At 45.0% G+C, this 136,248-nt stretch overlaps 3 protein-coding genes across 3 annotated transcripts; 2 read left to right on the top strand and 1 right to left on the bottom strand.

The window, feature by feature from the left end:
* Positions 1–27,956: 27,956 nt before the first annotated feature.
* On the top strand, positions 27,957–72,682 carry LOC149465133 (vomeronasal type-2 receptor 26-like). Its single transcript, XM_089673610.1, has 5 exons — positions 27,957–28,096; positions 29,407–29,698; positions 58,656–58,886; positions 67,965–68,088; positions 71,775–72,682. The coding sequence occupies exons 1-5, from the start codon at positions 27,957–27,959 to the stop codon at positions 72,680–72,682; spliced, it is 1,695 nt and encodes a 564-aa protein (XP_089529736.1).
* On the top strand, positions 56,302–57,217 carry LOC149465134 (extracellular calcium-sensing receptor-like). Its single transcript, XM_089673634.1, has 2 exons — positions 56,302–56,307; positions 56,357–57,217. The coding sequence occupies exons 1-2, from the start codon at positions 56,302–56,304 to the stop codon at positions 57,215–57,217; spliced, it is 867 nt and encodes a 288-aa protein (XP_089529760.1).
* Positions 72,683–82,741: 10,059 nt separating the features above from the next.
* On the bottom strand, positions 82,742–84,121 carry LOC149465132 (vomeronasal type-2 receptor 26-like). The gene has a single exon (XM_089673606.1). It carries the CDS (start codon positions 84,119–84,121, stop codon positions 83,243–83,245), a length of 879 nt encoding a protein of 292 aa, XP_089529732.1. The 3' UTR covers positions 82,742–83,242.
* Positions 84,122–136,248: the final 52,127 nt, after the last annotated feature.

Raw genomic sequence — 136,248 nt, 5'->3', positions numbered from 1 at the left:
ACTGCACTACATTGCATATTTTAAATATATTATATATAAAAATTCTGCGCTCAGGTGCAAAAAATAAATAATAGCAGCCAGGACAAAGAGTGATGATACAAACTCTAAAAAATCAAAGAGAAGCCCTCATACACACGGGACGTTTTCACAATTTCTAAAATATTAGTGCAGCGCTAAAAAATGCAGGTCATACATTCCATAAACGCATGGGACTTAAACGCATATGTGAGTAAAGGGCTGAAAGTGCAATATTAATACAACTAGTTCAAGATGACATAAAATGTAATAAAAATAAGTTCATCAGAGCATTAGTGAATGTAAAACGTCTCTTGTGCAAAGATATCAGCTGAGGAAATGCCTGTGATTGGCACGTGAAGTTATCCGTGAAGAGTAACCGTGCAAAAGCTTGTAAAAGGAAATCCCCCCTCGGGACGGACGTACACTCACCAGACCATCAATTATAATGCGCATTGATTATAAGACATCGCACATCTGGGGGTGCAGCGGTATGCTGACAGCTACGGGGTCATCCGTCCATCCGTCAGGGTGGGTGCCTGGTGGTCCTGGGGGGGGAATTAGCTCAGCCACAGGAGCCACAAAGGTGCTTATAGTGTAGTATTTTATTTATGGTAATAATAGCAAGTAACATAAAAACGTATCCACGTGGAGTAATAAAATAAATAAATAAATTAATAAAGTACCAAAATGTCCACCACTCATCAGTAGCGGCGGCTAGAGGTCAGCAATATTGCTCCACCCACCGCGTTTCGTGTAATAACGCGTCCTCAGGGGTACACCCACCCAGCAGCTTAAGGATAAAAATGAAGTGCGTGTAAAGCTAAATACTTCATAGTTACATAGTTAGTCTGGCTGAAAAAAGACAAAAGTCCATCCAGTTCAACCATGAAAAAAAAAAATTATAATCCAATACCCACAGGTGATCCAGAGGAAGGCAAAAAAAACCCCAGCAAAGCACGATCCAATTTGCTCCTGCAGGAAAAAAAAAATCCTTCCTGATCCCCCGAGAGGCAATCGGATATTCCCTGGATCACCTTTCCCTATAAATGTTCTATCCAGTTATATTCTGTGTATCCAAGAAAGAATCCAGGACTTTCCTACAGCAATCCACTGAGCTGGCCACAACCAACTCTGGAGGGAGTCTATTCCACATTCTCACAGCCTCATTCATACAATACCTACACGGGTTCCCTTCCTCTCCTCCAAAGCACTTCAGGATACTCAGGGCTCCCCACCGGCAGACACCATCTTCCTCCCTCCCCTGTCCATCAGCAGAACCAGCTACACACATGGGTCCTCCAGCTCCTACCTGAATTCTGGGCCGCCATCTTTACTTCTCCTAACCAGGAACACAAGTGTGCAGGAGCCATATTGAGTGAGGGCAGAGCAGTGGTTGGGTAGAACATGACATCATACTGACTTCTATTGTTGCATGTTTGTACACAGCAATGCATTGACATACAGTGAGATTCTTTGCCATGGAGAGAGCAGCAGTAGCCGCACTTTGCCTCATCTCTCAGTAGAGTGTGAAGAACCCTTTCCATGTTTGGAGATGACATTTCTTTCCCTGAAGACATAAAGAGCGCCCCCTTGTCCTCTGTGATGACCTCAGGGGGAATAACTACACCGAGTTCACTATACAAACCCCTGATGTATTATTTTTGGATATTGCCCTAATGGATCTTAGCCTTCTTTTGGAGGACCCAAAGAGAGAACCAGAATCTTCGTTAGGAAGAAGAGTAGATTTTATAATAAAGGTTGGCAGTGCCTCCACCCAGGACAGGGCTTCTGTGGACAGACGGGATTCCCTTCCTGGGAAATTAACCAGTAAACGAATCAAAGTCATCAGAGCAGAGGAACTACTGCAACCAGCATACAACATCACTCATAAGAATACACCGTAAGTATATATACATACCAGCATGGACATAATACAAGCTTTATACAGGAATAGGTTAATAGTAGATACCTCCAATATACAGGAAGGTATTATCAGCAAAGGTCTCATCAAGACTCTAACCCGCATATGTATAGTTATTAGTAAAATGACCTCCGGATGAATGTTACAGCAAAGTCCAGTTGCAGGGGCCCATGAGGATGATGTGGAACTAATCTTTGTCAGAGATCTGAAGACAAGGTCAGCGGTGATGGGGAGATCCTCCATCCCTGGCCCAGACTGGGATGAAAAGCAGGCCTGGGCATTTTAGACTGAGCAGACCATTTTTCACATGATAATATCTGGGCAGTAAAGGGTTAATGATGAGGCCAATTAGAAAGGGGTCAATGTCGGGGGCAGAAAGGGATTAATATCTATACATGGGGGGAGGGGAAGTTGGGGTGAATACTGATGTTATTATTATTTCAGGTACTTATAGTGCACCTTCAATTTACGCAGCTCTTTACATATATATTGTACATTCACATCAGTCCCTAAGTCTCAAGGGGCGTACAATCTAAGGTCCCTAACCCAAGGGGCATACAATCTAAGGTCCCTAACCCAAGGGGCGTACAATCTAAGGTCCCCAACTCACATTCATACAGCCAATTCAGCTACCAGCATGTGTTTGGAGTGTGGGAGGAAACCGGAGTACCGCACAAAACCCACACAGGCACAGGGAGAACATGCAAACTCCATGGTTGTGCCATGGTTGGGATTTGAACCAACGACCCGAGTACTGCCAGGTGGAAGTGGTAACCATTTAGCCACTGTGCTGCCCCAGGGTTTTTATTTTTAATCAGTGGGCCCCTGTGCAAGATCATAAGTGGGGCCCCATTGCTTGAAAAAAAAAAGGCAAAGCAAAAAAAAAATCCAAGAATCCAAGAAAGAATCCAGGACTTTCCTACAGCAATCCACTGAGCTGGCCACAACCAACTCTTGAGGGAGTCTATTCTACATTTTCACAGCTCTCACTGTGAAGAAACCTTTCCGTGTTTGGAGATTACATTTCTTTTTCTCCAGATGTAAAGATGATGACCAAAGGGTGATATGATTTTGTGTACACTTTGTGCCCACTAAAATCCCCCCCCCCCCCAGGAAACTCAGTGCCCTCTATAATTCCACCCCCCAGGTTATCCTGTGCTTGCCATATCTCCTCCCTCCAGGTTACCTTTTCATCTCTGCTCAAAGAAACTCACAAGAACAAAATTCAAGACAAGCCCAAAGATATACAGTATCTTTCTACTTAGTGATGGTAATGTCAGAGAGGGAAGACCGCACAACGATCCCACCGCTGCCGGTCCTCGCTCTCAGACAACTCACGTCACTTCCGGTTCCAAAGATTGTCACTTCCGGTTCCAAAGATCAGCACTTCCGGTTCCAAAGATCGTCACTTCCAGTTCCAAAGATCGTCACTTCCAGTTCCAAAGATCGTCACTTCCGGTTCCAAAGATCATCACTTCCGGTTTTCACTCAGCCAAGATTGTTAAGTGACGATCTTTGGAACCAGAAGTGACGATCTTTGGAACCGGAAGTGACGCAAGTTGTCTGAGAGCGAAGAACCAGCAGCGGTGAGAGCGTTGTGCGGTCTTCCCTCTCTGACATTACCTTCACTAACTAGAAAGATATATCTTTGGGCTTGTCTTGAATTTTGTTCTTGTGAGTTTCTTTGATTTGGTTTGATAAGGTTTTATTTATTCACTTATTAATTTACCATTTTCAGTGCGGTTTATATTCAGTGAAGTGGATTATACAGTGGGGATGGAAAGTTTGGGCACCCCAGCTAAAAATTTGTATTAATGTGCATAAAGAAGCCAAGGAAAGATGGAAAAATCTCCAAAAGGCATCAAATTACAGATTAGACATTCTTATAATATGTCAACAAAAGTTAGATTTTATTTCCATCATTTACACTTTCAACAGAAAACAAAAAAATGGCGTCTAAAAAAGTTTGGGCCCCCTGCAGAGTTAATATCTTGTACTGCCCCCTTTGGCAAGTATCACAGCTTGTAAACGCTTTTTGTAGCCAGCCAAGAGTCTTTCAATTCTTGTTTGAGGTATCTTTGCCCATTCTTCCTTACAAAAGTCTTCCAGTTCTTTGAGATTTCTGGGCTGTCTGTCACGCACTGCTCTTTTAAGGTCTATCCATAGATTTTCAATTATGTTGAGGTCAGGAGATTGTGAAGGCCATGGCAAAACCTTCAGTTTACGCCTTTTGATGTAATCCCCCGTGGATTTCGAGGTGTGTTTAGGATCATTATCCATTTGTAGAAGCCATCCTCTCTTTAACTTCAGCTTTTTCACAGATGGCATCACGTTACCATCCAAAATTTGCTGAAATTTTATTGAATCCATTTTTCCTTCTACTCGTGAGATGTTCCCTGTGCCACTGGCTGCAACACAACCCCAAAGCATGATTGATCCAACCCCATGCTTCACAGTTGGACAGAGGTTCTTTTCATTAAATTCTGTGCCCCTTCTTCTCCAAACGTACCTTTGCTCATTCCGGCCAAAAAGTTCAATTTTAACCTCATCGGTCCACAGAACTTGTTTCCATAATGCATCAGGCTTGTCTATATGTTCATTTGCAAAGTTCAAACGATGATTTTTGTGGTGAGGACGTAGAAGAGGTTTTCTTCTGATGACTCTTCCATGAAGACCATATTTGTACAAGTATCTCTTTATAGTGGAATAGTGACCACAACTCCAGTGTCTGCCAGATCTTTCTGGAGGGATCGTGCAGTCAAACGTGGTTTTTGAATTGTTTTTCTCACAATCCTGCGAGCTGTTCTGTCTGATATTTTTCTTGGTCTTCCAGATCTTGCTTTAACTTCCAATGTTCCTGATGACTGCCATTTCTTAATTACATTCCGAACAGAGGATATTGACATCTGAAAACGCTTTGCTATCTTATAGCCTTCTCCAGTTTTGTGAGCGTCAACTATTTTCAGTTTCTGTTTTCCAGACAACTGCTTAGAAGAACCCATGGTGCTGATTGTTGGGGCAAGGTCAGATGAGTCTGGGCATTTAAAACCTTTGAGATTGACATCACCTGGTCTTCCCAGACGATGATTGAGAACAATCCATGACACCGGCAGGTCTCAGCTTGGCAAAGGGGGCAGTGCATGCTATAAATTCTGCAGGGTGCCCAAACTTTTGCAGATGCCATTTTTTTGTTTTCTGTTATTTTGAAAGTGTAAATGATGGAAATAAAATCTAACTTTTGTTGACATATTATAAGAATGTCTAATCTGTAATTTGATGCCTTTTGGAGATTTTTCCATCTTTCCTTGGCTTCTTTATGCACATTAATACAAATTTTTAGCTGGGGTGCCCAAACTTTCCATCCCCACTGTATATACGTACTTCTTATATGTATATATCTTCCACAAGGGGATATACTGTGTGTCATATCATTTATTTATTACATATTATTATCTTGTGTGTTAGCGCAGCACCTGCGGAGGATGTCTCCTGTCTGTGTGATTGTGACCCGGCAGGCCGGCCATCCATCCCATGTACAATGTGCCAGTGAGTGCTGACCTCATCACGGTCCCACAGCCTGCTCGGCCCACTGATCGGTGTCATTGTTGGTGATGGTGTGTTGTGTCGGATCTGTCACTGTGTGGGATCGCTCAGTTCAGCAGCGTTTTACCCCCCCCCTCCCATTGCCTGGGGAATTCCAGCCTGGGATCTATCAGAGAGTGGATCCATCATCCTCCACTCACTGCTACTGTTACCAGGCCACTGCCAGCCATGGATACAGTCCATCCGGGACACTGATTGTGTATTTAAACAAGGATACTGACTATCTCTTTGCCTCAGAGAAATACTAAAGTGAATTTTTGTAAAACTGTAAAAAATAATACAGATGTAGTAACAGAATGAAGCCCCCATGTGAACACCACATTATTCGTTTCTCTTAGGCAGACATCATGAATTGGTGTCCTCATTCAATGTGTGATAGATATCAGTGTGACCTTTCATTTATCTTTCATTGTATGTTCAAGAAGCCAGGATCCCTGTGCAATGACAGAAGTCCTCCCGAATCCAGGAAAGCTGAGAGGACCCATCTGTGCTACTATAACTGCGTTCCATGCTCTGAGGGGGAAGTCTCCAATGTGACAGGTAGGAAAAAGCAAGGGGGTGTTATAAACATTGAAGTGTGATACTTGTTGAACATTAACTGTTTTTTGTAAAGGAAATCTGTGATAACTGACATTTGTGAACTGCCACTGACTGATGTGAGGTTCCTGGGATGTCTTTCCCAGCCTCTGCTCAGTCACTGGCCTGGAATAAGAATGTCTGCTAAAAAATGTTCCTTAATCCTAATCCTTAAAGCTGATCTTTACCCTCCTAATGAAGGCCCCTCCGCCCCAACCCTCTCCCCATCCTGTACTATTTTTTTTGCTTACTTTTTTTAAAAAAAAGTGTCGTCCCCCCCCCTCCACCATGCACATCACTCACCTAGGCGAATGTGCCTCCTGAGGTATGCATGTCACATATCCCAGGAGGTATAGCCAGGGCCGGTGCGAGACTATTTTGTGCCCTAGGCAAGACCAACTACTTTCACACCCCCAAAAAAAAACCTTCACCTGTAGTTCTACTTTGATATAATGAAGGGATAGACTATAACAAGTATGTGAATGGACCGATCTGTCCTCACATTCACTTGCATTATAATGGAGGTATTGTAAGGTGTCACACCCATCATACCACCAGTCAGGAAGAAAACACAGGGCAGATAAGCCATTGAATGCAACCATTGGTGAACTACAAGTCCCAGCATGCCCACTAGGTCCAGGGCTGGCAAGGCATGCTGGAAGCAGAGTGACATCATAGGCTCCTCACCGTGGTAGACATTCCCAGCTTCACTTTCACAATACCTACACGGGTTCCCTTCCTCTCTTCAGGATACTCAGGGCTCCCCACCGGCAGACGCCATCTTCCTCCCTGCCCTGTCCATCAGCAGAACCAGCTACACACATGGGCCCTCCAGCTCCTACCTGAATTCTGAGCCGCCATCTTTACTTCTCCTAACCAGGAACACAAGTGTGCAGGAGCCATATTGAGTGAGGGCAGAGGAGTGATTGGGTAGAACATGACATCGTACTGACTCCTATTGTTGCATGTTTGTAGACAGCAATGCATAGACATACAGTGAGATTCTTTGCCATGGGGAATCATCGTTGGTGTCAGTGGAAGGAATAGTGCCCCATCATTGGTGACAGTGGGAGGAATAGTGTCCCATCATTGGTGACAGTGGGAGGAATCGTGTCCCATCATTGGTATCAGTGGGAGGAATAGTGCCCCATCATTGGTGTCAGTGGGAGTAATAGTGCCCCATCATTGATATCAGTGGAAGGAATAGTGCCCCATCATTGGTGTCAGTGGGAGTAATAGTGTCCCATCATTGGTATCAGTGGGAGGAATTGTGCCCCATCATTGGTGTCAGTGGGAGGAATAGAGCTCCATCATTGGTGTCAGGGGGAGGAATAGTGCCCCATCATTGGTGTCAGTGGGAGGAATAGTGCCCCATCATTGGTGTCAGTGGGAGGAATAGTGCCCCATCATTGGTATCAGTGGGAGTAATAGTACCCCATCATTGGTGTCAGTGGGAGGAATAGTGCCCCATCATTGGTATCAGTGGGAGGAATAGTGTCCCATCATTGGTATCAGTGGGAGGAATAGTGCCCCATCATTGGTGTCAGTGGGAGGAATAGTGTCCCATCATTGGTGTCAGTGGGAGGAATAGTGCCCCATCATTGGTGTCAGTGGGAGGAATAGTGCCCCATCATTAGTGTCAGTGGGAACAATAGTGCTCCATCATTGGTGTCAGTGGGAGGAATAGTGTCCCATCATTGGTGTCAGTGGGAGGAATAGTGTCCCATCATTGGTGTCAGTGGGAGGAATAGTGCCCCATCATTGATGTCAGTGGGAGGAATAGTGTCCCATCATTGGTATCAGTGGGAGGAATAGTGTCCCATCATTGGTGTCAGTGGGAGGAATAGTGTCCCATCATTGGTTTCAGTGGGAGGAATAGTGTCCCATCATTGGTGTCAGTGGGAGGAATAGTGCCCCATCATTGGTGTCAGTGGGAGGAATAGTGCCCCATCATTGGTGTCAGTGGGAGGAATAGTGCCCCATCATTGATGTCAGTAGGAGGAATAGTGCCCCATCATTGGTGTCAGTGGGAGGAATAGTGACCCATCATTAATGTGAGTAAGAGGAATAGTGACCCATCATTGGTGTCAGTAGGAGGAATAGTGACCCATCATTGGTGTGATTGGTAGGAATAGTGTTCCATCATTGGTATCAGTGGGAGGAATAGTGCCCCATCATTGGTATCAGTGGGAGGAATAGTGCCCCATCATTGGTGTCAGTGGGAGGAATAGTGTCCATCATTGGTGTCAGTGGGAGGAATAGTGCCCCATCATTGATGTCACTGGGAGGAATAGTGCCCCATCATTGGTGTCAGTGGGAGGAATAGTGCCCCATCCTTGGTATCAGTGGGAGGAATAGTGCCCCATAATTGGTGTCAGTGGGAGGAATAGTGCCCCATCATTGGTGTCAGTGGGAGGAATAGTGTCCCATCATTGGTGTCAGTGGGAGGAATAGTGCCCCATCCTTGGTGTCAGTGGGAGGAATAGTGCCCCATAATTGGTGTCAGTGGGAGGAATAGTGCCCCATCATTGGTGTCAGTGGGAGGAATAGTGTCCCATCATTGGTGTCAGTGGGAGGAATAGTGCCCCATCCTTGGTGTCAGTGGGAGGAATAGTGCCCCATAATTGGTGTCAGTGGGAGGAATAGTGCCCCATCATTAGTGTCAGTGGGAGGAATAGTGCCCCATCCTTGGTATCAGTGGGAGGAATAGTGCCCCATCATTGGTGTCAGTGGGAGGAATAGTGCCCCATCCTTGGTGTCAGTGGGAGGAATAGTGCCCCATCATTGGTGTCAGTGTGGGAGGAATAGTGCCCAATAGTGCCTTAGTGTTGTCAGTGGGCAGAGCTCTAATAGGAAGAGGTGGAGCCTAAAGCTGAATGGGTGGAGTTTACAGATGAAGGGGTGGATCTTAAACAGGAAGGGGTGGGGAAAATTAAGATCCGGGGGGGTGCCCGATTTTAGTCTTGCCTAGATTAGCAGAAAACCAAAATACACCCCAGCTGACACCACCGTACTCTTCTGACAGGAGTAAGTTATCACAGACAGTAGACTCACACGGATCGCAGTCACCTGATATGAAGTTTCTATTAAACCTCCATGTAAGCTCGGTCACACAGCAGAGGGGTTTTTTTCCTTCGTGTTTTTTTTCTTCCTCTGGATCAACTGTGGGTGGAGGATTATAACTTATTTTTTTAATGGTTGAACTGGATGGACTTTTGTCTTTTTTCAGCCAGACTAACTATGTACTGTAACAAGGGAAACTATCAAAGACTGAACTAACTCACTTTGGGCCCCCAGAATCTGATGGTAAGGTTTAAATCTGAGATTTAAAAAAAGCTGCACTGATGAGGTGGCACTGCTAAGCAGCAATGATGGCCACTGATAGGGGGTATTGATGGGCGACACTGGCGGGTGGCGTTGACTGATGGCACTGACTGGCAGCACTTACTGATGGCACTGACTGGCTGTACTACTGGGGGGGCACTGATGGGTGGCACTGCAAGGCACTGATGATCACTGATGGGTGGCACTGCAGGGCACTGATGATCACTGATGGGTGGCACTGGTGGGTGGCACTGCAAGGCACTGATGATCACTGATGGGTGGCACTACAGGGCACTGATGATCACTGATGGGTGGCACTGGTGGGTGGCACTGATGATCACTGATGGGTGGCACTGGTGGGTGGCACTGCAAGGCACTGATGATCACTGATGGGTGGCACTGGTGGGTGGCACTGCAGGGCACTGAAGATCACTGATGGGTGGCACTGGTGGGTGGCACTGATGATCACTGATGGGTGGCACTGGTGGGTGGCACTGCAGGGCACTAGTGCCTTGATGATCAGTGCCGATCTTCTCTGTGACAGCTGCCAGCTATTGGCAGTACTTTCCTCATGCTGTAACAGTGTGAGGAAAGTGCAGCCAATAACCAGCAACTGTATTTACTCCGTGATCTGCGGTGTTGTGGAACACGGCTCATCACATCATAAGAGGCCACTGTGATTGGCCTTGTACCTCATCACGTGATGAGCTGTGTCCGTAGGACACAGCGGTCACGGAGATCGCCTGGGGGCGCACAGGAGAGCGCATTCTGGGAGGACGTCATATGACTCCCTTCCAGCACTGGGTATCCGCACTGTAGCCGTCATTCAGCTATACGGTTACCAAGTAGTTCAGAAGGTAGGCCATTGGTTAAGGGAACACTGATGTGGATTGGCCTGCAGAAGGCATGCACTGCGTTCAGCTCTGATGATTGAACTATGCTACAAATGTGTTCACTAGTAGTGGCCGGGGGAGCTAGGCCACAACACGTGGTATCTATATGCAATGTCCGCATCTGTGTGCAGGAAAGTGGCAGATTTAAGAAGAATGTCTCACTCAATCGGTGGGTTACAGCAGGTCCTGGCTGTGCCTCTCTCTCAGCAGATGGGGCCCCCCACAGGTTCTCCAGTCTCACTTGCAGCATTCCTTCCGGTCACCGTGCTCCGGGTCACCTTCTGGCAGACTGTCTCACTGAACAGGGTGGAAAGGCTGACAGTCAGTGACCCCTCCTTGCCTCTCTCCTCTCTAGCTCTGCAGGCCTGGTCCAGTCCTCTGGCAGTCAGCACAACTCTCTCTCTACTTCTGCTCTCCAGCACTCTCCCCTCTCACATCCTGTCCAGTCTCCCGGGCTTCTGTATATCAATACCCCCGCCCACACGCTAGATCTTCTGGGAAATGTAGTCCTCTGATACATTTCTCCCCAGCAAAGTCCTGTGGTTCAGCATACAAGGTCCATGTTCTCCAGAGTGTGAGTGCTAATGAATTGCAGGACATCGCCATCTAGTGTTTCTCTTAACATCCTGCAACTTGCATTATAGCAGGGTGTTACACATGCTTAAAACAGAAAAAGATCTGGCGCTCAGCGCACAGGTACTCCCCCATACAGTAGAAAGAATAGGGGAGGGGAAAAAAGGAAGAGGGGGGAAATTAGGAGAATAAGGATAAGGTAGGTGGTATAGTTCAACATGAACTAGCAGAAAACCATGATAAGTGGTATAGACACACAAATGGTAAAATCAAAAAAGTCCATAAAGAGTCTCTATATAATGACGTTTGGTGGTTAATGGCTGCCGTCCTATAGAGCCAGGCCAACTCTGTATGCAGAAATAAAGAAAGTAAAAAGGTGGCGCCAAAAATAGAACAATGATAAAATAGAGCTCATCTGTATAAGACCGCTCTCCTCCATCCTGTAGAGTACCGCCGGGCAAGCCAAAGTGACAGCTGAAGCCATGGGTGTAGTGGAGGGAATCTCCCCTGGGTATGTGGCTGAGCTGGAGCCGAACAACGGCGTCTGTGTCCAGGAAATGGCCACATGACCAGCGTGGAACGCACCAACAGAAGTGACATCACTAGGAGTGAGGAGGGTCGATAGGAAGATCTCGGGAACACAGAACAGGCTACGCGCTCAGATCCTCTAGCTCCTTGCCCGGCGGTACCCTACAGGATGGAGGAGAGCGTTCTTATACACATGAGCTTTATTTTATCATTGTTCTTTTTTTTGCGCCTCCTTTTTCCTCTCTTTGTTGCACATGCTCAGTACACCAGGAGGAGATTAAAGTGCTTCAAAAGACAGACGGTTTTTTACCTTAATGCATTCTGTACACTCAACCACATAAGACAGTACAGTGGGAAGGGCCCTAGCTGAGACATGCAGTCAAGAAGGATTGAGTCTCTGATGACTTGAGAAATTATTATTATTATTATACAGTATTTATAAAGCGCCAATAGTTCGCTCAGCGCTGTACATTACAAAGGGGGACAGAACATGTGACAGAACAATACCAATACAATGCAAAACATGAGGGGATCGAAGGCCCTGCTCTTTCAAGCTGACAATCTAGGAGGGAGGGGATGGTGGCACAGGAGGAGATAGCTGTGGGGGATGGAGTGGTAGGAAGAGTGGAGGAGGTCGGCAAGTTAGCAGGGGGTGGGGTAGGCTTCCCTGAAGAGATGGGTTTTCAGGGTGCGCCTAAAGGAGAGGAGAGTAGGTGATAATCTGATGGATTGGGGCAGGGAGTTCCAGAGGATGGGTGACACCCTGGAGAAGTCCTGGAGGCGGGCATGTGAGGAGGAGACCAGGGAACTAGAGAGAAGGAGGTCTTGTGAGGAGCGGAGTGTGCGTGTTGGGTGGTACTTGGATATTAGGTCAGTGATGTAGTTCGGGGCAGTATGGTGGACAGCTTTGTACGTCAGTGTTAGGATTTTGAATTTGATACGTTGCGCAATCGGAAGCCAGTGGAGGGATTGGCAGAGGGGGGTGGAGGACACTGAGTGGAGGCCAGTGGAGGGATTGGCAGAGGGGGGTGGCGGAAACGGAGCGGTTGGAAAGGTGAGTGAGTCTGGCAGCCGTGTTCAGGATCGACTGAAGCGGGGATAGCCAGCGGTGAGGCAGGCCAGTGAGGAGGGAGTTGCAGTAGTCGAGTCGTGATATGATGAGGGAGCGGATGAGCTGTTTAGTGGTTTCTGGGGTTAGGAACGTGCGGATTTTGGCGATGTTGCGGAGGCGGAGTCTGCATGTTGCAGAGGCGGAGTCTGCACGAGTTTGTTAAAGATTGGACTTGGGGCTGGAAGGATAGGTTGGAGTCCAGAATGACACCAAGTACTCTGGCCTGCAGGGCGGGCCTGATCGTGGCATTGTTGGATGTGATGGAGAAGTCAATGGGGGGTGGGGTCCGGGCTGGGGGGAAGACAAGAAACTCAGTTTTGGAGAGGTTCAGTTTAAGGAAGTGGAGCGACATCCAATCTGATATGTCGCTCAGTAGGTGTGTGATTCGGGCAGAGACCGAGGGGGTGAGGTGGGGGGTTGAGAGATAGATTTGTGTGTCATCGGCATAGAGGTGGTAGTTGAAGCCGTGAGACTGTATGAGTTGGCCGGGGGGGTGTAGATGAAGAAGAGAAGGGGCCCAAGGACAGAGCCTTGAGGGACCCCAACAGAGAGGGGGAGTGAGGGGGAGTTGGTAGCATTATAGGTAACGCTGAAGGAGCGTTGTGACAGGTAGGATGAGAGCCAGGAGAGAGCAGAATCTCTGAGGCCGAGGGAGTGTAGTTTTTTGAGGAGGAGGGGGTGGTCAACTGTGTCGAAGGCCGCAAGGTCGTTGGAGAGTTTGAGTAAGGCGGTTTTGGTGGAGTGTAGGGGACGGGGAAGTAGTGTAGGAGAAATAAACAGGACTGGCCATCAGCAGAGTAAGCTAGCACTGAAGCATTGTAAGACAGTTGAGAAATGACAGCTAAGTGTCCAAGAATTCCATGACATACCTTCAAACTGACAGAAGGGTAGTGTGCACTACACATGAGAATAGTGACTGCAAATTGTGTTAATCTTCTATGAATTAAAAAAATTACCAAAATTTAGGAAAATCTCTACAGGCAATAGGACTTCCAATGACTCCCCCCCCCAAAAAAAGTATAACGTGAGAGATTTTTCTTTTGAATTTAAAATGTTCTAGCCTTCTACTCATTTTAGAGAAAAATGGTGACTTTATTGTTTTTCATTGCAGATAGCAAAAACTGTTTGAAATATGATGAAGAGTGGCTTGATGAGAAGAAAGAGATACGTGTTTCCAGAACATATGAATTTTTGTTCTGTGAAAATAATGTGATGGTTTTAATCTTTTCATTGGAGCCTTCATTATTTTCAATTACTGCATTATTTATTTTTAAAACCTTTATTTATCATTGGGGCACCGCTGTTGTGAAAGCCAACAGAATTGTGAGCTTCATCCTCCTGACCTCCATCTTGCTGAGCTTCTTCTGTGTCTTCTTGTTCCTCGGACATCCTGTGGATATAACCTGCATGCTGAGACAGACTTTGCCTGGCACCTTCTGCTATATCACCAAACCTGGCAGCTACTGGAAAAAATGGGTCAAAGTCAAAATGTCTAATTATTTTGTCCTGACCTGTTCATCTGTCCAAGTTCTGATCTGTGATATTTGGTTGTCGGTTTCTGATCCCTACCAAGAGTACGACATGGACTCCTATCCTGGGAAGATCATCATCCGGTGTAATGAGGGGTCAGTTATCGGGTTCTACTCTGTGTTGGGTTATATGGGGTTTCTGGCAGCTGTGAGCTTTGTTCATAGTGAGGACATTACTGGACAGTTTTAATGAAGCCAATTACATCATTTCCAGCATCTGGATTGCCATGATCCCGACATATCTGAGCACCAGAAGGAAATACATGGTGGCTGTGGAGGTATTTGCCATATTGGTATCCAGTGCTGGAATATGAGGATGTATATTTTTCACTAAATGTTATATATTGACATGTGTTTGCAGAAAAGTATTACTCCATTAGGGGGTCAGAATTAGCAGGAGAGTTTTTACAACAGAAAAATCATTTTTTTTAAAATTGTGCATAGTACAAGATTACAAACTCTCTTTAACCTCTTCCCTACCACGGTATAGCTGAAATATGGCTACAGCGCAGTTGTCTAGTTCTGGGATGACGTGGACGTCATTTAAGAACACACCCCCAGCGGCAGGCACCCAGCTAATCACATGATATGGTTAATGGCCAATCACAGCGGCCTTTTACCACTTGATCAGCTGTGTCCAATGACACAGCGAATCATGGAGTAAATACAATTGCTGGTTATCGGCTGCACTTCCCCCACACTGTCACAGCATACGGAAAGTATTGCTGATAACCGGCAATTGTCAGAGAAGTGATCAGCACTGATCATCAGTTCCCTGATGATCAGTGCCCAGCAGTGCTTCCCTCCTGTGCCACCCACCTGTGCCCATCATTGCTAACCACATGTGCCCATCATTGCTAACCACCTGTGCCCATCAGTGCCAACCACCTATGCCCTGCAGTGCCCCCTACCTGTGCCCAGCAGTACCACGCACCTGTGCCCAGCAGTGCCTAGCAGTGCCACTCAGCTGTGCTCAGCAGTGCCACCCAGCAGTGCCACCAATTAGTGCTGCCCAGCAGTGCCACCCATCAGTGCCCAGCAGTGCTGCCCATCAGTGCTGCCCATCAGTTCAGCATCATCAGTGCCGCCTATCAATGTCGCCTATCAGTGCCTCCTATCTGTGCCTCTTATCAATGCTGCCTATCAGTGCCCATCAGTGCTGCCTATCAGTGCCCATCAGTGCTGCCTATCAGTGCCCATCAGCGCTGCCTATCAGTGCCCATCAGTGCTGCCTATCAGTGCCCATCAGCGCTGCCTATCAGTGCAGTCTCATCAACGCACATCAGTGAAGGAAAAAAATTACCTGTTTGCAAAATTTTATAATAGAGACAAAGAAAAACTTTTTTTTTCAATTGTTTTGCTCTATTTTTTGTTTACAGCGCAAAAAATAAAACACCCAGCAGGGAGTACATACCACCAAAATAAAGCTCTATTTGTGTGAAAAAAATGATCAAAATGTCATATGGGTGCAGTGTTACATGACCGTGCAAGTGTCATTCAAATTGCGACAGTGCTGAAAGCTAAAAATTGGCCTGGGCAGGAAGGGGGTAGAAGTGCCCGGTAGGCAAAGGGTTAAACAACACAGATCATAGTTGCTAATCACTGCTAATATTCATAGTATAGCCAGGTGCCTCTATTTGGTGCAAACCAACTCTTTCCCCAACTGCCTGCATCAGAGAGACACATGAGCGCTCTGCTTTCCTCCCCCGCAAAAGTCCCTGCACAAGGACTAGAGCCGCTCTGCTCTACAGCGGTGGGCTTGTGTGTGGCTGCCGCCATCTTCCTCCCACGCCTGCTCTTTCACCTTTCCATCAGAAGCCGGTGCTCAGCAAATCAGCAGCTGAAAGAAGAATACAGCGATGTTGCAAAGCAATTTGAGACAGGTAGTCACACGGGGAGAGACTGTTATGCTGCTGGATGGTTACAGAAACTACAAATCCTAGGAGGCTGGAGGACTCAAGGGGGAAATGAGGGGATTGTCTTTACTGTCTGCCTGGGAAAAGTCAGGCACTTGAGAAAGGAACGAATGTCCAGGGAGAGTGCTAAGCCCCAGGGCACTCAACTGCCCGAGCGACCTACTTGTCATCATCTGCATCCACAGGCTTACAATGCAGGCCAACCAGTCATCATCTGCATCCACAGGCTTACAAAGCAGGCCACCCAGTCATCATCTGCATCCACAGGCTTACAAAGCAGGCCAACCAGTCGTCATCTGCATCCACAGGCTTACAAAGCAGGCCAACCAGTCGTCATCTGCATCCACAGGCTTACAAAGCAGGCCAACCAGTCGTCATCTGCATCCACAGGCTTACAAAGCAGGCCAACCAGTCATCATCTGCATCCACAGGCTTACAAAGCAGGCCAACCAGTCGTCATCTGCATCCACAGGCTTACAAAGCAGGCCAACCAGTCATCATCTGCATCCACAGGCTTACAAATCAGGCCACCCAGTCATCATCTGCATCCACAGGCTTACAAATCAGGCCAACCAGTCATCATCTGCATCCACAGGCTTACAAAGCAGGCCAAACAGTCATCATCTGCATCCACAGGCTTACAAAGCAGGCCAACCAGTCATCATCTGCATCCACAGCTTACAAAGCAGGCCACCCAGTCATCATCTGCATCCACAGCCAGAGTGGGTTTGCCGATCATCATCTGCAGCAGTACAGAGCAGGTTCACCAGAGCTCAAGCCATTGATCCATGAAGAGCCCCACTGCTGTTGGAACCCACTTCTGGAGCACAGGGTTGGTGAGAGGGTCACCAACCCACCAAACACACTGCACTACAAAACCCAGCCAAACCTCAGTTACACAGTTTACTGTCAGGCTCCTTAGACATTACCATACTTACGCAGCATATCACTGAACAGTGCCACGTCACCTGTTCTGGATTACCCTAGTAGCTCAGACTCATCTAACCCTTCCCTGCATTAGTTGCTTGTCTTTTTTATTGCTGTTAAGTCTCATTCAAGTTATTCTTGCCAGATCTGTTCCTCAAATTCTCACCTTCTTGAACTGGGAGCACCTGGCAGTCACTCAGCGTCGCCATTAGTGCACTACCAAAAGGGCCCCAACCATGCTAGCAGAAATAACTTTTTTTTCATTGTTCTAGTTTTTTTTCTCCCTGTTTTATAGTATTTTTATAGACTTTAGCAGTTCTTCACCTCTCTGAACACTGAAGTCCTTCAGGTAAACGTGAACCTATCAGCCACTCCAGGGCCTAAGGCTGCCTAGCCTCTGGAAGTTCATAATATCCATTCCGGGCTGCCCTTATGATACTATAGGTGCCTGTATTAGAGTGTAAGCTGATTGGTAAAGCCTGGGCCAAGTTACTCACAATTTTCATGTAATTAAGTGTATTGCTACCACTAATATTCATTTCATCTTTAATTCTTTCCTGCCTTAACACGTTTTATTTTATGACAATATATTTGGTTGCTTTACTAATTGGTATGGTGTTTGCATTTTTTGAAAAAAAGCATTATAGCTGGGTACTAGTGTCACTCAGTGATTTATTTGTGAAACTTGTATACTCAGTCTGGGGTGTCAGAGGATCTGAAGTCTTTGGGAAGGTCGAGTCCAGCAGTCCATCATAACTCCTTCGGGGGTAGTACTACACGTGGGGGCTTGTCCAGGATTCCTCCCTTCTACAAGCAAATCACCAAGACAACACGCCAAAGACCAGCAAGATGGACCTCACTGCTGCACCCCAGTGATGTAAAGTGGAAAATGGCTACCAGCAAGTGTGGTGATCGACATCCCCATGAAAGCCTGACCTGAAAAGCAGGTCTGCCAAGCTGTGAAGGCATTGCTTTGATGATCAGAAGGTGTGTGTTCTGGATTTGATACTAAATCAAGGGAGCTCCAACGCTTATGTCTTACTGGAATGGCTTTCATAATAAGACCCATTGGCCATACATTGTGCTTGGCTTGAGGGTCTTTCAACAAAATAGGATCTCCTACTTGAACATTTTATTTCTCCTCTTTCCACTTGTTTTCTTGTTTGGAGGGTTGACTAATCAGAGTAGAAGGGCGTATGCATATTACAAACATGACCGAGAATGAGAAACACCATCTTGTACTTCTTGTAATTCCAGCCAACCATCACATAGACACTCTGTTAGTCAAATGCTACTATGAGGGGGTAGCACATCACGGCTGTCATTTTACCGAAGGTGCACTACGCTCGTCAGGCTTATGGATCAATGGAGCTAAAAAAATCATTTCTAGTGTTGTCCATAAGTGTATCATCTGCAGGGAGTTGAGAGGAAACGTGCAGGAACAGAAAATGTCAGATCTCCCACCAGACAGACTTGCCATAGCTCCTCCATTCTCAGATGTAGGACTTGATGTATTTGGGCCTTGGAACATAACATCTCATCATACTAGGGCACACTCTACAGACAGTAACAGATGGGCTGTGATTTTCACTCTTTTAAATACTAGAGTGCTTCATTTGGAAGTGATTGAATCAATGTAATCTTCAAACTGTATTAAATCCTTTAGAAGATTCCTGTCTCTCCATGGACCAGCCAAGCAATTCTGATCCGACAAAGGAACAAACTTCGTAGGAGCCTGCAAAGGATTCCAAATACACTCAGAAGATCCTGAGATCCAGAATTACCTTCTAGGTCAGAGATGCACTTGGACCTTCAATGCTCTCCACTCATCACATATGGGAGGAGTGTGGGTGAAAATGATTGGCATAGCTAAATACAGTGAGGAACAGAAGTCGCTGTCTATGACCTTGAGATATACTACAGCTGCTATCGCCACAGTAGAAGCATCAGAAAAGACACATACTTCTCTTCGCACTGTAGATGTTAGTAACACTGGCACATAAGGTCCGGGAATACTGAAATCTTCAAGATGAATGAAGTCCTCTGCCCATGTTCTCCACTGAGTTTTCCTTTCTGGTGAGTGTGAGAAGTCCCAATTACAATGATCTATTGAGAGCTCTTTAACTAAGGCATTGCCTTGCATAGTGTTCAGGGCTGCACACCCAAAAAGACTATTTACTGTGGCTAGGACACTTCTCTGTGTGTATGGCTTCACCTCTCTGGACACTTGAAAGGTAAAACTGTCGGTCTGGATATTCCAACTTACTCCTCCTCCTTGAAGGGGCAAAGGATCGTCACCTAGAACAAAATATTTTAACTCTTTAGCTCTGTTATCTGCAGGAAATGCTTCTACTACTGAGCTTCTATTGGATGCCACCTTGTGTAACTTAAAGTAGAGCTCCACCCAAAAGGGAAGTTCCTCTTTAATCCTTTGTCCCCCACTCCCCATTAAGGTTTGGCACCTTTGGGGAGTGGGGGGGGGGGAGCGGGTACCCAAATCGCCTAGGCGATCGGAAGCAGAAGTTGTCCACCCCCCTCCCTCCCCATAGTCTTCTGGGACACGTGACAGGTCCCAGAAGACTACGGGGCCATTCATAAAGTGCAGCGCTTTTTACGCATGCGCAGTGGGCACCCGGCTCTGAAGCCACAAGCTGTCACTGGGTGCCCACACTGAAGATGCCGGCACCAGGGAGAGAAGACGGCTGGTGAAACCAGCTATGGTGAGGACACCGCTGGATCGAGGGACAGGTAAGTGACTGTATTTTACAAATAGAGCTACAGTTTTTGTAGCTGCTGATTTTAATTTTTTTTTCAGGTGGAACTCCGCTTTAAGATTAGATCCTGCAAGCATCTCCCTAGCTTTCTGCAGGAGACTGAATGCTTCGGCTTCAGTAGGCCCAGATATAAGTCCATCTTCTGCATAGAAAGTTCTTAGGATGAACTGTACATCGTCTCCATACTCACTCCTTGCCTAGCTATTTGTCTTAGAATATAAATGGCAATGGAAGGAGAAGGACTATTTCTGAAGACATGCATTTTCATCCTGAACTCTATAATTTCTATGTTGAAGTCATTATCCTGAAACCAAAGCAGCATCAAGTAGTTGCGGTGATCTTCTCTAACCATGAAACAGTAAAACATTTGCTGCACACCGGTAGCAACTGCAACCTGCTCTTTGCGGAAACGTATGAGGACACCAAGCAGTGTATTATTCAAATCAGAGCCGCTAAGAAGTACGTCATTCAATGAGATGCCGTCATACTGAGCACTAGAATCAAAAACTACTCTGCCTTGGTTTTTGAGGGTGATAGATTGGTGGGTACCAAATCTCTTCACCAGGTTTAAGTGGTGGAGTAGGTTCTGCTTGGTCATGGTCAAAGATCTTTTGCATAAAGTTAGCAAAATGTTCTTTCATTTCAGGTTTTCTTGCAAAGGAGCACTGTAGAACGAAGTATCTCTTCTGTTCTTGCTCCCTGTTGTTTGGTAGTCTAGGGCATGGTGAGCAAAAGTGTTGGGGTGCTACCCAGTGGATTGTGACATCCACAAACATCTTGGTTTCAACTACATCAAGGAACATATGCTCTTCAATGGACATAGCAGGTCTTTCATCATTTGGAGTTCTAGTGAACACATTGTCACCTAAACTGCCCACACTATGAGCTGTGGTCCTTGGATGGCATAATGAGGCTATAATGAGGGTAGGGAATGAAAGGTGCCAAACCAGCCTGTGGTATGAGATGTAATGGTGGCATTCCCAGCCGCAATCGAGGGGTGACAGCTGTCTGATTGCCTGGATGATGTTGGGAAAGCGGGTGGACATGACGCATTTCAAGGGACCACACCCTCTTTTTCAATTGAATTGGTGAAAATGTGAGCTTTAAATAGCCAACAAGGTGGGAAGGTGGAGGAGAATCAGAGGGGAGGAATAAGACCAAGCCACTGCTTATTCGACTCGCCGTCTGACAGGTGCACGTACAACTGCAAACAATAAAAACAAGAAAAATTCAGTAAAAAATAATGAATGATGCAAAGAAAAAATATTGAAAGGTGAAATCTGTCCAGATCATTTGAAACAACCATGGATCAGATAATACACAAATTATAAACCAAAAATATGTAACTAAAAAATATTACAAAAATAATTATAAATATAAAACCACCAAGAACTAAAAAAGGATTGATAGTAAAATTTAAAAAAAGGCTTTTATTAGAATAGATGAAAAGTGGCAATCAAAGAGAGAATATTTAAGTGTGAAATACGGTACCCAATAAATCTACTAAGCTATCCCAATATTCACAAAGAAACTTTCACCCTTGAAAGTGTAAATAATTAAATAACAATATGAATGAGTCCCCACCTTATAAAATCCCCACCCTATATTTAGTGACAATCAAATCGTTAAAAAATAAATCTCCAAAATATACAAATATACAAGCAAATAGTGTTAAATTAAAATGAAGTCTTTTCCACAAATATAGTAAACTTGATACCCAGTGTCATTTAAAGTCCAAAATTTAAATAAATAAAACAATGTCCAAACTCCAACTTGATATTTATTTAACCACTTGCCTACCAGGAACTTCTACTCCCTTCCTGCCCAGGCCAATTTTCAGCTTTCAGCGCTGCCGCACTTTGATTGACAATTGCGCGGTCATGCAACATTGTACCCATATGAAATTTTGATCATTTTTTTCTCACAAATAGAGCTTTCTTTTGGTGGTATTTAATTGCCACTGGGCACTTTACTTTTTGCGCTATAAATAAAAAAAGTGCAAAAAATTTGAAAAAAAAAGTTTTTGTTTCTATTATAAAATTTTTCAAACAGGTAATTTTTCTCCTTCACTGATGTGCGTTGATGAGGCAGCACTGATGGGCACTGACAGGCGGCACTGATGGGCAGCACTAATGAGGTGTCACGGATAGGCGGCACTAATATGCAGCACTGATAGGCGGCACTGATAGGTGACACTGATGATGGGTACTGATAGACGGCACTGACTGGCATCACTGCTGGGCACTGACTGGCGGCACTGACTGGCACAACCACTGGGCACTGACTGGTGGCACTGACTGGCACAACCGCTGGGCACTGACTGGTGGCACTGACTGGCACAACCGCTGGGCTGCACTGGTGGGTGGCACTGGTGGGCAGCACTGGTGGGTGGGCACAGGTGGGTGGCACTGGTGGGCACAGGTGGGTGGCACTGCTGGGCACAGGTAGGTGGCACTTCTGGGCACAGGTGTGTGACACTGCAGAGTGGCACAGGTGGGTGCACTGCTGGGCACAGGTGGGTACACTGCTGGGCACAGGTGGGTGATCTGCTGGGCACAGGTGGGCGGAGCTAGTGGGCGCACTGCTGGGCACAGGTGGGCGGAACTTGCGGGTGGCACTGCTGGGCACCGATCATCAGTGCCCTGATGATCGGTGCCGATCCCCGCTCTGACAACTGCCGGTTCTCGGCAGTACTTTCCTCACGATCTGACAGCGTGAGGAAAGTGCAGCCGAGAACCGGCACTTGCATTTCCCTCTGATCAGCGTGTCATTGGACACCGCTGATCAGGTGGTAAAAGGCCGCTGTGATTGGCCTTTTACCACATCACGTGATCAGCTGTGTCCGTATGACACAGCGATCACGGAGATCGCCGGGTGCGCGCCCCCTGGGGCGCGCAGGAGAGCGCGTTCTGGGAGGACGTCATATGACGTCCACTCAGAACTGGCCGGCCGCAGTGCAGCCGTCATTCGGCTATCTGCGGTCGGCAACTAGTTAAAGATGTTGAGCCTTTCCTCTGGCTCCCAAAGGTTGGAAAATGCCTCAAAGAAAAACAAACTCACAATAGTGCATTATCTTAATGACAATATTCCATATCACTCTATATTTAGTGCAAAAAGTGTGCAAAACCAAAAATAAAATAAACCAACACTGTGCAAAATCAGTGATATTAATCCTATCCTTTATGACTAAGTCTCCGATGTGACGAAACGCGTCAAAGGAAGTGACGTTGGATGCAGAACAGGAACCGGAAGTGGTATGGCGGCCATCTTAGGTCTTGGAAACCGCAGAGTAATCCACCTGGAAGCTGCCTGGTAATCCCTTGAACAGGGAACACTTCTACCACGCTCGTTTTTTATGTGTTTGATGTAAGCAGATTGATTAAAAGGTATTGTTCCATTTACCATACGTGTCACACTATTATATCATTGCTTTTCACCTATATACGCTTTGGAGGAATCTGTATGAGATCTGGGCAAGGCTCATGTGGGACCATGAGGGGAAGGTAATCAAAGTGGAAAGTTTCAGGAGTAGAGGAGAGGAGAAGAAGCGTTTCTGGTGATACCTTCTATTGATATACAAGGCGTTTTTTCCTATGATTTCTGGTAAAGGTATACTTGCTGATTTCAGTAGAGGTGACACATCACTGGAGTTGTGTTTGGCACGGAGTGAAGCACATCACTGATTTTGCACAGTGTTGGTTTATTTTGTTTTTGGTTTTGCACACTTTTTGCACTAAATATAGAGTGATATGGAATATTGTCATTGAGATAATGCACTATTGTGAGTTTGTTTTTCTTTGAGGCATTTTCCAACCTTTGGGAGCCAGAGGAAAGGCTCAACATCTTTAAAGAAATATCAAGTTGGAGTTTGGACATTGTTTTATTTATTTAAATTTTGGACTTTAAATGACACTGGGTATCAATTTTACTATATTTGTGGAAAAGACTTCATTTACTTCATTTTAATTTAACACTATTTGCTTGTATATTTTGGAGATTTATTTTTTAAAGATTTGATTGTCACTAAATATAGGGTGGGGATTTTATAAACAGAGAATATTGCAAAGATATATGAAAAACAAATTGAAGATAAAAATGATTAACAAAGGATATAAGAAGAAAAATGTAACAGGACAAGATAAATAATTAAACAAAAATGTGTGTGAATAGATGCATGCGGGCAGCTACACACAGAATCATATATGTAAATTGTGGGGGAAACCATGACTGTATAACCTATAAATGAAACCCAACTCACAATAACATGTCATAGAAAAAGACTAGAAAATCCAACAATAATAAAACAAAACAGAAAGCCGACATGCATAATTGTAAAAAACTAGGTAAACCTGAAATATTAATGAGGGTAACCGGGTGAGGGAAACAGGCATACTACAAAATAGTCTACACTCATGCTCCTCATGCAGACCCTCTGGTGATAAAGTGTTGAGATAGTAAATTCTGAAGTTTTCTCTGCAGCAAAGGGTATGAAACCTCTCTGCCGCAGAGTAACAGGGGGTACTGTCCCCTTCAATCTCCAGTGTTCACCAAAACATTCCCAGCCCATGTAAAGGAGACTGCAGAGACAAGAGAGACAGTAGATGACAAAATCTGTGGAACAGGAGAAAAAGCAACCGATTGGATATGTTTTGCCCTTACTGTCAGTGAAACTTTTTTTTTGTGATGATCGACAAATTTACACATTTTGCATTTAAGTTTCTTACACCCAAACCTCCCCCACAATATTGTCAAGAATTGTGAGAAGATGGGATATGGGCTTCTAGGTAGATGGTAATTTGCTCGGGGCAATCCTGCTTTTCACTTTGGGGGCTTTTCTGTAGACAGATTTGGGTCTGCTGGGAAGTTTAGGGTCCTCCAACAGGATCTCCCAATGTCAGGCAATGATCTTCTCCATCTGTCTAAACCAGGGGTGGGCAAACTTTTTGACTTGAGGGCCGCAATGGGTTCATATATTGGACCCGGGGGCCGGACCAAGAGTAGATGAATGATGTGTATGTGTCATCCATAGTAAGTATAGTAATATTCCCCCATAGTAATTCATCCCCCATATAGTAATTCATCCCCCATATAGTAATTCATCCCCCATAGTAATTCATCCCCCATATAGTAATTCATCCCCCATAGTAATTCATCCCCCATAGTAATTCATCCCCCATATAGTAATTCATCCCCCATAGTAATTCATCCCCCATATAGTAATTCATCCCCCATAGTAATTCATCCCCCATAGTAATTCATCCCCCATATAGTAATTCATCCCCCATAGTAATTCATCCCCCATAGTAATTCATCCCCCATATAGTAATTCATCCCCCCTATAGTAATTCATTCCCCATATAGTAATTCATCCCCCATAGTAATTCATCCCCCATAGTAATTCATCCCCCATATAGTAATTCATCCCCCCTATAGTAATTCATCCCTTTATAGTAATTCATCCCCCATATTAATTCATCCCCCATATTAAGTCCCCAAGTCCCCCCTGTGTCAATTCACTTACCTTTGCTCCGCGCGTTCCTCTCGCCGTGTTCCCGCGCCGTTCCGGTGTAGCATGAAAATCTGTCTCCTATGAGGATCTGTCCCCCTCGACGTATCTACGCATGTGCCAGTTTCAGGCATTAGCAGCCGATCGGCGATCTCCGGCACATGCGCAGATACGTTGAGGGGGACAGATCCTCATAGGAGACAGATTTTCATGCTACACCGGTCTTCAGGGCGGACTGTGAGAGGAGCCTAGCGGGAGCCTAGCTCCGCGGGCCGGATTAAAAGGTCTGCCAGGCCGTAGTTTGCCCATTGCTGGTCTAAACCAAGAATGGAATTGAGTTATAAATTTAATGTCAGACCCAGAGGTGATCTCTTTTTTTTACAACACTGGCGTGAGAAGTGGAACATGCCTTGAAAGATTTTTACACAAGAGCAGGATCAAAACCCTTGTCAAGAAATCTCTCTTTCAGAACCTGACCCTGGGAAAATTAATCTTGGTCCCATGTACAGTTCCACTGAAATCAGCTGAACTATCCCTTGGGATTACTGTATTCCAACCTCGGGTGGTGGCAGCTCTGGTAATACAGGTAAGAGTTACCTAAGGTGGAATTGAAGTGAGTCTTATTGCAGTACTGCACAAAGGGTTCAATTGTGGAGGGTAGGCTGTCCCATATGATGATAATGTCGTCAATATACCATCCGTAAAGGACAATATAGGTGGCAAAGGGATTGTTCCTCCAGATACGGGACTCTTTCCAGCAACCAAGGGTAAGATTGGTGTAGCAGGGTGCAAAGGATGTGCCCAGTGCCATGCCCCATATTTGGAGGAAGAAGTCACCTTGGAAAAATAAATAATTGTGCTCCAAACAAAAACAAGTACCCTCCATGATGACCCAAGCCTGCGCAGGATGCAAATTGGACTCCTTGGGGAGAAAAAACTAAGGACTATAAGGCCAACTCTATAAGGAATGGAAGTGTACAATGATTGGACATCAAGGGACAATCAGAGGTAGGTGGAATAGTAGTTCCTCAAAATGTCTACGATTTGCTACAAATCTTTAACATATGAAGGCAATGATTTTGCAACAGGCTGAAGGAAACAATTGATGTATTGAAAGAGCTTGCTGGTAATGCTCTCCATGCAAGTTACAATGGGTCAGCCTGGTGGGCATAGGGGATTCTTATGCACCTTCAGTAGGTGATATAAATGGGGGGGCTTAAAAAATTCTCTATACATAAACATCTATTCACCTTTGTTTATGACTTTTTCAGACAGAGTTGAATCTAAGAGGGATTTTAGCTCCATCTGGTAACCAGGTAGGGGTTCACGGGGAAGCCTAAGGTAGGTGGAGTCATCTGAAAGTAACCAAGTAGCTTTGGCAAGATAATCTTGGTCTTGAAGGACTTTACGGCCTTCTTTGTCCTATGATAACATCATGATTATCAGTAAGGGATCCAAGGGCTTTTTTTTGGAGCCCAGTGAGATTGTGGATGTTGGAACTATAAGAATGTACAGCAGACCATAATTGCAAAATATCCGAGAAGGTGTCATGATAAAATGTGTCGATGAATGACCCTTTAACATGAACAGGATTGAAGGTAGACAGAGAATGCAGGTCATTATGTACTTTGGGGGGTCTCCAAAAAATCTAAGGAAGTGGGGTAATCAGCTTGACTCAAAAAAGGTGAATCAGAGCCAGGGGCGGACTGACCATTTGGAAACTCGGGCACTGCCCGAGGGCCCGTGGTCAGTAGGGGGCCCCATGAAATGCCCCTGGTACCTTTTTCATAGGCTTTTTTGAGTTTGGGCAAGGACACAGGGGACCCATGATCCCCTATTGCCCGGGGGCCCCATGAGTTGTCAGTCCGCCCCTGATCAGAGCACAAACTCTCTAGTACAGTATATGTAAAATAGACTCATCCTCCTTACTCAGAGGAACAGGAGAAGGTTCAGCCCTGGAAGCACAAGTCTTTGGGCTCATGTACACTGCAGCTGAAAAACTCACATTTAGGAGCTGTTCTGCATTTTTTTCAGCAGCCCCTGAACTCTCCCTAATGTTCTCCTATGTGTCCATGTACACATCTTCATTTACAGTCATTTACAGGCATTTGAGTTTAAAGTCGCTTTTTTGAACGCAGAAAACTTGCGTTCAACAGTCGATTTTATCAGCGTTTCAAATGCAAAATGCTTGTAAATGCGGCTAAACGTGGCAAATCGCGTTTATAAGCGTTTGCAAATTTTTTTAAACTCTTCCAGTTCCTGATGCTGTCCAGAGCCTTTTTTCATCATGAAAAATGCATTCAAAGCATTTTCAAGGTACTCAGATAGACAAAACACTGAACACAGGATGTTCCTACCAAGCTTGTCACACATTGTAATGACCAATTCTCCATGAAAGTTCATGTGTGTGGAAAGGCCGGCGGGCCAATACTTCTGGCAGTATGGTGTATGTGCAATTGCTTGACTTTAGGAGCTTTATTAAATGCCATATTCTATTCATATTCTATATTCCAGATCTCAAATACTTTGCATTCTTGTTGTTTTTTTTCTTCTGCTTTCAGAGGAGCCATGATATCAGTGTCAGGATCCAGTGCTGCTGTCAGTGATAATGAGGTGGGAGAAGAGGAAGAATTCATTGGAGTCTATCAGAGACTTAGCCAAGTTGTTTTCAGATGTCCGTATAGAATATTGTGGTTGTTGGCTTTGTGTGTGACCCCCTGCACATCTGACACCCACAACTCTGCTCACCCCTGTGCTATGGCTATGAGGAATTATACATTTGAGTACAAGTATTCTCAGGATGGAGACATCATTATTGGAGGGATATTCGCTGTTCATGCTGCAGTGTCTCAGTTGAATCGGGACAGAAGGCTTATTAACAATTACATGTGTTCAGCGTAAGTGAAATATGAAGTGCAAAGCTTTCAATATGATCTACAGGGATGTATCTTTAGGAGATATGTGTGATAATGTGCAGGACTCATTGGGGGGGGTTACTAAAGCTGGATCAGTCAGAATCTGGTGCAACTGTGCATTGTAGCCAATCAGCTTCTAACTTCAGCTTGTTCAGTTAAGCTTTGACAATAAGATGGTTTTCCCCAATTGTATATACTTAGGGCTCATTATAGCTAACATGTGTACCCTGGGGCTACGCGGGACCCTCTTTGTGGATGTAAGTGGGACCATGGGGATCTTATTCACATGCTATGGCGGTGCCCAAAACATCATCGATATTGGGAGGAGGTGGTCAATTTAGTGTGTCAAAGTAACTTAATTCTAGACCCTAAGCAATGCCTCTTGGGTGTTTTTTATGTTGTTACTCAAAATACATTTATATTAGAAGCCCTCTCCAAGAAATCAGAAACTCCTCCTACTATGGAGGATTGGAAGCAGAATATGGGAACCATTTTTCGATTTAATTTGATGGCGCAATCACTGACAGGGTCTTCCTCTTGCATATCTCTATAACCTGTCACAAATGTCACTAGTCCTCGGCATTCATAGGCGCTGACACTGCTGCCAGCACAGTTAGCAGAGCTCCTCCTCCTCACACAGCAGATAGCTAATGAGTGGGGCAAAAACACACATTTAGAGTGGAGTCTAACCTGTGAGTAGTGCAGCTGCTGTAGCCAGGTTTGCACTGACACTCAAGAGCAGGTTGTATCTGGGAGGACCTAGGGAGCCCTATGTGGAAATGCAGAAAGGAAGAGCTCAGAGCATGGAGAACAGTATCAATAGCAGCCTAGGGGGGGGGGCATGATTGAAAACTGGGGGGGTACAGGCCACCCCAGCACCCCCTAGATCCTTTCCTGGTGCCCTACATATAGCCCAAGGCCTGCTTGCCATGTTGTCCCTAAACCAACTCCAACCCCAACAATGAGCATTGGGAGTGTTGATTTTGTAATGGGCCTGTAATGGCGGTGATCTCTAGCATTCTCATGTGTCATATCCCCAGAAGGGATACGGTTGGCATTGAGTCTTCTGATATCTTGTATCGACAAGCCCTCTTCTATGTCGAAGAAATGTAGGAATGATTGAATTTTACTTTGTGACTCACATAGCAATGTAGAGGGCCACGTAGAGGGCCACCAATCTCACCTAGGCCTACCCTGATGCAGTCAAAACGTGTTCTACAGTTTGCTATAGAAAATTTCTGCTTCAATCCCTGTAGACTCACACAGAACTAATGCGGACCCGTTTCCTGCAGGGTTTACCACAGAGAATACAGACATCTGCTGACTTTTATATTTGCTATCAATGAGATGAACCGCACTCCAAATATTCTGCCCAATGTGACTCTGGGATATCATGTGTACGATTCTTGTGGATGTGTGATTAAAACTATAAAAGATGTTCTACAGATATTGTCTGGACATACAAAGGAAGTTCCAAATTATTCCTGCATGGAGCAGGGAACCTTGGCTGGGTTCGTTGGAGATCTCGGTTCTGACACCACTCTCCAAATGGCACAGCTGCTGAATCCATATGGTCACACCCAGGTAAGGAAAGCAGAATTTTCTATTTTATACAAGGCCAGGACAGCTAGCCATCTTATGCAGGGGGGTATTACCACAAGGCAAACAAGGCATTTGCCTAGGGCGGCATATCTCAAGGAGGGCAGCACTGCCCCTTAGAAGAAGGGACACACGTGGCATGGGGACCTGGTGGGTTCCGAGATAGGCTGAGGGTTTCATGACGGTGTATGCACAGCCCGACTGTGAAGGTGAGTGTCTTTCTCTCTCTTGCCATGGGGGATGGGGGCTGGTATATGGGGAGCAGTGGTAGTGGAAGGCTCTCTTGGGTGGGAGGCAGGGGTGTTGTTGGTCAAAGGCTCTCTCTGAGGGGGGAGCCGATGTTTGTGTTGTCTAGGGCAGCACAAAACCTCTATACACCACTGATCTTATGGGGTGCTGGAGCAAAAGGGATTGAAAAGCCAAACCTTTGTAAAGTAATAAATTGTCCTACAAATGCTGTGTTGTCTTGTAATGTACACAACTAGAGATGAGCGAATCGAAGCATCCGAAGTGGAATTCGAGTCGAATATCGGAAAAATTTCGATTCGTGCCGAATCCGAAAAACAGCCTAATTCGGACGCGCGAATCGAAATTTTTCCGAAAATGGCGGCTGACATGTGCGGCGACGGAGCGGGGATGTCGGGGAAGGCGCGCAGACAAGGCGCGCTGCCCCATAATGCATTCCTCAACGACATGTGATCGCATCAGCCAATCAGCAGCCAGCCAGCCAGCACTGTGTAATGGTCGAGGTATATATAGCGGCCATTTTGGAAATCTTCATTTGCCTGCAGTCATTGAACAGAGGCAGACCGCTCTGTACTAGGGACAGGGACAGAGTTAGGGCCACAGAAACGAGAATTGGGGACAGAGAGAAGTTACTTAGGGACAGAGAACCATTACTCAGGGACACAGACTTGTTAATGAGGGCCACAGAATCGTTATTTAGGGACAAAGAAACGCTAGTTAGGGCCACAGAATTCATACTCAGGGACAGACAGAATTGTTACTCAGTGCCAGAGAATTGTTACTTAGGGCCACAGAAACGTTATTAGGGCCACAGAATTTTTACTCAGGGACAGACAGAATTGTTACTGAGTGCCAGAGAATTGTTACTCAGGGACAGACAGAATTGTTACTGAGTGCCAGAGAATTCTTAGGGCCACAGAATTCATTCTCAGGGACAGACAGAATTGTTACTCAGGGACAGACAGAATTGTTACTGAGTGCCAGAGAATTGTTACTCAGGGACAGACAGAATTGTTACTGAGTGCCAGAGAATTGTTACTCAGGGACAGACAGAATTGTTACTGAGTGCCAGAGAATTGTTACTCAGGGACAGACAGAATTGTTACTGAGTGCCAGAGAATTGTTACTCAGGGACAGACAGAATTGTTACTGAGTGCCAGAGAATTGTTACTCGCACAGACACAAAATTGTTACTTGCACAGACACAGAATTGTTACTCGCACAGACACAGAATTGTTACTCAGGGCCACAGAATTCATACTCAGGGATAGACAGAATTGTTACTGAGTGCCAGAGAATTGTTACTCAGGGACAGACAGAATTGTTACTGAGTGCCAGAGAATTGTTACTCAGGGACAGACAGAATTGTTACTGAGTGCCAGAGAATTGTTACTCGCACAGACACAAAATTGTTACTTGCACAGACACAGAATTGTTACTCGCACAGACACAGAATTGTTACTCAGGGCCACAGAATTCATACTCAGGGACAGACAGAATTGTTACTGAGTGCCAGAGAATTGTTACTCAGGGACAGACAGAATTGTTACTGAGTGCCAGAGAATTGTTACTCAGGGACAGACAGAATTGTTACTGAGTGCCAGAGAATTGTTACTCGCACAGACACAAAATTGTTACTTGCACAGACACAGAATTGTTACTCGCACAGACACAGAATTGTTACTCAGGGCCACAGAATTCATACTCAGGGACAGACAGAATTGTTACTGAGTGCCAGAGAATTGTTACTCAGGGACAGACAGAATTGTTACTGAGTGCCAGAGAATTGTTACTCAGGGACAGACAGAATTGTTACTGAGTGCCAGAGAATTGTTACTCAGGGACAGACAGAATTGTTACTGAGTGCCAGAGAATTGTTACTCAGGGACAGACAGAATTGTTACTGAGTGCCAGAGAATTGTTACTCGCACAGACACAAAATTGTTACTTGCACAGACACAGAATTGTTACTCGCACAGACACAGAATTGTTACTCAGGGCCACAGAATTCATACTCAGGGACAGACAGAATTGTTACTGAGTGCCAGAGAATTGTTACTCAGGGACAGACAGAATTGTTACTGAGTGCCAGAGAATTGTTACTCAGGGACAGACAGAATTGTTACTGAGTGCCAGAGATTTGTTACTCGCACAGACACAAAATTGTTACTTGCACAGACACAGAATTGTTACTCGCACAGACACAGAATTGTTACTCAGGGCCACAGAATTCATACTCAGGGACAGACAGAATTGTTACTGAGTGCCAGAGAATTGTTACTCAGGGACAGACAGAATTGTTACTGAGTGCCAGAGAATTGTTACTCAGGGACAGACAGAATTGTTACTGAGTGCCAGAGAATTGTTACTCAGGGACAGACAGAATTGTTACTGAGTGCCAGAGAATTGTTACTCAGGGACAGACAGAATTGTTACTGAGTGCCAGAGAATTGTTACTCGCACAGACACAAAATTGTTACTTGCACAGACACAGAATTGTTACTCGCACAGACACAGAATTGTTACTCAGGGCCACAGAATTCATACTCAGGGACAGACAGAATTGTTACTGAGTGCCAGAGAATTGTTACTCAGGGACAGACAGAATTGTTACTGAGTGCCAGAGAATTGTTACTCAGGGACAGACAGAATTGTTACTGAGTGCCAGAGAATTGTTACTCGCACAGACACAAAATTGTTACTTGCACAGACACAGAATTGTTACTCGCACAGACACAGAATTGTTACTCAGGGCCACAGAATTCATACTCAGGGATAGACAGAATTGTTACTGAGTGCCAGAGAATTGTTACTCAGGGACAGACAGAATTGTTACTGAGTGCCAGAGAATTGTTACTCAGGGACAGACAGAATTGTTACTGAGTGCCAGAGAATTGTTACTCGCACAGACACAAAATTGTTACTTGCACAGACACAGAATTGTTACTCGCACAGACACAGAATTGTTACTCAGGGCCACAGAATTCATACTCAGGGACAGACAGAATTGTTACTGAGTGCCAGAGAATTGTTACTCAGGGACAGACAGAATTGTTACTGAGTGCCAGAGAATTGTTACTCGCACAGACACAAAATTGTTACTTGCACAGACACAGAATTGTTACTCGCACAGACACAGAATTGTTACTCAGGGCCACAGAATTCATACTCAGGGACAGACAGAATTGTTACTGAGTGCCAGAGAATTGTTACTCAGGGACAGACAGAATTGTTACTGAGTGCCAGAGAATTGTTACTCAGGGACAGACAGAATTGTTACTGAGTGCCAGAGATTTGTTACTCGCACAGACACAAAATTGTTACTTGCACAGACACAGAATTGTTACTCGCACAGACACAGAATTGTTACTCAGGGCCACAGAATTCATACTCAGGGACAGACAGAATTGTTACTGAGTGCCAGAGAATTGTTACTCAGGGACAGATAGAATTGTTACTGAGTGCCAGAGAATTGTTACTCAGGGACAGACAGAATTGTTACTGAGTGCCAGAGATTTGTTACTCGCACAGACACAAAATTGTTACTTGCACAGACACAGAATTGTTACTCGCACAGACACAGAATTGTTACTCAGGGCCACAGAATTCATACTCAGGGACAGACAGAATTGTTACTGAGTGCCAGAGAATTGTTACTCAGGGACAGACAGAATTGTTACTGAGTGCCAGAGAATTGTTACTCGCACAGACACAAAATTGTTACTTGCACAGACACAGAATTGTTACTCGCACAGACACAGAATTGTTACTCAGGGCCACAGAATTCATACTCAGGGACAGACAGAATTGTTACTGAGTGCCAGAGAATTGTTACTCAGGGACAGACAGAATTGTTACTGAGTGCCAGAGAATTGTTACTCAGGGACAGACAGAATTGTTACTGAGTGCCAGAGATTTGTTACTCGCACAGACACAAAATTGTTACTTGCACAGACACAGAATTGTTACTCGCACAGACACAGAATTGTTACTCAGGGCCACAGAATTCATACTCAGGGACAGACAGAATTGTTACTGAGTGCCAGAGAATTGTTACTCAGGGACAGACAGAATTGTTACTGAGTGCCAGAGAATTGTTACTCAGGGACAGACAGAATTGTTACTGAGTGCCAGAGATTTGTTACTCGCACAGACACAAAATTGTTACTTGCACAGACACAGAATTGTTACTCGCACAGACACAGAATTGTTACTCAGGGCCACAGAATTCATACTCAGGGACAGACAGAATTGTTACTGAGTGCCAGAGAATTGTTACTCAGGGACAGACAGAATTGTTACTGAGTGCCAGAGAATTGTTACTCGCACAGACACAAAATTGTTACTTGCACAGACACAGAATTGTTACTCGCACAGACACAGAATTGTTACTCAGGGCCACAGAATTCATACTCAGGGACAGACAGAATTGTTACTGAGTGCCAGAGAATTGTTACTCAGGGACAGACAGAATTGTTACTGAGTGCCAGAGAATTGTTACTCAGGGACAGACAGAATTGTTACTGAGTGCCAGAGATTTGTTACTCGCACAGACACAAAATTGTTACTTGCACAGACACAGAATTGTTACTCGCACAGACACAGAATTGTTACTCAGGGCCACAGAATTCATACTCAGGGACAGACAGAATTGTTACTGAGTGCCAGAGAATTGTTACTCAGGGACACCTAATCGTTGAATTAAATAGTATGTCAGACAACATGCAGAGGAGTGGCAGAGGAGGCAATGTTTTAGGAGCGAGCAGACGTGGCAGCAGAGGAAGGGGTCGAGGCAGCAGTATTCGCAGCCAGAGGCCAGTGCTCCCGGTGTCATCCAGCGGTCGTGTCTCCACCGACAACCCTGCCGTCATTGATTGGTTGGCTCGGTCGTCTTCCTCTTCCCAGGTCACCTCTGACACCTACAGCCAACGGTCGGTGGGTACGTCAGACACAACCGTTAGTTGGCATGGCCCGGGACCAAGCCCACTGAAATCACGTGTCCTCTACCTGCCCCTGTCCTTTGCTGTTCCCTCACCAAGCGAAGTATCGCATGCTGTGGGCTCAGCCCCACTGTACAGTGAGGAAGAGCTAACAGAGGGCGGTCAGGAACGGGGGGAGACATCGGCCTTTTCAGCAGCCAAGCGAACAAGTACTGGCGAGGAGAGTGGCTCGGTAGCCGGTCTAGAGACAGGTCTGTCTCCTGACCCAGACGCAGCCGAGGGGGCTAGTAGTGAGGCGGAGACCCTACTTGATGATGAGGAGGTTGATCGCACTTGGCAGCCTCGTCGTCATCAGGCAATTTCTTCCGCATCATCAGGAGAAGAGGGTGGCAGCTTGGCAGCGAGCAAAACAGTCGGTGGGTTGCCCAGGAGACAGCAGCAGGGTCGCATCAGTGTCAGTGGAGCCAAACGTCCACGGAGTAGAGCACCAGCTCCACTGCAGCCTACCACCACGGCCAGTAGTGGTGCCGTTGCGCACGGAGGAAGTAGCAGTCAGCCAGTGAAGAGTAGCGGGGGCAAAGTTTCCTACTCGGTGGTGTGGCAATTTTTCCTCAAGCCGCCCGAGGAAGTAAACGTAGCCGTATGTCGACTATGTGGCCAGAAATGCAAGCGTGGCCAGGGGGCCCATGTTGGGACTACAGCGTTGCGTCAGCATATGCAGCGTCACCATTCGGTGGCCTGGGAAAACCGTGATAAACATACGGCGGTTCTGCCTGCCCCAGCCCCCGCTCCATCACCCGCTCCGTTACTTGCTCCGTCACCCGACGTCGTCAATCGCCCTCTATCAGCCAGTCAAGGCTCCAACACCTCTGCTGAGGGGAGTTGTCGCTCATTGGCATCTTCCGCTCGTTCAGATGCTCCTTCTCCTGCTACTCCTCTTCTCGGATTCCGTCAACAGTCTTTCTTGGAATCCGTATCCAAGAGACAACAGTTTGCGAGCACGCACCCGACGGTGCAAAAGCTGAACGTCCTCCTGTCCAAGTTGCTGGTGCTGCAGTCCCTCCCTTTCCAACTGGTGGACTCAGCACCTTTCCGAGAAATGATGGCTTGTGCCGCGCCGCGGTGGAGAGTGCCAAGCCGTCATTTCTTTGCCCAAAAGGCAGTGCCAGCCCTGCATTCACATGTAGAAGAGATGGTGGGCCAGTCTTTGAGCATGTCGGTCTCTGCCAAAGTGCACGGCAGCGCCGACGTGTGGAGCTGTAACTACGGTCAGGGACAGTACATGTCATTTACGGCCCACTGGGTGAACGTGGTGCCGGCACAGCCGCACCAGCAACTTGGACAGGTCACGACGCTTTTGCCTCCACGTTTGCACGTCCTTGGTCCAGCAAGCATGTCCGCCTCTACCACCTCTTTTTCCGCCGTGTCCTCAGCCGCCACCCCCGTGCCAAGTCCCATTACCCGACCGGCATATCACATGTGCAGGGCGCAACGGTGTCACGCTGTGCTGCACCTGGTATGCCTTGGCGAACGTAGTCACACAGGGGAGGAACTGCTGAGTGTAATGAACAGAGAAATCGACAGATGGCTGTCTCCGCGCAAACTAAAAATCGGAACCATGTTGACTGACAACGGAAAGAACATGGTGTCTGCTCTGCGTCAAGGAAGGTTGTGCCATGCGCCATGCATGGCTCACGTGTTCAATCTGGTTGTCAAGCGGTTCCTAAAATCCACCATCCCACTGCAAGACATCCTTAAAATGTCACGTAAACTGTGCATGCATTTCAGCCATTCCTACACCGCAAAGAACACCCTCATTGAGCTGCAGCGTCAGAACGGAATTCCACAGCATCGCCTGATCTGCGACGTTGCAACAAGGTGGAATTCAACCCTACACATGTTAGACCGCCTTTACGAGCAGCGAAAGGCCATCACCGATTTCCTGATGTTACAAGCGGATAAAGGTACTCCCCTGTGTAACTTAGATGTCAGCCATTGGCAGCTCATGCGTGACACCTGCCGCTTGCTCAGGCCCTTTGAGGAGGCCACGCTATTCGTGAGTCGGCAGGACTATGGGATGAACGACGTCATTCCTCTGTTGCACGTCCTGGAACAAATGCTGTTAACAATGGCTGGTCAGGGTGCGGTAGACGTGGCGCACAGATCTCAACGCCACATGACCCCTGTGGGGGCAGGACAGGAAGAAGAGGAGGAGGTAGAGGAGGACATTTGTGCTCAGGAATTATTGAGTGAAATGGGTGGTTTTTCCACTCAGCGGACAGGAGTGGAGGAGCAGGAGCATCTGGTAGAGGAGGAGGAGGAGGAGACAGAGGACCCAGACGCACCGTGGCAGTATGCTGTGGAGATGGAGGCAGGGAGTCCCTCGCATTCCTTGGCACAAATGGCCCATAGCATGCTCGGTTGCTTGCGTAGCGACAGCCGAATAATAACCATCAGACAGAGGGATGACTTTTGGCTGTCCACCTTGTTGGACCCTCGCTACCGGTCCAAAATGGTGGCCTTTTTCACACCTGCTGAGAGGGAGGCCAAAATTACGTACTATAAAAACCACCTATGTAGTCAGTTGGTCTCTGCCTTTGTGCGCCAACGTCCATCCTCAGACACTGTGGGCCCTGTGCGCTCGCGTTCCGCTGGCATGGCAGCAGGGGAGGGGTGGGGTGGTAGGAGCAGTGGCAGCTCCACCAGCAGCGGCTGCCTCAGTCTGCAGTCGATGATGAGTAGCTTTCTTCACCAGCGCAGTGAGGAAACTACTAACCAGCCGCAGCAGCAGCAGCAGCATCAGGTGGACCTGGAGCAGGAGCTCAAACAACAGGCTTGGGCCTACTTGGACAGCACCCTGCCAACCGAGGTAGACAATCCCCTTGACTACTGGGCAACGAAACTTGACCTTTGGCCCCAACTAGCTGAATTTGCCCTTGAAAGGCTGTCATGCCCGGCCAGTAGCGTGGCATCGGAGCGCGTGTTTAGTGCGGCAGGAGGTATTGTAACTCCGCGGAGGACACGACTGTCCACCCAAAGTGTGGAGAGACTCACGTTTGTGAAAATGAATCAGGCGTGGATTAGTCTGGATTTCAAACCACCAGTTCCTGACACAACTGACTAAATCCGCCATGAATCATGCCTCAAACATGTGCCACTTTCAGGTCTCCTCACACTGCTGGTGTGTTTAATTTTTTGACATAGGGTGCTGGCAGATTACGGGCCTCCTATAGCTGCTGCCAGGCCCCTAATCTGCCATAGGCCCCTATATACCGCCTCCTCATGCTGCTGCCAAGTCCAGAGTCTGTCATGGGTCCCTGTATGGCCTCCCATTGCTGCTGTCTCCATCGCCACACTCTGCTGCCATGTGCCACTTTCAGGTCTCTTCACACTGCTGGTGTGTTAAATTTTTTGACATAGGGTGCAGGCAGATTACGGGCCTCACATAGCTGCTGCCAGGCCCCTAATCTGCCATGGGCCCCTATATACCGCCTCCTCATGCTGCTGCCAAGTCTAGAGTCTGTCATGGGTCCCTGTACGGCCTCCCATTGCTGCTGTCTCCATCGCCACACTCTGCTGCCATGTGCCACTTTCAGGTCTCCTCACACTGCTGGTGTGTAGAATTTTTTGACATAGGGTGCTGGCAGATTATGGGCCTCCTATAGCTGCTGCCAGGCCCCTAATCTGCCATAGGCCCCTATATACCGCCTCCTCATGCTGCTGCCAGGTCCAGAGTCTCTCATGGGTCCCTGTACGGCCTCCCATTGCTGCTGTCTCCATCGCCACACTCTGCCATGTGCCACTTTCAGGTCTCCTCACACACTGCTGGTGTGTTACATTTTTTGACATAGGGTGCAGGCAGATTACGGGCCTCACATAGCTGCTGCCAGGCCCCTAATCTGCCATGGGCCCCTATATACCGCCTCCTCATGCTGCTGCCAAGTCCAGAGTCTCTCATGGGTCCCTGTACGGCCTCCCATTGCTGCTGTCTCCATCGCCACACTCTGCTGCCATGTGCCACTTTCAGGTCTCTTCACACTGCTGGTGTGTTAAATTTTTTGACATAGGGTGCAGGCAGATTACGGGCCTCACATAGCTGCTGCCAGGCCCCTAATCTGCCATGGGCCCCTATATACCGCCTCCTCATGCTGCTGCCAAGTCCAGAGTCTGTCATGGGTCCCTGTATGGCCTCCCATTGCTGCTGTCTCCATCGCCACACTCTGCTGCCATGTGCCACTTTCAGGTCTCTTCACACTGCTGGTGTGTTAAATTTTTTGACATAGGGTGCAGGCAGATTACGGGCCTCACATAGCTGCTGCCAGGCCCCTAATCTGCCATGGGCCCCTATATACCGCCTCCTCATGCTGCTGCCAAGTCTAGAGTCTGTCATGGGTCCCTGTACGGCCTCCCATTGCTGCTGTCTCCATCGCCACACTCTGCTGCCATGTGCCACTTTCAGGTCTCCTCACACTGCTGGTGTGTAGAATTTTTTGACATAGGGTGCTGGCAGATTATGGGCCTCCTATAGCTGCTGCCAGGCCCCTAATCTGCCATAGGCCCCTATATACCGCCTCCTCATGCTGCTGCCAGGTCCAGAGTCTCTCATGGGTCCCTGTACGGCCTCCCATTGCTGCTGTCTCCATCGCCACACTCTGCCATGTGCCACTTTCAGGTCTCCTCACACACTGCTGGTGTGTTACATTTTTTGACATAGGGTGCAGGCAGATTACGGGCCTCACATAGCTGCTGCCAGGCCCCTAATCTGCCATGGGCCCCTATATACCGCCTCCTCATGCTGCTGCCAAGTCCAGAGTCTCTCATGGGTCCCTGTACGGCCTCCCATTGCTGCTGTCTCCATCGCCACACTCTGCTGCCATGTGCCACTTTCAGGTCTCTTCACACTGCTGGTGTGTTAAATTTTTTGACATAGGGTGCAGGCAGATTACGGGCCTCACATAGCTGCTGCCAGGCCCCTAATCTGCCATGGGCCCCTATATACCGCCTCCTCATGCTGCTGCCAAGTCCAGAGTCTGTCATGGGTCCCTGTATGGCCTCCCATTGCTGCTGTCTCCATCGCCACACTCTGCTGCCATGTGCCACTTTCAGGTCTCTTCACACTGCTGGTGTGTTAAATTTTTTGACATAGGGTGCAGGCAGATTACGGGCCTCACATAGCTGCTGCCAGGCCCCTAATCTGCCATGGGCCCCTATATACCGCCTCCTCATGCTGCTGCCAAGTCCAGAGTCTGTCATGGGTCCCTGTATGGCCTCCCATTGCTGCTGTCTCCATCGCCACACTCTGCTGCCATGTGCCACTTTCAGGTCTCTTCACACTGCTGGTGTGTTAAATTTTTTGACATAGGGTGCAGGCAGATTACGGGCCTCACATAGCTGCTGCCAGGCCCCTAATCTGCCATGGGCCCCTATATACCGCCTCCTCATGCTGCTGCCAAGTCTAGAGTCTGTCATGGGTCCCTGTACGGCCTCCCATTGCTGCTGTCTCCATCGCCACACTCTGCTGCCATGTGCCACTTTCAGGTCTCCTCACACTGCTGGTGTGTAGAATTTTTTGACATAGGGTGCTGGCAGATTATGGGCCTCCTATAGCTGCTGCCAGGCCCCTAATCTGCCATAGGCCCCTATATACCGCCTCCTCATGCTGCTGCCAGGTCCAGAGTCTCTCATGGGTCCCTGTACGGCCTCCCATTGCTGCTGTCTCCATCGCCACACTCTGCCATGTGCCACTTTCAGGTCTCCTCACACACTGCTGGTGTGTTACATTTTTTGACATAGGGTGCAGGCAGATTACGGGCCTCACATAGCTGCTGCCAGGCCCCTAATCTGCCATGGGCCCCTATATACCGCCTCCTCATGCTGCTGCCAAGTCCAGAGTCTCTCATGGGTCCCTGTACGGCCTCCCATTGCTGCTGTCTCCATCGCCACACTCTGCTGCCATGTGCCACTTTCAGGTCTCTTCACACTGCTGGTGTGTTAAATTTTTTGACATAGGGTGCAGGCAGATTACGGGCCTCACATAGCTGCTGCCAGGCCCCTAATCTGCCATGGGCCCCTATATACCGCCTCCTCATGCTGCTGCCAAGTCCAGAGTCTCTCATGGGTCCCTGTACGGCCTCCCATTGCTGCTGTCTCCATCGCCACACTCTGCTGCCATGTGCCACTTTCAGGTCTCTTCACACTGCTGGTGTGTTAAATTTTTTGACATAGGGTGCAGGCAGATTACGGGCCTCACATAGCTGCTGCCAGGCCCCTAATCTGCCATGGGCCCCTATATACCGCCTCCTCATGCTGCTGCCAAGTCCAGAGTCTGTCATGGGTCCCTGTATGGCCTCCCATTGCTGCTGTCTCCATCGCCACACTCTGCTGCCATGTGCCACTTTCAGGTCTCTTCACACTGCTGGTGTGTTAAATTTTTTGACATAGGGTGCAGGCAGATTACGGGCCTCACATAGCTGCTGCCAGGCCCCTAATCTGCCATGGGCCCCTATATACCGCCTCCTCATGCTGCTGCCAAGTCTAGAGTCTGTCATGGGTCCCTGTACGGCCTCCCATTGCTGCTGTCTCCATCGCCACACTCTGCTGCCATGTGCCACTTTCAGGTCTCCTCACACTGCTGGTGTGTAGAATTTTTTGACATAGGGTGCTGGCAGATTATGGGCCTCCTATAGCTGCTGCCAGGCCCCTAATCTGCCATAGGCCCCTATATACCGCCTCCTCATGCTGCTGCCAGGTCCAGAGTCTCTCATGGGTCCCTGTACGGCCTCCCATTGCTGCTGTCTCCATCGCCACACTCTGCCATGTGCCACTTTCAGGTCTCCTCACACACTGCTGGTGTGTTACATTTTTTGACATAGGGTGCAGGCAGATTACGGGCCTCACATAGCTGCTGCCAGGCCCCTAATCTGCCATGGGCCCCTATATACCGCCTCCTCATGCTGCTGCCAAGTCCAGAGTCTCTCATGGGTCCCTGTACGGCCTCCCATTGCTGCTGTCTCCATCGCCACACTCTGCTGCCATGTGCCACTTTCAGGTCTCTTCACACTGCTGGTGTGTTAAATTTTTTGACATAGGGTGCAGGCAGATTACGGGCCTCACATAGCTGCTGCCAGGCCCCTAATCTGCCATGGGCCCCTATATACCGCCTCCTCATGCTGCTGCCAAGTCCAGAGTCTGTCATGGGTCCCTGTATGGCCTCCCATTGCTGCTGTCTCCATCGCCACACTCTGCTGCCATGTGCCACTTTCAGGTCTCTTCACACTGCTGGTGTGTTAAATTTTTTGACATAGGGTGCAGGCAGATTACGGGCCTCACATAGCTGCTGCCAGGCCCCTAATCTGCCATGGGCCCCTATATACCGCCTCCTCATGCTGCTGCCAAGTCCAGAGTCTCTCATGGGTCCCTGTACGGCCTCCCATTGCTGCTGTCTCCATCGCCACACTCTGCTGCCATGTGCCACTTTCAGGTCTCTTCACACTGCTGGTGTGTTAAATTTTTTGACATAGGGTGCAGGCAGATTACGGGCCTCACATAGCTGCTGCCAGACATGTAATCTGCCATGGGCCCCCGTACCGACTCCTCATGCTGTGACGTTGCAACAAGGTGGAATTCAACCCTACATATGTTAGACCGCCTTTACGAACAGCTAAAGGCCATCACAGATTTCCTGATGTTAAAAGCGGATAAAGGTACTCCCTGTGTAACTTAGATGTCAGCCATTGGCAGCTCATGTGTGACACCTGCGCTTGCTCAGGCCCTTTGAGGAGGCCACGCTATTCGTGAGTCGGCAGGACTATGGGATGAATGAGGTCAAATCGGCCATGGGCCCCCGTACCGCCTGTTCACGCTGATGCTGGTCCCACAGTGTGACCTGGGTCCCTGTACGGCCTTCCATTGCTTCCACTCTGCCATGTGCCACTTTGAAATCTCCTCACACTCCTGCGGTTGTCCATTTTGTCATAGGTTGCTGGCAGATTACAGGCCTTCCATAGGTGCCACCAAGCCCCATATCGGCCATGGGCCCCCGTACCGCCTGGTCACGCTGCTGCTGGGCCCATAGTGTGACCTGGGTCCCTGTACCGCCTCCCATTGCTCCCACTCTGCCATGTGCCACTTTCAGGTCTCCTCACACACTGCTGGTGTGTTACATTTTTTGACATAGGGTGCAGGCAGATTACGGGCCTCACATAGCTGCTGCCAGGCCCCTAATCTGCCATGGGCCCCTATATACCGCCTCCTCATGCTGCTGCCAAGTCCAGAGTCTGTCATGGGTCCCTGTATGGCCTCCCATTGCTGCTGTCTCCATCGCCACACTCTGCTGCCATGTGCCACTTTCAGGTCTCTTCACACTGCTGGTGTGTTAAATTTTTTGACATAGGGTGCAGGCAGATTACGGGCCTCACATAGCTGCTGCCAGGCCCCTAATCTGCCATGGGCCCCTATATACCGCCTCCTCATGCTGCTGCCAAGTCCAGAGTCTCTCATGGGTCCCTGTACGGCCTCCCATTGCTGCTGTCTCCATCGCCACACTCTGCTGCCATGTGCCACTTTCAGGTCTCTTCACACTGCTGGTGTGTTAAATTTTTTGACATAGGGTGCAGGCAGATTACGGGCCTCACATAGCTGCTGCCAGACATGTAATCTGCCATGGGCCCCCGTACCGACTCCTCATGCTGTGACGTTGCAACAAGGTGGAATTCAACCCTACATATGTTAGACCGCCTTTACGAACAGCTAAAGGCCATCACAGATTTCCTGATGTTAAAAGCGGATAAAGGTACTCCCTGTGTAACTTAGATGTCAGCCATTGGCAGCTCATGTGTGACACCTGCGCTTGCTCAGGCCCTTTGAGGAGGCCACGCTATTCGTGAGTCGGCAGGACTATGGGATGAATGAGGTCAAATCGGCCATGGGCCCCCGTACCGCCTGTTCACGCTGATGCTGGTCCCACAGTGTGACCTGGGTCCCTGTACGGCCTTCCATTGCTTCCACTCTGCCATGTGCCACTTTGAAATCTCCTCACACTCCTGCGGTTGTCCATTTTGTCATAGGTTGCTGGCAGATTACAGGCCTTCCATAGGTGCCACCAAGCCCCATATCGGCCATGGGCCCCCGTACCGCCTGGTCACGCTGCTGCTGGGCCCATAGTGTGACCTGGGTCCCTGTACCGCCTCCCATTGCTCCCACTCTGCCATGTGCCACTTTCAGGTCTCCTCACACACTGCTGGTGTGTTACATTTTTTGACATAGGGTGCAGGCAGATTACGGGCCTCACATAGCTGCTGCCAGGCCCCTAATCTGCCATGGGCCCCTATATACCGCCTCCTCATGCTGCTGCCAAGTCCAGAGTCTGTCATGGGTCCCTGTATGGCCTCCCATTGCTGCTGTCTCCATCGCCACACTCTGCTGCCATGTGCCACTTTCAGGTCTCTTCACACTGCTGGTGTGTTAAATTTTTTGACATAGGGTGCTGGCAGATTACGGGCCTCACATAGCTGCTGCCAGACATGTAATCTGCCATGGGCCCCCGTACCGACTCCTCATGCTGTGACGTTGCAACAAGGTGGAATTCAACCCTACATATGTTAGACCGCCTTTACGAACAGCTAAAGGCCATCACAGATTTCCTGATGTTAAAAGCGGATAAAGGTACTCCCTGTGTAACTTAGATGTCAGCCATTGGCAGCTCATGTGTGACACCTGCGCTTGCTCAGGCCCTTTGAGGAGGCCACGCTATTCGTGAGTCGGCAGGACTATGGGATGAATGAGGTCAAATCGGCCATGGGCCCCCGTACCGCCTGTTCACGCTGATGCTGGTCCCACAGTGTGACCTGGGTCCCTGTACGGCCTTCCATTGCTTCCACTCTGCCATGTGCCACTTTGAAATCTCCTCACACTCCTGCGGTTGTCCATTTTGTCATAGGTTGCTGGCAGATTACAGGCCTTCCATAGGTGCCACCAAGCCCCATATCGGCCATGGGCCCCCGTACCGCCTGGTCACGCTGCTGCTGGGCCCATAGTGTGACCTGGGTCCCTGTACCGCCTCCCATTGCTCCCACTCTGCCATGTGCCACTTTCAGGTCTCCTCACGCTCCTGCTGGTTTCCATTTTGTCATAGGTTGCTGTATGGCCTCCCATTGCTGCTGCCTCCACCGCCACACTGTGGCTCCAAACACTGGTTTTGGCCCCGTGACTGGCCAAAGGAGTGAAGTGTGCAGTGATTCTAAGATCGACGGCACTCATCTGCATGTCATACTGACAGACAGTATTATTTCTCTTCCCCAGCAGACTCCAAGGGCATTTAAATTAAAGGTACAGTGTTCTGCACTAATATTAAGTCTCTCTGAAGCCTAGAAACACCCTTTTTTAAGTTAAATTCACAGCGAATTTATTCGACTCGAATCGAATATTGTCCACGAATTCGCCGAATCAGTCGAATCGAATTTTTCATTTCTTCGCTCATCTCTATACACAACCAATCCTCCTTGCACCCGGCATGTGATATCTACGTGACTGAAATCCTACAGTTAGATGAATCCAGCTCACCAACGTTCACACTTCATTTTCTCTGAGACATCAATGTTATTGTTAGCATAGCGATTATTCCAATGATACCATCTCCTCTTCCTTTTTCTGTTGGGGTACCCCAAGTCTTTGTATTTGGGCTCCTCCTCTTCTTTCTCTGTACCTCCTCCCTGGGCCAGTTGATAGCCTCCCATGGCTTCCAATAGCACCTCTATGCTGATGACACCAAGATCTATCTCTCTATTCATCAACTCACAACCTCAATCTCCTCCCACATCACAAATGTACTGACTGACATATCCATATGGATGTCACACCACTTCCTCAAACTCAGTCTTTCTACAACTGAGCTTGTAATATTTCCTCCCCCCCGATCACCCCCCAATGACTTTACTACTGAGACCATTGGTCCCTCTCCACATGCCAGGGTGCTTGGTGTAATCCTAGACTACGACCTCTCCTTCAGCCCCGCATCCAATCACTGACTAAATCTTCCCACCTTAACCTCCGCAATATTTCCAGAATTCGCCCCTTTCTGACTAATGACACCACAAAGCAGCTTATTCCCTCCCTGGTTATATCCCGCCTTGACTACTGCAACTCCCTCCTCACTGGCCTACCCCTACACAGGCTATCCCCCCTTCAGTCTATTATGAATGATGCTGCTAGACCTATACACCTTACCAACCAATCAGCGACTGCTGCTAGACCTATACACCTTACCAACCAATCAGCGACTGCTGCCCCTCTCTGCCAATCCCTTCACTGGCCTCCACTAACCCAACGTATAAAAATACTAACCATAACATACAAGGCCATCCACAACATCGCCCCGGCTACATCGCCAACCTCATCTGCATATATTGCACAAGCCACCCTCTCTGCTCCTCCCAGTACCTCCTGCTCTTCAGTTACCTCCTCTCACACTCACCTTCAGGACTTCTCCAGAGCCTCTCCCGTCCTCTGGAACTCCCTGCCCTAGTATATCTGGTTAGCTCCTACCCTGTCTGCCTTTAGATGATCCTTGAAAACTCACTTATTAAGGGAAGCCTACCCCACCCCCACCTAAAAACTGTACAGGAGTCACCACCATCAGTTCATCCCCCGCAGCTATCACCTTTTTGTACCACCTTCCCCTATCTTTAGATTGTAAGCTCCATGAGTAAGGCCCTCCTATTCCTTCTGTATTGAACTGTATGGTAATTGTACTGCCCCCCTTATATTGTAAAGCGCTGCGCAAACTGTTGTTGCCATATATATCCTGAAATATAAATAATAATAATAATAATAATAATATATAAGACTACTACTATCTACTACTAATACTACTACAACTACTGCTACTAATATAATATTATAATACTACTACTAATAATAATAATATAATAAAATAATACTACTAATAATAATAATAATATATAATAGTACTACTACTACTGCTACTCATAATAATAATAATAATAATAATAATAATAATAATAATAAAATACTACTACTATCTAATACTAATACTAACACTACTACTACGGTGGTGCTACTACTACTACTACTAATAATAATAATGATAATAACAATATCACGGTGCTACTATTACTTATAATAATAATATAATACTACTACCACCTAATACTAATACTACGGTGCTACTACTAATAATAATAATAAAAATAATAATATATACTACTACTACTAATACTACTACTAATACTACTACTACTAATATCTAATACTAACACTACTACTACGGTGCTGCTACTACTACTACTACTAATAATAATATCTAATACTACTACTACTACTAATAATAATAATATCTACTACTACTACTACTATCCAATACTACTACTACTAATAATAATAATTATAATATCTACTACTACTACTACTACTACTACTAATATCTAATACTACTACTATCCAATACTACTACTACTAATAATAATAATATCTAATACTACTACTACTATCCAATACTACTACTACTAATAATAATAATATCTAATACTACTACTACTATCCAATACTACTACTAATAATAATAATAATAATATCTAATACTACTACTACTACTACTAATATCTAATACTACTACTACTACTACTACTACTATTAATAATAATATCTAATACTACTACTACTATCCAATACTACTACTAATAATAATATCTAATACTACTACTACTACTACTAATAATAATAATAATAATAATATCTAATACTACTACTACTATCCAATACTACTACTACTACTAATAATAATATCTAATACTACTACTACTACTAATAATAATAATATAATAATATACTACTACTACTACTACTACTAATATAATAATATAATACTACTACTACTACTACTACTACTAATAATAATAATAATATAATAATATACTACTACTACTACTACTACTACTACTACTACTACTAATATAATAATATAATACTACTACTACTACTACTACTACTACTACTACTACTACTAATATAATAATATAATACTACTACTACTACTAACATCTACTACTACTACTACTACTACTACTACTACTACTACTACTACTAATATCTACTACTACTACTACTATCTAATTCTACTACTACTACTAATATCTACTACTACTACTACTATCTAATTCTACTACTACTACTACTACTAATATCTACTACTACTACTACTACTACTACTATCTAATTCTACTACTACTACTAATAATAATAATACTATGATTTTCCTGTGGTTATGTATTTTATGTCTTCATGTTAGGATCATGGCATGCATCTTTTCTATACAAAGAATTTATATTCTCATTACAGCAGCATTTTTCTTTATGTTATAACAAGCTATGTATCTTCTTAAATTCACAAAAAAAAGTCAGGAAAAAACCCCAGAAGCACAAGTTAGGTAATATACAGCATGGGTGTCCAACCTTTTGACTCTCTTGGGCCACATTGGAAGAAAAGGAATTGTCTTGGGTCACACATAAAACCACTAACAATAAGAAGAGCTGATGAGCAGGAAAAGTCGGGCAGGAAACGTCGGGCAGGAAAAGTCGGGCAGGAAAAGTCGGGCAGGAAACGTCGGGCAGGAAAAGTCGGGCAGGAAAAGTCGGGCAGGAAACGTCGGGCAGGAAAAGTCGGGCAGGAAACGTCGGGCAGGAAAAGTCGGGCAGGAAAAGTCGGGTAGGAAACGTCGGGCAGGAAAAGTCGGGCAGGAAAAGTCGGGCAGGAAACGTCGGGCAGGAAAAGTCGGGCAGGAAACGTCGGGCAGGAAAAGTCGGGCAGGAAACGTCGGGCAGGAAAAGTCGGGCAGGAAAAGTCGGGCAGATCACTATAAAAATAAAAAAGGGCAACATAAAACAAGTGCAATTTTTGACGCTGTTACAAATACTCAGATAGCTGGACTGTTGTAGATAAAGGATCCGTTGGCATTACACCGTGGCCAGCAAGGAAGTAAACCTAACATACAATAATCCCTTTAGGGGGACCCGGGGGAGAGGGCGGGGGAGGGTATACAGGGGCCGGTGCTACAGTCACATGGCACACTCTGAATGTGGGTGTCAAATGTTCCATGTTACCAAAGGTGAACTGACCCTTTCACTGAGAAACGCAATGGAACCTCATGGGATTAGTATTTTGTTCATATGCAGATGAAAGGGAGACCTTTATTCAGCCGTTTATGTCAACTTCAACAACTTTATTGATGTTTTTTCTGCTCTTTTCTATTGAACCCTTTATTGCCATCAATTAGCCCCTTATCAGCCATAGCTGGTATAGCTGGGGACGTGGGTTACGGGTTGAGAAGTGAATCGTCAAAATTGGGTGGGAGGAAATGTTCTACCCAGGGGTTCCAAATCTTCTTAAATTTGGGGATGGAATCTGAGATAGTGGCTTCTATTTTTGTGTGAATCATCTCCTGAGTGACCCCGTTCATGACTGCAGTTGTGCTCAGCGAGGGGGATTTCCAAGATTTAGCGATTACCTGCTTGGCTGCAGTAGTGACTTGAAGGATGATTTGAAATGTGCTTTTGTGACGTCCGGTGGTCGCAGGTTGAGCAGCGCCACCAATGGTTTCGGCTGAAGGGCCATGGTGCTAAGTGTGGAAATTATTTTAAAAACATCCACCCAAAAAGCTCGGACAGTTGGGCAATCCCACCACGTATGAAAAAATGTGCCCAGGTCTGTGCAGCCTCTGAAGCAAGCTGAGGGGTAGTCAGGAGTATATTTGGCAATTCTAGCCAGGACTAGGTACCAGCGGGTCAGAACTTTGTAATTGCTCTCCAGGGCCACAATGTTTTGCGACAACTCTTTGGTATTGGACCAAATGAGGTCCCAACCCGAAGAGTCAATTCGCCGGCCCAGGTCCGCTTCCCATTTATATGTGTGTGAGGGTAACGAAGATGCTGTTGAGGTCGTGAAGAGGGAATATAAATAAGATATGAGGCCCCGCCTATGGGGGTCCCTGTAACATGCTCGCTCAAGAGGGGACAAAGTGGATATTGGGCTGGCAGCCATTATGTACGGTGCAAAGAAATGTTTCAGCCAGGGGCGGACTGACCACTCGGAAACTCGGGGACTGCCTGAGGGCCCGGGGTCAGTAGGGGGCTCCATGAGATGTCACAAAAATAGAACCAAAAACAGGCCACCTAAAATGACACGAATAACTGGTGTCATTGTCATATCTCCGACTCACTTGTATAAGTGTGGATCAAAAAACCCAGAAAATGCATACTAAACAATATGGTAGAGTGACAAGAGCACCCCTACCTGAAAAAAGAAGGTTACTAAATGATCCACGCGGAGTAATATGAATTCAAAGAAATTCAAACAATACTTTATTTGATCACGTAGATCATAAGGAGGTTAAACATGAGCACGGTGAACATGTCAAACAAATAAAATCATGTTAAAAAACACTAGGCGTCTTACTAGAGTAGGGGTGCTCTGGTCACACTACCATATTGTTTAGGCTCCATGAGATGCCCCTGGTACCTTTTTCATAGGCTTTTTTGAATTTGGGCAAGGACACAGGGGCCCCATGATCCCCTATTGCTCAGGGGCCTCATGAGTTGTCAGTCCGTCCCTGGTTTCAACTGCAGGAGGAATAGTGCCCCATCATTGGTGTCAGTGGGAGGAATAGTGCCTCATCATTGGTATCAGTGGGAGGAATAGTGCCTCATCATTGGTGTCAGTGGGAGGAATAGCGCCCCATCATTGGTATCAGTGGGAGGAATAGTGCCTCATCATTGGTGTCAGTGGGAGGAATAGTGCCCCATCATTGGTATCAGTGGGAGGAATAGTGCCCCATCATTGGTATCAGTGGAGGAATAGCGCCCCATCATTGGTATCAGTGGCAGGAATAGTGCCTCGTCATTGGTGTCAGTGGGAGGAATAGTATCCCATCATTAGTGTCAGTGGGAGGAATAGTGCCCCATCATTGGTGTCAGTGGGAGGAATAGTGCCCCATCATTGGTGTCAGTGGGAGGAATAGTGCCCCATCATTGGTATCAGTGGGAGGAATAGTGCCCCATCATTGGTGTCAGTGGGAGGAATAGTGCCCCATCATTGGTATCAGTGGCAGGAATAGTGCCTCGTCATTGGTGTCAGTGGGAGGAATAGTATCCCATCATTAGTGTCAGTGGGAGGAATAGTGCCCCATCATTGGTGTCAGTGGGAGGAATAGCACCCCATCATTGGTGTCAGTGGGAGGAATAGCACCCCATCATTGGTGTCAGTGGGAGGAATAGCGCCCCTTCATTGGTGTCAGTGGGAGGAATAGCGCCCCATCATTGGTATCAGTGGCAGGAATAGTGCCTCGTCATTGGTGTCAGTGGGAGGAATAGTATCCCATCATTAGTGTCAGTGGGAGGAATAGTGCCCCATCATTGGTGTCAGTGGGAGGAATAGTGCCCCATCATTGGTGTCAGTGGGAGGAATAGTGCCCCATCATTGGTATCAGTGGGAGGAATAGTGCCCCATCATTGGTGTCAGTGGCAGGAATAGTGCCTCGTCATTGGTGTCAGTGGGAGGAATAGTATCCCATCATTAGTGTCAGTGGGAGGAATAGTGCCCCATCATTGGTGTCAGTGGGAGGAATAGCACCCCATCATTGGTGTCAGTGGGAGGAATAGCACCCCATCATTGGTGTCAGTGGGAGGAATAGCGCCCCTTCATTGGTGTCAGTGGGAGGAATAGCGCCCCATCATTGGTGTCAGTGGGAGGAATAGCGCCCCATCGTTGGTGTCAGTGGGGGGGGGGGGGATAGTGCCACATCGTTGGTGTCAGTAGGGGAGGAGGAATAGTGCCTCATCATTGATGTCAGTGTGGAGGAGGAATAGTGCCTCATCGTTGGTGTCAGTGGGGGAGGAATAGTGCCTCATCGTTAGTGTGAGTGGGGGAGGAATAGCGCCTCATCATTGGTGTCAGTGGGAGGAATAGCGCCCCATCATTGGTGTCAGTGGGAGGAATAGCGCCCCATCATTGGTGTCAGTGGGAGGAATAGCGCCCCATCATTGGTATCGGTGGGGGGGAATAGTGCCCCATCTTTGGTGTCAGAGGGAGGAATAGTGCCCCATCATTGGTGTCAGTGGGAGGAATAGTGTCCCATCATTGGTGTCAGTGGGGGGAGGAGGAATAGTGCCCTATCATTGGTGTCAGTGGGAGGAATAGCACCCCATCATTGGTGTCAGTGGGAGGAATAGCGCCTCATCATTGGTGTCAGTGGGAGGAATAGTGTCCCATCATTGGTGTCAGTGGGAGGAATAGCACCCCATCATTGGTGTCAGTGGGAGGAATAGCGCCCCATCATTGGTGTCAGTGGGAGGAATAGCGCCCCATCATTGGTGTCAGTGGCAGGAATTGCACACCATCATTGGTATCAGTGGCAGGAATTGCACACCATCATTGGTATCAGTGGCGGGAAAAGTGCCCCATCGTTGGTGTCAGTGGGAAGAATAGTGTCCCATCATTGGTGTCAGTGGGGGGGGGGAATAGTGCCCCATCGTTGGTGTCAGTAGGGGAGGAACAGTGCCTCATCCATGGTGTCAGTAGGGGAGGAACAGTGCCTCATCATTGATGTCAGTGTGGAGGAGGAATAGTGCCTCATCGTTGGTGTCAGTGGGAGGAATAGTGCCTCATCGTTGGTGTCAGTGGGGGAGGAATAGTGCCCTATCGTTGGTGTCAGTGGGGAGGAGGAATAGTGTCCCATTGTTGGTGTCAGTGGGGAGGAGGAATAGTGCCCCATTGTTGGTGTCAGTGGGGAGGAGGAATAGTGCCCCATCGTTGGTGTCAGTGGGAGGAATAGTGCCCCATCGTTGGTGTCAGTGGGAGGAATAGTGCCCCATCGTTGGTGTCAGTGTGGAAGAGGAATAGTGCCCCATCGTTGGTGTCAGTGGGGGAGGAATAGTGCCTCATCCATGGTGTCAGTGGGGGAGGAATAGCGCCAAGAGTGTTACAGCATGGTGCTGCTGCACACTTACTGGCCGCTCCCTCACTCAATTTTCGCGGGGCCGCTCGGCTCCGTCTCCTCGCCGGTGATTGGTCGCCTGTGTGCCTTTCCAGTGCTGGCGCCCAATCACTGGTAAAGAGGCGGAGCCGAGCAGCCGCGCAACCATCGAGCGGCTGAACTGAATGAAGGAGCAGCCACGCTTCCTGGACCGGATCGTCGTGGGACCGGAGCCAGGTAAGGTACAGCAGTCCCCTGCCCGCCCCTGTACTTAGTGTCCCTTCCGTTGGAGGAGGAGGGGGGCGGCACCGCGCCGCCCCTCGAAAAAGTGCCGCCCTGACACCGGCTCGCCGTATACCGGCGTATAAGACGACTCCCGACTTTTCAGAAGATTTTCATGGGTTAAAAAGTCGTCTTATACGCTGGAAAATACGGTATTTTATGACAAAATCTATTTTTGACCCCCAGAAAAAATATTTTAACCTACCGCTTATAGATTAGTTGTAGATGATAGCGCAGAGAACAAGGATTTCTATTTGTTGCTCACCAAACCTTTTGCTAAATAAAATATTTTCAAAGGGTTTCTTCTGTTTGTTTTGTTGTTAACCACTTCCCTCCCGGCCAATAGCCGAATGGCGGCTGGGAAAACGCTCTAGATTTCCGGGGTGGACGCCATTTGCGCAGTCTTCGCGCTTGCAGAGCCGCGCAGCGGCACGATCTGTCACTGGCCGTGTACCTCGGACACGGACGATGACAGATCTTAGTACCGGCCCCCATTGCCGGTACCATGTGACCTGCTGTGACCAATCACAGCAGGTCACATGACAGTTGTAAACAATGGATGGCTTCATTTATGCCATCCATTGTATACTAGTGTCTATCTGTGAATGGTCACAGCAGGTCACATGCACATGTCATGTGATTAGCTGTGGCCAAATCACAGCTAAGCACAAAAAAAAACAAAAAAAAAACCTGAATTATTCGATGTCATTCAGGTAAATGATTGCTTATAGCAAAGTAATTCTTTGCTATAAGCAATCATTTGTACAGCTTGTATAACATGGAAATTTGCTGTCCCCTTAAAATAACTCAACACACCGCCATTAATGTCTAAACCGCTGGCAACAAAAGTAAGTCCACCCCTAAGTGAGAAGGTCCAAATTGGGCCCAAAGTGTCAATATTTTGTGTGGCCGCCATTATTTTCCAGCACTGCCTTCACCCTCTTGGGCATGGAGATCACCAGAGCTTCACAGGTTGCCACTGGAGTCCTCTTCCACTCCTCCATGACGTCATCACGCAGCTGGTGTATGTTAGAGACCTTGTGCTCCTCCACCTTCCATTTGAGGATGCCCCACAGATGCTCAATAGGGTTTAGGTCTGGAGACATGCTTGGCCAGTCCATCACCTTTACCTTCAGCTTCATTAGCAAGGAGGTGGTGTTCTTAGCGGTGTGTTGGGGTCGTTATGTTGGAATACTGCCCTGCTGCCCAGTCTCTGAGGGGAGGGGATCATGCTCTGCTTCAGTATGTCACAGTACATGTTGGCATTCATGGTTCCCTCAATGAACTGTAGCCCCCCAGTGCCGGCAGCACTCATGCAGCCCCAGACCATGACACTCCCACCACCATGCGGCCCCAGACCATGACACCCCCACCACCATGCGGCCCCAGACCATGACACTCCCACCACCATGCAGCCCCAGACCATGACACTCCCACCACCATGCGGCCCCAGACCATGACACCCCCACCACCATGCGGCCCCGGACCATGACACCCCCACCACCATGCGGCCCCAGACCATGACACCCCCACCACCATGCGGCCCCAGACCATGACACTCCCACCACCATGCAGCCCCAGACCATGACACTCCCACCACCATGCGGCCCCAGACCATGACACCCCCACCACCATGCGGCCCCAGACCATGACACTCCCACCACCATGCAGCCCCAGACCATGACACTCCCACCACCATGCAGCCCCAGACCATGACACTCCCACCACCATGCAGCCCCAGACCATGACACTCCCACCACCATGCAGCCCCAGACCATGACACTCCCACCACCATGGGACCCCAGACCATGACACTCCCACCACCATGGGACCCCAGACCATGACACTCCCACCACCATGGGGCCCTAGACCATGACACTCCCACCACCATGGGGCCCCAGACTATGACACTCCCACCACCATGGGGCCCCAGACCATGACACTCCCACCACCATGCTTGACTGTAGGCAAGACACGCTTGTCTTTGTACTCCTCCCCTGGTTGCCACCACACGCTTTACACAGTATATGTATATATAAAAATATATTTAGAAATATATTGAATACGGCCAAAATTGTAGTATTTCAAATATATGTCAATATATTTGGGAAGAATATTTTTAAATTATATTTTTCTTCCATGTGGGAGACACAGGGCTCTGTACTGTCATTCGTTAAGCTGATCAGCAGGTCCCGGCCATAAATCATTGTGTATGTGTAATATAGTAAAAAAAATTAATTATATATATATATATACACACACACATACATACATACATATACACATACACACACACACACACATATATATACACATATATACACACATATATACACACACACACACACACTATATATATAAATTTATTTTTTTAAATATATATTTACTGTATGTTGAAATGCATTTTTTATATATTTCTAAATATATGAAAATATTTTTAGAAATACATTTTCAAATATACTGTATGTCTTTAAAAATACATTTAATCTACATCTTTGGGATGCATTTACAAATATATGTTAAAATTACTTTTTTTTATATTTTTATAAAAATGTTAAGACTATATTTAAAAAAATATATATTTTGAACAATATTTTTCATATATTTTGTAATATATAAAAGCGCATTTCAACATACAGTAAATATATATTCAATATATAAAAAAATAATATATATATATATATATATTTTTTTTTTTAAATATATAGAATACGGACGAAATTGTAGTATTTCAAACGTATGTCAATATATTTGGGAAGAATGTTTTTAAAAAGTATTTAAAATATATTTTTCTTCAATGTGAGTAGAGCCACAACCTGTTGACCTTCAATAACCCAACCTTAGGCTGGCCATACACTATACAATTTTCTGTCCAATTTCCTTTAGATTTACTTTCAACTATGTAGTGCAAGAGCCGGCCTAATTGGTTACAATTGAAAGTGTTGTTTAGGTTTGACCTCATTATATGGTTTTTGGTAAATCTAAACCAAAAATCTCGAGAATTGTATAATGCATGGCCATCGTTAATCACAGACTCACACATGAGTCATCCACAATGATTTTGCCTGTAGCACTATCCTATTAGCGCACTAGAGGGCGCTACGCCTAATTAAAAGAACTAAAACATTTGGAAGCATAGAATGTCTGTAGGATGAGGTTGCTCGTTACTAAACAGACAATTTTCTTTCTTTGTAGATTAGTTATGGAGCGAGAGACACTTTACTGAGTGATAGAAGAACATATCCAACCTTTTTCCGGACAGTTCCGGATGATGAGCTGAAATATTTGGCCATAGCGAAGTTACTGGAAAGGTTGAGGTGGAACTGGGTTGGGATCCTCACATCTGATGATGAATACGGAGAGAGGGAGATCCAACAACTCGGAAAACATTTATCGAATCGTGGAATTTGTATCGAATTCAAGATTCTGATGACTAAAGAGAATTGTGTTAAAATTCCTTTAGAGCTGCGGACCTCAACCACAGAAGTCCTTATTATTTGTGGCTCAGTCACTATGCCTTATTACAAGTTTTTATTGAGGAACGCCCATTATTACACAAAGAAAACATTCATTGTACCAGATTCTTGGTCAACGAACGCACCATTTTTTAATTTCTTTAACTGCAGCTTGGTGTTTACGTACTTCCATTTCAACATCAAAGGATTGCAGGAATATTTTGATAGTTGTAAGCCATCCAGCCGCCCAGATGACCCATTGATGGAAGATATTCTCATATCTGAATATAGCTGCTTTTCAAAAAACCTCATGAAAAATTCTCTGATTCCACGCACAATGACTAGGAGGCCTCTTAGGAAATGCGATCTGGAGAGACTTTCATTGGATTTAAAGTTTTCCGATAAGACACCTTTTAGAGTTTTTTCTGCAGTCTATATTTTGGCTCAAGCCTTGCATGACATGTATTCCTCTTTAAAAATAAACAACAAAAAAGCTAAAATAGATTTACACACAATAAAGTACAAGGTGAGTGCGAGAGAATACAAAAAAAGTAGGAGACCGTTGTCCAAAAAAGTAGAAGACCATTGTCCAAAAAAGTAGGAGACCGTTGTCCAAAAAAGTAGGAGACCATTGTCCAAAAAAGTAGGAGACCGTTGTCCAAAAAAGTAGGAGACCGTTGTCCAAAAAAGTAGAAGACCATTGTCCAAAAAAGTAGGAGACCGTTGTCCAAAAAAGTAGCAGACCGTTGTCCAAAAAAGTAGAAGACCATTGTCCAAAAAAGTAGGAGACCGTTGTCCAAAAAAGTAGGAGACCATTGTCCAAAAAAGTAGGAGACCGTTGTCCAAAAAAGTAGGAGACCGTTGTCCAAAAAAGTAGGAGACCGTTGTCCAAAAAAGTAGAAGACCATTGTCCAAAAAAGTAGAAGACCGTTGTCCAAAAAAGTAGAAGACCATTGTCCAAAAAAGTAGAAGACCATTGTCCAAAAAAGTAGAAGACCATTGTCCATTTTTCCGAAGACCACTAGTAATAAGAAAACTGAAGTATGACAAAAAGAAGGTAGCACAACGCCCGTAGGAATACTATCCAGGTTCCTCCACAAACTTTTCCCCACAGCCAGGCACTCAGCACATTCACTTGTTTTCTTCAATGGCCAGTCTAGGGATGTTGTTTTTATGTTTTTTTTATTTTTTTGGAGAACTTGGATAGGGTTGAGGGGAATTAGGTGGAATTCTCCAAAGACAAGAACTATGTACACTCGAGGGCTTAGATATTCTTCAGGCCAAGCTGTAATAGTTAGGGACTTTAGATTGTACACTGCTGGAGGGTTAGGAACTGATGTGAATGTTTAATTATTACACGGTGAAAACATTTACTGCACCAGATTCTTGGTCATTGAGCGCACCATTTTTTAATTTCTTTAACTGCAGCTTGAGGTTTATAAATGTGAACCCACATGGAAGAAAAATATATTTGAAATATATTTTTAAAATATTCTTCCCAAATATATTGACATATATTTGAAATACTACAATGTTGATTGTAATCAATATATTTCAAAATATATCTCAATAAATATATATATATATATACACACACATACACACACATACACATATATACACACACCTGTATGTTGAAATGCGTTTTTATTACAAAATATATGAAAATGTTTTTAAAAATAATTTTTCAAATATACTGCATGTCTTTAAAAATCCATTTAATCGACATTTTTAAAATGCCTTTACAAATATATGTAAAAATGACTTTTTTATATGTTAAAAAAATATAAATAAAAAAAAAAAAAAGAATATATTTAAAAATTATATATATATATATATATATATATATATATATATATATATATTTTTTTTTAATATTTTTCATATAATTTGTAATATATAAAAATGCATTTCAACATGCAGTATATGGCATCCTCTACATGACGTACGACTAGACAATCAATCTGAAAGCAAACAAAAATTATGAAATGTCCTACTGACGGTCCATGTTACCTATAATCGTTTCTGTCGTCTCTAAGCTCTCCCGGTATATAAAGGAAGTGCGGTACCGGGATCCGGGTGACAACGTCGTGGGATTTAATGATAAAGGAGAACTGCCCAGCCCAATGGAAATCGTCAATCTGGTAATACTAGAAGGAGGAGGTAACAATGTCATCCATTGGAGGCCCGTGGGCCACTTTGATGAGTCCCTTTCAGAGGATCAGCAACTTACACTGGAACCCGAGCAAATATCATGGAAGGGTGGCAAGGTGAGTGACACCAGAGAAGCGGATTCAAAACGTATACAAAAAAAGGACTCATTTTCTTGTTCATATATTTAATGAAGGTGGTATGGGTGCAAGAGAACTGCGTACAATAAATGGAACGATCGTATTGTGAGATATTGTGTCTGACATAGAAAGAGCCCTGACCATGGGATCTATAGTAATGCCAGGCGGGGTGTCCATTAAAGTGTTACTACTCCCCAGACCCCGCATTCACTATATCCGCTCTCCCCGGACCCCGCATTCACTATATCCGCTCTCCCCGGACCCCGCATCCACTATATCCGCTCTCCCCGGACCCCGCATTCACTATATCCGCTCTCCCCGGACCCCGCATTCACTGTATCCGCTCTCCCCCGACCCCGCATTCACTATATCCGCTCTCCCCGGACCCCGCATTCACTGTATCCTCTCTCCCCGGACCCCGCATTCACTATATCCGCTCTCCCCGGACCCCGCATTCACTATATCCGCTCTCCCCGGACCCCGCATCCACTATATCCGCTCTCCCCGGACCCCGCATTCACTATATCCGCTCTCCCCGGACCCCGCATTCACTGTATCCGCTCTCCCCCGACCCCGCATTCACTATATCTGCTCTCCCCGGACCCCGCATTCACTGTATCCTCTCTCCCCGGACCCCGCATTCACTATATCCGCTCTCCCTGGACCCCGCATTCACTATATCCGCTCTCCCCGGACCCCGCATTCACTATATCCGCTCTCCCCGGACCCCGCATTCACTATATCCGCTCTCCCCGGACCCCGCATTCACTATATCCGCTCTCCCCGGACCCCGCATTCACTATATCTGGTCTCCCCGGACCCCGCATTCACTATATCCGCTCTCCCCGGACCCCGCATTCACTATATCCGCTCTCCCTGGTCCCCGCATTCACTATATCCGCTCTCCCCGGACCCCGCATTCACTATATCCGCTCTCCCCGGACCCCGCATTCACAATATCCACTCTCCCCGGACCCCGCATTCACTATATCCGTTCACCTCGGACCCCGCATTCACTATATCCGCTCTCCCCGGACCCCGCATTCACTATATCCGCTCTCCCCCGACCCCGCATTCACTATATCCGCTCTCCCCGGACCCCGCATTCACTATATCCGCTCTCCCCGGACCCCGCATTCACTTTATCCGGTCTCCCCGGACCCCGCATTCACTATATCCGCTCTCCCCGGACCCCGCATTCACTATATCCGCTCTCCCCGGACCCCGCATTCACTCTATCCGCTCTCCCCGGACCCGGTGTTCACTATATCTGGTCTCCCACAGTATACACAGAACATGGAAATGCATTCATTTTAGTAAATATAAACTGATAAATATCCTTTCTTATCAGCGGTATATATCAGTCTTGTGACTTCTATCACCGTACAGCAGAGCACTGGTCAAAGCTTGTAGGAGGAGTTTTCTCTAGGAGGATGTAGAACTCCTGACTTCTTTCTGGACAGTGCTGATTGGCCCTGTGCTGATCACATGCACTCTCCCAAGAAAAAAAAAAACCTTCTCTAGAAATACACAAAAAACTGAGCATTTGTAGAGTGACTCCTCACAATAGCTCTTATCAGGAGATAAGAGGGGACACTGGAAGAAGGGGAGGATCAGAGAAGACAGAATAAAACAGCCTTTTTACACAATGCAGAGTATTAACCCCTTAGGTCCCACAGTGAGTATAACAAGCGTGCTCTCCTGCCTCTGCAGACTGATTGCACTGTTGGGGGTTTAGTAACAAGAAGACAAGGTTATAAACCAAGTGATAATGACCCAACAGGTGAAAGTGGAAAGGTCTTTCTAGAATCATGTGGGATCTGAAGGCACTCTAGGGGATGATGAGAGTAACCCTCAAGAGAACCCTATAGGAAGGAAAGCTGGAGGAAAAGGTTTTAAGAGATCCCAGGCCTTCCGGATGGTGTCTCATATATACTATGCCAGGATGCTGTGGAGTATAGAAGGAGGAGGAGGGTGGCGGCGGTGGAGGCATCCCCTCCAAACGTGGCTAAGCAGTTGCACCCAGGGAGAGAGAGAAGAGAAAAAAAAAGAGAGAGGGGGGAGAGAGAGAGGGGAGAGAGAGAGAGGAGAGAGGGGAGAGAGAGAGGAGAGAGAGAGAGAAGAGAGAGAAGAGAGAGAGAGAGAAGAGAGAGAAGAGAAGAGAAAAAAAAAGAGAGAGGGGGGAGAGAGAGAGGGGAGAGAGAGAGAGGAGAGAGGGGAGAGAGAGAGGAGAGAGAGAGAGAGAGAGAGAGAGAGAGAGAGAGAGAGAGAGAGAGAGAAGAGAGAGAAGAGAAGAGAAGAGAAAAAAAGAGAGAGAGGAGAGAGGGGAGAGAGAGAGGAGAGAGAGAGAAGAGAGAGAGAGAGAAGAGAACAGAAAAAAAGAGAGAGAGAAGAGAAGAGAAAAAAGGAGAGAGAGAGAAGAGAAGAGAAAAAAAAAGAGAGAGAAGAGAAGAGAAAAAAAGAGAGAGAAGAGAAGAGAAAAAAAGAGAGAGGGAAGAGAAGAGAAAAAAAAGAGAAGAGAAAAGAGAAAAGAGAAGAGAAAAGAGAAAAGAGAAGAGAAAAGAGAAGAGAGAAGAGAAAAGAGAAGAATTATCCGTAGCTGGTGGGGGAGAGAAAGGAGGAGAGGAGGATCCCCCTAGGCGGGCTGGGGAGGGAAGAGAGGGATTTCCTCAGGGGTAGCTAGGTTTTTAGTAAACTGCAGCTGAGCAAGTGAGTTGTGTGCCCATATTTCTGATGAAGGGAGTAGCAGTGAACGGTCAAAGCCAGATGGTAAATATTTATGTACCCCAGGGGCGCCAACATTTTTCATATTTGGCCCCTTCGTCCAGCAGCAAGACCTCTGTCTTAGTGTGGATCATGGATGGCGTTATTCTATGCTTAGCTGCATGGGCACAGAGGGTGGGAGATTTCCATGCTTTCACGATCGGTGATTTGGAGGAGAAGCTTGAATTGATGGTGGGTCATAGTCACAGCTTTGTTATTCGGAACGGCCATGGTGGGCTCTGGGGGTATTGAAGAGCCGTAAAAGGATTCCAAATATTTCTAACCAGAAGACTTGAACTGTAAGACATAAAAAGACTAGTTTTGAGCTTTAAGCCCATCTTGGGGTACAACCTAACCCCTTCCTCATCACACAGGCAGTGACATGGACATTCAAAGAAGGACCCCACCAAGAAGAAGAAGAGAAAAAGACTTGGAACTGAAACGTCTGCCAATATAATCCTTGGCCAGATTCTTCTGAGGCTTACTGAAATCATCTGGTTTTTTAAAACAAATAGAAATTGAGTTTTGAGTATTAATTTTCTATTCCACAGTTTTGTAGCTCCAAAAAACAAACTTTTTTTGGTGGGAAAATGTTCTACAGTAAAAAAGGAACATTCAAAACATAGACATACATTGGCCCAAGGACCAAGCCTATCTATATGGAAAACATAACTATAATCCCTACAAACCTCCCTCCCCCCTCCCCCTGTGCAACCATCTGCCATGATCAGAGAGGAACATGGTCAGTCCACTGTGGAGCAAAAAGAAACATAATCATAAGACTAGGGCCTTATACGTCACATGGTACTGTCACATGCCTGGTGTGAGAGGCCAATGGAGAGAGGGCTTCCCTTGCGGCTAAGTTCCAGACTCCCCTGAGAGTGGGACAGCAGGAGTCAGGACCAAAGTGGCACAGGTCGCCTGTAGGGGTGCTGGTTGGTGGTCCACCCTGGAGCACAGCTGATGCACTGAGATAGGTCTGCAGACAGGAGGTGCCTGTGCAAGGTATGAAAGCCTTTCCAGGGAACAGAGGATTACTGGATAGCCGATTCAAAGCCAAGGTCAGGTACCGGGTGGAGATCAGAGCAGACGTAGTCAGATGGGATAGCTGAGGTCATACACAGAGGAGCAAGAGAGGATATCCGTTAGCCAAGCCGAGCTCATACACAGGAGGAGCGAGAGAGAAGATCTGTTAGCCAAGCCGAGGTCATACACAGAGGAGTGAGAGAGAAGATCTGTTAGCCAAGCCGAGGTCATACACAGAGGAGCAAGAGAGAAGATCTGTTAGCCAAGCCGAGGTCATACACAGAGGAGCAAGAGAGAAGATCTGTTAGCCAAGCCGAGGTCATACACAGAGGAGCAAGAGAGAAGATCTGTTAGCCAAGCCGAGGTCATACACAGAGGAGTGAGAGAGAAGATCTGTTAGCCAAGCCGAGGTCATACACAGAGGAGCAAGAGAGAAGATCTGTTAGCCAAGCCAAGGTCATACACAGAGGAGTGAGAGAGAAGATCTGTTAGCCAAGCCGAGGTCAGGTCAGGGTTTAAGCAGTGAAGACAAGTCCAGGAGCAAGCTGAGTCGGTATCAGGAAATCACAGATCACAATAGCACAGGAACAGGAACCAGGTACTGGGGAGCCAGAGATCAACCAGCACCTGAGAGTAGGGCAGGGCTTCCTAATAAAGGCAGTTTGGCGCCAAATTTGAGCCGATGTGAACTTCTGCGGCCATGCAAGGTACTGGCAGGGGTGCCAGGTCCCCTAACACCTCTGCAGAGGATGGAGCCCTGACAGTTACCCTTCATCAGCAACTTATACTGCAGAAGTAAAACCCCAAATAATCCTTCCATATACAGACAAACAAGCAATCCAGCAACATCCAGACCCAAATCAGTACTTATGTGTCAGTGGGAAAGTCTCATCCGGCAGGAGATGAGTCCAACATTGCCAAACGTTTTTGAATTTCTTGGGGCATCCCCTCTGCAAATACGTAACATGATAGAATGGCAAAGATTTATTAATTACCGTGTTTTATGCTCCATAAGATGCACTTTTTTCCCCCCTAAAAAGGGGGTAAAATGTCAGTGCGTCTTATGGAGCGAATATGGAGCGGCTGGTCCAGTATTTCCACCGCTGCTGTGTCAGAATACCGGGCCGGCTGCTCAGCTGTTCTCTGCAGCAGGACCTGTTCCTCGGTCCAGCACTGTGCTGTCTTTCCACGTCGGCATCTTTCATGTGGGCTCTTGGCTTTGACAGCCGGGTGCCCAGTGTGCATGACATGACAGGTCCCAGAAGATGCCGGACCAATCACAAAGAGCAGCGCTTCTCGCGCATGCGCAGTGAGCACCTGGCTGTCTGCCAGGTGCTCACACTAAGGGGAGAACAACTCCGTGGAAGTGGGAGCGGGTACCTGTCAAATTCAGGTACTACCTCTCTCCCCAAAGGTCGGCAGTCTCTGGTTATCCCCTATACTGTCCGCAGTCTCTGATCATCCCCTGTACTGTCCACAGTCTCTGATCATCTCCTGTACTGTCCACAGTCTCTGATCATCTCCTATACTGTCCGCAGTCTCTGATCATCTCCTGTACTGTCCGCAGTCTCTGGTCATCCCCTGTACTGTCCACAGTCTCTGATCATCCCCTGTACTGTCCGCAGTCTCTGGTCATCCCCTGTACTGTCCACAGTCTCTGATCATCTCCTGTACTGTCCACAGTCTCTGATCATCTCCTGTACTGTCCGCAGTCTCTGATCATCTCCTGTACTGTCCGCAGTCTCTGGTCATCCCCTGTACTGTCCACAGTCTCTGATCATCTCCTGTACTGTCCACAGTCTCTGATCATCTCCTATACTGTCCGCAGTCTCTGATCATCTCCTGTACTGTCCGCAGTCTCTGGTCATCCCCTGTACTGTCCACAGTCTCTGATCATCCCCTGTACTGTCCGCAGTCTCTGGTCATCCCCTGTACTGTCCACAGTCTCTGATCATCTCCTGTACTGTCCACAGTCTCTGATCATCTCCTGTACTGTCCGCAGTCTCTGGTCATCCCCTGTACTGTCCGCAGTCTCTGGTCATCCCCTGTACTGTCCGCAGTCTCTGGTCATCCCCTGTACTGTCTGCAGTCTCTGGTCATCCTCTGTACTGTCCGCAGTCTCTGGTCATCTCCTGTACTATGTCCGCAGTCTCTGGTCATCTCCTGTACTGTGTCCGCAGTCTCTGGTTATCTCCTGTACTATGTCTGCAGTCTCTGGTCATCCCCTGTACTGTGTCCGCAGTCTCTGGTCATCTCCTGTGCTATGTCCACAGTCTCTGATCATCTCCTGTACTGTCCGCAGTCTCTGGTCATCCCCTGTACTGTCCGCAGTCTCTGGTCATCCCCTATACTGTCCGCAGTCTCTGGTCATCCTCTATACTGTCCGCAGTCTCTGGTCATCTCCTGTACTATGTCCGCAGTCTCCGGTCATCTCCTGTACTGTGTCCGCAGTCTCTGGTCATCTCCTGTACCGTGTCCGCAGTCTCTGGTCATCTCCTGCACTGTGTCCGCAGTCTCTGGTCATCTCCTGTACCGTGTCCGCAGTCTCTGGTCATCTCCTGTACCGTGTCCGCAGTCTCTGGTCATCCCCTGTACTGTGTCCGCAGTTTCTGGTCATCCCCTGTACTATTTCCGCAGTCTCTGGTCATCCCCTGTACTATGTCCGCAGTCTCTGGTCATCCCCTGTACTATGTCCGCAGTCTCTGGTCATCTCCTGTACTGTGTCCGCAGTCTCTGGTCATCCCCTGTACTGTGTCCGCAGTCTCTGGTCATCTCCTGTACCGTGTCTGCAGTCTCTGGTCATCCCCTGTACTGTGTCCGCAGTCTCTGGTCATCCCATGTACCGTGTCTGCAGTCTCTGGTCATCTCCTGTACCGTGTCTGCAGTCTCTGGTCATCCCCTGTACTGTGTCCGCAGTCTCTGGTCATCTCCTGTACTGTGTCCGCAGTCTCTGGTCATCTCCTGTACTATGTCCGCAGTCTCTGGTCATCTCCTGTACTGTGTCCGCAGTCTCTGGTCATCTCCTGTACTGTGTCCGCAGTCTCTGGTCATCTCCTGTACTATGTCTGCAGTCTCTGGTCATCTCCTGTACTGTGTCCGCAGTCTCTGGTCATCTCCTGTACTGTGTCCGCAGTCTCTGGTCATCCTCTGTACTGTGTCCACAGTCTCTGGTCATCTCCTGTACTATGTCTGCAGTCTCTGGTCATCCCCTGTACTATGTCTGCAGTCTCTGGTCATCCTCTGTACTGTGTCCACAGTCTCTGGTCATCTCCTGTACTATGTCTGCAGTCTCTGGTCATCTCCTGTACTGTGTCCGCAGTCTCTGGTCATCTCCTGTACTGTGTCCACAGTCTCTGGTCATCTCCTGTACTGTGTCCGCAGTCTCTGGTCATCTCCTGTACTGTGTCTGCAGTCTCTGGTCATCTCCTGTACTGTGTCCGCAGTCTCTGGTCATCTCCTGTACTGTGTCTGCAGTCTCTGGTCATCTCCTGTACTGTGTCCGCAGTCCCTGGTCATCTCCTGTACTGTGTCCACAGTCTCTGGTCATCTCCTGTACTGTCCGCAGTCTCTGGTCATCTCCTGTACTGTGTCCGCAGTCTCTGGTCATCTCCTGTACCGTGTCCGCAGTCTCTGGTCATCTCCTGTACTGTGTCCGCAGTCTCTGGTCATCTCCTGTACTGTGTCTGCAGTCTCTGGTCATCTCCTGTACTGTGTCCGCAGTCCCTGGTCATCTCCTGTACTATGTCTGCAGTCTCTGGTCATCTCCTGTACTGTGTCCGCAGTCTCTGGTCATCTCCTGTACTGTGTCCGCAGTCTCTGGTCATCTCCTGTACTGTGTCCGCAGTCTCTGGTCATCCCCTGTACTGTGTCCGCAGTCTCTGGTCATCTCCTGTACTGTGTCTGCAGTCTCTGGTCATCTCCTGTACTGTCCGCAGTCTCTGGTCATCTCCTGTACTGTGTCCGCAGTCTCTGGTCATCTCCTGTACTGTGTCCGCAGTCTCTGGTCATCTCCTGTACTGTGTCCGCAGTCTCTGGTCATCTCCTGTACTATGTCTGCAGTCTCTGGTCATCTCCTGTACTATGTCCGCAGTCTCTGGTCATCTCCTGTACTATGTCCGCAGTCTCTGGTCATCTCCTGTACTGTGTCCGCAGTCTCTGGTCATCTCCTGTACTGTGTCCGCAGTCTCTGGTCATCTCCTGTACTGTGTCCGCAGTCTCTGGTCATCTCCTGTACTGTGTCTGCAGTCTCTGGTCATCCCCTGTACTATGTCCACAGTCTCTGGTCATCTCCTGTACTATGTCCGCAGTCTCTGGTCATCTCCTGTACTATGTCCGCAGTCTCTGGTCATCTCCTGTACTGTGTCCGCAGTCTCTGGTCATCTCCTGTACTGTGTCTGCAGTCTCTGGTCATCCCCTGTACTATGTCTGCAGTCTCTGGTCATCTCCTGTACTGTGTCCGCAGTCTCTGGTCATCTCCTGTACTGTGTCTGCAGTCTTTGGTCATCTCCTGTACTGTGTCTGCAGTCTCTGGTCATCTCCTGTACTGTGTCCGCAGTCTCTGGTCATCTCCTGTACTGTGTCTGCAGTCTCTGGTCATCTCCTGTACTATGTCCGCAGTCTCTGGTCATCTCCTGTACTGTGTCCGCAGTCTCTGGTCATCTCCTGTACTGTGTCTGCAGTCTCTGGTCATCCCCTGTACTATGTCCGCAGTCTCTGGTCATCTCCTGTACTGTGTCCGCAGTCTCTGACCATCTCCTGTACTGTGTCCGCAGTCTCTGGTCATCTCCTGTACTATGTCCGCAGTCTCTGGTCATCTCCTGTACTATGTCCGCAGTCTCTGGTCATCTCCTGTACTGTGTCCGCAGTCTCTGGTCATCTCCTGTACTATGTCCGCAGTCTCTGGTCATCTCCTGTACTGTGTCCGCAGTCTCTGGTCATCCCCTGTACTATGTCCGCAGTCTCTGGTCATCTCCTGTACTGTGTCCGCAGTCTCTGACCATCTCCTGTACTGTGTCCGCAGTCTCTGGTCATCTCCTGTACTATGTCTGCAGTCTCTGGTCATCCCCTGTACTGTGTCTGCAGTCCATTGGTTCAGAATATTTCTTTTCTTGTGTTCCTCCTCTATAATCTAGGTGCGTTTTATGGAGTGAAAAATACGGTAAATTCACAAAGCAAATGCTTAACATAACATTTCGGACACCAGAAGATCGGACTATTATATCGGCAGGATTGCTCCTGAACAGTTCATATCATCTTATATTATCTTAGGTCCCGAAAGGTCGGTGCTGCGAGGAATGTCTTCCGGGGTTCAGGAGATCTGTAAGAGAAGGATATCACCCGTGTTGTTATAATTGCGCTCCGTGCCCACAAAGAGAAATATCACATCAGTCTGGTAAGCTTCATGTTTCTTTACATAAAAAGTCTGAAACTGAAGTAGAAATGAAAACTTGTGAAGTCATTTGTCAGGGAAGTGTCTGCACTTTTCTTCTTCCATCCACACCCCCAGAGTGTTGGAGGTTGTCTCAAGCAGACAGGAAGAGGCGTATTCCTCCTACTTTCTTCTTGAGATCTTCTGCAACATTTTTGTACTTCTCAAACAGATACTGTCTATAAAACACTTTCAATGGTGTACAGAACAGACCAAAAGGAATCAAAGAAGAGAAATTCATTTGTAGCCCAAAACAAAGAGAAGAGTATGGGTCGAATGCCCCTCCAAACTGTGTCAGTCGGATCAGCATGTGGAAATTCTGGTGCAAGACAGGCTGTCAGGCTCCAGTAGACTTCAACAAAATGGTGGCCATCCTACGATTAAACCTCAAAAGGGGCAAAACGTGTCTGAGGAGTTCCCAACAGGTGGAGAACAGGAGCTGAGGCCATCTTTTATCCATATCATTGCAACAGGGAGTTGGGGTCTGTGTGCAGATGGCCACCATTTTGTTGAAGAGAATTTCATTGTTACATACAATATATTGCCAAACGTATTGGGACAGCCCTCCATATCATGTGATTCAGGTGTTCCAATCCCCTCCATATCATGTGATTTAGGTGTTCCAGTCCCCTCCATATCATGTGATTTGAGTGTTTTAAATCCCCTCCATATCATGTGATTCAGGTGTTCCAATCCCCTCCATATCATGTGATTTAGGTGTTCCAGTCCCCTCCATATCATGTGATTCAAGTGTTCCAATCTCCTCCCAATCATGTGATTCAGGTGTTCCAATCCCCTCCCAATCATGTGATTCAGGTGTTCCAATCCCCTCCATATCATGTGATTCAGGTGCTCCAATCCCCTCCCAATCATGTGATTCAGGTGTTCCAATCCCCTCCCAATCATGTGATTCAGGTGTTCCAATCCCCTCCATATCATGTGATTCAGGTGTTCCAATCCCCTCCATGGACACAGATGTATACCATCAAGCCCCTAGGCATGCGGACGGCTTCTACAAACATTGGTGAAAGAATGTGTCGCTCTCAGGAGCTCAGTGACTCCAAGCGTGGTCCCGTGATAGGTGGCCACCTGGGCAATAAGTCCATCCGTGACATTTCCTGGCTACTAAATATTCCACGCTCAGCTGTTAGTGGGATTATAACAAAGTGGAAGCAACTGGGAACAACAGCCACTCAGCCACCAAGTGGTAGGCCACGTCACATGACAGGGCGGGGTCAGCGCATGCTGAAGCGCACAGTGCGCAGAAGTCACCAACTGTCTGCAGAGTCAATAGCTAAAGACCTCCAAACTTGGTGAGGCCTTCAGTGAGCCCAACAACAGTGCGTAGAGAGCTTCATGGAATGGGTTTCCATGGCCGAGCAGCTGCATCCAAGCCTTCCATCACCAAGAGCAATGCAAAGCATCAGATGTAGTGGTGTAAAGCATGCCGCCACTGGACTCTAGAGCAGTGGAGACGTGTTCTCTGGAGTGGCTAATCACGCTTCACTGTCTGGGAATCCGATGGCTGTGTCTGGGTTTGGCAGTTGCCAGAACAGTACTTGCCTGACTGCATTGTGCCAAGTGTAAAGTTTGGTGGAGGGGGGATTATGATGTGGGGTTGTTCTTCAGGGATTGGGCTTAGCCCCCTAGTTCCAGTGAAGGGAAATCTTTAGGCATCAGTATACTAAGACATTTTGGACAAGTTCATGCTCCCAACTTTGTGGGAAGAGTTTGGGGATGGCCCCTTCCTGTTCCAACATGACTGCCCACCAGTGCACAAAGCAAGGTCCATAAAGACATGGAGGAGCCAGTTTGGGGTGGAGGAACTTGACTGTCCTGCACAGAGTCCTGACCTCAACCCCATAGAACACCTTTGGGATGAATTAGAGCGGAGACTGCGAGCCAGGCCTCCTCCCCCGACATCAGTGCCTGACCTGACAAATGTGCTTCTGGACACCCTCCTAAACCTTGTGGACGGCCTTCCCAGAAGAGTTGAAGCTGTTATAGCTGCAAAGGGCGGGGCCAACTCAATATTGAACCCTACGGACTAAGACTGGGAGGCCATTAAAGTTCATGTGCGTGTAAAGGCCGGCGGCCCAATACTTTTGGCAATCTAGTGTACAGTACACGCAGTTACAGGTAGAGGATGGGGTCATGGCATTACCTGAGGGCATCATACGCTTTGTTCATGACTAAAGCTTTCTGGAGATATTCACAGGATATTCACTTTACTTTTCCCTTAGCTTTATGAACGAGGTGCAGCTCTGCTGACTTCCATCATCCAATCATCTGCACACACAAACATGTTTTTATATTTACTTTGCATGTGATTGGATATTCTTAAGTGTTTTTTTTTTAACCGTATTCACTAAGCTAAGGAAAAATTCCATCCCAAAGTGAACAGCCCATTTGCCTTTAGGAAATCAACTCCCAGTAAGTTTTCTTGACTTTTAATTCATGTTCAGTATTACATCTGAACTACAATAACAATGCTAATGTAGTTCTAAAGGATGAAGGCAAAAAACCTTCAGGATACAGCTGAATGCGGGGTCTGGGGAGAGCGGATATAGTGAATGCGGGGTCTGGGGAGAGTGGATATAGTGAATGCGGGGTCCGGGGAGAGCGGATATAGTGAATGCGGGGTCCGGGGAGAGCGGATACAGCTGAATGCAGGGTCCGGGGAGAGCGGATATAGTGAATGCGGGGTCCGGGGAGAGCGGATACAGCTGAATGCAGGGTCCGGGGACAGCGGATATAGTGAATGCGAGGTCCGGGGAGAGCGGATACAGTGAATGCGGGGTCCGGGGAGAGAGGATATAGTGAATGCGAGGTCCAGGGAGAGCGGATATAGTGAATGCGGGGTCCGGGGAGAGCGGACATAGTGAATGTGGGGTTTGGGGAGAGCAGATATAGTGAATACGGGGTCCGGGGAGAGCAGATATAGTGAATGTGGGGTTTGGGGAGAGCAGATACAGTGAATGCGGGGTCCGGGGAAAGCGGATATAGTGAATGTGGGTCCGGGGAGAGCGGATATAGTGAATGTGGGGTCTGGGGAGAGCGGATATAGTGAATGTGGGGTTTGTGGAGAGCAGATACAGTGAATGCGGGGTCCGGGGAGAGCGGATATAGTGAATGTGGGGTCCGGGGAGAGCAGATACAGTGAATGCGGGGTTTGGGGAGAGCACATACAGTGAATGTGGGGTCCGGGGTCCGGGGTTTAGTTTATTTATTTATTTCAGGTACTTACTGTATATAGGGCTGTCAATTTACGCAGCGCTTTTACATATATATTGTACATTCACATCACTCCCTAACCCTCAAGGGGTGTACAATCTAAGGTCCCTAATTTACATTCATACATATTACAGCCAATTTGGACAGGAAACAATTAACCTACCAGCATGTCTTTGGGGTGTGGGAGGAAACCAGAGTACCCGGAGGAAACCCACGCAGGTATAGGGAGAACATGCAAACTCCAGGCAGGTGGTGCCGTGGTTGGGATTTGAACCAACAACCCGAGTACTGCCAGGCGGAAGTGCTAACCATTTAGCCATTGTGCTGCCTGGTTACACTTCAACAACTGGTAACACGTTAGGTAGCTGCATTCTCGGTACATCACATTTACTGGTATTTTCTCTCTTACTCTACAGACAGTGAAAACTGCATGAAATGTCCGGAATATCAATGGCCTAACAAAGCTAAAAATGTTTGTATTGACAAGTTCAATGAGTATTTATCATACGAGGAGGATATTCTAGTTTTATTGTTTTCTACAACTTCAGTCCTGTTTGCTACAACATCTCTCTTTACATTTGGACTGTTTTTATGGTTTCGGAGCTCTCCCATTGTCAGAGCCAATAACCGGAACCTCAGCTTCATTCTGCTCTTCTCCCTCATGCTGAGCTTCCTTTCTGTGTTCCTGTTCCTTGGCCGTCCTGTGGACATCACTTGTATGCTGCAACAAGTCTCCTTTGGAATCCCTTTCACCATCTCAGTATCTTCTATGCTAGCAAAAACCATCATGGTCTTCGTTGCGTTTAAAGCCTCCAGACCAGGAAGCTCTTGTAGTAAATGGGTGGGAGTCAATCTTCCCAATACAGTCATGGTATTCTGCTCATCCATTCAGGTTACAAATTGCATTTTTTGGTTGTCCATCTCCTCACCATTTCAGGAGTATGACATGGACTCCTATCCTGAGAAGATCGTCATACAGTGTAATGAGGGGTCAGTTATCGGCTTCTACTCTATGTTGGGTTATATGGGGTTTCTGGCAGCTGTGAGTTTTGTTCTGGCCTTCATGGTGAGGACATTACCGGACAGTTTTAATGAGGCCAAATACATCACCTTCAGCATGCTGGTGTTCTGCAGTGTCTGGATTGCCATGATCCCGACCTATCTGAGCACCAGAGGGAAATACATGGTGGCTGTGGAGGTATTCGCCATACTGACCTCCAGTGCTGGAATATTATTGTGTATGTTTGGTCCAAAACTGTACATTTTGCTTTTAAAACCAGAACTGAACACAAGGAGCGCAATGTTGGGTAAAAGAATGCTGTAAATATACCGCACACTGCGCCATGTATAATGTTGTAGACCAGAATGAACACATTCAGTCATGTAGCTGCGATAGTCATCGTCATTATGATATTAATGTAAAGCATAAATAGGACTAAAAGGCAACTACAGATATGAAATGCAACTGCTAAAGAATTTTGATGTTAAATATTTATTGCTGCCTTATTTAAGTCATTTTCAAGAAGAAAACCTGTTAAGATTGAGAAACGAAAATAAATAATTACAATAATTTCATTCTTTCATTAATTAATTTTAATTATAGCTTGTGTGTGACTTCAATATTATTTTCAATCTTTTCAAACTTGTTAAAAACCTTTCTACCCCACTGCCCCCCCCCCCTCCCCCCCATCCTCCCCCTCTCCTTTACCTCCCCCCCCCTTTTTTTTCTTCTCTCTCCCTCCTTTCCCCTCCCTTGCCCCCCTTCCCTTTACCTTCCTTACCCCCCTCTGACTCTTTCTTCACCATCCCCTTTCCCTTCCTTTTCTTCCTTTCTATGTCTTACCTTCCTCTTCTCTTCCTGCCCTTGTCACTCTTTCCCCTGCCCATAGGTGACATGCTCCCATACCCATACACAACCTGCAAAAGTGCTTCATTTGATTCACGAAGACATCTCCTCATACACTGGCAACCACCAATCGTAGCCCCCGCTTTACCTCATGGACAGCTTGGAGTTCTCTATGCCATCTTTCCAATATAAGATGCCTAGAGCCTCTACTCATACCTTCTGCCCCTCTACCCTGCTTTTATATGACGAAAGGCCTGTGGGGGAACAAACAAATTATCCCGCCCGTCTTGTGGATTTCTGAAGCCTTATTATGGTTATGGTTATTATGGGCCTTTATTTTTGCCGTCATCCTATGTTGTCTTCTCTAATTGAATGCCATTGATAATATGTGTGAAATGAGATCGTTGTCTCTGTCTGCTTATCTTAGCATCTCTCACTGCATGGTATTTGCTAATTGTTGTACTTTGTGATTTTCATTGACACATTGTATCTCTTTGTACTTTTTGTTTGACTTGTGTTTTCTTAATAAAGAAAAAAATAACTTTTCAAGCTCTTCATACTCTTGAAAAGGTCCAAATTGTGTGGCCAGCCGTCAAAATCATCTAGTGTAGGTGTTTGTAGTACAGGGTTCTGTTAACACTACACCAGTGCTCTCAAAACTGTGGCCCAGGGGCCCAACCATTAGCTTTAGCTTAGCAGTTTGTGCCGCCTCCAAAGACCAACAACCGCCCCCGAAACCAGAACAAAAAACGGGAATCGACAAAACACCCAAACAAACCCCAAGGGAGGGTGGGAGGGAAGCTCACTCACCGCTGTCTCCTCCTGCACTGAACTGGATGACCCTTCCATCCACACCCAAAGATGTGGAAGGCCCCACCCTGCACACCTGTCACCAATCCGGTAACTTGCCCATATTCTAACTCCCGCCTTTTTTCTTTAACCCTTTCCCTTTCTTTCCTCCCCCCCCCCAGTCATGTCTGCCCTGCACCATTCTTCTTTTTCTTCCTTTTCGCTAAGGGCATCTCTTGAAAACTAGTAATTGAAATATGAATAGGTGTTACAAGTAATGCTATGGTGTTAAAGCTTCTATGCGATGTAAGTGGTTGGGTTTACATCAATATGTTTGAATTCTTTGAACTGCAGTGCTGGGGGACATTTTTACATGTGCACAGATTTTTACAACCAAAAATCATTTTATGGACCAATATCTATCTGCAACAAATGACTGATAGCTAACTCTTCAATGGCCAACACCTTATCTTTTGTTTTTGTATTAATTGAGGTCTTTTCCCTTCTATGACATGTACAGCAGGACAGCCTACTACCTCAAGGGCATACTGGCCACCTCCAGCCAATGGTACATCCTTCACACCCGCTAATCCAAAGATGTGATGATATGATGACACTTTAGTTGTAGCCTTGCCTTCCCTGCCTTGGTTTGCTTGATCAGGGCAAGAACAGCCGTACAAGGAAAAAATAAAGATAATGTAAAAAAAAAGAAAAGGTTATTAAAAAAAAAAAAAAACTTTAGAAAATGAAAAAATATTAAAAAACAAAACAGTGGTGGCGGGTGTGAAATGACTGGGTCTGGACCAGCGTTTTGCTCTCACTACTATCGAAGGTGAAGTTTCTGCCTTTTGCGGGGTCTCTGGTGAAGATCTGGTCTCTGTACTATAGACTCTGTTCCTCAGTCCTTTTAAGGGCTCCCACCCTCTCCAATGTGCAGACAGCACAGAGGGTCCACTATTCACTTCATCCATGGTAATCTGGTTCTTTCTGGCCTTTAGAAATGTTTTTTGTAACCCATTAGAGAGTCCCCTCTCTCTACTCTCCCCTAGGTGGCATTCCTTGTAGCCATCACTTCTGCTAGGCAAGGATCCATTTTTTTTATTGCATTGCTTCCCTTTCTTCTGGCTTTTGATTCAGGAGGGGGGTATTTGTGTGTTTGCATTTCATTCCTGGTATATTGTTTATTATTTTGTGTTGATAGGGCCTCATTTAAAAGAAAAGTACAGCCAAGGGTAGTTTGTCCTTTCCTATGGATCACAGGAGTGCAGTTTGTTCTGCACTCCTGTTACTTTTGTAGCTCCCTCTAGTTAGATAGGATTTTTTTGTGTGTGCTAGTCAGAGGCTTGCTAGATGCCTAGGATGAGTCAGCCTGGGAGTAAGGAAGGGAGGTTACCTCAGGTCAGGCTGGCAGGCTCTACTGGTCAGGGCTTTTGAAGTCCTCCCACCCTTTAGAAACTGATGGAAGTTTCTAGAAGAGGGAACCTGTCAATCCTCAGGAAGGAGACCTGGCATGGCGACTAGGACAGCCCTTAAATGTGAAAGAGCCAGAACAACAGGGGAGTCGGGTGGAAGATGGAGTGAAGGAAGGTGCTGGAGTATGGAACCTAGAAGGGGGCCCAGCACTGGGGGGCCTGCCTACATGCTGAAGCTTGGCAGAAGATTTTCCACTTTCACTGTCCCACCATCTGCTAGGAAAGACAGCCTGTTTTTTTTTTTTTATTCAAATATTTATTAAATTTTCACATTTATAATTACATATAAAAAGAGAAAGGGAAAAAAAAAAAAAGAAAAAAAAACAGGGGAACATGAAAGAAGAGCATAATGCATTTCATCTACATTCTCATATAATATTTTTACTCTTATTTTCTTTCTGTTACCTCCTTTTTCTTCCTTTCCCTTCCCTCTACCCTTATGCCCTACCCCATCCCTCCTCCCTCCCACTCTGCATTTTTCTCTTACTTCCATCTATATAAAATTAAGAATCTTCTCCTGGCATTTCTTCATATATATTCCTATGGTGTACAAAATCTTCCCATTTTTCCCATCTCCTGTTATATATCTCCATCTTATCTTCCTGGGTATAGTATAGTTTCTCCATCCTACTAATCTGATTTACTCTTTCTACCCAATCCTTCTCTTTCGGAACTTCCAAGCTATGCCAGAATTTGGGTATCAACCCCTTCGCTGCGTTCACAAAGTACCATATACCCGAGTTTTTATATTTATTCACTGGTAAATCTGTTTTATGTAGTAAACACACTTGTGGGTCTAATCCTATCTTTATTCCTGAGATTTTCTCAATTAAGTTGACTGTTATCTTCCAAAAATTTTGTATCCTTGGGCACTCCCACCAGATGTGAAACCATGTACCAATCTTTCCACAACCACGCCAACACTCTTGTGTTTTCTCTATATCTATTTTGTGCTCTAGAATTGGTGTAATGTGCCATCTTACTAAACTTTTATAGTTTACCTCCACCTCTCTCATACTAGTGTTCTCGTGCGTGAGTCTATATATCTTCCTCTGTTTATCCTCATCTATCTCCACTCCTAAATCCCTTTCCCATTTTTCTATATAGCTTGGTTTTAATTCCGTAGCTAACTCGGTAAGAATTTTATAAATTTTTGCCGTGCCCCGTTTTCCGTCTCCCCGTGATTCCAGTAACCTCTCAAACATGTTCCACTCCTTTCTCCCTCTTATGGGTTTCGGAAGACTCTCAACAAAGTGATTTAATTGGTGATATTTCCACTCATCAATCTTAATAAAAAGTTCCCTTCCACTCTTTTTTAAGTCTTTCAATGTTTTCAACTTCTTTCCGTCCATAATATCCCTTAGTTGAATGTCTTCCTTTTTAATCCATTTTCCCATACTCCCTTCAATACCTGGTGGGAAGTATTCTATATTCCTTAGTGACATTAATTGTGAATTAAAATCCCAGTGCATATACTTGTGTAAATTATCCCAAACCCTTAAAACGTTCAATGTAAACACGCTCGTGGTTTCTTTTAAACCTCTATATTGTGTTGGTGCCCATATGTTTCTACTCAGGTCAACTCCGCTCAAGTCATTCTCTATCTTTACCCATCTTTTCCCCCTTTTATTGTGTGTCCAATCATAAATTCTTGCTAAAACTACAGCATTATAGTATCTCCCAAAGTCTGGCACTCCCAGTCCCCCTCTCTCTTTTCGTCTACTTATCAAATCATACGATATTCTAGGTTTTTTATTTTTCCATATAAATTTTGTTATCATCCTTTTAATTTCTTTAAAAAATGCTTCTGGGAGTTTTATTGGGATCATTTGATATTTATACAAAACTTTGGGTACAATTATCATTTTTATCAGATTTATTCGTCCTAACCAGGAGGGGATTCCTCCTCCCAATTTCTTCAGTTCCTCCTTAATCTCGTTTAAAAGGGAAATATAATTTAATTTATACAATTTTGAATATGAAGCAGAAAGTTTGACTCCTAAATATTTTATCTCTCTATCTCTCCATGTAAAAGGGAATTCTTTTTTTATCTTTTCTTTCTCACCATTCGGGAGATTTATATTCAAGATCTCAGTTTTTGTCAGGTTGATTTTTAGGTTTGATATTTCTCCATATTCCTTTAAGCTTTTCATTAAATTCGGGAGTGTTATCCTAGGATTACCCACATAGAACAACAGATCGTCTGCAAAAGCTGCCACCTTATGTTCCGTTTCCCCTATTTGTATTCCCTTTATATCTGCATTCCTCCTAATTGTTTCTAGTAAGGGTTCCAATGTTAACACATACAACAAAGGGGACAGTGGACATCCCTGTCTAGTGCCATTTGACATCCTTATAGGTGCCGATTTTTCACCATTGACCAAAATAACCGCGGATGGCATTTTATACAATTTTCCTATCCATTCCCTCATTCTACTACCTACCCCCATGATCTCTAGGGTGTCCATCATAAAGCTCCAGTTTACTCTATCAAAAGCTTTTTCAGCGTCGATCGAGAGAATCACTGCCGGGGTTTTCCCTTTCTTAGCTTTCTGGATCAACAACAGAGTTCTAATTCCGTTATCTCTACCCTCCCTCCCTGACACAAAGCCAACCTGATCTCCCTGGATCCATTCTGGCATTAAGTCTTTGATCCTATTTGCTAAGACCTTCGCATATAACTTTGTATCTACATTTAGGAGTGCAATTGGCCTATAACTTGAACATTGAGTAGGATCCTTCCCTTCCTTGTGTATAAGTGTTACATAAGCTTGTAGGGATTCCTGTCTAATCTCCATTTCTCCCCCCAGGGCATTCATATATTCCTTCAACTTTGGTATCAATAGTTCACTATATTTTTTATAGTACCTCACGGTGTATCCGTCCGGGCCAGGACTTTTCCCCACCTTAGTGTCTTTTAGTGCTATTTTTATTTCCTCCTGTGTGATTTCTAATTCCAGGGATTTCAATAGATCTTTATCTATCCTTGGTAGTTCTGCATTTTTTAGATATGCCTTTCTTTTTTCTCTGTTCTCATTTTCACTATTATTTACTAAGTTTTGAGACTTAATATTATACAACTTATTGTAATACTCCTCCAACACCTTCCCAATCTCTTTAGTAGAGTGAGCCATTTCTCCCTTGGGGTTTCTTATTTTTTCTATGTAATTTCTAGTTTTCTTTTTTCTCAGGGCCTTCATTATATATTTTCCTGGACGATCTCCCCATCTGTACCTCTCCACTGCAACTTTATTAAGTACTCTCCTCATCTCTTCTTCCATTAATATCTCCAATTCTTTCTTCTTTCCTGTTATCTTCTGTCTTATCTCACATGTTATTCTGTTTTTATGGATCTGTTCCAGGTCATTTATATCTTTTAAGAGCCCTGTCATTTTCTTACTCCTTTCTCTTTTCTTTTTTGCTCCTAACGCAATCAATATACCCCTAATATATACCTTATGGGACTCCCAGACAGTGGCCATTGAAACATCTCCTGTTTCATTCTCCTGAAAATATCTTTCCATTTCCCGTCTGATCTGCTGATCGATCTCTTGATCTAATAGAAGGGCCTCGTTTAATCTCCATCCCACCCCCCTTGTCAGTTGTCTCCCCCATCTCACCTTCATTATAACTGGGGCATGGTCTGAGAGAGTCATTGTCTCTATTTCTACTTTGGCCACCCTCTCGATAAGTTGATGTTCTACCATTATATAGTCCAGTCTTGAATAAATCTCGTGTGCATTAGAGAAGAAAGTATAGTCTTTTTCCTTTCCATGCATTATCCTCCATATATCCACTAGTTGCCCTTCATATATCTCCTTCTTCAAAGTCTTCATAGACCTACCTCCCTCTCGTTGCACACGAGATGTTGTATCCATCTGTGGATCTAGACATAAATTCAAGTCTCCCGCCATTATCAGTCTTCCCTTTTTAAAGTCCCTCAATTTTCTTAATATCCCTTTCAGGTATACCTCCGGTCTCTTATTTGGGCAATAAATATTCGCCACTGTACACTCTATTTCCTGTAATCTGCCCCTCAGAAACAAGAATCTCCCCTCAGGATCTGTCTCTCTCTCTTCCACCTCCCACCTTACGTTTTTAGCGAACCCAATTGCCACCCCTTTGGCTCTCTTAATTGGGGAGTCTGCATAAAACCATGTTGGATAGTTTCTAGTATTTAATTTGATATTTGACTTAATCTCAAAATGCGTCTCCTGTAAAAAAACTACCGAGGCTTCTCTGTGTTGTAACTCCTTAAATAGCTTAAATCTCTTCCCAGGACTATTCAACCCTTTTACATTATATGTTATAAATTTTATATCTTCCATAATTCTTGAGCACATCTCGTCCCTATGCAGAGTATTTTTAAAACCTTCCCCCTATACCATCTTTTACCTCCTCCCCCCCCCCCTACCCTCCCTCTTCACCTCCCCCCTCCCCTGCCCCTCCCTCCTCCCTCCCCCCTCGAACCCCCCCCTCCCATCAGGCCTATTTTTTACCATCTAATCCTTTGTGAGCTTACTGTCACATTTGGATCTTGGCCCTGAGGTTGAACTCTAACCTTGTACGGTTCACCGTCCCTCCATTTCCCTCAATGTTCCCCTTTCTATCCCTTCTTTATTCTTTCTTCTAATTTGCTGCCATTGCTCTTTTCCCTCGACGTTTTCCCCTCCCTCAACCTCCCAACCTGGAACCTCTACTTTTTGAATGTTAAGTTTGTCAAAAAAGTCTCTCAAATCCTCAGGAAATCTCAGGTATGCAGTAACTCCATTCTTCCATCCGATTAGACACATTGAGCCGCTCCATCTATACTGTATGTTTTGTTTTTTCATCTGTTCTATTAAGGGTCTCAGTGATCTCTTTCTCCATAATGTCTCAGGTGTCAAGTCTGCAAAGATTTGTATATTTTTCCCTTCATACTCAATATTATATCTTCCTTTTGTCTTCTTCCATATTTCTTCTCTCTCTCCAATTTTATTAAATTGAACCACTACATCTCTCGGTCTCTCTTCCGCCCGATCTCGTTGGGCCTTTCCTGATCTATATATATTGTCCAATATGCATGTCTCTGTTCTAGGTCTACCCATAATGGAGTTTAAGATTTTTTGTATCGTCTCTCTTAATTCTTTATCTTGTATAAGCTCCGGAATTCCTTTTATCCTGAGATTTTTTTTCCTGTGTATGTTACCTTGTATCTCCAGTTTATATCCCAGTTTTTTTTGTTCTTGCCTAATCTCTAGTATCTGATTATTCAGTTCAGAAAGAGTTTGAGCATGTTTATTGATTTTTTCTTCTGTATCTTCTACTCTAGTCAAGAGATGTCCCAGATCTTTCCGAATAATTCCCATTTCCTGTTTAATTGATTTTTCCAAATTTTTAAACATTTCCGCCATTTCCTTTTTATTTGGGATTTGTAGTTCTCCTTCATTTTCCTTTGACTCTATTTCTCCTGATATTTGTTGATTATTATCCATTTCTACTGGAGATCTGGCGCTTTTATCCATACTGTTCTCCATTATACTTTTTTCACCTGCCCCCTGAGTTCTTTCTGGGGTCACATTACCTTGAGATGTAAATTTTCTAATTGTTCCTGATTGGGCGTGTTTAGGGGCATTCCCTTTACTATTTTTGCTCTTCATATTTTTAACTGTATCCGAGTTCTCTTTTTAAACTTTAAGATATATACTGATAATAAGTCCTTTAGGTAAATTCTACTTTCTTCAAGCTATTTGGTGGTTCCCCCTTTTTCTCTATATATATTTCTTCTGCCACACCAAGAAGCTATCCATAAACAGATTTAATATATAATCCAGATAGTCTCACTCACCCTCCTTCCCGCTGCTTCGTTCCAGTGAGGCTGTCAGCATTCTGGTGTGGCTCTGCTCCTTTTCCCTTCAGCTCAGGAGGGGAGGGGGGGGAGAGGGGTTAGAAGAGGAGGGGGGGGAGAGGTGAAGGGGGGGTTTTCCGAGGCTCTTTTCTTCTCTCTCTCTCCGTTTCTCTCGTGGGTACCGACGGTCATGTAAATCTCTCTGCCCGAGCGGCTTCAGTTTCAAGGGAAGCCAGCCGTTTCTCTCTCCCTCCTCTTCTGTTGGGTCGGAAAGCCGGGGTCTCCCTCTGCTTCAGGAAGCCGGCCGGCTTCTCCGTCTCCCAGTACTGCCCTTCGGCGGGTCACGTGACCACCTCCCGTCACCCGCACTCCCAGCAGTCAGAGGTGAGAGATTCCCAGCCGTCTCACCGTCCAGAACTCCCGCAGCTCCGTCTCCTCCACTTCACTCTCAGGACCCCCCCTCTGCCGTAAGATCTCAGGCGGGGAGTTTAGCAGCTTCCATGGGGAACGTCAAGGGAAGGAGGGCGGTTATCCTGCGGAGAGCGCTCACATCGCTCTCTCTCACACCGCCACGATTAGGCTCCTCCTCTGATCGACTACCCGGAAAGACAGCCTGTTAGCATGGAAGAAGCCAGCCCAGCATAACCCCTGAAAGCAGCTGCCACCAACTAAGATAAGATATAGGAAAGGACGGTGCGGGTACTTCTACACCCCTTGTGCCAGAGAAGGGAGAGGGCAGTCAGGTGCAATACCCAACTAGTTCTCACTGGAGCTACTTTACTGTGGATCTTGGAATCCCTTCTCCAGGGATACCCTCAGGACAGCTGGGTGGATGAGGAGATTTTCATCTGGGGTCTGAGGAGGTTCACCAAAGGGGACCCAGTGCTCCTTACTAAGACTGTTGCTGTTTTTGTCCATTTTTGCTAAGACGTTATCCTCTGAAGTTGTACGGGTCCTTGGGCATCCCATATACGCCTAGACCCTATCCAAGTTGTTAACCCATAATAAAAACAACAAAACCAAGCTCAAGGACTGTTGTACTGACTTTAGAAGAAAGGGTGGAAAATGTGTGTTGCCTGGCTGTACAGAGCTTAGGGGGATCCAAAATATCCACAGGCCCTCAAGAAGGTAGACCACACCCATTTTCAGCTGACAGTCCGCTGCCTTCACTCAGCTGGTCCATTTGGTCGGGATCCACCTAGGAGCCTGGACCAGCAACTGGCTTAGCCTCTCAGCAAGGTCTGGAGTAGGAGTGTTGTCCCTCCAGCATTGTATGGGGAAGCCAAATACTCCTTTGTGGCAGCAGTTAAAAAAAAAAAGTATACATGGAGAAATATTATTTTAATATTAAGTCCTATAGAGAAAATATTCTTTAAAATGAAGTCAGCTTAAAATGTGAACTTACTGAGCTCCCATCATCCTTACCTAATATTAAAAATGATTTTAGAATGCCCAAAGTAAATTGTATTTATTGATATAGCAGGATACATTTACATACAATATAATTAAAAGTGACCCTGACACTATATAAATCACAATCAGCTTACAGAAGAACGTTTAATATCTATCTTCATGGAAGGTGGTGAGTGAAATCTTCCCTCTCTTGAAGAGTGATTGGCTCTGGTATCTGACACTTTAGGAAGTTTTGGATTCTCCCCCCCTCTGGTCTCTGTGGTTCCTCCTCACTAAGTGATTACATTGTTCTATACTGATGTAATGTTCGATGGGAGGAACCACTACACCCAGCAGGGGACAAGGTTTCCAACAAACCCAAAGTGTCTGATACCAACGGTGTCCAGAGCAAAAATTAAATGCACCATCCACCAGAGAAATAAGTATGAAATGTTTTTCTATACAGTGTTCATTCTCAATACACTAGCAAAATACTACAATGAACACTAATAGAGATAATGCCATAACTACAGGCAGCCCAGTGTTGCTCCATACATATCAGCGGATAACTGTCTTTGTATTCAGGTCAGGTCTGAACAGAATTATGTAACATTTTGGGAAGAATATACAGCCAAGCAGTCCAGAACTTGATGCCATTATGGCAAAGACCTCCACAGCCACCATGTATTTCCCTCTGGTGCTCAGATAGGCCGGGATCATGGCAATCCAGACACTGCAGAACACCAGCATGCTGAAGGTGATGTACTTGGCCTCATTAAAACTGTCCGGTAATGTCCTGGCCATAAAAGCGATAATGAAGCTCACAGCTGCCAGAAACCCCATATATCCCAGGACAGAGTAGAAGCCGATAACTGAACCCTCATTACACTGAATGATGATCTTCCCCTGATAAGAGTGAATGTCTCGATCCTGGAAGGGGGGAGAAATAGACAACCAAGTGACACAGATTATGACTTGGACCAGTGAGAAGACACAAATGATACAATTGGCCAGTTTGGTTCCCATCCATTTCCTCCAGGGACTCCCAGGTTTGGTGGCCTTAAAGGCAATACACACCATGATACTTTTGGCAAGTAGAGAAGAGACGGCAACTGAGAAGATGACACCAAAAGAGGTGACACGCAGCATGCAGGTCACATCTACTGGATGGCCGAGGAACAAGAAGACACAGAGGAAGCTCAGCATGATGGAGACCAGGAGAAGATAGCTCAGGTTCCGGTTATTGGCTTTAACAATGGGGGTGTCCTGGTAATGTATAAATATCCCCAATATTAAACCAGTCAGAAGACAACAGAGGATGGAGACGGCCGAAAATACTGCAACAATGGTGTCACCAGTGTAGGAGAGAAATTCCACCACTCTTGGAACACACCGATCCTTCTTCTCATTTGGCCATTCATCATCAGGACATTTCATGCAGTTTTCACTGTCTGCAGGAAGAACAATACAAACACAATGAGCATCGGGGTCAGAGCTTCTGAGGAAATGAACTGTCTTGTGTTGTCTCACAGCTAGCAATGGAATTTCCATCAGAGAATTGTGGGAGAAAGATAGATAGATAGATAGATAGATAGATAGATAGATAATAGATAGATAGATAGATAGATAGATAATAGATAGATAGATAGATAATAGATAGATGGATAGATAGATAGATAGATAGATAGATAGATAGATAGATAGATAATAGATAGATAGATAGATAGATAGATAGATAGATAGATAGATAATAGATAGATAGATAGATAGATAGATAGATAGATAGATAGATGGAAAGATAATAGATAGATAGATAATAGATAGATAGATAGATAGATAGATAGATAGATGGAAAGATAATAGATAGATAGATAATAGATAGATAGATAGATAATGGATAGATAGATAGATAGATAGATAGATAGATAGATAGATAGATAGATAGATAATGGATAGATAGATAGATAGATAGATAGATAGATAGATAGATAGATAGATGATAGATAGATAATAGATAGATAGATAGATAGATAGATGATAGATAGATAGATAGATAGATAGATAGATAGATAGATAGATAGATGATAGATAGATAGATAGATAGATAGATAGATAATAGATAGATAATAGATAGATAGATAGATAATAGATAGATAGATAGATAGATAGATAGATAGATAGATAGATAGATAGACAGATAATAGATAGATAGATAGATAGATAGATAATAGATAATAGATAGATATATAGATAGATAATAGATAGATAGATAGATAGATAGTAGATAGTAGATAGATAGATAGACAGATAGATAATAGATAGATAGATAGATAGATAGATAGATAGATAGATAGATAGATAGATAGATAATAGATAGATAGATAATAGATAGATAGATAGATAGATAGATAGATAGATAGATAGAGAGATAATAGATAGATAGATAGATAGATAGATAGATAGATAGATAGATAGATAATAGATAGATAGATAGATAGATAGATAATAGATAGATAGATAGATAGATAGATAGATAGATAGATAGATAATAGATAGATAATAGATAGATAGATAGATAGATTAATAGATAGATAGATAGATAGATAGATAGATAGATAGATAGATAATAGATAGATAGATAGATAGATAGATAGATAGATAGATAATAGATAGATAGATAGATAGATAGATAGATAGATAGATAGATAGATAATAGATAGATAGATAGATAGATAGATAGATAATAGATAGATAGATAATAGATAGATAGATAGATAGATAATAGATAGATAGATAGATAGATAGATAGATAGATAGATAGATAGATAATAGATAGATAGATAATAGATAGATAGATAGATAGATAATAGATAGATAGATAGATAGATAGATAGATAGATAGATAGATAGATAATAGATAGATAGATAGATAGATAGATAGATAGATAGATAATAGATAGATAATAGATAGATAGATAGATAGATAGATAGATAGATAGATAGATAGATAGATAATAGATAGATAGATAGATAGATAGATAGATAGATGATAGATAATAGATAGATAGATGATAGATAATAGATAGATAGATAATAGATAATAGATAGATAGATAGATAATAGATAGATAGATAGATAGATAGATAGATAGATAATAGATAGATAATAGATAGATAGATAGATAGATAGATAGATAGATAATAGATAGATAGATAATAGATAGATAGATAGATAGATAATAGATAGATGGATAGATAGATAGATAGATAGATAGATAGATAGATAGATAGATAGATAGATAATAGATAGATAGATAGATAGATAATAGATATATAGATAGATAGATAATAGATAGATAGATAATAGATAGATAGATAATAGATAGATAGATAGATAGATAGATAGATAGATAGATAGATAGATAGATAGATAGATAATAGATAGATAGATAGATAGATAGATAATAGATAGATAGATAATAGATAGATAGATAATAGATAATAGATAGATAGATAGATAGATAGATAGATAGATAGATAGATAGATAGATAGATAATAGATAGATAGATAGATAGATAATAGATAGATAGATAGATAGATAGATAGATAGATAGATAGATAATAGATAGATAGATAGATAGATAGATAATAGATAGATAGATAGATAGATAGATAGATAGATAGATAATAGATAGATAGATAGATAGATAGATAATAGATAGATAGATAATAGATAGATAGATAGATAGATAGATAGATAGATAGATAGATAGATAGATAGATAGATAATAGATAGATAGATAATAGATAGATAGATAGATAGATAGATAGATAGATAGATAGATAATAGATAGATAGATAGATAGATAATAGATAGATAGATAGATAGATAGATAGATAGATAATAGATAGATAATAGATAGATAGATAAATAGATAGATAGATAGATAGATAATAGATAGATAATAGATAGATAGATAGATAGATAGATAGATAGATAGATAGATAATAGATAGATATATAGATAGATAGATAATAGATAGATAGATAGATAGATAGATAGATAGATAGATAGATAGATAGATAGATAATAGATAGATAGATAGATAGATAATAGATAGATAGATAGATAGATAGATAGATAGATAGATAGATAATAGATAGATAGATAGATAGATAGATAATAGATAGATAGATAATAGATAGATAGATAGATAGATAGATAGATAGATAGATAGATAATAGATAGATAGATAATAGATAGATAGATAGATAGATAGATAGATAGATAGATAATAGATAGATAGATAGATAGATAGATAATAGATAGATAGATAGATAGATAGATAGATAATAGATAGATAATAGATAGATAGATAAATAGATAGATAGATAGATAGATAATAGATAGATAATAGATAGATAGATAGATAGATAGATAGATAGATAGATAGATAGATAGATAGATAGATAATAGATAGATAATAGATATCACACAGTTGAACTCCTATGTGTAGAGGCTGCACATTATGCACATTACCATGTGCTTAAAAAAAAGCACGAAAAGAAAAAAAAAGACATGAAAAATAAATAGGCAAAAAGTGTTGGTTATGTGTTAGAGAAGACACTGGTAGTGATGGCAGAATTCAGACTTTACTTGTGTGGCTTAAGTTGCAAACATACAGAGCACATTTCAGCAGGTTGTAATAGCAGACATCTTACTTCCTGAAGAGATGAGAGAGAAGAGAGGAAGAGGGAGAACCAACAGGTTTTACAGATATGCACAACTAGTGACCTTAGTGTACAGTGCTATCTACTGGTCAAGTGATATTAACACATAAATACTATATACAGTACATTATAGTACTCACAAAAAGTGATAATGGAGAATTTCAATGTAATTGTCTGAAAACCCTAAAAATGAACATCTCTTTTTTCATACCGTTTGGCCTCTTAAATATACCATTGTAAACATTTTGCTTTAAAAATGAAGGCAAATAAAAAAAAAATAGCTGTTGATTATGTCAGAAATTCAGAGCTGTCCTGTTATTATTATACAGGATTTTTATAGCGCCAACAGATTGCACAGATCTTACATTATAAAGGGAGACAATACAGTTACAATGCAAATAATTAAGAGGGCCCGGCTCATAAGAGCTCACAATCTAATAGGGTGGGGCAAGTGGTACAAAGGGTTATAACTGTGGGGGTAGAGCTGATGGAAGTGATAAATGTGTGATTGGAGTGGTATAGTTACATAGTTACATAGTTAGTTTGGCTGAAAAAAGACAAAAGTCCATCCAATTCAACCATAGAAAAAAAAAATGAAAAAGTTATAATCCTACACCCACAGTTGATCCAGAGGAAGGCAAAAAAAACCCAGCAAAGTACGATCCAATTTGCTCCTGCAGGGGAAAAAATTCCTTCCTGATCCCCCGAGAGGCAATCGGATATTCCCTGGATCCACGTTCCCTATAAATGTTATATCCAGTTATATTCTGTGTATCCAAGAAAGAATCCAGGACTTTCCTACAGCAATCCACTGAGCTGGCCACAACCAACTCTGGAGGGAGTCTATTCCACATTCTCACAGCTCTTACTGTGAAGAAACCTTTCCGTGTTTGGAGATTACATTTGTTTTCCTCCAGACATAAAGAGCGCCCCCTTGTCCTCTGTGATGACCTCAGGGGGAATAACTACACCGAGTTCACTATATGAACCACTGATGTATTTATACATGGAGATCATATCCCCCCTTATGTATTATACATGGAGATCATATCCCCCCTTATGTATTATACATGGAGATCATATCCCCCCTTATGTATTATACATGGAGATCATATCCCCCTTATGTATTATACATGGAGATCATATCCCCCCTTATGTATTATACATGGTGATCATATCCCCCCCCCCCTTATGTATTATACATGGAGATCATATCCCCCCTTATGTATTATACATGGAGATCATATCCCCCCTTATGTATTATACATGGAGATCATATCCCCCCTTATGTATTATACATGGAGATCATATCCCCCTTATGTATTATACATGGAGATCATATCCCCCCTTATGTATTATACATGGAGATCATATCCCCCCTTATGTATTATACATGGAGATCATATCCCCCTTATGTATTATACATGGAGATCATATCCCCCCTTATGTATTATACATGGAGATCATATCCCCCTTATGTATTATACATGGAGATCATATCCCCCTTATGTATTATACATGGAGATCATATCCCCCCTTATGTATTATACATGGAGATCATATCCCCCCTTATGTATTATACATGGAGATCATATCCCCCCTTATGTATTATACATGGTGATCATATCCCCCCTTATGTATTATACATGGAGATCATATCCCCCTTATGTATTATACATGGAGATCATATCCCCCTTATGTATTATACATGGAGATCATATCCCCCCTTATGTATTATACATGGAGATCATATCCCCCCTTATGTATTATACATGGAGATCATATCCCCCCTTATGTATTATACATGGAGATCATATCCCCGTTATGTATTATACATGGAGATCATATCCCCCCTTATGTATTATACATGGAGATCATATCCCCGTTATGTATTATACATGGAGATCATATCCCCCCTTATGTATTATACATGGAGATCATATCCCCCCCTTATGTATTATACATGGAGATCATATCCCTCTTATGTATTATACATGGAGATCATATCCCCCTTATGTAGTATACATGGAGATCATATCCCCCCCCCCTTATGTATTATACATGGAGATCATATCCCCCTTATGTATTATACATGGAGATCATATCCCCCTTATGTATTATACATGGAGATCATACCCCCTTATGTATTATACATGGAGATCATATCCCCCCTTATGTATTATACATGGAGATCATATCCCCCCTTATGTATTATACATGGAGATCATATCCCCCTTATGTATTATACATGGAGATCATATTCCCCCTTATGTATTATACATGGAGATCATATCCCCCTTATGTATTATACATGGAGATCATATCCCCCTTATGTATTATACATGGAGATCATACCCCCTTATGTATTATACATGGAGATCATACCCCCTTATGTATTATACATGGAGATCATATCCCCCCTTATGTATTATACATGGAGATCATATCCCCCTTATGTATTATACATGGAGATCATACCCCCTTATGTATTATACATGGAGATCATATCCCCCCTTATGTATTATACATGGAGATCATATCCCCCCTTATGTATTATACATGGTGATCATATCCCCCCCCCCCTTATGTATTATACATGGAGATCATATCCCCCCTTATGTATTATACATGGAGATCATATCCCCCCTTATGTATTATACATGGAGATCATATCCCCCCTTATGTATTATACATGGAGATCATATCCCCCCTTATGTATTATACATGGAGATCATATCCCCCCTTATGTATTATACATGGAGATCATATCCCCCCTTATGTATTATACATGGAGATCATATCCCCCCTTATGTATTATACATGGAGATCATATCCCCCTTATGTATTATACATGGTGATCATATCCCCCCTTATGTATTATACATGGAGATCATATCCCCCTTATGTATTATACATGGAGATCATATCCCCCTTATGTATTATACATGGAGATCATATCCCCCCTTATGTATTATACATGGAGATCATATCCCCCCTTATGTATTATACATGGAGATCATATCCCCCCTTATGTATTATACATGGAGATCATATCCCCGTTATGTATTATACATGGAGATCATATCCCCCCTTATGTATTATACATGGAGATCATATCCCCCCCTTATGTATTATACATGGAGATCATATCCCTCTTATGTATTATACATGGAGATCATATCCCCCTTATGTAGTATACATGGAGATCATATCCCCCCCCCCTTATGTATTATACATGGAGATCATATCCCCCTTATGTATTATACATGGAGATCATATCCCCCTTATGTATTATACATGGAGATCATACCCCCTTATGTATTATACATGGAGATCATATCCCCCCTTATGTATTATACATGGAGATCATATCCCCCCTTATGTATTATACATGGTGATCATATCCCCCCCCCTTATGTATTATACATGGAGATCATATCCCCCCTTATGTATTATACATGGAGATCATATCCCCCCCTTATGTATTATACATGGTGATCACATCCCCCCTTATGTATTATACATGGAGATCATATCCCCCCTTATGTATTATACATGGAGATCATATCCCCCCCTTATGTATTATACATGGAAATCATATCCCCCCCTTATGTATTATACATGGAGATCATATCCCCCCTTATGTATTATACATGGTGATCATATCCCCCCTTATGTATTATACATGGAGATCATATCCCCCCCATATGTATTATACATGGAGATCATATCCCCCCCACCCTTTATGTATTATACATGGAAATCATATCCCCCCCTTATGTATTATACATGGAGATCATATCCCCCCTTATGTATTATACATGGAGATCATATTCCCCCCCCTTATGTATTATACATGGAGATCATATCCCCCTTATGTATTATACATGGAGATCATACCCCCTTATGTATTATACATGGAGATCATATCCCCCTTATGTATTATACATGGAGATCATATCCCCCTTATGTATTATACATGGAGATCATATCCCCCCTTATGTATTATACATGGAGATCATATCCCCCCCTTATGTATTATACATGGAGATCATATCCCCCCTTATGTATTATACATGGAGATCATATCCCCCCTTATGTATTATACATGGTGATCATATCCCCCATTATGTATTATACATGGTGATCATATCCCCCCTTATGTATTATACGTGGAGATCATATCCCCCCTTATGTATTATACATGGAGATCATATCCCCCCTTATGTATTATACATGGAGATCATATCCCCCTTATGTATTATACATGGAGATCATATCCCCCCCTTATGTATTATACATGGAGATCATATCCCCCCTTATGTATTATACATGGAGATCATATCCCCCCTTATGTATTATACATGGAGATCATATCCCCCCTTATGTATTATACATGGTGATCATATCCCCCCTTATGTATTATACATGGTGATCATATCCCCCTTAATCTCCTCTTTTAAGTAGAGGATACATTCAGTTCCTGTAATCTTTCCTCGTAGCTGAGCTCCTCCATGTCTCGTATCAGTGTGGTTTCCCTTCGCTTTATTTTTTCCTCCAGTTCCCCAATGTTCTTTTTGTGAATTGGTGCCCAAAACTGAATTGCATATTCTAGTTGAGGTTTTAATAATGATAATAATACTAGAGAGGATTATTCTCGCTTTAGAACCCGCAGCTTGCATGCCATTATTAAGCTTGTGATCTACCAGAACCCCTAAATCCTTCTCCATCATTGACCCCCCAGATCCTTCTCCACCATTGACCCCCCAGTTGTACCCCCCCCCCCAGTATGTATGATGCATGCATATTCTTAGCCCCCAAGTGTAGAACATTACATTTATCACCATTGAACCTCATTGGCCCCATAGTCCCCCAATTACACAGAGCATTGAGATCGGCTTGTAAGTTGGAGACATCCTGTAAGGACGTTATTCCCGGCACAGCTTGGTGTCATCTGCAAACACTGAAATGGGATTTATAATCCCAAATCCTACATTGTTTATAAATATATTAAAAAGTAAGGGTCCCAACACTGAACCTTGGGGTAGTCCACTAATAACAGTGAACCCTGGGGTACCCCACTAATAACACTGAACCTTGGGGTACACAACTGACACCCCTAGACCATTCAGATTATGAATCATTAACCACTACTCTGTGAATACGATCTTTTAGCCAGTTTTCTATCCGTTTACATTCTGATTTTTCCAGCCCGAAGACTTTACCTTACACATTAGCCGTGTGTGGGGAACTGTGTTCAAGTATACCACATCCCCTGCCACCCCTCTGTCCAAGTATACCACATCCCCTGCCACCCCTCTGTCCGAGTATACCACGTCTACCGCCACCCCTCTGTCTAAGTATACCACGTCCACCGCCACCCCTCTGTCCAAGTATACCACGTCCACCGCCAACCCTCTGTCCAAGTATAATACGTCCACCCCCACCCCTCTGTCTGAGTATACCACGTTCACTCCCATCCCTCTGTCCGAGTATACCACATCCACCGCCACCCCTCTGTCCAAGTATACCACGTCCACCGCCACCCCTCTGTCCAAGTATACCACGTCCACAGCCACCCCTCTGTCTTAGTATACCACGTCCACCGCCACCCCTCTGTCCAAGTATACCACGTCCACAGCCATCCCTCTGTCCAAGTATACCACGTCCACCGCCACCCCTCTGTCCAAGTATACCACGTCCACAGCCATCCCTCTGTCTTAGTATACCACGTCCACCGCCACCCCTCTGTCCAAGTATACCACGTCCACAGCCATCCCTCTGTCCAAGTATACCACGTCCACAGCCACTCCTCTTTACAAGGTTTTGCTCACCTCCTCATAAAAAGAAATCAGATTTGTGTGACAACTTCTGTCTTTCATGAATCCATGCTGTCTGTTGGTTACAATATTTGTTTCCAGCAAGAACTAATCTATGTGGTCTTTTATTAAACTCTCCAGTATCTTCCCAACTATAGAAGTTACACTAACAGGTCTATAATTACTTGGGAAAGATTTTGACCCCTTTTTAAATATTGGCTCCACATTGGCCTTACGCCAATCCAGTGGTACTATGCCAGCCATTAAAGAGTCTCTAAAAATGAGAAACAATGGCTGTGAAATGACAGAGATCAATTCTTTAAGGCCCCGTGGGTGTATGCCATCCGGTCCAGGGGCTTTATTCACCTTTATTCTGTCTAAATATTTTTGGATCATTTAAATTGTGAGCCAATGTGGATTATCTGGAGCTGTGTCAGTACCATCCCCCATTATGGACAGGAGCCCCCCCATGTTCCTTTGTATACACAGAGCTGAAGAAGGGATTTCATACATTGTCCTTTTCTTTGTCCCCAGTCACCCCCTCTAGATGATTCTGTAAAGGGCCTACATGCTCGGACCGGACCTTTCTACTATTCATATATTTGAAAATTTTTTGGAGGTTTGTTCTGCAATTTTTTGCCTCCCTGAACAGATGTGTTTTCAGGGATCACCTAAAGGGGATAGCCAGACATATTGTGGTCAAGAATTCCAGAGGATGGGGGAGGAGGAGGCAAGGGATCTTGAGAGCAGGAGATCATGAAAGGAGCGGAGAGGATGGTTTGGGAGATATCTGTATACAAGACTGGTGATGTAGCTGGGGGTAGAGTTGTGAATAGCTTTGTATGTTGTTGTTGTTAGCATTTTGAATTTCATTCATTGGGCAATTGGAAGACAGTGGAGGGATTGGCAGAGAGGGGTGGCAAACAGTGAGCAGTTGGTAAGGTAGTTGATCCTGGCAGCAGCATTCATGATAGACTGGAGAGGGAATAGCCTACGGAGAGATCGGTATATGAGAAGGGAGTTTCAAAAATCAAGGCAGATATAATAACGGTGTGAATGAGTAGCTTGGTGATTTCATTAGTCATTTCATAAGTTAGAGGATCAAGTGCATCCACTGAAGATGAGAGTGAACTGTTGTAGACAGAGGTGGCCAGGTCAGGACAGGAAATGGGAGAGATTTTGTCATAGAGGTGGTCAGTAGCAGAATAGAAAAGAGAAGGGTGAAGGTTTCTACAAGTAATCATTTGCTGCTTGGGGGGGATAGGTGGTTGAAAACAAGTATACTGTGAAACTGATGAGGTTGTGATCAGAGAAAGGACAGGGGGTGTTGGTGAAGTTGCCAGGAGTGCAGAGATGGGGTTATACAAGGCCAAGCGTATTACCATCAGAGTGAATGTCCATTGTGTTCTCATGAACACACTGTACACCCAGAAACATTAACAGCCCATATCTCAGTGATCACCAAAGAAAGGAAAGATCCCACTCGATGCGCCAACTAAAGGCCTATTTCTCTGCTCAAGCTTGATCCGAACTATTCACTAAAATCTTAGCTACCCATCTGATTCCTTATCTTAATAACATTATCCATTATGACCGGGTGGGCTTTATACCAGACAGAGAGGCATGTGATGGTATGATCCAAAGACTTAATGTTATACATTCTGTCCTGCCAGGGACTACTCCAACTCTCCTTCGTTCTACTGATGTGAAAAGGCCTTTGACAGGGTGAATTTGTCCTTCATCAGGGTCACACTGGAAGACATAGGCCTTAGTCCGACTATGAGAACATGGACTGAGTCACAGCACAGGTGCTAATGGATTGCTCTTGTCTCCTTTCCCTGTTACAAATGGTACAAGACACGGTTGTGCCTTTTCACCCCTCATTTTCCTTTGTGTGAACCATATAAGCAGAACATTCATAATATCTTGACTGGGCATAAATGCCATAAGGTCTCTACTTATGCAGATGATCTGCTCTTTTTTAGCAGTTAACTGGATGTCACCATTCCCAACTTGATGGCTGAATTTAGACGTTATGGTGAATTATCTAATTTTCAAATAAATTATCAGAAGTCTGAGGCACTCAGCTTGAACCTGTCGGAGGTCATGCTACAGAGACTCAAATCCTTTGCTTTTAGGTGGCCATTTTCCAGAGGATGGGAGAGGGTCTAGAGAAGTTCTGGAGGTGAGTGTGGGAGGAGGTAACTGGAGAGCAGGAGGTCTTGGGAGGAGAGGACGATACTTGCAGATGAGGTTGGTGATGTAGCTGGGGGCAATGTTGTGGATGGCCTTGCATGTTGTAGTTTGTATTTTGAATGTATATGTTGGGTTAGTTGAAGCCAGTGAAGAGATAGGCAGAGGGGCAGTAGTCATGGAATGGTTAGTACGGTGCATTAGTCTGGCAGCAGCATTCATAGCAGACTGAAGGGGGAATAGCCAGTGTAAGGGTAGGCCAGTGAGAAGGGAGTTGTAGTCAAGTTGGTAAATAATCAAGGAGTGAAGGAGTGTGTGGTGTCTTTAGTCAGGAAGGGGCGAATTCTGGAAATGTTCCGGTGTTTGAGGCAGCAAAATTTAGCCAGATATTGGATGTGGGGGATGAAGGAGAGGTCAGAGTCTAGGATTACACCTTGCACCATTAAGATTACTCCTGGCATGTGTGGAGGGACCATTGGTTGTGCCGTTGATCTCAATGGTAAAGTCATGGGGAGGGGATACAGAAGGAGGAACTATTACAAGCTCAGTTTTAGAAAGATTGAGTTTGAGGTAGTGGTGTGACATCCATACTGATATGTCACTTAGTAAATTTGTGATCTGTAAGGGGATTGAGGGGGTGAATTGAGAAGTTGAGAGATAGATCTGGGTGTCATCAGCATAGAGGTGGCATTGAAAGCCACTGGAGGTTATCAACTTGCCTATGGAAGAGATATAGAGAGAGAAGAGGAGGAGCCCAAGGATGGAGCCTTGAGGCACCCCAATAAAATGAGGAAGAGGAGCAGAGTAGATGGTATTGTATGTGACACTAAAAGTGCACTGAGATAGGTACCAGAATACCCAGGAAAGAGCAGAGTCATGGAGGCCAAGGGAGTGGAGTTTGTTGAGGACGAGTGGGTGGTCAACTGTGTCAAAGGCAGCAGAAAGGTCTAAGAGTATAAGTATGGAGTACTGGCCGTTGGTTTTAGCAGTTAAAAGGTCATTGGTGAGTTTTAATAGAGCATTTTCAGTGGAACATTGCGGGAGGAAGCAGAACTGTAGGGGATTGAGAAGGTTGTTGTCAAGGAGGTAGCAACTCATACCACTGTGGATAAGCAATTCAAGAAGCTTGGAGGCAAATGGCAGCAGGGAAATGGGTCTTAGGTTATTCAAACAGGTTGGGTCCAGTGAGGATTTTTTAAGTATGGGGGTGGTCAGTACATGTTTGAGCATGGAGGGAAACATGCTTGAAGAGAGGGAAAGGTTGAAGATGTGGGTTTGAGAGTTTAGGATGGAGCAGGAAGGTGGTCATAGTAATTGAGAGAGGACAGGTCCAGGGGAAAGGTGGTGAGGTGGACAGAGGAAAGGAGTTTGGCAACTTCCTCAGTGGTAACAGGGTTGAAGGAGGAGTATGGTGTTGGACTTGGTGAGTTGGTTGGGAGAGAAAGCTGGATGCTGGCTATCTCATGACGAAATGTGTTGATTTTGTTATTGGAATGATTGGCAATATCCTGAGCAGTAAGCAAGTTGGTGGCTGGAGGCAGTGTGGGGTGAAGTAAGGAATTAAAGGTAGAAAAGAGTTGACAGGATTTGGATGAGAGGGTTTTGATGAGATTTGTGTAGTAGGTTTGTTTAGCAGTATGGAGGTAGGAGCTGTATTTGAGAAGGAGGGATATGTAGAGGGTGAAGTCTTTCAGGGATTTAGTTTTACTCCATACTTGCTCAAGAGCATGACTGCATCTCTTGAGACTTCTGGTGTCATCTGTTTGCCAGGGTTGTGACAGGTGAGGCCTGGTTCTGCGTGTAGTGAGAGAAGTATGGTGTCCAGGAAGGATGACAGAATGTTGTTGTAGTCAGAAGTGCCCAGGTCTGGGAAGGACAGGGGAGCCATTTTATCATAAAGGCAGTCAGTAGCAGGATGAAGAAGGGAAGGGTTGAGGTGGCCAAGTTTCCTGCGGGTAACCATTTGCTGGTTGGAGGCATGGGAGGTAGGAGACAGGGAAAGTGTGAAACTGAGAAGGTTGTGGTCAGAGAGAGGAAAAGGGATGTTGGAGAGGTTACAGGGAGTGCATAAGTGGGAGAATGCGAGGTTGAGGGTGTTGCCATTGGAGTAAGTGGTGGTTTGTGTCCATTGTATTCGGTTAAAAGAGGAGGTTAAGCTGAGTAGCTGAGAGGAGGCTGAGGTGTTAACATTGATTGGAATGCTAAAGTCACCAAGGATGATGGCGGGTACTTCAGAGGAAAGTGGGGTAGCCATGTGGACAAATCATTGAGAAAGTGTGACACAGGGCCAGGAGGCCGGTAAATGACTGCAATCCTCAGATAAACTGGAGAAAAAAGACAGTAAACATTTTTAAAAATCTAATTTTGTCATAAATTTCAGCCAAAATGTATTCTGCTCCGTGCCTTTGGCGGTGATCAGTGATTTATAGCGGGACTGCAGCAGGCATTCTGATATTGGGGGGAATTGACTTAGTGTCTCTGACATCCCCAATGACACCAATACAGTGATCAATGCTAATAAAAAGCACTGACTAATGGCACTGGGCAGGAAGGGGTTAACATGAGGGACGATCAAAGGGTTAACTGTGTGCTGTGTGTTTCACTGTAAGCACACTGTTATGCAGAGCCATACAAAGCAGTGTGCAGGAGCTGACAGAGGAGAGATATGTATTGTTTATACACAGGTTTCTCCCCTGTTGGAGATACTCGGCGATCACCGGGTGGCGGCGAGTAATCACCCGCCAGGACTCGGTGATTGAGAGCCGAGGCTGCGAATGGCGGCGCTTCCCGGAACTGCAAAATCACATATATATACATGATTTTGCGCACCCGTTCCGAGCTGTAGCAGTATTACATTGCTAAAGTCTGCTGAGTCCAACAATAACTAAGAAATACAAACTGTACCGGAAATGTTGGATATCTCTCCTTCTGGACACGGGGAACACTCATAGCAGCATTTATGTATGGAAGAGCCAAACTTTTTTCTGCTGCCGGGTAAGCAGGGATCTGAGCATCGAGATATCAGAACCTGAAATCAGAAATTATTATTATTATTATTATTATTATTATCATTATTATTATTATTATTATTATTATTATCAATATTATTATTATTATTATTATTTTTAAATGTAAATGTCCGTCATCCCTCAAGAGACTCTACAAACTAAGTGTTACAAATAGGAATGAGGTTCAGGTTTGCTTCTAATTTGGGTCAAATTCTGCAGATCTGAGATCCCCTTGGGGGGCAGTATTTGGGGTTTTAATTCATCTGGGGCGTTCATCGATTGTTAGTCCTCATGTACACTGGGGGGGGACGTTTTGATAATGCTGATAACGTTAGCTGTGTAAAGTTACGTTAAAAACCGCAGTTTTTCAGCTTTTTTCAGCATTTTTGCATTAGAGTTTAGCAGCGTTTTTCTGCATTTGCGTTTCTTACAAAAAAAAAAACGGGGATCAAAAACACCGTTTTGCGATGTTTTACTGCATTTTGGCATGTTTTTCAGTGTTACGGGGTTTTTACAGCTAAAAAACTCCTTTAGAAACCCACTAGTCCTGTTTTTTTTCAGCGAAAAACCGTTGATTCCAGTCTGTGTGTACGGACACATAGGAGAACATGCTGGGGGGGTTTACTGGATGTAGAGAAAAACTTCAAAAGACAAAAACAGCCGCTGTAAAAACGTCCCGTGTGCAGGAGGACTTATGGCATGCTGATGGGACCTCTATTTTAGGTTAAACTGCTTTTTTAGTGCAAAGCTTCCCTTTAATCCCTTGACTCCGACGTCACACAAATACGTTGCTTCACAGAACTGGGCTGTTTTTCGTGGGGTCGCATATTTGTGTACCTGGCTTTCTGCTGGGAGTGCGCCGCATGGTGCATTTCCAGCATAAAGAACTCGGTGTCACTGAGAGCCCCGGGGTCCCATTCTAGCAATCAGGACCCGAGACTCCGGATTCCGGGTCACATGATCACTGTTATAGCTTCTGATTAGCTATCACAGTGATCAGTCACTGTACAGCCCAGCCCCCTTGTTTTTTTCTTTCTCTATGAATGGTGGCGAGAGATACATTGTATCATTATATACATTCCATTATACATTGTATCATTATATACATCCTATTATACATTGTATCATTATATACATTCTATTATACATTGTATCATTATATACATCCTATTACACATTGTATCATTATATACATTCCATTATACATTGCATCATTATATACATTCCATTATACATTGTATCATTATATACATCCTGTTATACATTGTATCATTATATACATTTCATCATACATTGTATCATTATATACATTCTATTATACATTGTATCATTATACACAATTCATTATACATTGTATCATTATATACATCCTATTATGCATTGTATCATTATTTACATTCTATTATACATTGTATCATTATATACATTCTATTATACATTGTATCATTATATACATTCTATTATACATTGTATCATTATATACATTTCATTATACATTGTATCATTGTATACATCCTATTATACATTGTATCATTATATACATTATATTATACATTGTATCATTATATGGGGGGCACAGTCTCTGATGGGGGTGCTGCTTATGATGGAGTGCGGCTTTGAATGAGTGCAGAGCAGTTAAACACAGCACTTTAATTATGCCTTCTCTACTTTCACAGGTAACTGCATTTATCTGCTACCTCCACTCTTAACCAGACAAACGCATTGACTCCTGTTAAATTCTCAACAAATGTTGTAATTATATCTGTGTATCTGTTGACTTGTCCTCACCTCTAGGCGCACTCAGGTTTATGACTGTGGCCTGGTTCCTAAGAAACATCCCCCCTTATTCATGTGAGCCTTATCAGCTTCTAATTGGGGCGGAGTTGAATGCTCATTTGAGCATCTCCCTATAAATTTAGTTCAGCTCATGGGGGAGATCTCTGATGGGGGGCACAGTCTCTGATGGGGGTGCTGCTTATGATGGAGTGCGGCTTTGAATGAGTGCAGAGCAGTTAAACACAGCAGTTGAACTAAAGCAGGAGAACTTAAGCAGCAGGAAGACACAACAACAGCAAGAAACTCTACTGCATGCTGGACAGACTGCAAGGAAACACACTGGGAAATATCTTTTACATACCTGAGTCCCACTCCGTGTACCTTTTTATATAATACACCCCTCTTCTCCTCTTCATACTACTATCCTCTGTTCCCAAATCTCATTTCTTTACCCCTCTGCTCCACCCCAAAAAATTGTACATCTACCCCTCATTGCTATCATCTCCCTACTATTGCTTTCATCACCTCCCCAAAATGCCTCTTCCACTCCTCCTTCTCATTTTCCTCTCCTCTGTTCCCAAAATCCATTCACTATATCCCTCTGCTCCTCCCAAACATTTGTATATTGTGCCCTCACTGCTTCCCTCACCCCTCTATGGCACCTACCACCTCCTCCTATTACTCCACTCTCCCACTGACCCAAACACCTCCACTAGTAGTTTCTCACGCTCCTGCACATCCCGCTCCCATGCCACCTTTCTCACCCTTCTCCTCCTCATAACCGCGGGGGACATCTCCCCGAATCCTGGCCCTCCACCACCTCCCTTACCCGCACAAAACCCTCCCGCCTCCACGTCCTGCCGCAACCCCCGCAACTTAGTATCTGTCCCCCTGCTCCCTAAAATCTCCCCCCCGTTTTCATGTGCACTCCTGAACGCCCGATCGGTGTGCAACAAGCTTACCGCCATCCACGACCTCTTTGTTTCCCGCTCCCTCAACCTCCTGGCGATTACGGAAACCTGGATCCAGCCCACTGACTCTACCTCCCCTGCTGCACTCTCCTACGGCGGTCTCACCTGGACCCACTCACCCAGGCCCAACGGTCGTAAAGGTGGTGGGGTTGGCCTGCTCCTGTCACCGCTGAGCACCTTCCGAGTCCTCCCAAACCCCCCCTCCCTATCCTTCTCCTCCTTCGAGGCCCACTGCGTCCGACTATTCTCCCCAACCCCCCTAAAGATTGCTGTGATATACCGGCCTCCTGGATCCATACCCCGCTTCCTGGAAGACTTCTCCTCCTGGCTACCCTTCTTCCTCTCCTCTGAGCTACCCACTATCATCCTTGGGGATTTCAACATCCCTGTCAACCTCGACAACCCGGACACAGCCCGTCTCCTCCACTTAACCTCCTCCTTTGCACTTGCACAGTGCATACAATCCACCACCCACTCCGACGGTAATATCCTTGATCTTGTCTTCTCCAACCGCTGCGCTCCCCACAACCTCACTAACACCCCCTTCCCTCTCTCTGACCACAACCTGATTACCTTCTCTATCTCCTCATCCTCCAATGCCTACCCCTCCAAATGTCACACTACTACCAGCCGTAACCTCCGCAACCTTAACCCTGCCTCCCTCCACTCCACAGTTGATCAACTCCATGACCACATCCTCCCCCTGTCCTGCCCCGACTTGGCTATGACCGCCTACAACAATGCGCTGTCAACAGCCCTTGACTCACTAGCGCCTTTAACCACACGCAACATCAGACCCCGACCGCTCCAGCCCTGGCAGACTGATCACACCAAAACCCTCAAACGACACAGTCGTGCCCTGGAGCGACTATGGCGCAAAACCAAATCCCAACAAGCCTTCACCCGATACAAATCTGCCTTCCACACCTACACCTCCTCCCTCCATACTGCCAAACAAGCCTACTTCCTGACCCTCATCAAGGCCCTCTCCTCCAATCCTCGCCGACTCTTCTCCACCTTCAACTCTCTACTCTCGCCACCCCCACCTCCACCCAGCACCTCACTCACTGCCCTTGAGATTGCCAATCACTTCAAAAACAAGATTGACACAATTCGCAAGGACATTGCCGCAACTCACACGCCTTCTCAACCCGTCCCCTCTCACACAGCTACCCCCTCATCCCCCCTCCCCCTCGACATAACCCACAGGGACTTCGTCGCTGCTCAAACTCCCTCCAACCCCCTTCCCCCTCACTCAGCTACCCCCTCTACACCCCTCTCCCACGGCCCCACCACTGCTCTGACCTCCTCTCCCACCCCACCCTACATTCCTCATACTGAAGCTCCCCCAACACTCCGCACCTTTGACCTTACTACCATCGAAGAAGTCTCCAAGATCCTCTCTGATGCCCGCCTCACCACCTGCCCCCTTGACCCTATCCCCTCACAACTCCTACAACCTCCCTCCCCCTCCATCCTACGCTCCCTCACTTACATCTTCAATCTCTCCCTCTCCTCCGGCACTTTCCCTTCCCCTCTGAAACATGCACACATCACCCCCATACTTAAAAAGCCCTCCCTGGACCCCAATGACCCGAACAACCTCAGACCCATCTCCCTGCTCCCATTTACATCTAAACTCCTCGAGCGCCTAGTCTACACCCGCCTATGCTCTCACCTCAACGACAACAACCTCCTCGATCCCCTACAGTCCGGCTTCCGTCCCCTACACTCCACCGAAACTGCCTTACTCAAACTCTCCAACGACCTGCTAACCGCCAAAGCTAATGGCCACTATTCAGTGCTCCTACTCCTTGACCTCTCTGCGGCCTTCGACACAGTCGACCACCCCCTCCTCCTCAAAAAACTACACTCCCTCGGCCTCAGAGATTCTGCTCTCTCCTGGCTCTCATCCTACCTGTCACAACGCTCTTTCAGCGTTACCTATAATGCCACCACCTCCCTCTCACTCCCCCTCTCTGTTGGGGTCCCTCAAGGCTCTGTCCTCGGGCCCCTTCTCTTCTCCATCTACACCTCCTCCCTTGGCCAACTCATACACTCTCACGGCTTCAACTACCACCTCTATGCCGACGACACACAAATCTATCTCTCAACCCCCCACCTCACCCCCTCGGTCTCCACCCGAATCACACACCTGTTGAGCGACATATCAGACTGGATGTCGCTCCACTTCCTTAAACTGAACCTCTCCAAAACCGAGTTTCTTGTCTTCCCTCCAGCCCGGACACCACCCCCCATTGACTTCTCCATCATGTCCAACAACGCCACCATCAATCCCGCCCCGCAGGCCAGAGTACTTGGTGTCATTTTGGACTCCAACCTATCCTTCCAGCCCCAAGTCCACTCTTTAACAAACTCGTGCAGACTCCACCTCCGCAACATCGCCAAAATCCGCACGTTCCTAACTCCAGAAACCACTAAACAGCTCATCCACTCCCTCATCATATCACGACTCGACTACTGCAACTCCCTCCTCACTGGCCTGCCTCGCCGCTGGCTATCCCCGCTTCAGTCCATCCTGAATACGGCTGCCAGACTCATTCACCTTTCCAACCGCTCCGTTTCCGCCACCCCCCTCTGCCAATCCCTCCACTGGCTTCCGATTGCGCAACGGATCAAATTCAAAATCCTAACGCTGACGTACAAAGCTGTCCACCATACTGCCCCGAACTACATCTCTGACCTAATATCCAAGTACCGCCCAACACGCACACTCCGCTCCTCACAAGACCTCCTTCTCTCTAGTTCCCTGGTCTCCTCCTCCCATGCCCGCCTCCAGGACTTCTCCAGGGTGTCACCCATCCTCTGGAACTCCCTGCCCCAACCCATCAGATTATCACCTACTCTCCTCTCCTTTAGGCGCACCCTGAAAACCCATCTCTTCAGGGAAGCCTACCCCGCCCCCTGCTAACTTGCCGACCTCCTCCACTCTTCCTACCACTCCATCCCCCACAGCTATCTCCTCCTGTGCCACCATCCCCTCCCTCCTAGATTGTAAGCTTGAAAGAGCAGGGCCCTCGATACCCTCATGTTTTGCATTGTATTGGTATTGTTCTGTCACATGTTCTGTCCCCCTTTATAATGTACAGCGCTGAGCGAACTATTGGCGCGTTATAAATATTGTATAATAATAATAATAATATACATTCTATTATACATTGTATCATTATATACATTCCATTATACATTGTATCATTATATGTATTCCATTATACATTGTATCATTATATACATTTTGATACATCATCTTAAACCAGTCTGCCCATTATCCTCTGATCTCTGACATCAACAAAGCATTTTCCTCCACACAACTGCCACTCACTGGATATTTTCTCTTTTTCAGACCATTCTCTGTAAACCCCAGAGATGGCTGTGCAGGAAAATCCCAGTATATCAGCAGTTTTTTAAATACTCAGACCAGAACGTCTGGCACCAACATGCATGCCATGTTCAAAATCACTTAAATCCCCTTTCTTCCCCATTCTGAAACTCGGTTTGAAGCAAGATGTCTTCACCACGTCTAGATGCCTAAATGCATTGAGTTGCTTCCATGTGATTGGCTGATTAGCAATTTGTGTTACCGAGCAATTGAACAGGTGGACCTAATAAAGTGGCCGGTGAGTGTATATCACAACTGTTACACCCACTCATGTCACTGTATATAATCTGTCACCAACTTGAAGATACATTCTTGTTTGGTCACATTAGATCAGTCACCATTTATCCAGGAGACACCTCTAGGGGGTTCTAAATGTTCTTATGGAGTTTATGTTCACCAGCAACATGGAAAACACAAAGAGCTGCCCAGTTAGATTTATTTTCTATCCATTTATATTTCTTTTATACATTTCATGGACATCCTGAACTGCTTTGAGGGCCCAATTGGATGTATTACTAATAATGTCCTGATTTTAATGCTGCTGTTTTCTGTAATAATTATATCCCGTGTCATACGGTATGTCAGAGATTTACAGACCTCATTACCTTCTATGACAACTTTATTTCCTGTTCAAAGATTTTATTGATTTTAACAGGAAGGAATAAATGGGACAGTGGAGGTATACAATTCTCATACAAAACATTGCATAGGTACAAAAGTAGGTATCAATAACAAATGAGACCTTATAGGAAAGGGAAGAGAAAGAGGGGAGGGATAAGGAGAGGGAGGTGACTCCACGGTTAGAAGCAATAGATGAAGAACGTGAGATTGGTGGGGGGTGGTACCGATGTAGCTTGAAGTATTTGTTACGGGTTGAGAAGTGAGTCATCAAAGTTAGGCAGAAGGAAATGCTCCACCCAGGGGTGCCAAACCTTCTTGAATTTAGGGATGGTATCTAAATTGTGGCTTCTACTTTTGCATGAATCATAGCCTGGGTAACTTTATTTTTAACTACTGTGATGCATAGCGAGGGAGATTTCCAAGATTTGGCTATGACCTGCTTGGCTGCTGTAGTAACTTGTAGGATAAGTTTGAATTGTGAATTTGTGATGTCAGGGGGTCGTAGGCTGAGCAGCGCAGTTGATGGGTTCAGTTGGAGGATTTTTGCGCTTAGTGTAGAAAGCATTCTAAAGACTTCCGCCCAGAAGATTTGGGTGGTTGGGAAGTCCCACCATAGTATATGGAAATGTGTGCCCAGGTCTACACAGCCTCTGAAGTAAGTTGAAGGGTAATTAGGGGTGTACTTCTCTATTCTTGCTGGGACTAGGTACCAACGAGTCAGGACCTTGTATTTGGTTTCCAAGGCCACGATATTTTGCGATGACGCTTTAGTATTGGACCAGATGTGGTCACAATCAGAAGGGTCGAATTGCTGGCCAAGGTCCGTTTCCCATTTGTGTATATATGAGGGTAGTGGTGTAGTGGTCGAGGTTGTGAAGAGGGAGTACAGATATGATATGAGGCCTCGCCTATGGCGGTCTTTGTGGCAAGCCCGTTCAAAAGGGGACATGGTGTTTACTGGACTCGCAGCTGTAGTGTATGGAGTGTAGAAATGTTTCAATTTACCGAAATATTTCAGAAGTTGGGAGTTCATGGGTTTCACATAATGAGGTAAAGGGTCTGAACTTGTTCCTGAGCACAAAGTGATGAGTCCGGATAAGGTTGGCTGAGGATCAGTGTTTAAATGTGGCGAGGACCAGGCCGGGGGGAAGACTGGGTTTCTGAGATATGAGAGAAGGGGGTTATGTGGTGACTGTAGGGGATAGCGGGATTTCAATTTATCCCAAAGAAGCAAGAAGTGAGAAGTAATGGGGTTTGTAACCGAACGACGATCAATAGGTCTTAACCAGAGAAGGTTAGCAGTAGATAAGGGGTCACACTCTATAGATGCAAGGATAACCCATTGTGGGGTTTCGTAGGTAGTGTGATATTTTGGTAATTGTGCTATGTGTGCCATTCGGTAGTATTTACTGATATTTGGGAGACCGAGTCCGGCATTAAGTTTGGGGCGATAAAGAGTGGAGCAGGGAACACGTGTGCGAACCTTGCCTCAGACATAGGAAAAAATGCGGTGTTGTAAAGTACGAAGGTAATGAGCGGGTACTGAGATTGGGAGAACACTGAAGAGGTATAGAATTTTGGGGAGGATTGACATCTTCACGACTGCTATTCTGCCTAGCCATGCCAGGGGGAGAGAGGACCATTTGGTCACAAGTGCCATTAGATGAGCTAACATAGGGGTGTAGTTGACAGCGTAGAGATCCAAAATATTTGGAGTTAGTTTTATACCCAAGAAGAGAATAGAGCTTTGTGACCATGAGAACAGAAGTATCTGTTTCAAGTGGGGAGTTAAGGGGGAGTGAAATATTGAGTGCTAATGACTTCTGGGGGTTAATTTGAAGGCTGGAGAGTGAGCCAAACTTATCAAGGAGCCAAAGGAGAGCAGGAGAGCATGTCAAAGGGGAGGTGAGGAAAAGTAAGATGTCATCCTGCGGATAGACACAGTTTATGGAAGGTGCCTCCTATCTCAAGTTCATGGACATCCGGGTTGGTCCTGATCAGAAGGGCCAGCGGTTCTATGGCTAGGGCAAAGAGTTGAGGGGACAGGGGGCAACCCTGTCTGGTGCCACGTGAAATTGGGAATCGAGCAGACCAATGACCTAAGTATTTGATTCTGGCCGAGGGTTCGCGGTAGAGAGAGAAGATCCAGGTTAAAAAATGAGGGCCAAAGCAGAATGTAGTGCAGGTATGGCCCTGAGATTGTGTCAAATGCCTTCCGTATGTCTAGGGACAGGAAACAGGCGGGAATATTGTGGGATTTAGCTACAGTGGGGATCGAAAGTTTGGGCACCCCAGCTAAAAATTTGTATTAATGTGCATAAAGAAGCCCAGGAAAGATGGAAAAATCTCCAAAAGGCATCAAATTACAGATTAGACATTCTTATAATATGTCAACAAAAGTTAGATTTTATTTCCATCATTTACACTTTCAAAATAACAGAAAACAAAAAAATGGCGTCTGCAAAAGTTTGGGCACCCTGTAGAGTTAATATCTTGTACTGCCCCCTTTGGCAAGTATCACAGCTTGTAAACGCTTTTTGTAGCCAGCCAAGAGTCTTTCAATTCTTGTTTGAGGTATCTTTGCCCATTCTTCCTTACAAAAGTCTTCCAGTTCTTTGAGATTTCTGGGCTGTCTGTCACGCACGGCTCTTTTAAGGTCTATCCATAGATTTTCAATGATGTTGAGGTCAGGAGATTGTGAAGGCCATGGCAAAACCTTCAGTTTACACCGCTTAATGTAATCCCCCGTGGATTTCGAGGTGTGTTTAGGATCATTCTTCATTTGTAGAAGCCATCCTCTCTTTAAATTCAGCTTTTTCACAGATGGCATCAAGTTACCATCCAAAATTTGCTGAAATTTTATTGAATCCATTTTTCCTTCTACTCGTGAGATGTTCCCTGTGCCACTGGCTGCAACACAACCCCAAAGCATGATTGATCCAACCCCATGCTTAACAGTTGGACAGAGGTTCTTTTCATTCAATTCTGTGCCCCTTCTTCTTCAAACGTACCTTTGCTCATTCCGGCCAAAAAGTTCAATTTTAACCTCATCGGTCCACAGAACTTGTTTCCAAAATGCATCAGTCTTGTCTATATGTTCATTTGCAAAGTTCAAACAATGATTTTTGTGGTGAGGACGTAGAAAAGGTTTTCTTCTGATGACTCTTCCATGAAGACCATATTTGTACAAGTATCTCTTTATAGTGGAATAGTGACCACAACTCCAGTGTCTGCCAGATCTTTCTGGAGGGATCGTGCAGTCAAACGTGGGTTTTGAATTGTTTTTCTCACAATCCTGCGAGCTGTTCTGTCTGATATTTTTCTTGGTCTTCCAGATCTTGCTTTAACTTCCACTGTTCCTGATGACTGCCATTTCTTAATTACATTCCGAACAGAGGATATTGACATCTGAAAACTCTTTGCTATCTTCTTATAGCCTTCTCCAGCTTTGTGAGCGTCAACTATTTTCAGTTTCAGTTTTCTAGACAACTGCTTAGAAGAACCCATGGTGCTGATTGTTGGGGCAAGGTCAGATGAGTCTGGCCATTTAAAACCTTTGAGATTGACATCACCTGGTCTTCCCAGACGATGATTGAGAACAATCCATGACACTGGCAGGTCTCAGCTTTGCAAAGGGGGCAGTGCATGTTATAAATTCTGCAGGGTGCCCAAACTTTTGCAGACGCCATTTTTTTGTTTTCTGTTATTTTGAAAGTGTAAATGATGGAAATAAAATCTAACTTTTGTTGACATATTATAAGAATGTCTAATCTGTAATTTGATGCCTTTTGGAGATTTTTCCATCTTTCCTTGGCTTCTTTATGCACATTAATACAAATTTTTAGCTGGGGTGCCCAAACTTTTGATCCCCACTGTATGTGTGTCAGAAGAGTTGCGCGACGGACATTGTCTCCGCCTTGTCGAGTTGGTATAAAGCCCACTTGGTCATTATGAATTAGGGATCCTATACACGTGTTGAGGCGTGTAGATAAGATTTTAGCTAGCAATTTTGATGTCTATGTTGAGGAGGGAAATTGGCCTATAATTGGACCATTGCATGTCGTCTGAATTCGGCTTTGGGATCTTCAAGATGTTGGCTTGTACTGTATCTGGGTTAAAGGTTTGGCCTGATAATATGGCATTGAATGCATTAGTAAGAACAGGCGTGAGTAGGTGGGCAAACTTTTTGTAGTATGTGGCAGAAAATCTGTCGGGTCCTGGACGTTTACAGGGCTTTAGGAGTTTAATAGCATTTAGAGTTTCAGCCTTGGAGATAGGGAGTTCTAATGATGTTAGATGATGTTCTGAGAGTTTTGGGAATGTGAGAGAGGCTAAGAGGGTGTTGGCCTGGGAAGAGTTGAAGGGTGTGGAAGAAGAATAGAGATGTGAGAGATGCTTGTGGAAAACTTGTAGGATCCGTTCCGGATTACTAGTGAGGTTATCAGAGGAAGTGTGTAGTCGGATGGGTTTGGTGATCTGATCAAGCCTACGGATTGAAAGTGCAAGAAAGGTGACAGGTTTATTGGCTTTTGTATAATATTTGTGTCAGAATCTACGAAGGGAGAGTTCAGCTTGGTCCGTAAGGAGAAGATCAAGGGCCAGTCGGGATTGTTCTAGGGCTTCTCGATTGGCAGGGGAAGGGGTCGCTTGGAAAGCTTGATGAGATTGGTCATAGGTTTGTTCTAGAAGAAGGCGTTGCCGTCTCTTTTCTTTGTTTAGGAAGAGTGTTTTACTAACGCAAAACTGCGGAGTACAGGTTTATGTGCTTCCCAAAGAAGGAGAGGGGAGATATCTGGAGTTTGGTTTAGAGATAGATAATTTTTGAGCGCCGTTTCGATATCTGAGCAATGTGTCGGGTTCGCTAGGAGGTTCTCGTTGATGGTCCAAGAGGGATCGGGGGGGATGGGGCCAGAGAGGCAATGGAAGTAAGCACAGCTGTAAGGGATTTCAAGCAAGAAGAATCGCGATCGGGAACGCGAATGCGCAAAAGAGATCCCGCAGAAGAATTTACGGTTGTGCGCAGGCACGCAGAAATGCACGATCAGGCACATGCACGCACACATGCACACGCACGGTGAAGATTGGTGCAAGAATGGCCATTTAAGGAGCGCCTCTGCTCAGATTCAGTGCTGACTGGTCTTCAGCTCCCCTCGTGTCCTGCTTGCTCCTGTTTGATTCCTTTGTTGCTGACTCGGCTTGTTCCTGACCTGACTCTGATTACTCTCCTGCTCCTGGTTCCTGGTTCCTGACTTCAGCTCTGCTCCTGACTTTGGCTTTTCCTTCTGATCCTGTACTGCGCTGCCCGATTGTTATGACCCTGGCTATCCTACGACTCCGCTCCAGTCCTGTGTCCTTGCTACCTACCTTGCTCTGCTGTGCATCTGGCAAATCCACTGAACCTGCCTGGTCTATTTCTATGGTTCCCAAATCAGAGGATATCCTGCCTACCAAGGTCATCATCTGCAAGAGCCGCAAGCAACAACCACTGGCGCTCTTGCCCCCCTGGTCCCTAGACTCCCTCTGTTTCAACCTCAGCAGGGTCAGGGCTAGTGATACAAGTGAGGCCGACCTCATCAATTCAGTCTCCCATCAGGTACGTGACAACAGCACAGTGATCCGACCAAGGAATTGGGAGGATGTCAGAGGCCAGTACTCGGTGGGGAAGAGCTAGCAGTCATAAAGATGTGATCTCTTCTTGAGAATGTCTTATGAGGGTGGGAATAGAAGGTAAATTGGCATTTTATGGGATTGAGTTCTCTCCATGTATCTATCATTGAGTAACATTGTAATATGGTTTGGAAGGTTTGTTTAGAGGTGACCAGAGGAGGGGGTTGAGGGGACTTATCTAGGAAGGGGTATTTCGTGCAATTTGAATCTCCACAGAGTAACAGCGTGCCGCATTTGTGATTGTCGATAACTGATAATAGGTGGGAAAGAAATGGTAAGTGACCTTGGTTTGGGGTGTAATACGTGGTGATGGTGACTTCAATGTCCAGAAGTTGCCCGGTGAGCAGGAGATAATGACCTTTAGGGTCTTTAATCTCAGTATGCAATGTGAAGGGCGTCGCACGGTTGAAGGCAATGAGTACCTCTCTACGTTTGGTAGCAGCGGAGGCTGTGTAGACCTGTGGGTAGCGGGTGCCAAAGAATTTTGGAGTGGAGGTAGGAGTATAGTGCGTCTCCTGGAGGGCATTGTATGATGCGAATGAGCAGAATACCTTGTTGTGCTTCTGCAGTATGTTAAGACTAGAGATGAGCGAAGAAATGAAAAATTCGATTCGGCTGATTCGGCGAATTCCAGTATGAAATTCGATTCGATGCGAATTTCTCCGCTACGAAGATGACTTATAAAAAGGGTTTCTAGGCTTCAGAGAGCCTTTAAATTAGTGCAGAACACTGTACCTTTAATTTAAATGCCCTTGGAGATGAGGAAGGAGAAGGAGAAGGAGAAGGAGAAGGAGAAGGATGAGAAGAAGGAGAAGGAGAAGGATGAGAAGAAGGAGAAGGATGAGAAGAAGGAGAAGGATGAGAAGAAGGAGAAGGATGAGAAGAAGGAGAAGGAGAAGGATGAGAAGAAGGAGAAGGAGAAGGATGAGAAGAAGGAGAAGGAGAAGGATGAGAAGAAGGAGAAGGAGAAGGATGAGAAGAAGGAGAAGGATGAGAAGAAGGAGAAGGAGAAGGATGAGAAGAAGGAGAAGGAGAAGGATGAGAAGAAGGAGAAGGAGAAGGATGAGAAGAAGGAGAAGGATGAGAAGAAGGAGAAGGAGAAGGATGAGAAGAAGGAGAAGGAGAAGGATGAGAAGAAGAAGGATGAGAAGAAGGAGAAGGAGAAGGAGAAGGATGAGAAGAAGGAGAAGGATGAGAAGAAGGAGAAGGAGAAGGAGAAGGATGAGAAGAAGGAGAAGGAGAAGGATGAGAAGAAGGAGAAGGATGAGAAGAAGGAGAAGGAGAAGGATGAGGAGAAGGAGAAGGATGAGAAAAAGGAGAAGGAGAAGGATGAGAAGAAGGAGAAGGATGAGAAGAAGGAGAAGGAGAAGGATGAGGAGAAGGAGAAGGATGAGAAGAAGGAGAAGGATGAGAAGAAGGAGAAGGAGAAGGATGAGAAGAAGGAGAAGGAGAAGGATGAGAAGAAGGAGAAGGATGAGAAGATGGAGAAGGAGAAGGATGAGAAGAAGGAGAAGGAGAAGGATGAGAAGAAGGAGAAGGAGAAGGATGAGAAGAAGGAGAAGGAGAAGGATGAGGAGAAGGAGAAGGATGAGAAGAAGGAGAAGGATGAGAAGAAGGAGAAGGAGAAGGATGAGAAGAAGGAGAAGGATGAGAAGAAGGAGAAGGATGAGAAGAAGGAGAAGGATGAGAAGAAGGAGAAGGATGAGAAGAAGGAGAAGGATTAGAAGAAGGAGAAGGAGAAGGATGAGAAGAAGGAGAAGGATGAGAAGAAGGAGAAGGAGAAGGAGAAGGATGAGAAGAAGGAGAAGGATGAGAAGAAGGAGAAGGAGAAGGATGAGAAGAAGGAGAAGGATGAGAAGAAGGAGAAGGATGAGAAGAAGGAGAAGGAGAAGCAGAAGAAGAAGGATGAGAAGAAGGAAAAGGAGAAGGATGAGAAGATGGAGAAGGAGAAGGATGAGAAGAAGGAGAAGGAGAAGGATGAGAAGAAGGAGAAGGAGAAGGATGAGAAGAAGGAGAAGGATGAGAAGAAGGAGAAGGAGAAGGAGAAGGATGAGAAGAAGGAGAAGAAGAAGGATGAGAAGAAGGAGAAGGATGAGAAGAAGGAGAAGGAGAAGGATGAGAAGAAGGAGAAGGATGAGAAGAAGGAGAAGGAGAAGGATGAGAAGAAGGAGAAGGAGAAGGATAAGGAGAAGGATGAGAAGAAGGAGAAGGATGAGAAGAAGGAGAAGGAGAAGGATGAGAAGAAGAAGGATGAGAAGAAGGAGAAGGAGAAGGAGAAGGATGAGAAGAAGGAGAAGGAGAAGGATGAGAAGAAGGAGAAGGAGAAGGATGAGAAGAAGGAGAAGGATGAGAAGAAGGAGAAGGATGAGAAGAAGGAGAAGGAGAAGGATGAGGAGAAGGAGAAGGATGAGAAGAAGGAGAAGGATGAGAAGAAGGAGAAGGATGAGAAGAAGGATGAGAAGAAGGAGAAGGATGAGAAGAAGGACAGTTCTGTGACAGTTTCTGTCTATTTCTGACAGTTCTGGGACATTCACTCCATACAGCTGTTTCAACCGCTGTATGGAGGGAATGTCATGGAACTGTCAGAAATAGACTATTAATGACAGTTCTGGGACATTCCCTCCATACAGCGGTTTCCGGCAAAAAGTGTATGTGCAGAGTTCCTCTATTCTGCAGATACACTTAGAGGAGCTCTGCAGATACACTTAGAGGAGCTCTGCACATACACTTTTTGCCGGCTTGGAATTATTCTTATTTTCATCCTACTTCTTCTTCTTCTTCTTCATCCTCATCCTCTTCTTCTTCTTCTGAGGATGAGGATGAGGATGAAGAAGAAGAAGAAGAAGTAGGATGAAAATAAGATTAATTCCAAACAGGCAAAAAGTGTATGTGCAGAGCTCCTCTAAGTGTATCTGCAGAGCTCCTCTAAGTGTATCTGCAGAATAGAGGAACTCTGCACATACACTTTTTGCCGGCTTGGAATTATTCTTCTTTTCATCCTACTTCTTCTTCTTCTTCATCATCCTCATCCTCATCCTCAGAAGAAGAGGATGAGGATGAGGATGAAGAAGAAGAAGAAGAAGAAGAAGAAGAAGAAGAAGAAGTAGGATGAAAAGAAGAATAATTCCAAGCCGGCAAAAAGTGTATGTGCAGAGTTCCTCTATTTCTGACAGTTCTCTCACAGCTTCTTCACATGTACAGCGGTTGAAACATCTGTATCCTAAATGGAAACTAATAGATACAATGTTTCAACCGCTAAACATGTGTTCCTTCTGTCAGAGAACTGTCAGAAATAGCGGAGCTCACTGCAGGGACACTTTTGCCGGCTGATCGGGAAATCTTCGATTCGCGCACCCGAAGTAGGCAAAATTTCGGTTTCGACGCGAATCGAATATTTCCTGAAATTCGACTCGAATTCCGGTTCGCCTGGTTCGATTCGCTCATCTCTAGTTAAGACCCTGAACATTCAGGGTGAGAATGTTTAGGGAACCCATGGGGAGAGCGTGTGGTGATTCAGATAATAGAGCGGTACCAGCTGAGAGAGAATCTGGCAGTCTAGATGTAAGATTGTTGTGTGGGAGAAGGAGTTAGGCAAAGATGTGGAGTCGTGTAGGGGAGAGGGGAGGAGGATAGGGCTAGGGAAGGATATCAGGAGAGGGATATAGGGATCCATAATTAGGCAAAGAAGTGGTCCCCGGAATCACCCGGGACTCGAGTGGTCTGGGGAGCGGTAATAGCCCAAGTGGTATCAAAAATGCGATACCAAAGGGGCTAGTGGTGAGTGTGCAGGTACGCTGGTCGTGGGGAAGACAGCATATAAACATGAATGTAGTAGTGCGATCCTGGGGGGAGAAAGAACATCAGGATTGGCATACAGGAGAGTCAAGGGATCCTAGGGTCGGGTGGCATCGGTCATCCAGGTAGGTCTGCAGAGATGGGGGGTGAAATTTTCCATGCCGCCGGAACTGAGGATCCTATACATAAAATACAGGCATAATCGATTGAAGATTAAACCAACGAGTAATATATAAGGCACAACAAGCTCTTACCGATAGAGGAGAGAGAGTAGGACGGCCCTTGATATACGGTGCAGCAAGAAATGTTCCTCAATACAGGTTATAACATTGTTTTAAGAAAAAAGGGGGGGAGAACAGAAGAAGAAGTCTGAAGGACAGTATGAGCCCTGGGGGCTAACATAAGGATACGGATACTTAACATCTGCATTCAGGTGAGGGATGAGAGGAACAGACACCATGGGTGTCAACTACGAGGGTGGCGGAGTTCCACTTCGTTGAATGTAGGCTGTAAAGCGAGAGATGATTGATGAGATTTAGTCCATGGAATCTTGTGGAGATGGAGCAGGTGATGAAAAACGCCCTCATTTGTGGGTGTTGAGTTGACCGTTGGTGAGGTGTGTCGGGTGAGATTTCTGCGGTGAGCATGATGCTGATCGTCAGAGGCGTAGCTGGGGGGGCAGGGTGGTACATATGTACCCGGGCACCAAGGTAAAGGGGCGGCAAAATGAGGTGACAAGATCACTGCAGCGGCTGCAGCAGACATGTCATCTGATACGTCTGCCATCTACAGTGAGCGGCCGGGAGAGGAGAGGAGCGGAGCGGAGCGGAGAGGAGGGCAGTGAGCCGGGCATGTGCCGGAGGGGACGAGGGGAGATCCGAGCCGGGTGTGTAGTGCCATGAATAAAGGGGGGGCAATGTGATTGGGATGGGGGGTGTCTACATGGACCATATGAAGCTGGGGGGGTGTCATGAGGTGGCTGTTCATCCCCGGGTGCAAAATATCCTAGCTACGCCTCTGCTGATCGTCGTCTGGAGCTTTCTGATGGTGTTGTGTGAGGGTGCAGCTGGTGGTTCCGCAGGATGTCTTGAAGCTCATCAGGGGTCTTGCAGATGTGGTCTCAGGCCTGGTACTGGAAACGTACTGCGAAGGGGAAGCACCATTTATATGGTATGCCATGCTGTTGAAGAGCTTGTAAATGTGGCTTCATGGCCCTTCCTTTGACGATGGTAGTGGGACAGAGGTCTTGGAATAGCTGGTAAGTGTGACCCTGGAACGTGAGGGATTCTGCATTACGGGCTGCTTGTAGAAATTGTTCTTTAGTGTGAAAGAAGTGGAGCTTGGCTATGATATCTCATGGTGGGCCGCCGGTGCGTTTTGGATCCAATGCCCTGTGAACCCTATCCATTTCTAGGCATTCTATGGGAATAGCAGGGGAGAGCTCTTGAAATAACGCTGTGACAGTGGATTGGACATCAATAATCGACTCAGGAAGGCCACAAATTCACACGTTTGAGCGCCTAGCCCGATTCTCAAAGTCCTCTAAGCACATTTGTAATGTAGTGTTTTCATCACGCAAAAGGTCGAGTTCGTGTGTTTGTGTTTGAAATGAGGCGTTCAGGTCATCCTCCCTCTGTTCCAGGTCAGCAGTGAATTGCTCTAGTTCGCGGATTTCTCTGGACAGCTTGTCTGTGGTGCGGTCAGAGGTCTGTGTTCAGGGCTTTGTGTAGCATTTTTCCAAAACGTGTGAGGTCAGGAGTAGTAAGATCAGGTGTTGAAGCATGTATGGGGGTCTCTGTCTCAGCATCAGACTCACCCTCAGAAGTGCAGGGATGGCTTGGCTGCTCCGTGTGCAGGGCTGTATACTTCAATGCTGCTGGCTTGCTGCTGTGAGAGGGTGCAGCGGCCATCTTGGAGGAGGCACGAGCAAGGGCCTCCTCGATTGGTTTGCCGGGCGGTGGAGTCTGGTGCCGGGACGCTCCCCTGACCATATTAGCGTGTGACAGGGGGGTCGCTATGGAGCCTCAGGGAGACATGTCCATCCCCACTGGCCGCGCATGCGCACCATGCCAACTTTATTTCATAACACATATATACACAAAATAGGAAATTGATCACTTATAGGAAACTTTGCACAAAATTATGGCAGTTAAAAGCCTTCACCGACTCCAAGAATGACCCCTTTCATGAACATACGTGTAACGGAGGGTAAGCGGGACACACAAGGCAGACGGCAAACACTTAAAGCTTTATTAAAACAGACAACAGTCACTCAATGGGGAGTAGTGCAGGGAGAGAGTCCAAAATACTTGTAATCCAGCCCCGGTGGGCAAACCTAAAGGCTCCACAGCAATTTGTAATCCAAGAGGCAGTTCATAAGCAGTCAAATAGCACAAGGGGAGCATACACTCAAAGCTGATGCGATAGTCTCAAGCAGAGCTGACAGCGTTCCAGGCAGGGCTGATGTAACTTCTGGGATCCCCCTTCCTCCAATGGAGCTCAGGCAGAGCCGGGGGGCCACTAGAGTCCAGCTGGTCCCCTCAGTGGTTACCCAGCAGAACGGCACAACAAGAGAGACCAGCACTGGCCTCTTAAACCCCCTGAGCAGGATGAGAGGTGGAGGGGGGGTCATTAGCAGGTGACAATGAAGAGAATGGAACTACAGTAATTTAATTTGTAGCTGTACACAGAAAGGACTGGTTGGGCCGGATAATTAGTGGGGGAAATACATTAATACAAAAGTAAGGCACTAATTAGGGATGTATACACTCATTGAATTTGGGACCTTTTGTGGAGGGGCAAGTTAATTACAGCTCGGGGCCTTTGGCACACAGGAGTGAATACTAATTGGAGGAGGCTCTTCCTATGGCCAGGAGGGATTAGGAACAAGGAATTAATACCTGGGGATTATTAACTGGGCTGGCAGAGAACTCATATCGTGACACTCCGGATCAGTAAGCAGGAATTGATAATTGGCTCCTATACCGTGATAATACGTATTTGTTGGTATATCTTAAAACAAGGATACAAATTCCTAGAAATCCTAATTATGAACCTCCTCAGCAAATGATATGAACAGAAAACATTGAAGTCATTTCTTACGTTGCCATTATTCCAGAAGATGTTACTCATATCAAACGTTTTGGGTACAAAATCCGGGCCTTGAATAACGGAAATTTTGCTTTGAGGAAAAGATATATTGTTTATATAAAGGCAGCTCTGTACAATAAGATCGGTTGGGATTTCTCTTCTCTCATTGAAGTAGATCTCGCCTCCGTCTGGGTCGGTGTAATGAACATTTCTCACATATTTGTGCAGCTTTTCATGGAAGACAGAAATACTCACATTACTATATACAGGTATAAAGGTTCTGAAATTAAAGTCTAATTAAAAAATACAAAGTGGTTAGATCCAAGTTATTAAGTGTTCCTGCATGGCGACCACTTCCTGTTATCTCACATATATATTCGTATTATTCTAGCCAAATTTACCCCCTAACTCCTCCCACATTTACCACCCTAACTCCTCCCACAGTGTTTACACTACATAGACAGTGATATACGGAAACGTGCAGATTGTTCCCGATTGGTGTGCTATTACTTTGTGGAACGTTTCGCCGAATGGTTCAAGAAATATCGGCGTTTTTGTGGTGAAATTGGTCCCATAGGAATGAATGGCGGAATGTTCAAAACTAGAGTGTGAGCTGAAAAATCAGGACATGATTTCTAAACTGCCATCACTCCCTCATCTTCCCGCCCACCTACACAAATCTTATATCACAACGTTCAGCTATCCCTGCTGCCACTAAAAATGTCCACGGCTAAGCCATAGTCCTGATAGTTTTCACAATATGACTATTTGTTTGCAACTCACGCCGCCCATTAACATTCATTGAAACTCCACTCTAGACACCTCAAATTTGAAGGGCAAATTCTAAACTGTGACTGTGCCTTCATTTTTAATATTTCAGAGACATACTATGCTATGCATCAAAATGTAGGTCTGGGTCTTGTCATTCTCACAATATAAAGCTCTTCAGTGTAGGATTTATAATTGTTAAACTACAACCGTTTGAAGATGGCAACTGCCAGTGAAGTGAGCAAGTTGGAGCAGTTTGTTTTTAACCGCTCTTCTCTGCCCTTGCTGTAGAGTGAGTTGTCATAGGAACCCAGGTGTGTGAGCAGCCAGCAGAGTGACAAAAGCTAGAGTGTGAGTTGTAGACTACTGGTGGAGGCAAGAACACTTCACACAATTTCCCCAGAAATTGGAGCTTTTCCAGTTATTATTATAATTATTATACAGGATTTATGGCGCCAACAGTTTGCTCAGCACTTTACAATATAACGGGAGACAATACAGCAACAATACAGTTCAATACAAGAGAGATAGGAGGGCCCTGATCCTGGGAGCTTACAATCTAGGAGGGAGGGGCTGGTGGTACAAAAGGTAGTAACTGTGGGGGATGGACTGGTAGGAGGAATAGAAGATTCCGGTATTAGCTGACGGCAGGATAGGCTTCCCTGAAGAGATCGGTTTTCAGAGATCGCCTAAAAGTGGGCAGAGTAGGTGATAGTCTGATAAATTGGGGTAGAAAGTTCCAGAGGATGGGGGAGGCTCTGGAGAAGTCCTAGAGATGAGCATGGGAGAAAGAGACAAGGGAGCTAGAGAGCAGGAGGTCATAGGAGGAGCAGAGAGGTTGGTTTGGGTGATATGTGGAGACAAGATTGATGTAATTTGGGGGCGGAGTTATAGATGGCTTTATATGTTATTGTTAATGTTTTGAATTTTATCCATTGGGCAATGGGAAGCCAGTGGAGGGATTGGCAGAGAGGGGTGGAGGACACTGAGTAGAGGCCAGTGGAGGGATTGGCAGAGAAGGGTGGAAGACACTGAGTGGAGGTCAGTGGAGGGATTGGCAGAGAGGGGTGGAGGACACTGAGTGGAGGCCAGTGGAGGGATTGGCAGAGAGGGGTGGAAGACACTGAGTGGAGGTCAGTGGAGGGATTGGCAGAGAGGGGTGGAAGACACTGAGTGGAGGTCAGTGGAGGGATTGGCAGAGAGGGGTGGAGGACACTGAGTGGAGGCCAGTGGAAGGATTGGCAGAGAGAGGTGGAGGACACTGAGTAGAGGTCAGTGGAGGGATTGGCAGAGAGGGTTGAAAGACACTGAGTGGAGGACAGTGGAGGGATTGGCAGAGAGGGTTGGGGGACACTGAGTGGAGGCCAGTGGAGGGATTGGCAGAGAGGGATGGAGGACACTGAGTGGAGGTCAGTGGAGGGATTGGCAGAGAGGGGTGGAGGACACTGAGTGGAGGTCAGTGGAGGGATTGGCAGAGAGGGGTGGAGGACACTGAGTGGAGGCCAGTGGAAGGATTGGCAGAGAGGGGTGGAGGATACTGAGTGGAGGCCAGTGGAAGGATTGGCAGAGAGGGGTGGAGGACACTGAGTAGAGGTCAGTGGAGGGATGGGCAGAGAGGGTTGAAAGACACTGAGTGGAGGACAGTGGAGGGATTGGCAGAGAGGGTTGGGGGACACTGAGTGGAGGCCAGTGGAGGGATTGGCAGAGAGGGATGGAGGACACTGAGTGGAGGTCAGTGGAGGGATTGGCAGAGAGGGGTGGAGGACACTGAGTGGAGGTCAGTGGGGGGATTGGCAGAGAGGGGTGGAGGACACTGAGTGGAGGCCAGTGGAAGGATTGGCAGAGAGGGGTGGAGGACACTGAGTAGAGGTCAGTGGAGGGATTGGCAGAGAGGGATGGAGGACACTGAGTGGAGACCAGTGGAGGGATTGGCAGAGAGGGATGGAGGCCAGTAGAGGGATTGGCCGCTCGGCTCTTCTGTGCAACAGATCCTGCTCTTCGGTCCAGCTGTGTCCTCATCACCTCATCATCTTCAGTGTGGGTACCCGGCTGTTACAGCTTGCGGCTTCACAGCCGGGTGCCCACTGCGCATGCGTGAGAAATGCTGCACTTTGTGAATGGTCCCATAGTCTTCTGGGACCTGTCATGTGTCCTAGAAAACTACAGGGAGAGAGGTGATCGCAGCAGAAGTGGGAGTGGGTACCTGTCAAATTCGGATACCCGCTCCCCAAAGGTCCGCAGTCTCTGGTCATCTCCTGTACTGTGTCCACAGTCTGTGGTCATCCCCTGTACTGTGTCCGCAGTCTCTGGTCATCTCCTGTACTGTGTCCGCAGTCTCTGGTCATCCCCTGTACTGTGTCCGCAGTCTCTGGTCATCTCCTGTACCGTGTCCGCAGTCTCTGGTCATCTCCTGTACCGTGTCCGCAGTCTCTGGTCATCCCCTGTACTATGTCCGCAGTCTCTGGTCATCTCCTGTACTGTGTCCGCAGTCTCTGGTCATCTCCTGTACTGTGTCCGGAGTCTCTGGTCATCCCCTGTACTGTGTCCGCAGTCTCTGGTCATCCCCTGTACTATGTCCGCAGTCTCTGGTCATCTCCTGTACTGTGTCTGCAGTCTCTGGTCATCCCCTGTACTATGTCCGCAGTCTCTGGTCATCTCCTGTACCGTGTCCGCAGTCTCTGGTCATCCCCTGTACTATGTCCGCAGTCTCTGGTCATCTCCTGTACTGTGTCCGGAGTCTCTGGTCATCTCCTGTACTGTGTCCGCAGTCTCTGGTCATCCCCTGTACTATGTCCGCAGTCTCTGGTCATCTCCTGTACTGTGTCTGCAGTCTCTGGTCATCCCCTGTAATATGTCCGCAGTCTCTGGTCATCTCCTGTACTGTGTCTGCAGTCTCTGGTTATCCCCTGTACTGTGTCCGCAGTCTCTGGTCATCCCCTGTACTGTGTCTGCAGTCTCTGGTTATCCCCTGTACTATGTCCGCAGTCTCTGGTCATCTCCTGTACTATGTCCGCAGTCTCTGGTCATCTCCTGTACTATGTCCGCAGTCTCTGGTCATCTCCTGTACTGTGTCCGCAGTCTCTGATCATTTCCTGTACTATGTCCGCAGTCTCTGGTCATCTCCTTTACTGTCTGGAGTCTCTGGTCATCTCCTGTACTGTGTCCGCAGTCTCTGGTCACCTCCTGTACTGTGTCCGCAGTCTCTGGTCATCTCCTGTACCGTGTCCGCAGTCTCTGGTCATCTCCTGTACTATGTCCGCAGTCTCTGGTCACCTCCTATACTGTGTCCGAGGTCTCTGGTCATCTCCTGTACTATGTCCGCAGTCTCTGGTCATCTCCTGTACTATGTCTGCAGTCTCTGGTCATCTCCTGTACTATGTCTGCAGTCTCCAGTCATCTCCTGTACTATGTCCGCAGTCTCCGGTCATTTCCTGTACTGTGTCCGCAGTCTCTGGTCATCTCCTGTACTATGTCCGCAGTCTCTGGTCATCTCCTGTACTATGTCCGCAGTCTCTGGTCATCTCCTGTACTGTGTCTGCAGTCTCTGGTCATCTCCCTTACTGTGTCCGCAGTCTCTGGTCATCTCCTGTAGTATGTCCGCAGTCTCTGGTCATCCCCTGTACTGTGTCCGCAGTCTCTGGTCATCTTCTGTACTATGTCCGCAGTCTCAGGTCATCTCCTGTACTGTGTCTGCAGTCTCTGGTCATCTCCTGTACTATGTCCGCAGTCTCTGGTCATCTCCTGTACTGTGTCCGCAGTCTCTGGTCATCTCCTGTACTGTATCCGCAGTCTCTGGTCATCTCCTGTACCGTATCCGCAGTCTCTGGTCATCTCCTGTACTATGTCCGCAGTCTCTGGTCATCTCCTGTACCGTGTCCACAGTCTCTGGTCATCTCCTGTACTGTCCGCAGTCTCTGGTCATCTTCTAATGTACAGCGCTGAGCGAACTATTGGCGCTTTATAAATATTGTATAATAATAATAATCTTCTGTACTATGTCCGCAGTCTCTGGTCATCTCCTGTACTGTGTCCGCAGTCTCTGGTCATCTCCTGTACTGTGTCCGCAGTCTCTGGTCATCTCCTGTACTGTGTCCGCAGTCTCTGGTCATCTCCTGTACTGTGTCCGCAGTCTCTGGCCATCTCCTGTTCTGTGTCCGCAGTCCATTGGTTCAGAATATTTTTTTTCTTGTCTCTCTCCTCTAAAACCTAGGTGCGTCTTATGGAATGTAAAATACGATATATATATACAGTTATGTTCAAAATAATAGCCGTCAGACATCACTAACCGGATCAATCACTGTTTTTGGTGGAAATGATATCTCTACATGGCAAATAATTTCCTAGCAGGTGTAGTAGAGTCATAGAAAACCAACAGACCCGACAGTCATGACATGCATGCTGCTGATTCTGTGTCATTGAATCACTCATTGAAAGGGGCGTGTTCACAATAATAGCCGTGTGAAGTTCTATTAGTGAGGTCATTCATTCTTTGATAAACAGGTGGCAATTATTGCCCTTATTTAAGGAAGGAAGGCAGCAAATGTTGGACATGCTGGTTACAGTGCATTTCTCTCTGAAATTCTGAGGAAAATGGGTTGTTCCAGACATTGTTCAGAAGAACAGCGTAGCTTGATTAAAAAGTTGATTGGAGGGGAAAACATATAAAGAAGTGCAGAAAATGATCGGCTGCTCAGCTAAAATGATGGCAAATGCTTTAAAATGGCAACCAAAACCTGAAAGACGTGGAAGAAAGCGAAAAACTACCATTGGAATGGATAGAAGAATAGCCAAAATGGGGCGGACTCAGCCAACAATCAGCTCCAGGAAGATGAAAGAAGGTGTGACGTTCCCTGTGAGGACTCAGCCAACAATCAGCTCCAGGAAGATGAAAGAAGGTGTGACGTTCCCTGTGAGGACTGTTACAATTAGAAGACGCCGATGTGAAGCCAAGCTATCTGCAAGAAGTCCCCGCAAAGTCCCACTGTTGGAAAAAAGACGTGTGCTGAAGAGGTTACAATCTGCCAAACAGCACATTGACCGGCCTAAAGAGAAATGGCACAACATTTTGTGGACTGATGAAAGTAAGATTGTTCTTTTTGGGTCTAGTGGGCAGAGACAGTTTGTCAGACGACCCCCAAACACTGAATTCAAGCCATAGTACACTGTGAGGACCGTGAAGCATGGTGGTGCAAGCATCATGATATGGGGATTTTTCTCATACTACGGTGTTGGGCCTATTTATCGCATACCAGGGATCATGGATCAGTTTGAATACATCAGAATACTTGAAGAGGTCATGCTGCCTTATGCTGAAGAGGAATTGCCCTTGAAATGGGTGTTCCAACAAGACAACGACCCCAAACACACCAGTAAACGTGCAACATCTTGGTTCCAGACCAACAAGATGGACGTTATGGAGTGGCCAGCCCAATCCCCGGATCTTCATCCAATAGAAAACTTGTGGGGTGACATCAAAAATGCCGTTTCTGAGGCAAAACCAAGAAATCGAGAAGAACTGTGGAATGTGGTCCAATCATCCTGGGCTGGAATACCTGATCACAGGGGCCAGAAGTTGGGTGACTCCATGCAACACAGATGTACAGCAGTTCTCAGAAACAGTGCGACTACAACCAAATATTCATGAAGTCATTCAAAGGAAAGCAAAATCTTCAAACATTTCTCAGTTTATATAGTGAATGTTTGAGTTTGTAAAGAAGAATACAAACACTGCGATTTTCTTGAACCGTCTAATATTTACTTTTCTTCCATTTTTTTAGAGGAACAACACAAATTTGATGTATTTTTCTTCATGTTGTGATTTGGAATAGAATGTGTCGTGTTCCCAATGCATTTGTGTGGATGGAAATAAAAGCTATTAGAAGGATTTTCAGCTTTAGTCACTTTTATCATCACACGGATATTATTTTGAACACAACTGTATATATATAATGTATATCAATTATATATGAATCTGGACTATATGAATGTGTCTCTTAACATGGCATATACAATTAGTAAAAAAAAATCCCCCCCTTTTAAAAGCCAACCATTTATTTAATTATATTTAAAAACTGTATAGGAGAAACAAACATTGTATTGCTGGCAATTTTGCGGACAGTGAGAGGGAGGTCGGAGGTCGCGGTCCATCTCACTTTGGTCACACAATTACTATGTAATCTATGATAGGATTGTAGTAACATCAGCGGTGTACTTAGGTATTGTACTTCCCTAGGTGACACAAAAATTGAACACCCCCCCTCCCGGCGCAGAGATCCTGCCACCAACCAACACCAGACCCCCCCCGCGCGGAGAGAGATTGCCACCAACCAACACCAGGCACCCCCCCCCGTGGAGAGAGCCTGACAGTGACTAACCACACCCCTGCCCCATCCCCAGAAAAAGACACTCACCTACATAGCTCTGGACATCCCCCCCATGGAGAGAGCCTGATGGTGACCAACAACACTCCTGATCCACCCCCACCTGAGAGAGCCTTCCACTAACACCCCCCCGATGGAAAAAAAGACACTCACCTTCACAGCTCAGGACATCCCCCCCATGGAGAGAGCCTGACAGTGACCAACAACACCCCTGCTCCACTCCCTCCTGAGAGAGCCTTCCACTAACACCCCCCCAACAGACACCTTCACAGCTCTGGACATCCCCCCCCCCATGGAGAGAGCCTGATGGTGAACAAACAGCACCCCTGCTCCACCCCCACCTAAGAGAGCCTTCCACTAACACCCCCCCCCCCAGAAAAAAATACACTTACCTTCACAGCTCTGGACATCCCCTTCATGGAGAGAGCCTGACAGTGACCAACAACACCCCTGATCCAACCCCACCCGAGAGAGCTTTCCACTAACACCCCCCCAGACAGAAAAAAAAGACACTCACCTTCACAGGTCTGGCTATCCCCAGGAATGATAGTAGGACTCTGCATACATCATCAAGCAGCCCACAGCCTCTCTCAGATCCCACCTGGTCCCCATGTCCCTCCTCCAGGGGCCAGTGCTGCCCCCCCCCCAAAAAAATGCCACCCTAGACAAATGCCTTGTTTACCTTGTGGTAAATACGCCCCCGAGTAACATAAGCACTTCTTATCCAACTCACTCTGTGCTGGAATCCAGTTTGTTCAGATTGTATTTTCTTGGTGTACATTCCATGTAGAGCGTGGGCCAGAACATACACAGCCCTGTATGCATAGGAGGGTATAGATGTATAATTAAAAAATACTTCAGAAATATCATTTCCATCTGTACAAGGTCTGAGAGAGACCAGAGTAAATAATTGAAAAAGGATATTTTTGTCCAGATTTGGGGAAAGGCACTGAAGCAAAGAAATCCAAATATCTTCCAGTATTGGGTCAGTTAAGCAGCTGGAGAAGTTGACACCAACACCACGATGATTGAAGTTCACGCTTTTCATTTGTGGCCACTGAAATATGAAGGTGCAGCTGATTGGTATAAAATCACCATAGTCGGTATCTAAGAGTTTACTCCACGACGGCGGGAAAATAAATGTGGTTTTTTCTATAGCAGAGGGTATAGCAGCAGCAAAAAAAGAAAAGTACGCTGTGGAAGTTCCACAAACTACCACGACTTTAGCTGAGGATTCATTAATATCCTTTAATTGTCGATAATTATCTTTAGCATTTGAAGTGATTTGAAAGATATAATCTGTGCAGATCCCGTGTTGGCTCATCATCCTGCTCAGTTCTTGGGCCTCATCAACACCGCTGCCATCCATTGATGTTATTATTCCAACCCAGTTCCACCCAAAATGCTTCAAGAAATGTACAACAGCCGTATAATAGGCCCGACTGTCCGGTGTCATACGGAATAAAGTTGGATACATTCTTCCATCACTCCGGGGAGGGCGAGTGACTCGATAACTAAGCTGGATGATACGTTGGGAGATATTTTCATGGGATGGTATTAATATCATTCAAACAAAGAAAATATATAAATAACACACAAAGATCTCTATCATATTAGGATGGACTTTTGTCATTTTTCAGCCAGACTAACTATGTAACTATATTTGTTTTTTCTGTTCTAATAAAAAGTACTTGCCAGAATTTATATCCTAGAGATCTAAATAGATGACGGCACACAATGCCTACTTACCTTCTACACCCTCACATTCAGCCCTTAATTCACCTACAACAACTCCTCATTCTAAGGCTACATAGTTACATAGTTAGTCTGGCAGAAAAAAGACAAAAGTCCATCCAGTTCAACCATAGAAGAAAAAAAAGAGTTATAATCCTACACCCACAGTTGATCCGGAGGAAGTCGGAAAGAAACAAAGTCTACCAGCTATACTACGTAGCATTGAAAATGATCAGTCCAGTTGACTGCCTGTCTCCAATCTTGAGGCCCTGAAATTCCAGGACAGTACTAATACCCCCCCCCCAAATGACCCCTTTTTTGGAAAGCTGGAGAGAGAGCTGGAATGTTCTTAAAGGAGAAACTATTTTGTCCCCATCTGTACATAGTTGCTAAGGAGTTTGTCCTCAAGTTCACAGTTCCCTTGGGCATCCCATACACCCCTCAACCCCTCCGAGTTCTAGACCCCTAAATAAAAATACAAAACCAAGATCAAAGAATGTTTTCTGACTCCAGTGTGCAGAGTGTGGAAGAAAATGTGTGTTGCCTGGCTGTGCAGAGCATTACAGGGACCCAATAACTGTTATTGCTCCTGCACAGCAAAGTGTAAAAAAAAAAGATCACTGATCCCCCCCCAGAGTAGTACAATGTTACCAACTGCATTTAAAAATGTAAAAATAAAATAAAATAAAAAATATTGTATTGAGAATTTAAAATTTTTTTAAGGTTGTTTTTTTTTTAACAACTTGCCAACTGCCTGCCTACAATCTGCGGGCGAGTGGTGGGTCTGGGCAAAGCGATGTATCCTTACGTCACTTTCTATTTTGGGGTGTATCTGCGCCCCCACATCCCCCACGTCGGTCCAGGGAGACAAGAGAGAACACCGCACTGTGAGGAAAAGCGCTACATTTTAAAAACACGCCTTAGATTAGCACATTAACCCTTTGATCACCCCGTCACCCAGCCACTGGCATTAGTACAGTGTCAGTATATAGAATTTTTCACTGATCACTGTATTCCTGCCACTAGTGACATCAGATGATGTCAGGGTCAGTTAGCGCCCCTCCCAGCCAGGGTCAGCCAGTGTTACATTACCAAAACACTATAGGTCACTGATCTCCCCCATTACTAGTACAGTGTCACTATAGGAACCACTGATGTATTATACATGGAGATCATATCCCCCCTTATGTATTATACATGGAGATCATATCCCCCCTTATGTATTATACATGGAGATCATATCCCCCCTTATGTATTATACATGGAGATCATATCCCCCCTTATGTATTATACATGGAGATCATATCCCCCCTTATGTATTATACATGGAGATCATATCCCCCCTTATGTATTATACATGGAGATCATATCCCCCCTTATGTATTATACATGGAGATCATATCCCCCCTTATGTATTATACATGGAGATCATATCCCCCTTATGTATTATACATGGAGATCATATCCCCCCTTATGTATTATACATGGAGATCATATCCCCCTTATGTATTATACATGGAGATCATATCCCCCCTTATGTATTATACATGGAGATCATATCCCCCTTATGTATTATACATGGAGATCATATCCACCTTATGTATTATACATGGAGATCATATCCCCCCCCTTATGTATTATACATGGAGATCGTATCCCCCTTATGTATTATACATGGAGATCATATCCCCCCTTATGTATTATACATGGAGATCATATCCCCCACTTATGTATTATACATGGAGATCATATCCCCCCCTATGTATTATACATGGAGATCATATCCCCCTTATGTATTATACATGGAGATCATACCCCCCCTTATGTATTATACATGGAGATCATACCCCCCCTTATGTATTATACATGGAGATCATATCCCCCACTTATGTATTATACATGGAGATCATATCCCCCCCTATGTATTATACATGGAGATCATATCCCCCTTATGTATTATACATGGAGATCATATCCCCCCTATGTATTATACATGGAGATCATATCCCCCCTTATGTATTATACATGGAGATCATATCCCCCCTTATGTATTATACATGGAGATCATATCCCCCCTTATGTATTATACATGGAGATCATATCCCCCCCTTATGTATTATACATGGAGATCATATCCCCCCTTAAGTATTATACATGGAGATCATATCCCCCCCTTATATATTATACATGGAGATCATATCCCCCTTATGTATTATACATGGAGATCATATCCCCCCTTATGTATTATACATGGAGATCATATCCCCCCTTATGTATTATACATGGAGATCATATCCCCCTTATGTATTATACATGGAGAACATATCCCCCTTATGTATTATACATGGAGATCATATCCCCCTTATGTATTATACATGGAGATCATATCCCCCTTATGTATTATACATGGTGATCATATCCCCCCCTTATGTATTAAAAATGGAGATCATATCCCCCCCTTATGTATTATACATGGAGATCATATCCCCCCTTATGTATTATACATGGAGATCATATTCCCCTTATGTATTATACATGGAGATCATATCCTCCCTTATGTATTATACATGGAGATCATATCCCCCCTATGTATTATACATGGAGATCATATCCTCCTTTAAGTATTATACATGGAGATCATATCCCCCTTATGTATTATACATGGAGATCACATCCCCCCCTTATGTATTATACATGGAGATCATATTCCCCCTTATGTATTATACATGGAGATCATATCCCCCTTTATGTATTATACATGGAGATCATATCCCCCCTTATGTATTATACATGGAGATCATATCCCCCCTTATGTATTATATGTGGAGATCATATCCCCCCCTTATGTATTATACATGGAGATCATATCCCCCCTTATGTATTATACATGGAGATCATATCCCCCCTTATGTATTATACATGGAGATCACATCCCCCCCTTATGTATTATACATGGAGATCATATTCCCCCTTATGTATTATGCATGGAGATCATATCCCCCCTTATGTATTATACATGGAGATCATATCCCCCCTTATGTATTATACATGGAGATCATATCCCCCCTTATGTATTATATGTGGAGATCATATCCCCCCCTTATGTATTATACATGGAGATCATATCCCCCCTTATGTATTATACATGGAGATCATATCCCCCCTTATGTATTATACATGGAGATCATATCCCCCCTTATGTATTATACATGTAGATCATATCCCCCCTTATGTATTATACATGTAGATCATATCCCCCCTTAAGTATTATACATGGAGATCATATCCCCCCCTTATATATTATACATGGAGATCATATCCCCCCTTATGTATTATACATGGAGATCATATCCACCCTTATGTATTATACATGGAGATCATATCCCCCCTTATGTATTATACATGGAGATCATATCCCCCCTTATGTATTATATGTGGAGATCATATCCCCCCCTTATGTATTATACATGGAGATCATATCCCCCCTTATGTATTATACATGGAGATCATATCCCCCCTTATGTATTATACATGGAGATCACATCCCCCCCTTATGTATTATACATGGAGATCATATTCCCCCTTATGTATTATACATGGAGATCATATCCCCCCTTATGTATTATACATGGAGATCATATCCCCCCTTATGTATTATACATGGAGATCATATCCCCCCTTATGTATTATATGTGGAGATCATATCCCCCCCTTATGTATTATATGTGGAGATCATATCCCCCCCTTATGTATTATACATGGAGATCATATCCCCCCTTATGTATTATACATGGAGATCATATCCCCCCTTATGTATTATACATGGAGATCATATCCCCCCTTATGTATTATACATGTAGATCATATCCCCCCTTATGTATTATACATGTAGATCATATCCCCCCTTAAGTATTATACATGGAGATCATATCCCCCCCTTATGTATTATACATGGAGATCATATCCCCCCTTATGTATTATACATGGAGATCATATCCCCCCTTATGTATTATACATGGAGATCATATCCCCCTTATGTATTATACATGGAGAACATATCCCCCTTATGTATTATACATGGAGATCATATCCCCCTTATGTATTATACATGGAGATCATATCCCCCTTATGTATTATACATGGAGATCATATCCCCCCTTATGTATTATACATGTAGATCATATCCCCCCTTAAGTATTATACATGGAGATCATATCCCCCCCTTATATATTATACATGGAGATCATATCCCCCCTTATGTATTATACATGGAGATCATATCCCCCCTTATGTATTATACATGGAGATCATATCCCCCCTTATGTATTATACATGGAGATCATATCCCCCTTATGTATTATACATGGAGATCATATCCCCCTTATGTATTATACATGGAGATCATATCCCCCTTATGTATTATACATGGAGATCATATCCCCCTTATGTATTATACATGGAGATCATATCCCCCTTATGTATTATACATGGAGATCATATCCCCACTTATATATTATACATGGAGATCATATCCCCCCTTATGTATTATACATGGAGATCATATCCCCCCTTATGTATTATACATGGAGATCATATCCCCCTTATGTATTATACATGGAGAACATATCCCCCTTATGTATTATACATGGAGATCATATCCCCCCTTATGTATTATACATGTAGATCATATCCCCCCTTATGTATTATACATGTAGATCATATCCCCCCTTAAGTATTATACATGGAGATCATATCCCCCCCTTATATATTATACATGGAGATCATATCCCCCCTTATGTATTATACATGGAGATCATATCCACCCTTATGTATTATACATGGAGATCATATCCCCCCTTATGTATTATACATGGAGATCATATCCCCCCTTATGTATTATATGTGGAGATCATATCCCCCCCTTATGTATTATACATGGAGATCATATCCCCCCTTATGTATTATACATGGAGATCATATCCCCCCTTATGTATTATACATGGAGATCACATCCCCCCCTTATGTATTATACATGGAGATCATATCCCCCCTTATGTATTATATGTGGAGATCATATCCCCCCCTTATGTATTATACATGGAGATCATATCCCCCCTTATGTATTATACATGGAGATCATATCCCCCCTTATGTATTATACATGGAGATCATATCCCCCCTTATGTATTATACATGTAGATCATATCCCCCCTTATGTATTATACATGTAGATCATATCCCCCCTTAAGTATTATACATGGAGATCATATCCCCCCCTTATGTATTATACATGGAGATCATATCCCCCCTTATATATTATACATGGAGATCATATCCCCCCTTATGTATTATACATGGAGATCATATCCACCCTTATGTATTATACATGGAGATCATATCCCCCCTTATGTATTATACATGGAGATCATATCCCCCCTTATGTATTATATGTGGAGATCATATCCCCCCCTTATGTATTATACATGGAGATCATATCCCCCCTTATGTATTATACATGGAGATCATATCCCCCCTTATGTATTATACATGGAGATCACATCCCCCCCTTATGTATTATACATGGAGATCATATTCCCCCTTATGTATTATACATGGAGATCATATCCCCCCTTATGTATTATACATGGAGATCATATCCCCCCTTATGTATTATACATGGAGATCATATCCCCCCTTATGTATTATATGTGGAGATCATATCCCCCCCTTATGTATTATACATGGAGATCATATCCCCCCTTATGTATTATACATGGAGATCATATCCCCCCTTATGTATTATACATGGAGATCATATCCCCCCTTATGTATTATACATGTAGATCATATCCCCCCTTATGTATTATACATGTAGATCATATCCCCCCTTAAGTATTATACATGGAGATCATATCCCCCCCTTATGTATTATACATGGAGATCATATCCCCCCTTATGTATTATACATGGAGATCATATCCCCCCTTATGTATTATACATGGAGATCATATCCCCCTTATGTATTATACATGGAGAACATATCCCCCTTATGTATTATACATGGAGATCATATCCCCCTTATGTATTATACATGGAGATCATATCCCCCTTATGTATTATACATGGAGATCATATCCCCCCTTATGTATTATACATGTAGATCATATCCCCCCTTAAGTATTATACATGGAGATCATATCCCCCCCTTATATATTATACATGGAGATCATATCCCCCCTTATGTATTATACATGGAGATCATATCCCCCTTATGTATTATACATGGAGATCATATCCCCCTTATGTATTATACATGGAGATCATATCCCCCTTATGTATTATACATGGAGATCATATCCCCCTTATGTATTATACATGGAGATCATATCCCCACTTATATATTATACATGGAGATCATATCCCCCCTTATGTATTATACATGGAGATCATATCCCCCCTTATGTATTATACATGGAGATCATATCCCCCTTATGTATTATACATGGAGAACATATCCCCCTTATGTATTATACATGGAGATCATATCCCCCCTTATGTATTATACATGGAGATCATATCCCCCCTTATGTATTATACATGTAGATCATATCCCCCCTTAAGTATTATACATGGAGATCATATCCCCCCCTTATATATTATACATGGAGATCATATCCCCCCTTATGTATTATACATGGAGATCATATCCACCCTTATGTATTATACATGGAGATCATATCCCCCCTTATGTATTATACATGGAGATCATATCCCCCCTTATGTATTATATGTGGAGATCATATCCCCCCCTTATGTATTATACATGGAGATCATATCCCCCCTTATGTATTATACATGGAGATCATATCCCCCCTTATGTATTATACATGGAGATCACATCCCCCCCTTATGTATTATACATGGAGATCATATCCCCCCTTATGTATTATACATGGAGATCATATCCCCCCTTATGTATTATACATGGAGATCATATCCCCCCTTATGTATTATACATGGAGATCATATCCCCCCTTATGTATTATATGTGGAGATCATATCCCCCCCTTATGTATTATACATGGAGATCATATCCCCCCTTATGTATTATACATGGAGATCATATCCCCCCTTATGTATTATACATGGAGATCATATCCCCCCTTATGTATTATACATGGAGATCATATCCCCCCCTTATGTATTATACATGGAGATCATATCCCCCTTTATGTATTATACATGGAGATCATATCCCCCCTTATGTATTATACATGGAGATCATATCCCCCTTATGTATTATACATGGAGAACATATCCCCCTTATGTATTATACATGGAGATCATATCCCCCTTATGTATTATACATGGAGATCATATCCCCCTTATGTATTATACATGGAGATCATATCCCCCCTTATGTATTATACATGTAGATCATATCCCCCCTTAAGTATAATACATGGAGATCATATCCCCCCCTTATATATTATACATGGAGATCATATCCCCCCTTATGTATTATACATGGAGATCATATCCCCCCTTATGTATTATACATGGAGATCATATCCCCCCTTATGTATTATACATGGAGATCATATCCCCCTTATGTATTATACATGGAGATCATATCCCCCTTATGTATTATACATGGAGATCATATCCCCCTTATGTATTATACATGGAGATCATATCCCCACTTATATATTATACATGGAGATCATATCCCCCCTTATGTATTATACATGGAGATCATATCCCCCCTTATGTATTATACATGGAGATCATATCCCCCTTATGTATTATACATGGAGAACATATCCCCCTTATGTATTATACATGGAGATCATATCCCCCTTATGTATTATACATGGAGATCATATCCCCCTTATGTATTATACATGGTGATCATATCCCCCCCTTATGTATTAAAAATGGAGATCATATCCCCCCCTTATGTATTATACATGGAGATCATATCCCCCCTTATGTATTATACATGGAGATCATATCCCCCTTATGTATTATACATGGAGATCATATCCCCCCTTATGTATTATACATGGAGATCATATTCCCCCTTATGTATTATGCATGGAGATCATATCCCCCCTTATGTATTATACATGGAGATCATATCCCCCCTTATGTATTATACATGGAGATCATATCCCCCCTTATGTATTATATGTGGAGATCATATCCCCCCCTTATGTATTATACATGGAGATCATATCCCCCCTTATGTATTATACATGGAGATCATATCCCCCCTTATGTATTATACATGGAGATCATATCCCCCCTTATGTATTATACATGTAGATCATATCCCCCCTTATGTATTATACATGTAGATCATATCCCCCCTTAAGTATTATACATGGAGATCATATCCCCCCCTTATATATTATACATGGAGATCATATCCCCCCTTATGTATTATACATGGAGATCATATCCACCCTTATGTATTATACATGGAGATCATATCCCCCCTTATGTATTATACATGGAGATCATATCCCCCCTTATGTATTATATGTGGAGATCATATCCCCCCCTTATGTATTATACATGGAGATCATATCCCCCCTTATGTATTATACATGGAGATCATATCCCCCCTTATGTATTATACATGGAGATCACATCCCCCCCTTATGTATTATACATGGAGATCATATTCCCCCTTATGTATTATACATGGAGATCATATCCCCCCTTATGTATTATACGTGGAGATCATATCCCCCCTTATGTATTATACATGGAGATCATATCCCCCCTTATGTATTATATGTGGAGATCATATCCCCCCCTTATGTATTATACATGGAGATCATATCCCCCCTTATGTATTATACATGGAGATCATATCCCCCCTTATGTATTATACATGGAGATCATATCCCCCCTTATGTATTATACATGTAGATCATATCCCCCCTTATGTATTATACATGTAGATCATATCCCCCCTTAAGTATTATACATGGAGATCATATCCCCCCCTTATGTATTATACATGGAGATCATATCCCCCCTTATGTATTATACATGGAGATCATATCCCCCTTATGTATTATACATGGAGATCATATCCCCCTTATGTATTATACATGGAGATCATATCCCCCCTTATGTATTATACATGTAGATCATATCCCCCCTTAAGTATTATACATGGAGATCATATCCCCCCCTTATATATTATACATGGAGATCATATCCCCCCTTATGTATTATACATGGAGATCATATCCCCCCTTATGTATTATACATGGAGATCATATCCCCCCTTATGTATTATACATGGAGATCATATCCCCCTTATGTATTATACATGGAGATCATATCCCCCTTATGTATTATACATGGAGATCATATCCCCCTTATGTATTATACATGGAGATCATATCCCCACTTATATATTATACATGGAGATCATATCCCCCCTTATGTATTATACATGGAGATCATATCCCCCCTTATGTATTATACATGGAGATCATATCCCCCTTATGTATTATACATGGAGAACATATCCCCCTTATGTATTATACATGGAGATCATATCCCCCTTATGTATTATACATGGAGATCAT

Source organism: Staurois parvus, unplaced genomic scaffold (assembly GCF_062004578.1).
Source record: "Staurois parvus isolate SC_StPar_1 unplaced genomic scaffold, SC_StPar_1.0 ptg000143l, whole genome shotgun sequence".
Classification (NCBI taxonomy): domain Eukaryota; kingdom Metazoa; phylum Chordata; class Amphibia; order Anura; family Ranidae; genus Staurois; species Staurois parvus.
Note: the sequence above shows the minus strand (reverse complement) of the source record. Positions and strands in the feature narration are given on the sequence as shown.

What these genes read in the sequence shown, in the direction of transcription:
- LOC149465133 (XM_089673610.1), top strand. Translation starts at nt 27,957, where the DNA reads ATGGCTATGAGGAATTATACATTTGAGTACAAGTATTCTCAGGATGGA. An exon ending in TATCATGGAAGGGTGGCAAG is followed by an intron (nt 58,887 to 67,964) that starts GTGAGTGACACC and finishes ATATTATCTTAG; the next exon opens with GTCCCGAAAGGTCGGTGCTG. An exon ending in AGAAATATCACATCAGTCTG is followed by an intron (nt 68,089 to 71,774) that starts GTAAGCTTCATG and finishes CTTACTCTACAG; the next exon opens with ACAGTGAAAACTGCATGAAA.
- LOC149465132 (XM_089673606.1), bottom strand. Translation starts at nt 84,121, where the DNA reads ATGAAATGTCCTGATGATGAATGGCCAAATGAGAAGAAGGATCGGTGT.